Source organism: Tenrec ecaudatus, chromosome 5, assembly GCF_050624435.1.
Source record: "Tenrec ecaudatus isolate mTenEca1 chromosome 5, mTenEca1.hap1, whole genome shotgun sequence".
In the NCBI taxonomy this organism is placed as follows: Eukaryota; Metazoa; Chordata; class Mammalia; order Afrosoricida; family Tenrecidae; genus Tenrec; species Tenrec ecaudatus.
The window spans coordinates 44,383,512-44,527,690 of record NC_134534.1 but is presented as its reverse complement, the minus strand read 5'-3'; the positions used below and the strand labels follow the sequence as shown (position 1 = coordinate 44,527,690).

The window sequence follows — 144,179 nt, the reverse complement described above, 5'->3', positions numbered from 1 at the left end:
TGTGTAACTATCCTTTTGATTTCATTAGGGTCTGTGGTAATGACCCCTCTTTCATCCCTTATTCTTGCTATTGAGATTTGTTCCCTCCTTTCTTTGGTTAGGTTTGCCAATGGTCTATCGATCCTGTTTATCCTTTCAAAGAACCAACTTTTAACAATATTAATTTTTTCCATAGTTTTTTTATTTTCCCTCTCCTGAATCTCAGCCCTGATTTTTATAATTTCTTTTCTTTTGCTATTAGTAGGGTTGTCCTGCTGACTCAGCTCTAGTTCTTCTAAATTTTGTGTCAGCGTATCCATCATGATTCTCTCTTCCTTTCTTAGGTGTGCTTGTATTGCTATGAACCTTCCTCTGATGACTGCCTTTGCTGTGTCCCATAAGTTTTGGTACGTCGTGTGCTCATTTTCGTTGGTTTCTAGAAATTTCCTGATTTCATCTCTGATCTGCACCAGTATGCACTCCTTTTGCAGTAGAGAGTTATTCATTCTCCAATTATTTGCTCTTATTTTCTTGGTCTACTTTTTGTTGATTTCCAGTCTTATGGCACAGTGGTCAGAGAGAGAGGTCTGTATTATTTCAATGTGCTTAAATTTATGTAAATTTACCTTATACCCCAGCATGTGGTCTATCTTTGAATATGTGCCATGTGGACTTGAGGAGAATGTGAATGTTTTGTATTTAGATGAAAAGCTTTGTAAATATCAAGTCCAATTGTTTAATTGTAGTGCTTAGATCTCTAGCTTCCTTGTTGAGTTTCTTTCCCTGTGATCTATCTTTCTCAGAGAGCAGTGTATTGAAGTTACCCACTATAATTGTTGAGGTTGTGATTTCGTTTTTCATCTTTTGGAGTGTTTGGTTGTGGTATTCAGCGAGTCTCCCATTCGGGTAATAGGAATATATGTTCCCAATGCTTAGTGGTTCTTCATTCCCTTGAGCATTTTATAGTATCCCTCCTTATCTCTTTTTATGGTTTGCATTTTGAGGTGAATTTTATCCAAGATTAGGATTGCAACACCCGCTTTTTTTAATTTCTGTTTGCTTGGTATGCCATTCTCAGACTATTTTGTCTGTAGCCTTGAGATGTTTCTCCTGTAGGCAGCAGACAGTCTGCTAGCCTCCGTCTTTTAATGTCTGAGTTCAGGCCATTAATGTTCAGGGTTATTATCTCCATCTGCGGACTCTGTGATGTTATCTTATACCTTTTGTGTTGGGTGTTTTTCTACCTTCCTTTCTTATTAGTGTGTTGTGTGTGTGTATAGTTCTTGACTTCTTTCCATCCTTAAGCCAATGCTATCTTGGGGTCTGTTTTCTCTTTGTTGCCCTCTGGGTGAGGTTGTTCTATGTGGCAGTCTCTTATTTATGCTTGGTGATTGTTGTTCTTCTGCCCATACTGAGTTGGCAAGGATATTTTACAGGGATGGGTTTCTTCTAACATAGTCTTTGAGTTTTCCATCTATCTTGATCCATAATTTGGCCTGATAGAGTATTCTTGGGTTTGTGTTGTTTTCCTTCAATTTTTGGAATATATTACTCCACTCTCTCCTCTTCTTCATAGTTTCTGGTGATAGGTCTAAACAGATTCTTATTTGGGTACCTTTATATGTAACTGCTTGTTTTTCCTTAGCTGCTTTCATTATTTTCTCCTTTTCCTCAAAGTTGCATAGTTTAAGTACTATGTGCCTTGGTGACTTCTTCATGGGATTCTGTATAGCTGGTGTTCTTTCAGTTACTTTCAGAATGGTTACCTTGTTTTCATTCATTAAGCTTTACGAGTTTTCCTCTAAGAATTCTCTTAATATTGTTGGAGATGACTTCTTTGTTGTGTCTTCCTCAGGTAAGCCAATAATTCTAATGTTGTTCTGCTTCATAGCATCAGAAATAGTTCTTGTGTTTTCTTCAGCTTTTCTGATCATCTTGTTAAATTTTTGTTGGCGTTTGTTAATGTCTGCTTGGCTGTCTTCCAAGTCACTGGTGCGGCTCTCTGCTTCCTCTAGTCAATTCTCGAGGTTCATGTGTCTGCTACTAGTTTTGTTATCTCCTCCCTAAGCTCTTGTATTTCCCTTTGGTGTGTGAACTTTATCTCCTCTATCATTTCATCCTTTTTCTGTATTGTTTCCCTCATATCCTGTATGACTCCAAGTAGCATTCTGAAAATTTCTTTTTGTGGCAGCTCAATGTCTGCTTCTTCTATGCTTGTCATTATGTTCAGGACATCTTCTGCCATTCCCTTTTGTTTCTCCTGTTTTTTCATGGAGGCTATTGGGGCTGATGGCTGTTTGCGTTGTGTTGTTTTAGAGGAGCCAGGTGCAATTTTCCAGGGAGTCAAAGAGCACTCGCTATCTCTGGGAGACTTGTAGAAATGCTTCATCAAACTGCCTACAGATAATTTCACTATGGAATTAACCTACCACTTTATCCTCTTGTGGCTTCCCTCTAAGGCTAGTGCCCCAGAAAGCTAATGGGTTGCCTGCTTTGCTGTTGCAGAGGTTGGGCAGAGGTTCCTGCAGCAGCTTGGAATGTTGAGCATGTTGGCCAAGCTGCCTTAGGTCTTGTGAGGCACAAAGGTAGGTAGGAGGAAGTTCCCTTGGTCATGTGGGACGCCAGAGGAAAAGTAGGATCTCCCCACAGCCACACAATAAGAAATTTCCCTGTAAGAAGTTAGGCAAAGTATCCTGTGGTGGAGGTCAGCAGGGCTTTTCCCAGCCACAGCCTAGCTGCACAGGGTGGAGCTCACCTACCTGGGTGTGGGGCAGGCATAAGTGCCCTAGGCTAAAGGGAGTGGTCTGGAGGGTTACAATGGAGTGTGAGAGAACAGGAAAGAGACAAAGAGGAGCAAAAAAAAATGTAAGCCCACTGATACTGCTGTGGGGGGAATAGAGAGAAGGGAGGGGAACGAAAGTAACAATGTAACTGACCCCCATCCCTACCCATGGAGCCACAAGGGTTTAGTCCCTGCCCCAAGGCAGGGGCAAGCTGTGGCTGTCTTGAAATAAAGCCCCTGTGCTGGCTCCAAATAGTCCCTACTCAGCAAAGACAGTGGAAGGGCTAAAGTCAAGCCTTAGCCAACCTCCACTGTGGTAAGTCAAAAGCACTCAGCCCCTCAAAACCTTGTGGGTCTGTGCCTACTTATCTTTATGATTTCCCTCCTCTGATCCAGCAATGTTGAATTTCCCTCTAAGGAACTCTCCTAGGCTGATTTCTGCAGTGTCCCTCTGGTATATATTACTCAGTCACCATCTTCCCAGAAGTCTTTTCTCTAGTTCTTGAATGCTTCCACCTACTTCGCCCTCCCCCCTATCATGATCCCAATTCTACCTTACAAATCTAGCTTGACTGGAGGATATACACTGGCACAGATAGGAACTGGAAACACAGGGAATTCAGGACAGATGAATCCCTCAGAACTAGTGGTGAGAGTGGCAATACCGGGAGGGTGGAGGGAAGGTGAGGGAGGAAGCAGAAACAGATTACAAGGCTCTACTTATAACCTCCTCCCAGGGAGGATGGACAGTGGAGAAGTGGGTGAAGGGCAACATCACACAGTGTAAGATATGACAAAACAGTAATATTTTCTAAATTATCAAGGGTTCATAGGGTAGGGGAAGCAGGGAGGGAGGGGGGAAATGAAAATGAGTAGCTGATACCAAGGGCTCAAGTAGAAAGGAAATGTTTTGAGAATAATGAGGGAAACAAATGTACATAAAGTGCATGGCACAATGGGTGGATGTATGGATTGTGATGAGTTGTATGGGCCCCCAATAAAATGATTTAAAGTAAATAAATAAATGATCCCCTTCACCTCAATCCAAAGCAATGTAAGTTAAACAATGTGAAAAATTACCCTACTTAAGGACAGAATTACATAGCCAATCATTATAATTTGTATCAATGAGTTTCACATCTGTAAGAAGTTGTGTGATAGATATGTTTACAATGATAAGAAAGACAGAGAGAAAAGCTGTTAAGGGTGCTTATGTTCAACCAAATGCTTCACGGAATTTGATTGACATGAATGTTTAAGGTCACAATCTCATGGCATTTCCCTCTTCACTGGCATAATAAAGTTTTGGCTTTTTAAAATAATTTTATTGGGGGCTCGTACAATTCTTATCACAATCCATACATGCTTCCATTGTGTCAAGCACATTTGTACATTTTTTACCATCATTATTCTCAAAACATTTGCTTTCTAGTTGATTCCTTGGTATCAGATCCTCGTTTTTTCCCTCCCTCCCTCATTAATTCTTGATAATTTATAAATTATTACTTTCTCATCTCTTACACTGACTGATGTCTCCCTTCACCTACTTTTCTGCTGTCCAATCCCCTGGGAAGGGATTATATGTAGATCATTGTGATTGCTTCCCCCTTCTCTCTTCCCCCACCCCCCTCCCGACCTTCCTCTTAGACTCCTGGTATCACTACTCTCAATATCAGTTCTGAGGGAGTTATCTGTCCTGGATTCCCTGTGTTTCCAACTCTTACCTGTACCCATGTACATGCTCTGGTCTAGCCGGATTTGTAAGGGAGAACTGGGGTCATCATAGTGGTGGGGGGGGGGCTAATACTGTGTTGAATGCCTCTGTTCTACCTCGTAGTTTGTGGTGAAGCCTAGTGAGTTACACATTGGGTTGCTGACCAAAAGTCAGGTGTTCAAAAACACCAAATGATCCACAAGGAAGAAAGATGAGACTCTCTACTCCCATGAAGATTTAATCTCCAAAACCCACAGGCACAGTTCTACTCTCTAGGGTCTCCATGAGTCAGAATTGACTCAATGGCAGTGAGTATTTTTTTGTGTGACCTCGGGCCTTAAGAACTTGTGAGTAGCCTTCCAAGGCATAATAATTGGTTTCTATTCTGCTGGAGCAATACAGGAAGAAGGAGAGCCAAGAAGATAAGGAGAGCATGGAATATATGACTACTTACTCCTATGAACTGCCTCCTGTGTCATGAGACCAAAAACTCAATGGTGCCTCAATATGATTACTGAGCATTTTAATGAAATATTTTTATAGAATAATTTTGAAAAATGAGGGTGAAGGTTGTAGAACAGATTTTCTAATTTTCATGGAATCCAGACTTGGAGGATAGCTGAACCTCTCAAACTATTACACTGAGATAATTCTTAAATTTTAAAATATATATATAAATCCATCCATCCATCCCTTGAGGTTTTCTTTAAAATGAGCAATACTGTAATTAAGCTTAACTAATAAGTAAAGGATGTCAAGACTTCATCTCATGTACTTTGGACATGCTATCATGGGAGATTAGTGCCTAGAGAAAGACATCAGACTTGGTAAAGAAGGGGAGCAGTGGGAAGAAAAAAAAGTCCCTCAATGAGACGGATTGACACAGTGGCTGCAACATTGAGCTCAAGCATAGGAAGCATTGTGAGGACGGCACAGGGTAGCTATGGGTTGGAACCAGCTTTATGGCACCTAACAACAAAAGTTTCTTAAAAAGTTCTCTCCTGAATACTTTGCTCTTTTAGGAACTATCCACATGGGATCAAATTAAAACAGCAATTGGAAGAATTAGATAGGAACCTTAGGAGCAGTGAGTTCATGTTACGAAGAAAGGAACACACGGATAAGGAGAGTGAGATGGTTACACAACTCAAAGAATGTAATCAAGGTCACTGAGTTACATATGTAGAAACTTGAATTGGTCATTATCGTGGCCATCAATCATGAGTCTCAGTATTATGCAATTATCCTCCACTTTGTGATCTGATGTGGTTATCCCATGTGTTATAAATCCTAACCTATATGATTTTAATGAGGTAGGCTTAACAGCAGTTAGGTTTATAAGACAGAATACAATCTGCAAGATTGGGTTGCATCTTGAGTGAATATCCCAGCTGTGGAGCGCAGCAGTGGATACATAATGAGAAGAACTGACACAGGGGTTGTATGGGGTGTGGGATAGGAAGGAAAGGGGATTTGAGATCTGACTAATGAAAGCAGTAGGAGAGAGGGAGTACTAGAACTGATCGTGATTGCATAACTCGTGTTAAAGGTGATTCATCCAGTTGGGTGAGGAGGGATGCTCTAAGATCACTGTGGTGGTCACTGTTCAATAACCTTGATATGATTGAATGTTTGAACGCTTGAATTATTGAATTGTATAATATGTAAATTATTTGCCAATAAAACTGTTGGATAAATAAATAAACAAGAGGAAAATATATATCCTTTGATATATAAAATAAATTAAGCAAGTACACCTAGAGGCCTTAGTGCAACCAAGAAAAAAATAACAGGGAGCTGAATGGAGTATTACACATCACTAAAAAGCAGTGATCAACGTATGAACCACATCACCGCATGGGAAGAACTGGGGGCAATCATGCTAAGCGAAGTAAGCCAAGCACAAAAGGACAAGTACAATATGAGTCTGCTGAGGTAAGCTTAAAAAAATGCAAAAGGGCATGGGGAAAAAGCTACTGCATAGAAACATTCCTGGAGAAAGGACCAGGTAGTATAGCAGGGACCAGACCAAATCCAGCGATACATATGATAGCCCACTAAAAAGGAGGGCAGGTGGAATAAAAAGAAATGGATAGCAGAATCACAGGGCATTAACTCACCCAAGGGGAGGGTATTATTTCTATCTCCACAGGGAAAGAGGGAACAGACTTTAACCCGGTGCTCCAAGATATGAATGCAACATGCTGGCATGGAGTAGGGAACCAGTGGAGAGGTCTGAGGGACTGGCCCCAATCCCAACTTCATGGACAGCTTCCCCTCCCACCAGAAGAATTTATTTCAGAGGACAGCACTGAATCTGCAGCTCAGGGAGAGAGACATATCTGATCAGAGCACATGGGAACAAATGAAGGGGGAGGAAGAGAGAGTGGAGCACACCCTGGCCCACCAGGCCTTGATGATGATGTTCCCGATTAGAGCAGCCAGTACACAGCAAGGATCACATGGCCAGCCCCACTATGAGACACGACATCCCTCACTGATCCATAGCCCTATAGGGAACAACACTGGAGACACAGTGTGGGAATTGCGCCCGTTCTGATCCCACCACACCAAGACAAAACACTAAGGGCGTGCAACAGAACAGCAAGGGAAACAAAGCAACAAAGTCCCCAGGGAATACCAAAAATATATTTGGGGGCCAGGACTTGGCACCCCATCAGACTCGACCAGAAAACACTGCTAAAGGCCAACAAACAGTCCTTGAACTAATTACAAGCTTTTCTTTCTTGTGTTTTGTTTTGTTTATCATTGGCTTTTTGTTGTTCTTTTCTTTTGTTGCTTGGGTTGTTTTTGTGTGTGTTATTATGTCCGCAGGTCTGTCTAAATAAAATAAGCTGGATGTACAATCTGGAGGAGAAAACAACAGGACTGACAGTTGTGGGGGAACATGAAAGAGGGGGAGACGAGGGGAAAGAAAGTGGTGTTAACAAACTCAGGGACAAGAGAACAAAAGTGATGCAAATAGGAGGTGAGGATGGTGTAGGAGACCTGGTAGGGTGTGAACAAAGGTAATGTAATCAAGAGGAATTACTGTAACCCAAATGAAGGCTGAGCATGATAGTGGGGCAGGAGGAAAATCAAAGGAAATAGAGGAAAGAGCTGGGAGGCAAAGGGCATTTATAGAGGTCTAGATAAAGACATGTATATATGCAAATATATTTATATATGAGGATGGGGAAATAGATCTATGTGCAAATATTTATAGGTTTAGTACTAAGGTAGCAGATGGACATTGGGCCTCCCTCCACTCAAGTACTCCCTCAATGCAAGAATACTTTGTTCTATTAAACTGGCATTCCATGATGCTCACCATCCCAACATGATCACTAAAGACAAAGCGGGTGCATAAGCAAATGTGGTACGGAAAGCTGATGGAGCCCGGCTATCAAAAGATATAGCATCTAGGGTCTTAAAGACTTGAAGGTAAACAAATGGCCATCTAGCTCAGAAGCAACAAAACCCACATGGAAGAAACACACCAGCCAGCATGATCACAATGTGCCAAAGGGATCAGTTATCAGGCATCAAAGAATAAAAAAATCATATCATTGTCTGCTCACCTACCTGATACAATCACTGAAGAAAAATGGGTGCATAAGCAAATGTGGTGAAGAAACCTGATGGTGCCCAGTTATCAAAAGATATAGCGTCTGAGGTCTTAAAGGCTTGAAGGTAAACAAGCAGCCATCTCGCTCAGAAGGAAAAAAGTCCACATGGAAGAAGCACACCAGTCTGTTTGACCATGAGGTGTCTAAGGGATGAGGTATCAGACAACCAAGTTCAAAAAATCATATCATTGGCAATGAGGGGAAAGTGTGGGGTGGAGACCCAAAGCCCATCTGTAGGCAACTGGACATCCCCTTATGGAAGGGTCACAGGGAAAAAATGAGCCAGTCAGGGTACAGTGTAGCAATGAGGAAACATATAACTTTCCTCTACTTCCTAAATGCTTCCTCTCCACCCACTATCATGATCCCAATTCTACCTTACAAAACAGGCTAGACCAGAGGATATACACTGGTACAGATAGGAACTGGGAACACAGGGAATCCAGGACAGATTATCCCTTCAGGACCAGTGGTGATAGTGGTAATACCGGGAGGTTCAAGGGAGGGTGGGGTAGAAAGGAGGAACCAATTACAGGGATCTGCATATAACCTTCTCCCTGGGGGACAGACAACAGAAAAGTGGGTGAAGGGAGACGTCGAACAGGGCAAGATATGACAAAATGATAATTTATAAATTATCAAGGGAGAGGGGAGTGGGGAGGGAGGGGAGAAAATGAGGAGCTGATGCCAGATGCTTACATGGAGAACAAATGTTTTGAGAAGGATGAGGGTAACAAAAGTACAAATGTACTTTATACAATTGATGTGTGTATGGATTGTGATACGAGTTCTATGAGCCCTCAATAAAATGATTAAAAAACAAATACCAAAAAAGAACGTAGTCAACTATTTATGGGAAATTGGTATATGGCAGAAGTACTGTTAAAAATAAGTGGGGAAAATTTAACCAAACAACTTGCATACATGTGAAAAGTAAAAGGTTAGATCCTTATCTCACAACATACATAACATAAATTCTGATGCAAACTCGCTGCTTTGAAGTCGATGCCAATTCACAGTGACCCTATAGGACAAGTTAGAACTGCCCATGTAACTGTAACTCCTAACAGGAATAGAAAGCCCTGCCTTCCTCCCTCTGAGCAGCTAGTGATTGCCACTTGCTGACCTTGCGGATCGCAGCCCAATGTATAACCCCTAAGCCACCAGGGCTCCTAAATTCCAACTAAAGACCTAAAATTAAATGCAGAGTGGAGACCCAAGGCCCAAGTGTCGGCCAATGGAGATCCCCTCATAGAGGCGTTTAGGAGAGGAGAGGGGTTAATTAGGGTGCGAGGTAGTACCGATGAAGAACACAGCTTTCCCCCAGATCCTGGATGCTTCCTCCCCCCAACTACCATGATCCGAATTCTACCTTGCAGGCCTGGATAGGACAGAGGCTGTACACTGGTACATATGAGGGCTGGAGGTACAGGGAATCCAGGGTGGATGATACCTTCAGGACCAAGGGTGTGAGGGACGATGCTGGGAGAGTGGAGGGTGAGTGGGTTGGAAAGGGGGAACTGATTACAAGGATCCACATGTGACCTCTTCCCTGGGAGGGGGACAGCAGAGAAGGGGGGGAGGGAGACTCCGGATAGGGCAAGATATGACAAAATAACGATGTATAAATTACCAAGGGCACATGAGGGAGGGGGGAGCGGGGAGGGAGGGGAAAAAAAGAGGACCTGATGCAAGGGGCTTAAGTGGAGAGCAAATGCCTTGAGAATGATTGGGGCAGGGAATGTATGGATGTGCTTTATACAATTGATGTATGTATATGTATGGATTCTGGTAGGAGTTGTATGAGTCCCTAATAAAATGTAAAAAAAGAAAAAAAAAACACTTCTGTTCCATAAAAGTTATGGCAAAACCATGAAAGAACAAATAATTTTATGTAAATACTAAGGAAAACCAGGTACATATGCATTGCAGCATTTTAAAAAATAGAATAAAATGAAAAGCAACCAACAATCACTGAAAGAATGCAGCTAATGTGACTGACTTCGTCACACAATAGAAACTACACAGCACTAAATAACAGTGCTGAATGTAACAACATGCTTATCTCTAAACGATGCTTTTTATAATACATTTCAAAAGGGCATATAAAATATTTTACCAGTTATACAAAGTTTTAAAATACAAAAAGTATTATATCATTAATGGGCATGTTCACATAAAGCAGAAGCATAAAATCTGGTATGAAAAGAATACTTATCACCTTAAAGATAGTGATTATCATAAAAACAACTTGTTTAAAGGAGAGAGAACAAGATGAATGGATTCCATTTTAAGTTTTCTGGAATTTTACCAAAAATATCTGAAGCAAATAAGATAAAATCTATTTGGTAAACACTTACGTATCAATAAGTGTCTTATTTTCTTTGAGTTTAATATATTTCAAAATCTTCTTTTAATTAAAGATTGCCAAGAGTGAACCGAAAGGAAACACACACACACAAACAAGTCCCAATGTTATAAAATTGTTTATCTTCCTGTGTTTTATTTACATAAAAATGTTCCATGGGTGTGTGTATACTGCTGCCATCGAGTCAATTCTGATGTACAAAGAGAGGGGCCAGGGGAGAGAACTCATAATCTATTAACAATACTGATAACCATTATGCTCTCCATGTTGTGGAGTGTGTGATGATCAGCATGTAGTTATGCTGTGAATTCAGTGTCTCACCTTCTACACTGAGAGTCAATAGACTTCTGTTTATTAAAGTCACCCACTTATGGGATTTCTTCCTGATGCTATTGGCTGGCTTCATTTTGTTTTTTTCTCTCTCTTCATTAAGCTTCTCTGTGTTATGGAAAGTTTGATAAGCAGCATGTACCCATTTTTTTTTCCCCCTAAAAAGTCAAATGTCTTTCCACACTTGATTCAGATTTCTTTCATGGTCATCCAATGACCTTTTTCTATCTAAGTTCCCATCCAGAACTCTGTGTTACATTTGAGTCATATCTCCTAAACACCTTACAACCCAACTCACTGCCATGGAGTCACTTCTAACACAACGCCACTGGAACCCGATAGGACAGGGTAGAACTGCCCCGGTGGGTTCCCAAGACTTAAGGGAGCAGAAAACCTCGTCCTGCTCCCGAGGAGTGGTTAGTGGCTTCAAACTGCTGACCTCGTTGGCAGCCCGGCTCATAACCAGGATGCCACTAGGGTTTCCCTCGAGTCCCTTGTTTTTAGGTACCATCTGGGTCGGTTAAATGGAAGAAAATACTGCCCGCTTCCGAGTCATCCGCACGAGTGTTCTTACGTTTGGGCCCATCGTTGCAGCCACTGTGTCAATTCATCTCACTGAGGGTCTTCCTAGTTTGTTGCTGCCTCCTCTACTTTACCAAACATGATTTCCTTCTTCAGGGACTGACTCCCCTGAAACAAAGTTTCATCATCCTTGCCTCTAAGGAGAACTGTGGCTGTACTTCTAAGACAGATTTGTTCTTTTGATAGTCCATGGTACTTTCAATATTCTTTGCCAACACCATCATTCAAATGCATTTCTCTTATTTTTCTTCAATGTTTCTTATTCAGTGTCTAACTTTCACATGCCTATGAACCCACTGAAAATACCATGGTTTGCATCAGGCATATCTTTGTCCTCAAAGTAGCATCCTTGCTCGTCAACACTTTAATGAGATATTGAGGAGCAGAGTTACCTAATGCACTCCATCTGTTGATCTCTTGACTGAGGCTTCCTTGAGCATTGATTGTGGATCTAAGCAAGACAAAATTATTGACGACTTCAAACCTATTCTCCATTTATCAGGATACTACCCATTGGTTCAGTTGTAAGGGTTTTGGTTTTCTTTCCATTGAGTTATAATTCATACTGAAGGCTTGCTTCGATCCTTGATCTTCATCAGCAAGTGCTTCAAGTTCTTGCTTGCAGCAAGCAAGGTTGTGTCATCTGCATATTGTAGGTTGTTAATAAGCCTTCCTCCAATCCTGATGCCACATTTTCTTCATATAATCCAGCTTCTCTGATGATTTATTCAGCATAGAGATTGAACAAGTATGCTGAGAAGATACAACTCTGATGCATACCTTTCTTGATTTTAAAACATGCAGTATGCCCTGCTGTTCATGCCCCTGCTTCTTGACCCATGTACAGCTTCCCTGTGAGCACAATGAAGTGCTCTGGAATCTCATTCTTCTCAAAGCATCTTCTTTCCTGTCTTTCTAATGACCTTTTGCTTTCTTCATGTAGGATGTTCTTGTTGTCATCCACAGCTCATCAGGATTCTATCATTAGGGTTCAATACATCAAATCTTTTCTTCGGATGTTCTCAATATTGGGTGGATATCTTAAAAGTCGTACTTTGGCTGTCATGGATTTTTTTTTTCAGTTCCTTCAACGTCAACCTGATCTTACATGGGAGCAATTGATGGTCTGCTCCACAGTCATCCCTGGACTGGTTTTAGCTACTGATATTGAGCTTCTCCATCATCTCTTCCCAGAGATGTAGTCAATTTTATTTTAGTATTCCATCTGAAGGAGTCCATGTGTATAGTCACCTTTTAAAAAAATGAATAGATCATTTTATTGGGGGCTCTTATAACTCTCATAACAATCCATACATCAATTGTATCAAGCACATTGGTACATATGTTGCCATCATCATTTCAAAAACATTTTCTTTCTACTTGAGCCCTTGGTATCAGGTCTTTATTCCCCTCCCTCCCCCACTCTCCCATCCTCATGAACCTTTGATAATTTATAAATTATTTTTATTTTCATATTTTACACCATCCACTGTCTTCCTTCACCCATGTTTCTGTTGCTCATCCCCCTGGGGAGGGAGGGTGTATGTCGATCATTGCATCCACTGTCTCCCTTCACCCATGTTTCTGTTGCTCATCCCCCTGGGGAGGGAGGGTGTATGTCGATCATTGTAATTGGTTCCCCTTCTCTTCCCCTTCTCCCCACACCTTCCCTCTACCCTCATGGTATTGCTACTCTCATTATTGGTCTTAAGGGGTTTATCCCTCCTGGATTCTGCATCTCAAGAGCTCTTATCTGTACCAGTATGCATGCTCTGGTCTAGCCAGATTTGTAAGATAGAACTGGGGTCATGATGGGGGTGGGGGAAGCATTAAAGAAATAAAGGAATGTGTGTTTCTTCCATGCTAAACTGCACCCTGGCTGTATAGTTACCTTTTGTATTGTTGAAATAAGATGTTTTTGATGAAGAAGTCATTGGTCTTGCAAAATTCTATCATGCAACCTCCAACTTCATTTGTATCACCAAAATTATATTTTCCAGTGACTGTTCTTTCCTCTTTGTTTCTAATTTTTGCATTCCTCTCACTAATAGTTATCAGTACATCTTGATTGCATGTTTGCATCAATTCCAGACTGAAGATAATGGTAGAATTCTCCAAGTTCTGCATCACTAACTTTAGTGATTAAAGCATAAATAGTTGTAGTGATTGGATTTCCTTATATAGATAGATAGGATCCTTTCACAGACAGCATTACAGTTCAAGATAGAGGGATCTTGAAATGTCCTTCTTTGATGATGAATGCTATGCCATTCCTCTTAAGTGTGTCATTCCCAGCATTGTAAACCATATGATTTTCTCATTCAAAATGGCCAACCCTAGTGGATTTTTGGCGCACTAATGCCTGGGATATCGATCTTTATGTGTTCCATTTCATTTGTAACAACCTTCAGTTTTCCTAGGTTCATACTTACTCATTCCAAATTCCAATTATTAATTGGTGCCTGCGGCTGTTTCATCTCATTTTGAGTTGTGCTCCATCGGTAAATGAAGGTCCTGAAAGCTTTACCGCCGTAGGCTTTCGCCATCTGTGTCATTATGGTTAACTCTGCTTTGAGACGGCAGCTCTTCCTCAGTCGTGTTTTGAGTGCCTTCTGACTTGAGGGGCTCATCTTCTGGTACTATCTCTGGCAATGTTCTGCTTCTGCCCTGAGGTGTCCAGTAACTGACGTGGTGTGATGCTGTCCATAGGGTTGTCCGTGGCTAATTCCTCTCAAGTGGACAGCCTGTTCCTCTTCATTGTCTGTTCTTAGTCTGGAAGCTTTGCTGGAACGTGTTCACTTTTAGTGATCCTGCTGGTATTTGAAATACTAGTGACATCGATGGCAGCAACATACAAGCCACCAACCACATGCAACAGACAGACAGACAAGTGGTGATGTAAGCTCCTGAGGCTGTGACAGTATCTCTCACTTTCCTTACTGCTGATGACCCCCAATAGTTTGGAGAGTGTTGGTCAGATATTTTGTAAATATGTCATCTCCATGGCCATTTTTTTCATGATTACACAGAGATTACGGGTGTGGGGAAGGAACCCATGGTGGTACAAATGGTTAAAGCACTACTCACCAAAAAGATGGTGGCTTGGACTTACTCAGAGATACAGTCCTGGTGACCTGCTCCTGAGAGGTCACAGCCTTGAAGATCCCCAGGCATGGGTCCTCACACATGAGGGGGTCATGAGGTGGGGTTTGGGAAGGAAAACCAAAAGTTGACATCAACCATCCTGTATCAGTGACATCACACTTCACTTTGATGCTGACCCTGGCCACCTTGCTGAGGTAGTGTTTGTCAAGGTTCTCCAATGTAAAATTAGTGTTTTCCCCTCTTTCCATACTAAGCTCTTGGGAAGGAAAATTGCAATCTACCTCTTTAAAGGTAAAGTATCTACATAAATTATTTGGGATGCTAGATGGAAGATTTGCTTCTTTGTCCCATTTGTGGACATAATCAATCACTTATATAAACATAATCCTGGGATTTTTTTAATCCAATACTGTTTTCTTTTGTTGCTCGAATTGTTCTTTCCAGTTTGATCTTTTGGAAACTAGTTCAATTGGTTTCTACATCCCTTTGACACAATCCCCTGAACATACAGTGGTGTGGGGGGAGGTCAGATGCTTGCAGACATCTTCCCTGAAGGCAGTCCCTGCCAGACTTCTGTCTCCCCACACCACAGGGTGGGCCTGCTCCCTGCTGCTGTAGACAATGGATTACTTCTCCCTGAAGCTTGGGACCACGAGCTTGGATCCTGTAGGTGGGGTTTACATCCTACTGATAATGGTTCCTATGGAGGTCCAGAGAACAGGTCAAAATTAAGCTGCCATCCTAAATCTAGGATCCGCCCATCTTGTCACATGTATACTCCCAATCCCTCCTCTTCCTACTGCATGTATTTCCCTAGACCACCCCCTCTCATTACTGTATTAACTATAGCACAACCCCTTCCTGTGACGTATGTTCTCACCTGTAATTAGGGGGCTTGCATGTCCCAGAGAATATAAAAGTCTGGGCTAGCATTAAAGATGCTCTCTCTCTTTCCACAAGTCCCCCTTTTGTTTTATCTATAAAATTCAAAAGCCAAATGACCACAAGGTATAAAAGCGACCAGGTATCAGACATCAAAGAACAAAAAATATCAGTGGGTGCCCATCTTCCCGATATGATCACTGAAGACAACTGTGTGCATAAGCAAATGTAGTGAAGAAAGCTGATGGTACCCAGCTATCAAAAGATCTAGCATCTGGGATCCTAAAGGCTTGAAGATAAACAAGTGGCCATCTAGCTCAGAAGTAACAAAGCCCACATGGAAGAAACACACCAGCCTCTGTGACCATGGGGTGTTGAAGGGATCAGGTTTCGGGAATCAAGAACAAAAATCATTGTACATGAGGCTGAGTGCAGAGTGGAGACCCAAAGCCCATCTGTAGGCAATTGGACACCCAATTATAGAAGGGTCGCAGGGAGGAGACAAGCCAGTCAGGGGGTGCAGGGTAGCAACGATGAAACATACAACTTTCCTCTAGTTCTTATATGCTTCCTCCCCCTCACTATCATGATCCCAATTTTACCTTACAAATCTGGCTAGACCAGAGGATATACATTGGGACAGATAGGAATTGGAAACATACGGAATCTAGGACAGATGATCCCTTAGGGACCAGTGATGAGAGTGGCAATACCTGTAGGGTGGTGGGCAGTTAGGGTGGAAAGAGGGAACCAATTACAAGGATCTAAATATAACCCCCTCCCTGGGGGACAGACAACAGAAAAGTGGGTGAAAGGAGATGTCGGACAGCGTAAGATATGGCAAAATAATAATAATTTATAAATTATTAAAGGTTCATGAGGGAGAGGGAGTGTGGAGGGAGGGGGGAAATGAGGAGCTGAGGAGCTGATATCAAGGGCTCAAGTAGAAAGCAAATCTTTTGAGAATGATGATGGCAACAAATGTACAAATATGTTAACACAATGGATGTATGTATGGATTGTGATAAGAATTGTACGAGCCCCCAATAAAATGATCTTTTATAATACAAAAAAAACCAAGAAAACGAAACACAGACTCCTATAATATTTGTGATTCTGACTCATAGTAACCCTATCAAATTCACTGTGATTCAGTCTCAGTCGATGCCAACTCACAGTGACCCTCTAAGACAGGGTACAACTGCCCTGTAAGTTTCTGAGGTGGTGGCTGTTTATGGGAGCAGAAAGCCCTGTCTTTCTCCCACAGCAACCCTGCAGCACAGAATAAAACTACTCCATGCTCTGACAAGGTGGTCAGTTCCTTAGGAAAGCCCCTGTCCCCCTTTCTCCCACAGAGTGGTTGATGGGTTCCAGTGGCCACCCTTTGGGTTTGTAGCCCAGTGGTTAGCAAACTGCTGAACCAGGGCTCCTGATCATTTTAACAGGAGTTAACTTTTGTGGACCGCTTACTGTATCAGGTACCATGCTAAGTACTCAATATCCAGTATTCTGCTTAATCCTGTTAACAACCCACGGAGGGAACCTGGGCTAAACCAAGAGGGATGTACACTTAGTTGCATCACTCTAAGTCTAAGACGGTGGTTCTTAAAATGTAGCCCCTGGACCAACAGCGTCAGTAAGCTGAGACCTTGTTATAAATGTATATTCTCAGTCCTCACGTCAGACCTCCTGAATGAGAAACTCTGGGGCTAGGGCTTAGAAAGTCATGTCTGAACATGCGTGTAAGGTGATTTGAAGGTTGGCTAAAGCTTGAGATAGTAACAAAGCCAGACCTTAAATCCAAGTGGTGAAACATCAGAACCTATTAAAAAGGGTGTGCTTAGTTAATTTAATTATTCTCCTTTCATAGTATATGAAACCAAAACCAAACCAAACCCACTATCATTAAGTTAATTTAGACTCATAGTGACCCTGTATAAGTCACTGTAAATTACTGAAGCAAGTGATCTCGTCCTTCTCTTGTGGAACCACGGGTGGGTTTGAACTGTCAGCCTTGTAGTTAGCAGTCCAAAACCTATCTACCAGTGCTACCAAGGCCCCTCCGACTATAAAAGAGTAAATAAAGAAGCACTGTGATAAAATCATAGAAACCCTTCTTAAAGAAAAATATCAAAATAAGAAGCTATTACTTCTTGACACTTTCTCTACCTACATGTATACACTTCTGACAGTGGTTTTCTATCTCTCTAATCCTTCCTCAAAGAATTCTGTGATCTTTGATTTACACTAAACCAAAATAGTAGCTTTGTCATCCTTGGAATACTCAAATCATGTTCCTTTCACTGTACAGTTGTGTTCTTTGAGTTTGTTGAACAAAAAGAAATTTTTTCAGAACAATAAACAAAATCAAACCAAGGTACACACACCACTGCCTAAGTATTTGGCTGAAGAGGAGAACTATTTCAATGTACCACCATTAAGACAACTGACATGAAACAGTTGTATTGAAAGCTATGGTATTCAGACATAAACTTAAAAGGAGTGAATAAAAGGTAATGCACCCTGCTTCCACTGGGCCCCTCTTAACCAGTCATAACCAGATGGAAATGTATTCGCTGTTACCCAAATTAAGATCTTGCTGTTTTCACAATATATAAATAGAACCTCAAAGCTTAAGAAAAGTCAGTGCACATACTCCTTGTAACATGGGACAATAATTTCCAGAGCTTTCGTAACATTATCCCCAGTGATAGACTAAATTCTATGATACACTCTGCTTCTTCCCCAAATACTGAATGGCACTCACTTAAAATAACTTGTTTACTTCTGTTTAAGACCTTTCAAAAACCATCATTCTCACAAGAGAGTGAAAAGGAGGAGGAGAAGACGTAAAAGGAAGTGAGATACTCTAGTACAGGGGAAGCTCTTTGGAAAGGCAAGACAAAGGACTTAACCCCAGCTCTCCCACGGCTGTCAGCACGCGGTGCTGGTAGAGACATGAGCTCCCTGGGCCTCCGGTTCTTCTTCTCTGAGACTATGTGTCCTAGGAGAAGACATGACATAAGAGAAGAAAAGCCTCCATGTAGTGAAAAGACTTGGGAACACTCATGCTGATGGTCTCCTTGACATGTGTTGACACAACATCTAGATCTAGAGCATATATCTCAGGAGAAGCTTTCTAGATTACATTCATGTCATATATGGGGTGGAGGAACTCAACTGTCCCTTTTTTTGTTCCATGATTGTGTGTGTGTGTGTGTGTGTGTGTGTGTGTGTGTGTGTGGCACTGTACTAAAAGATTTAGCCGTTACACAATTCAGGAGGCAGTTCTTGCGTTCATACATCAACAGCTTACTCTGAGATAAGGAGCAAATTCAGTCTGGCCAGAATGCACTGTATGACCCGGACCCTGCCTACCCTTCCAGCGACATCTCTCATTCTCTTCTCCTTCGCAGCTTCCTTTCATTTCCTAACCCCCACAGTGCTCCCTCTGTCGTGGGGTGTGCACCTTGGCTCCATGTACTTTTCTGCATTGGCTGTAATAAAGTACCGATTGTCTTCCATCAAAAAAGTGACCACCAATTCTCCCCCTCCCCTCTACTTACCATCCTTTTGGCTCTTCATAGCCATTGAATAGAACGACTCCATGAGACCTTCAGAAGCAGATTGCCAGGTTGGCTTTCAAAGTGTCTCTGAGTGGTTTCATACCATAAACCTCACAGCTAGTACCCAAGTGTTTAACCCTCTGCACCACTCAAGGACTCCTGGCCACCACCAGCCATGAGAAACTGAGGGCTCTCTCCTGGCCCATGTGACCTGCTTTGACCCATTGGATTTTAGCAAATGCAACCTAGGTGGAGACTTAAAAGGCACTTGATCCAGGAGGTTTGTCCTATCCTATTGTTTTGGAACCCTGGCAGCTTGGATAGCTGCAGGGAGGTTGAGAAACATGTGGTCCTGTTGGCCCAATCCCAAAACACAAGTGACACAATCCTAGATCATCCCACCACTAGCAGACACGCCACTGATTAGAAAGGACCAACAGCCCTGCTGAAGCCGACCCAAAGTAGGAGAAACACCCAATGAATACACAATGTTAACCTCCTATTAAAAGAAAAATAATTCCCTGAGGATACGGGAAGAGAAAAGGGCGAAGCAGGGGACTGGGGAGCTGATAACATCGATGACTGTATAACCCCACTCAGTGGGATTGAAGAACAGGATTTTATGTGATGGATATATTGGATTGTGTATGATAAGGGAAAAAAAACAAAAACAAACTATTATAGAACCAAAAAATGGAATAAGGGTTTCTGGGGGCTATGGATGGGGAGGGAAGGGATAAAAGGGAGCTGATGTCAAGGAGTTCAAGAAAATGTTTTGAAGCTGGTTGTGGTAGCAATTGTACAACACTGCTTGATGTGATTGAATATTAGGATATCTGTAAGCGCTTCTAATAAAGTTATTTTAAGTAAAATTAAAACATTATATCAATTAAAGAAATCAATTGAAGCATATTTTATGTATGATTTATAAATTGGAGTAACATTTTGACTAAAACACCAAAGTGCTCTGCTGACAAGTCAATTTTGAATCATAGGGACTCTGTATAGGGTTTCTGAAACTTTGTATATCTTTATAGGAGCAGGCAGCCTCCTGTTTCTCCCACAGAGTAACTGGTAGGTTCAAACTGCTGACCTTGCAATCTAACTCTAACCCACATCATCATTGTGTCACCTCGAGTCAAAATGATCTGAACATGAGAACCTCAAAACACTCCTATACCAAATCATAATTGGCATTGTCATGGGAACAAAAGAGTCAAACAGAATGAGAAGCAAATGTGAGGTCAGGAGGAATTTCATACAACACTGACTTGAAGAACGATTGAAAAATCATTATTGATTTAATCTAAACATATTCTCAGCTCCCAGTCTGACCTTTTGGATCTGAAACTGACTGAATTCAGACTTTGGAGTCTACAACTGACTAAATTTTCCAAAAGAGCACAATGCCAAGGACAAACCAGTCCTATGCGGACCATTGTCTGACTCCAGAGCCACGCCAAGGAACCAGTTTCCCCAAGGCTGGAGATTCAAAAGGACACCTAAAGGCATTGGCCTTTGTGAACTACCCTAAATCCAAGGACCCACAAATCTGTATCCCAAGGAAATTGAAATCATTTCTCACTAGCTAAAGGAAATTGTGATGACTACTTTCCAAGGCCATAAATCTTGTTTTTCCCCTCTGTCTCTCTTTTGTTTTCTTTCCTTTTAAAAAAAAATCATTTTATTGGGAGCTCATACAACTCTTATCACAAACTCTTATCCTTCCATTGTGTCAAGCACATTTGTACATTTGTTGCTATCATCATTCTCAAAACATTTGCTTTCTGCTTGAGCCCTTGGTATCAGCTCTTCATTTTCCCCTCCCTCTCCGACCCACCCTCCCTCACGAACCCTTGGTAATTTATAAATTATTGTTATTTTGTCATGTCTTACACTGTCCGATGTCTCCCCTCACCCACTTTTCTGTTGTCCGTCCCCCAGGGAGGGAGTTATATGTAGATCCTTGTGATCGGTTCCCTCTTTTTACCCCGCCTTCCACTTACCCTCCTGGTATCTCCACTCTCACCACTGGTCCTGAGGGGATCATCTGTCCTGGATTCCCTGTGTTTCCAGTTCTTATCTATACCAGTGCACATGCTCGGGTCTAGCCAGATTTGTAAGGTAGAATTGGGATCATGATTGTTGGGGGTAGAAAGCATTAAAGGACTAAAAGAAAACTGTATGTTTCATCAGAAGCCATAAATCTTAGACCAGAAAGCCTCATCTTTCTACTGTAGAGCAATTGGTGGATTTGAACTGTCAAACTGTGGTTAACAATCCAACAGTGGTGCCACCCAAGATTTGATTTTAGCACAATCAAACGAAACAAACTAAATTTACTGCCATCCAATCAATGCTGACTCATAGGGACCCTATAGGACAGCATAGAACTGTGCCTGCGGGTTTCGAAGCCTGTAACTGTTGACGGAAGTAGAAAGCCATTTCATACTCCCCGGGAGCAGCTGGTGACTTCTAACTGCTGACCTTGTGGTTAGCAGCTCTTGGAGTAACCCATTCATTACTCCACCCGGGCTCCTTTATTGGTGCTAAACTATGAAATAGATCCACTATTTACTTAGAAAGAGAGATTTGCAAACAGGCTGTCAATTTTAGAAATAGTGCTGCAGCTATCACAGAGATGATTTTTGGTTGTTTCTTTGTCACCTTACAAAGAGGTCCTGGTGGCATAGTGGTTACAAATTAGGTTGCTAACTACAAGGGTGGCAGTTCAAAGTTGCTCCAAGGGCAGTTCTATCCTGTCTTTTAGGATCGCTATGAGTTGGAATCAACTGGATAGCAGAGAGTAAGATGCCATTTACAATCTCGTGAAGAGAAAAATGTCCAGTTGATTCATGGATGGATAGACAGTCCAAAAGAACAAACTCCCCGCCAGTGAGTTCATTTTGCATAACAACCCTACAGAACAGGGTGGAGCTGCCCCTGTATGTGTCCAGGACTGTGACTCTTTACAGGAGTAAAAAGGCTCTTTCTAATCCGGTGGTTTCAAACTGCTGCCCTTGAGGTTACCAGCCCAACCCATAACCCACTACACCACCAGACTCCTTATACAGTACTGTTAAAAAAAAAAGTCATGTAGAATGTATAAAATCTTACAGATATGGGTCTTGAGGAAAAGAAACGTTTAGACTAACCATCTACCATCTGTGACTTCAACGTGAGCAAGAAAGAGCCTTGGGAAAACAAGAAATGGCATCTTGGGAGATTAATGAGGTTCATTAGCAGAGTTATATTTAATAACAACACATCTAGAAGACTTGGCATGTTTTCCATTCTGGTGTGAAGTCATTTCATTTTAACCGCTGGCACACACATTATAATGTGGGTACATATTATAACATGAGAGAATGAGGTGACTTCCTTCCATAAGAGGAGGAATAAAGGACTGAGGAGCAGAAAACTAAGACCATATTTTCTCTGCCTACAAGAGTTCTCAGTCTTAAAAAAAAAAAAAAAAAGAGTTCACAGTCTAAAAAAACAAACAAGAGTTCACAGTCTAGTGCTAAAGGAAACAGACACCAGGCAAACCAACATACTTGAGAGGACGGGGTCCTGAACACTGAGTCGTTGAAAGAAGGATGGGAGGGACCTAGGGTGTTTTCTTAAGGAGAAGGCTTGATGATCCCAGTGTGGTTCAGCCGTGGAATTCTTCCCTTTCATGCAGGAGACGCAAGTTCAATTCCAGGTCAAAGCTCCTGAGGTGCAGGCATCACTTATCTGTCAGTGGAGGTTTTCGTGTTACTATGATACTGAATCGATTTCAGCAGAACTTCCAAGCTAAGATGGGTTCAGATCGGATTGGTGGTCTGCTCTAAAAATTAGCCATTTAAAAATAAACAAGGAGAAAATCAGTCAATGAAACCCCTATGAATCACAACAGAATGTTGTCCTATATAGTGCTGAAAGATGAGCCATATAGGTTGGAAGGAATTCAAAATTTACATCGGATGTGGGACAGTTGATTATTTCATATGATCTTTGTAAGGCCTTCCAGATGACTGGGTAGAACAAGGCAAATATGAAGTGTCTGTGGTTCTACCAATGAATTGGATAACTTGTTAGTAATGTAAATACAGTACAAGGTATTTTTATGGTGGAATCTTATAAATAAAGGGCATGGAACCTTTACATGGGAATTGATCAACTTTGCCATGCAGCTTAGGTATACATCAAGCCACCTCAGAAAACCTTCACAATTCAACCAAGAAGTAACGTCGTGGTAAATGGGGGCAAGATTGAAGTTATCGAGGATCTCATCTTGCTTGGATCTACAACCAATGCTCATGGAAACAGCAGTCAAAAAATCCAATGACACATTGTATTAAATAAATCTGCTGCACAAGACCTCCTGAAAGTGGTTTTCAAGGCTGTTATTCTGACTGAGGTGCACTGGGCCCAAGCCGTTCTCTTTTCAGTCACCTCATAGGCATGTAAAAGTTGGATATTGAATAAGGAAGATGAAAGGAGAATCTGTGTGTTTGAATTGTAGCAAAGAGTATTGAAGGTACCGTGGACTGCCAAAAGAACAAACAAATCTGTCTTGGAAGAAATACAGCCAGAATGCTCCTTAGAAGCAAGGATGGTGAGGATTCGTTTCAAGTACTTTCAACAAGCTATCAAGAGAGACCAGTCCCTGGAGAAGAACAGCACTCTTGGCAAAGTAGAGAGGCAGGGAAAAGAGGAGGAGCCTTGAAAAGCTAGACGGACACCGTGGCTGCAACAATGGGCTCAAACATGAGAACAATTGAGAGGACGGCGCTGGACCCGACAGTTTTTCACTCTGTTGTACAGAGGGAGCTATGACTTGGAACCATCCTGAAGGCACTGAACAACATCAACAACCCAGAAGCAGAAAAGAGGAACTCACTACCATCAAGAAAGAACAGCCAGCAAGGGGAGCAAAGCAATGACGTCCCCAGGAAATACCAAAAATAGACTTTGGGACCAGGACTTGGCACCCCATCAGACTGGACCAGAAAACACTCCTAAAGGTCAACAGACTTGGGAGGGAGAGGAAAAATCAGGAGCTGATACCAAGGGCTCAAGGAGAAGGGGAATGTTTTGAAACTGATTATGGCAACAAATGTACAAATGTGCTTGACACGATGGCTGGATGTACAGATTGTGAAAAGAACTATATGAGCCCCAATAAAATGATTTAAAGAACTTTTTTTAAAAAAAGAAAGAACAGCCAGTAGTGAGCACACATCGTACAAGTTCCTTGTACTGAATCTCCCCAGTTAAGAAACAGCTGTGATACCAGAGATGGTCCCGTGGCAGAAAAGCTGCAACAACAGAAGGAATAACCACGGGCCTGAGACAGTGATAAAGGCGAGTGCCTTTCAGCAAGAGGCTTGCTGGGGAAGTGGATTGTCTACAGTCACTTGATGGGAGAGTTGGGAAAGGGAGCCAATTGTGGCGACCTACAAACCCAGTGCTGAGTTCCTTCAGACCCAAGCTTGCTAACAGAAACCAAAACCAAAGCAAACACACTGCCATTCAGTCGATTCCAACTCATAGCAACTTTATAGGATCAACTAGACCTGCCCAATCAGGTTTCAGACTCTAAATCTTTAGGGGAATCTGGTTGCTAGCAGCCGAACACTTACCTATTACAACACCAGGGATCCTTGAATGGGCAACTAATCAGCAGAGCTACACTTGCCCAAGCACATGACAAGGCTGGGGACCTCACCAAGTACAGTTGAAAGCGGCTCTCTTGACTGAAGAACTGGATCCTGAGTGCTCCTGAACCTGATTTGTAACCAGTTATTTCCCAAATCAATCCCATATTTGCATATATGGTTTGTGAGATCGGTGTGGCCATTGCAACGAATTAAAGTAGAAAGCACTGTGAGAGAGACAGTGGGTGTCAGACTGGTAAGGAAGGTTGGAGGGTGGAGGCATGTCTGATCTCTACCTGACAGAAACAGGCCTTGGGTTGATGTTGGACTACCAACCATAAAATCAGCAGTTCAAACCCACCAGCCGTTCTGCTGGAGGAAAGTTGAAGCTTTCAACTACAACAGATATTCCCAGCCTCACAAGGGCAATTCTATTCTGCCCTACAGGGTCCCTATGAATCAGGGACTTCTCTCCTGGCAGTGAGTCCCCTGGGCGAAGTCACAGTATGTCAGACAATACTCCCACACCAACCTTGAGTGGTCATAACAATAGACTCCAGCACACCAAGGATTTCGAATATAACATCAAAACCATACTCACTGCCAAGGAGTCAGTGCTGACTCACAGTGACAGCACAAACACACACACACATACACACACACACACACACACACTGTGGGTTTCTGAGACTTTGTTTACAGGAGTAGAAAGCCCAGCTGCTGCCAGTGGCTGCTGCCCACCTGGTAACCAGTCCACCACCAGGGCAGACCAGGAGAGACATTGAGTTCTACAGTACATACGGTCACCGTGAGCTAGACCCAATTCCACTGCAGCTAATGATTGTTCTTTCAACTCTAAGGCCCATCTAGGGAGGGGCCTCTTTTTAAATCCTGTATTATTCTCAGGGTCTAACACAATTACGATCCACAAGAGGAAGTAGGCAAGCCCTTGTGGAATGCCGGGAAAGTTAAACATGAGGTGATAAGCATTGTTCTCTCCAAAGACAACCTCCAAGATCCCACCTTTTCAGATTTAACCCAGAAGCAGACAATTTGACAGGATTAGATACACTGCTTTATAAGGAATCTTGGTGGCATAGTGGTGATGCGTTAGGCTGTGATCCTCAGGGTCAGCAGCTCGAAACCACCTAGTGGCGCGGAGGGAGAAATTAAACACAAAAACAAAACAAGGCTTTCTAGAATCTAGTAGATCTCCCCAAGCGGCGGTTCACTAGGAGTTGGCATCACTCGATGGCAGTGAGTTTGGTTTTGATTTTTTTGGAAACGATGCTAAGCACACTGTCGGAATTCAACCTCATCTGGGAGAAAGTTGAGGCTCTCTGGTCCCATCAACTGCCTTGGAAACCACAGGGGCTGTAAGTTCTGTGTGAGTCGAACCCCTGATGGCAGTTTTAGTGGGAAATGTTGAGAAAGGAGAGCCTGGACCCTGTAGTCTTTTGGCTTCACGTTTACCTCCCGGCTATTGATTAATAAAGGGGTCAGATGCTGTAGCCTGCGCCGTCCTGCAGAGCGCCTTGTGGCTCGGCCGGGACTGTGGCGGGAGGGAGGACAAAGCTACTTCGCAGTCCCTTTCTCCTCCCTTTGTCTTCACCCCAAACTGCAACGATCTGGCGGTTTGGGGGCTTGGTAAACTCCAAAGGACGGCCCAGGCCGGGCCGCGGGCTTCCGCTCCGCTGGAGATCAACTCCCTGGGGAGGAATGCGCGCGGGGCGGGGGGGGTCGCCAGGGGACACCCCCAACTCCGATTCGGCTGCCTGGGCGCCGGGCTACTTGCTCCGCGTTTCCATAGAAACGCCCGGGGCGGCGCGGCGGCGCGCGGGGCGGGCTCGCGGGCTCCCGGCGACGTGGGCGAAGGCTCGCGCCCCAGCGCGCGCCCGGGCGCTCGGAGCCCCGTCGTTGGGTCGCCCGCCCCGGGCCGTCCGCCGAGTGCGAAGCAAGATGCTGAGGCGCAGCCTGGAGAGCCGGTAACAGCCCCGGGGCCCCCAACCCGCGAGCGTTCGCCCGGGAGCCTCCGCGCCGAAGCCCGGCCCGGGCGCAAGGCCGCACTGGCCCGCTGCCCCCCGGGGGGCCTGGCTGCCCGGCTGGAGGGCGCCGGGCGCGGGGGGCAACCGCCGCCCAGCCCGCTCCCCACGCCCCGGGCCCGGCCCTGCACTGCGGGAGAGCCGGGCGCCGGGCCTCGCAACGCCCGCGGCCCCGACAGCCGACCCCTGCCGCTGCGAGGCCCGCCCGGCCAGCCTCCGTTGGTCCCCAAGCCCGCTGGACCCTGCGGCCAGCCTGGGTCCAGGGAGAGGGGCCGGGGTAGGTGTGTGCGCGGCCCGGGCAGGATCTGCCGGGGGGGGTGGTCCCCTGGGGGCTGGTTCTGCGTCCTGCGAGTTAGAAAACGAATGCCCCGGCAGCGCCCGCCCGTGAACTAGACCCACCCGGTGAAGCCGGCCCCTCGCTGACCGGATTCGCTTTGCTTCTCGGGCGCCGTTTCCTCTAGGGACGCGCAGACCCGGCAGCTGCAAGATGCCGTCACCAATGTGGAGAAGCACTTCGGGGAGCTGTGCCAAATCTTCGCCGCGTACGTGCGGAAAACGGCCCGACTGCGCGACAAGGCAGACCTCCTGGTGAATGAAGTCAACGTGTATGCGTCCACAGAGACCCCCAATTTAAAGCAGGGCCTGAAAAACTTTGCCGATGAGTTTGCCAAACTTCAGGATTATCGACAAGCCGAGGTACGCAGTGAGGTCGCCGCGGCCCTGTGTGCGGTGTGCCCTGAAGCGGTGGCCGAAAGGAAGCCGGAAGACCTTCCCGCCTTGCCTCCCTCCCCGTCTGTGGAACTGGGGGGTGGTGAACGCGCACTCCAGGGAAACGTGCGGGTGCTCAGGCCCTGTAACGCTGTGTGCGTCTGTGGCGGGGAATCATTCTGTGGTTCCTTTCACCATTTTCAAACTGAAATGGCGAGCCCCTTGAAATCTTGAATTTCCCCCAGTCGTTCCCTGGTTGGGGACCCGGGGAGGGGAGGGCATGGTCAGGAGATGGTTAAGCCCAGGATTCGTGGGGAAGAAAAGCAGCAAAGCAGATACCTGCTGAGCCTGTAAGTGTATTGTGGAGTGTGGCTGGAGACGCGAGATGCTGAGAAGGTAGGTGATCAAATGATCAAAGAGGCAAAATTCTCCTTGCACTGAAATTCGAGAACTATTTCATTGGCAAAAACAAAAAAAAATTTTAAGCAATTGCCGCATGCCAATCGTTCCCCACTTGCTCTCTGGTAGCCCGTATGCTTGCTGACCCGGTCGGTGTGTTTGGGAGTAGAACTGTACTCCAAAAGGTTTTCAAGGTAGGTTTGGAGTAAGTACACTGCCAGACCTTTCTTCAAAGGCATATTTTAGTAGACTCAAACTACCATGCTTTCTCATTAACCTTTTGTACCAGAGTAATTAGACTTTGTGAGTTTGAGTTTTGTTTTCTGGTCTCCCTTTTTTTTGGGGGGGGTGGTAGGTGTGACAGTTTTCTTCCTAAAAGCCTATGTATTGTCCTTTAATATTTTGAATAGTTTTGTATAGCTTTAAGACACAGAGGAACTTTTCAGAAGTTACCCAGTTAGAACTGCATTGCTCTTTGTATCTTTTTCTGCCTTTCTACCCCCTGCAACCCTCCCAAACTGTTGTTTCCCATTGGTGCGGTGGGCCTTTTATTAAACCTAAAACAGACATCTCATTTATCACAAATAAACAAATGAGAGTAATAGTCCTTGAACCTATCATTGCTCTCCATAACGAACTAGACCAGGAGCTAGAGGAACTCAGAAATTCAAGGTGTCATTAATTAGATGTGGGGAAGGATTGAGTTAGCTGGTGCCTCTTGATGTTTCTTCTATAATAAACAAGCTGTTCTCAGTTACACGTGAAAATTGGAGATTTAACTATTTAAAAATAGTTTATATTCAGACCACCCTATCATCCATGTTAGCTAATAATTTCAATTTCCTATTTTAGAACACCTATATGCTATCCAGTAGCAAAGTGAATTGATTTTCATCTGTTCTCCTTTTATTCCCCGTGCTTACCAAGTGGTGGAGGTGCTAATGAACAGTGAGATGAACAAAAGGTAGGCTACAAAAAGGAGAACAGGACGGATAATCCGTACACTGAAGCATCAGTTTATGGATTATTGCAAATGGTACGGACTAAACATCCTGCATCTTCATGGTCTAAAGTCTAGGGTTCCTAATATTTAAATGGCTGATGGGGACTTGATTTCTTTTTCCAGTTTTCGTAAACTCTATGAAAATGAAACATTCACAATATATTTTGTTCCTAGAGGCGACAAAAAAATCAATATGAATTGAAATCCATTCACTAATTATAAACATCTTTTTTTAAAGCTTTTTTTCCTGCTATAAAAATAACACATGGGGGTGGGTGGAAAAACAACTAGTAATACATGTTCACTTTAAACAATTAATGATAGGCCATATTGTGTTTTCTCTCTTTAGGAAAAAATGTAATGTCCAAGAGAATTATTTTTCTTATGTGATGAACTTTTCTTATGCTACAAAGTTGTCTTCTTTAATGTTTCCTTAGTGCCTTCCACTAATGGTATTAGTAAGAGAAGTTACTCAAAATATGATAAACTGTCATGTTTAAGAACACTTTAATTCTCCATTTTAAAAGGAAATCAATGTGCTATGGAAGAAGAGGAATCAGCTGCACAGTTTGCCAGCTCAGCAATACAGGCCATTTGCCTTATTGTCCAAAGACCAGAAGCCCACTGCATGGAGTTGACTCTGACTCTGTGCGACTCTATTCAGTTTTGAGGGTGGAAGTCTTTCTAGGAGCAGACAGCCTCATCTTTCTCCTGCAGAGCAGCTGGTGGGTTTGAACCATGAACTTTGTGGTTAGTAGTCCACCACTTACCCTATAGCACCACCAGGTCCCCAGATTTATTCTCTAGGCTTTGCTAAGGAACCCTGGTAGTGGTTATGTATTGGACATCTAACCACAAGGTCAGTAGTTCAAAACCAAGAGCCACTCCCTGAGAGGAAGATGAGGCTTTCTATTCCCTTAAAAATTGTAGGTTAAGAAATCAACAGGGGCTGTTCTACCCTGTCCTTTAGGGTCACTGTGAGTCAGAAACAACTCGATGGCAGTGAGAGTTTGAGAAGCTTTGCTAATTTACAGATGACTTCTTAGAAAAATTAGAATGGATCTGTGTTTCCTAGACACTCTCTCATTTGAGCAGTTTTAACTATTTCTGCTATACTAGACCCTTCAGTTTCACTTTTCTTATCTGGAACATGGTGTATGTTTTAGAAGGAGTATGCAAAACGCATCCAACACAGTGCGACTACACGGACAATGTTAGCTGTATTAAAATCTGAGAACGGGAGACTCTGGGCGGCACAACTGAGAAGGTGCCGGAGTACTAACCAGAAGGCTAGCAGTTCAAACCCACACAGAGGTACTGAGAAAGAAAGGTTTCCCCTTGAAAACCACTGAGGAGCCGATATCAAGGGTCTCAAGCAGAAAGCAAATGCTTTGAGAATGATGATGGCAACAAATGTGCTTGACACAATGGATGGATGGATGGCTTGTGATAAGCGTTGTACGAGCCCCCAGTAAAATGTTTGGGGTTTTTTTAAAAATAAAATCTGAGATAATCTTAAAACTTGCTCCCAAAGCTGCTACTTCCATGGCGAAGAGGACGGTTATGGGCTCCTTGAGAACCACTACTCTGCTTTGTGCTTTCACTCTCCCTGCCTGGATTAGCCAGCTGCAGTGTCCTGGAGTGTAGCATTTGTCTCCTCCATTTCTGATAATCCTACCCTGAGGGGCTCCAAAAGTTCAGAGAAACTCATCCAGTAACAAGAACGGATTCAAAGGGGCAGTATGACTTCTTGTTTATTTCTTTAACCTTCGTAATGCATAATGGCTTCCCAATGATTGTAGGAGCTCTAGTGGTGTGGTGGTTAGGAGTTGGGCTGTGATGCCAGGATCAAACGTTCTAAACCACCAGCTGCCCCATGGGAGAAGGACAGGGCTTTCTCCTTGTGTAAAGAGTCACAGTCTCAGAAACTCACATGGACAGTTCGGCCCTATCCTGTAGAGTGGCTATGCGTTGGCATCAACTCAATGTCTGTGAGTTTGGTTTTGGGTTTTACAAGGGCTTAATAGGTGAGTGAGTGTGAGTTGCAATAATGTGTATCAAATTAAAAGCATTGGAAAAACATGCATGTTCCAAGTTGTACTGCAAGCCACACTTGAGGGTATGTAATAATAAACGTCTGTTATTAATATGACAATGACTACTCATTTAATGAGTAATACAAGTAATGTATGGATACTTTTTTTTTAAGTTTGCAAAAAATTTCTTTTAATTCCATTTGTCCACAAACTTTTTGAAGTCCTCTCATATTTATAAAGATAAGTTAAACAGTAACATAACATCTTAACTCAAAAATTCTTAAATATCTGTATAGTAGTAATAAAGCTCAAACTAAACAGCACACATTTCGATTCATTTAAATTTCAATGTGTCTATGATTCTTTTCAGTTATATTCTTTTATAATCATTTTAATAGGTTGAAAGACTTGAAGCCAAAGTAGTTGAACCTTTGAAAGCTTATGGGACCATTGTAAAAATGAAGCGGGTAAGTATCTGCTTTCTTTTCTCCTGTTAAGTATTCTGAGAAAGTATGACGTTTCTATAATTGTCCTTTTAATGAAAAGTACCAAGCAGTGTTTTGTCATTTTTTTACACATTCTGAAAAATTGTTTCTTAGAATTTGGCAAATAATGAAGTATTGTTAATGAGATTACTGAGTATACTACTGTGGTAACATAAGATATCATATTATTTGTTGTGGGAATTTTAAATCTTTAATATGTGTGGTCATACATATATTGTCAGGACTTTCATAACAAAAGGAACAGGTTTTAGAGACTCAAAGTGAGGAGGGCAGTGAAGGAAAGATACAGCAATGCACTAGACTGTTGGTGGGTGTTAACTTGGGTGAAACAAAAGATAACAGTTCACAGCGGAGGAGAGAAATCAAGGAGCAGGTAAAGGGAAACCTATTGAGGATTTGATTATTAGTTTAAATTGTTGATGATCTGAAATGTAAAACCCCATGAATTTTCAATTAAAAATTGGGAGGGGAGCTATTATTAGTGTATTCATGTGTGTGTGTATATACCGTATATACGTGTGTATAAGCCAAGTTTTTCAGCACATTTTGTATGCCGTTTTTGTGGTAAAATTAGGTGCCTTGGCTGATATTTGGGTTGCCTTATACTCGAGTATATATGGGTGTGTATGTGTTATTTTACTAAATAAATATAAGTTGATATTTTTGCATTAAAGTACTTACTAACATTTAAACATTAAAAAATAATGTAACAACATTGTCTTTTTAAATCAGTCATATGGGAATATAATTTAAATGCAATAAAATTCTCCCATTTTAAGAGTTTTAAGAGTTTTGACAAATGGCACACCACGGAACCACAATCGATAATATATGTATGCTTATTGGTTTACATTACATATTTGTGGTTATAACTTTGCATTGAAATTATTATATCATTGAAAAGACATTAAAGAGCTACATACAAACAGACAGACATTAAAGAGATACACACACACACCCTAAACCAAACCCACTGCTCTTGAGTCAGTGATGATTCATCGGGCAACCCTACTCAGAGTTTCTGAAGCTGGAAATCCTCATGGAAGCAGAGCGGTTCACCTTTCTCCCATGGAGAGGCGAGGGGGGTTGACGTGCTGACCTTGCAGTTAGTGGAGGCTGATAGCTAGTCCAGCACCACCAGCCTCCTTAAGCATAAATACATAGTTATCATGCATTACTCATAATTACTATTGGAATTATGAGCCTGGAGCAAACAACCACTTTCTGCTATACTGAAAACCCTTTATTTCTTAACTTCAAAACTTATATTAACAAAAAAATGCATTTCTGCAGGATGACCTCAAAGCAACGCTAACAGCAAGAAATCGAGAGGCTAAGCAGTTAACTCAATTAGAAAGGACGCGTCAGCGAAACCCATCTGATCGACATGTTATTGTATCCTTTAAATTTTGGTCTATAAAAAATGTTTTGTATTATATCCTTTGAATTTTGGTCTATGAAAATGTTTTGTAAGGTATGTCATATAAAAGTCAATAAGTACATAAATTTTGCATTTCTATTTTTAAATACATGAAGAATCAGAATATAAAGGTTAAAAAGAAACATATGTGTAGGAATTGTAACTATTAGCACTTAGCTTCATTTAAAGATTCAGTTCCCTTATGATATCTCCCATAAAGAATCCATGGTCCCCCTCAAAGGGCAAAAAAACAACTTTTAAATTCAGATGTCTTTATTAAGAGTAAATTTCAAATCCTGAGGTTTTTTCCACATTAAGAAAAAGTTAAAAAATAAACCTCACTGCCATCAAGTCAATTTTGACTCAGGATGAACCTCTCGGGGAGGGTGTGGGTTTCCAGAACTCTTTAACTCTTTATGAGTAGAATTAACTCTTTTTGAATAGAAAGCCTCATCTTTGTCCCCAAGAGCAACTGGAGGCTTCAGACTGCTGATCGTGAGGTTAGCAGCCCCGCACAGAGTAACCACTAAACCATCAGGGCTCCTTCCACACAGCGATGATAAAATTCAACATTAATTAGAAAATTAACTTAAAAGTCAAGCCTAATAAGCAGTATCCATTTCTGAGAAAAGGAAGGAATTCTCCCTATTTCTTTGGCTTATTTAATAAAAAACAAAACGATTAAACCTTACTTACGACTTGGCAAGCGACCCTCAGGAAATTTAAGAGCACAGCTGAGGTGCCCAGCTGGACACTAGTGAATGAGCTGGGAGTGGCTATTGCAAGAAGTTTCTATGAAACCTGACTGTTTCTTAGACTAGGATGTGCCTTACTGCTGGCTCAACAAGAGACTCACAATTGTCACCTGGCTGGTTGCCAGCGCATGGAGTAGGTGGGATTGTATAACATGCACTAACATATCCTTGCTGCTGGTTTTTCCCGTTCCTGCTTACGTGTCCCACTACTTCCTTAAGGTTGTGTCTGCCCTGCTTCGCCAGGAACCATATAGGATTAGCTCTCTGTGGGCATTTGTGGTAGTAGAACACCTCCATTCCTGAGGGAGTCCCACAGCAGTGATTCGAGGTGTACCGCTTACCTGGGCATTCTTCCTTTAGCTCAGTGGTACTTAAGCCCTTCTACGAGACAAAAGTAATGCAGCCAAGACTATCCATTAGAAGCTAGGATAAGAAGGTCTAAATGGTATTAAGGATTAAGGTCTTCGAACTATTGATTATAGAGGGTCTATGTATTTTAGAACTCAGATAAACCAGAGAGTGCTAGAAAATGTATGGCTGAAGACTAGAGATCAAAGCAGAGGGTAGGAGATGTTACTAGTCTTTAAAAATTGAGCCAAAGATAAAAAATTTTGTCTGTAGAGGCGGAAGCCTGAAGGCAGGGAAAAGCTAACATGGAATCCTGAAGTCTTAGCCATGTTGAAATAGGGGTATTGGTATCAACACTAATCATAGAAATGAATCTAGTCTAAGATTAATTTTTCTGACTTAGTTGCTCTACACTATAGAGTCTACAGTAAATACTGCTATGGAGAAGGTGGGCTGACTCTAGGCGAGGCACGTCTGTAGAGGGAGGAAAGAAATGCAACAGCTAAATAGATTATTACAGCATACATCCATAGCTCACTGGCAAAGTTGTGCTGCTGTTGTTGTTATTGTTAGGTGCTACTGAATCTGTTCCAACGCATAATGTCCCTATGTCCCTGTGTCCAACAGAATGAAACACTGCCCCGTCTTGAGCCATCCTCACAATTATACCTATGTTACAGCCATTGGGTCAGTCAATGTCCTTAAGGGCCTTCCTCACTGTCCTTCTCCAGGGACGGGTCTCCTGACAACATGTCTGAAGTACATAAAGAGGAAGTCTCACCATCCTAGCCTCGAAGGAGCCCTCTGGCTGTATGCTGCAATCAGCCAAAGGATTTTAACAAAAATCCAGTGGATTTTAACAACCTGAGACTAGAAAATAAAGGATAATCAGTATGTAAATGTATTCAATAGAACTACATTCAATTATTTGATCATTGCTTTTTACTGGGAAACCCACTGCCATTTTTTGGGGTTCCTGTAAATCTTTACAGGAGCAGAGAGCCTCATCATTCTTCTTGGGGGTTGCTGGTAGGTTTGAACCGACTACCTTGAAGTTTAAAACCCCAATGCTTACCCAATAGCATCACCAGGATAGACTCTGAAAAATCATTGGACTCTTTATTTAAAGGAAATCTAGGGTAGTTCAACCTGTACAGTGAAATGGAGTCATTCTAGAAGAGGACAAACGGGCTTTACCAACTACTCACCCGTCCACAATTTAAAAGGCAACTATCAGTCAATGGGAAGAGGAAAGATGGGAATCAAAGGTTTTATAAAATATAAGTCGCATCTTGGGGCACTACCTGTTCATTCCACAAGGCCCCAGGGAGCTTCTGAATAAACTTCCTATAGCACGGATTGAAAATAAGTCTGGCCCAGCCCTTTATAGAACATTTTTATACTTGTGACTATTTTAATTAAATATACCGTTGATCCAATTCTTGTTCTTTTAACCAAAATTTCCTGCTCACATTGTTGCCCCTAGAATGTTAAAGAATTTCGAACGAAAAGAAGAAATCTTAGCTATTCACATTCTCTTTGCTTTACCGAAAATAGCTGTCTAATTTGGGGGTGAGTTGCTGTTCTCCAGTTCATAGCTCTAAGACTTTCAGGAATGAGTAGTAATGGCTGGAAGGTGATAGAATAAGGTACAGATGTCCCAGCTATTGCTGCTGCTTTCCCACTCTTTGTTTAGCTACTTAACCTTTAAAATGTAAGTATCTCTAAGTGGGGAGAGGAAAGATGTGAATCAAAGGCATGTGTTATATGAATTGCATCACTTACAGTAATAAACCTTATCAGGAAATTATTCTACTTGAATATACTTTGTAGGAAATTCGTTAGCAAAAGGTTACCATGCCTCAAGTAACTGATAGAACATTTTTTCATGTTAATAAATATTCAAAACACCACTTTTTAACTTTCACATTTCCTGCAATGAGGTTAATTCTTTGGGATTTCAAAGAATCCTAAGCCCAATAATATAAAACACTGCTTTTGATTACGGGTTATAAAACTTCCCAAAATATAATAAGACATTTTCCTTAGACTCTTGCATTGGCTTTGGTTGTTTTTCTTTAACTTTACATCCTACACAACAAGAGAATACATACATTTTAACAGCTCTTTTGAGGCGTAAATGCTTGGTATCTTAATTCTGTATAGCTGAGTTAACTTGCTTGCAAAAAGTATAGTTTGCAGTTTTACAAGATAGCCTACTTGTAAGTGTGTATAATTATAGATGGCTACGCAATTTTTAATTTGTTGAAAAAAATTTGTATTCTTTTTGAAATGTATTTTTCCTTTATAAAAAATTCAGTCACAGGTGGGTGATAAAATGGAGGACCAAGAGATGAATCCTTACAGTAAATCCCTTTTACTTTTTTCAATTTACATGTTGTCTTGAAAAAGCAAGCCAGGACCAGTGACAAGAATATTAGAATCTCAGATGTCACAAAGCTTACACTGTTGCATATCCTCCCCATCATTTTACATGATAACTTGTGATACTTTTAAGGACATGAAAGAGTAAAGAAGCAAAACAGAATTAAGAAGAACTTAATCAGGATTAGAATTTTCCTTAGAATCAGTATAACAATTTTAAATGTTTGGGGGAAACTGTTGCCGTAAAGGAAGACTTGGTGCTTTAAGAGAAATGCATGATTCGACTGGACATGTTCTGCACTTTGATAGGCTGTAGCACCAGCTGCAAGTGGCTTTTGGGCTCTCCAAATGCAGCTACCCTGAGAAAAAGTTGGATTTTTATTTTCATTTAAATGTAAACAGCCACATGTAGCTAGTAGATATGATATTGTGAAGCAGAGCAGTACACTGCTATCTCTTTTAGTCACTACTAGTATATATTCTTGGTAGTAAGCATTAATTCTTTCAAAACGGGAATAATCAGAACAGGAATATTAGCTTGAAAGAAAAACTTGCCATTATGAATTCTATGCTAACAAAAATATGTAGTGTATCTGTCCTCTGATTCGAATATTATAGAATTAGAAATATTTAATGTATTTGGAGACTTAGTAAAAGTTACCAAGGTGGACACAACGGGAGACTCCAGTTACCTAGACCCTTACTAGCCCGAAAAGCTCAATCCGTGTTGCAATGGTATCATGAAAACTACAGCCTCTCAGCTTGGAGGATAGCTGTTGATATTTCTGTGTGCCAAGCACTCTCCTTAGTACAGTACCAAGATGGTTCCATTTGATCCATTCAGCAATTTTATGAGATACCAAAACCAACCTCACACCATCAAGCTAACCCCAGCTCATAATGACCTGACAGGGCAGGGTGGAATTGTTCCCTAGGGTTTCCATGGCTATGACTCGGTATAGGAGCAAACATCTTTCTCCGTTGGGGTGGCTGTTGGTTTTGAACTTATAACCTTGCAGTCGCAGCCCAGATGCTTAACCCACCATGTCACTAGGCCTTCTTCCTAATGAGATAAGCATTATTATATTTTATTAAGAGACTCAGTTTGTGAGAAACAATACTTTAGGTTAACTTTCACCTAAAGCACAATAAAAAATATTTTTTAATGAAAAGACGATAGTAAACCACCAGTCCCTTCCTTTTTTCTAGGAAGAATGGCAAAGGAAAAAGAGAAAGTAAGAAAGTAAAGGATAGTAGATTGGAGCAAAGACGGTGATATCTGACAACATTTAGAAAACAGAAGAAAGCATTCCAGGGTGATACAGCAAAAATGGCTTACAAAAAGGCGGAGCGTTGTTTCGCTTTTAAGATCATAAATCATGTCATTTAACAATTCTATTTAAAGTTTTTTGTTCTGCATGTGCTTATTATGTAATCCTCGTCTGCAGCAAAATCCAATATTAACCAGAATCTTAGGCCCAAGAGTCAATACAGCAATGATAGCATTTCCCAGTAATCTCAGTTGAGTGGGCCCTCATCTCATTTCTTCTGTCTTTGGCGGGGTGTCCTGCGACAGGCAGAAACGGAGTTACAGAGAGCGACGATGGATGCTACCCGAACAACGCGCCATCTGGAGGAGACTATTGACAACTTTGAAAAACAGAAAATAAAGGACATAAAGGTAGTGATGTCACTGTGAAACTGAAAAATTATGCCTTCTAACCTCGCCTTTCATTTTAATTAATATTGTGGGTATTGTAGACTACTCTGGGTTTTAAACCCATAAACAGTCTTTGCAAAAAAGATCGTGTAAGTCAAAACATAGCAAATGTTACTTTCAAAAAGAAACAGACAATAGTATCTAGAGAGGTTACATTCCCAGCCAGAGTCCAGCTACTTCCTTTTTCATAAATACTGTTCAATCTGGAGGAAATAACACCTATTATATTTTTACATATCAGGCACATTCCAGGCTCTTTACCTAAGTGATCTTCTGATCGTCACAGCAAGACTGTTAGAATTAGACAGTGTATCGATACAATGTAAATGAAGAAATTGAATATCAAAAATAAGAGAACGTATCCAAAGTACTGTAACCAGAACTGAGTTTTTAAAGCTATTTTATTGGCACTTAATTTACATTACATATACTTCAATTGTTCAGTTATAGCCTTCTACAAGTTGGGTGTTCATAATTTTCCTTTCACCATATTTGAATTTTTTAATTGTCATCTTTGGATCATAAAGGCTGGTGTGCTTCTTCCGTGTGGACTCAGATGGCTGCTTGTTCGAATACAAGCCTTTAAGACCCCAGACATCATAATAGATTGATAGCTGGACGCTATCTACTTTCTTCACCACACTTTGCTATAGCACCCTTATATTCAGTGATCCTTTCATGAAGCTGAGTATCGTTTCATGAAGCAGGGCCATGTCATCAAAACTAAGTGTTCTTGGGGCTAAAGTTAATAGGAGCCCAGACTCCATCTTCTTGTCCATGGGGTTTGTACATCTCAGGTTTACTTTATCGGTCATAACATGATAAAATCACAACTGCATCAGTGAGCCAATCAGCAACCAAACAAACTGAACACCCACACCGTTCCCGCCCCCGCCCCCCACCAAAAAAGAATATGCAAATACAAAAAAAAATCACAAAAAGGCAAGCTGGAAAGCAAAAACCCATATAAACAAAGAGCATTGTTAATCACCCCCCTGGGACGTATGTCAGTTTTCACTTTTATCATCATCCATTTTCCCAGTGGCCCAGCACTCCAAACACTGTCAGGATGAAGCCTCGATGCGAGTAGTTTCACCTGGAGCCACAGCCCACGGGCTTTTGTCCCACACAGTGTGCTCCCTCGTTCTATTGGGCTCTGTTGACCCTAAGTATAGGAGTTGATGCCAGTGGGGGCTTAGCTGGGCTAACTCCCCCCGAGTGTAGATGCCATCTCCAAATGGATAGCAGTCTCCCTACATCATTTATTGAAAAATGTCTACTCGGGTTTCAAGAGCTGTCATTCCTTTCTATTTGCGAGAGTGTTCTGATTTATTATTAGCATCAAGGATCTTACGTGTTTGCTAATGAAACCAGATGGAAATTTTAAAATTGTTGACTGAGGAACATTCTCTAATTTGGCTAGTTTACTCTTGAGCACGGAAAATAGCTAACACTTGATGAGCAGTTCCTAAAAACTAGTTATTACTTTTTTTCCCCCTTAGATTATCTCATTTAAGTCCAAATCAGAACCTTCATGCGCTTGGTACCATTGTTTCCCCCATTGTACAGGCAAAGAAAGTGAGGCAAAGAGCAGATAAGTATGCTACCTAACATTGTCAGAAGAAGCCAGCCTACACCAACTGAAGGGCCAGTAGGCGCAATTATATGGTGATAATATACGAAGATGATAGTAAAGTCATAGAGGATAGGGAAGATAGGAGAGAGAAGAAAATAAAGGAGTCAGCCACATTTTATGGAAGCTTGCTCACCTCGGCCCCTTGATGGTTCACGTGGAACTGGGAGAAGAGAGCAAGCCTTTACTTATTTGGGACATTTAAAGGTAGCCATTGAAGACATGCGTATTTGGCAGTCACATGCATCACAAGGTGGGTACCCACAGTAAGGTCCCTGAGCTCACAGGTGAGGAGGCCTAATACTTGCCACAGGGGGAGGTAGAAGGGGGTTGGGTGCCATGGCGGGAAGGGAGAAAAGGATGTCTGATTCTATAGGGAGATAGAAGCAACTGTGTGCTCACTTTAAGGCAGCATAACTGTTCAGGGGAGAATCTGTAGGAATGGGGTTTAAAGCAGGATAATGTACTTGGTTGGACATTACCTCTAACTTACCAAGTGGAGGCTTTCCTACCATGGAATACCAACTTTCCAGATTCCCTGTTACAAGTTAGGGAATATAGTCCTCATATTTCCTTCAGCGTTAGTGTCCCATATAACATTACACAGCTATAAGTATGTCAGCCATGGTTTGAATCCAGGTCTTAATCAGAGCTCATATTTTTAACTGTGATGCTGGCCTGCCTTATGTAAGTTAATATACAGAATTTTTTAAAATCATTTTATGGGGGCTTGTACAACTTTTATCACAATCCATAAATACATCCATTGTTTCGTACATTTATTGCCATCATCATTCTCAAAACATTTGCTTTCTATTTGAGCCCTTGGTATCATTTTTCCCCTCCCTCCCCACGGCCCCTCCCTCATGAACCCTTCATATAAATATACAGAAGTGCTGGCTTCTTAAGTCACAGGTGACAGTTGACTCAACAGCAAACCAAAAACATACTGAAAAAAAGATAGCCCTTCAGTGCCCTGATTGTATTGACCTATTCCAGATACACAGATGACATGAGATAAATTGAAGGTTAGCTACGCTTACGGAAAACTGTTTATACTATTTCTGAACATCATTGGATCCCACAAAGTTATACCCCTTTCTGGCAACTCACTGAAATGACTGTATATGGAAACATTTCCATAAATGATCTACGGAAAATTTGATCATTAGAACAGCTCTTTTAGAAGATAACTATGATTGTTCTCATGTTGGAATGAGCCAGAACTAGAATGGTGCTTTTCACAAGTTTCTTAAACCAGTTATCACCAAATTTACCTGCTCGTTGCCATATTTTTCCTTTCTCCTGCCAGTTTCCTGTTTGCTGAGCCTATCTAGAAGGAAACGCGTCTAACAGGCAGGTTCCCCTCCCCTGCTGGACTCGAGGACTGAACCCTGGAGCCCTATGATCTTTCCAGGTGGGACAGTAGCCAAGCAGTGCTACTGATGCCCTACCATGACCTGTTTAGCTTTGTTTTTAACAGAAAAAGAAACAGTATAAAAACTAACATGAAAAAAGATTTTTAATTAAAATTAACATGCAGTTCCCATATTATGTTCGTGTTATACAAAAATTAAAAACCATAAAGGATTAACCGAAGAACAAAAAAGCAGAGAAACAAACCCTGTCATTGAGCCGATTCCAGCACACAGCCCTGTTGGGAGGGATTTAACCGCCCCGGTGGGTTGCGAGGCTGGTTTCGAGCTGCTGACCTTCCGGAGCGTGGCCCCACATGTAACTACTACGCCCCTGTGGCACCTAACCCAAGAGAAGCATCACAAAACGTGAGGATGGCTGCGCCCTCTGACCTTTTTAGTGGCGAGTAAAACACATCTCATTTCCAAAGGGATTTTGTAAGTGCATTTTAATTAAAAAATGGAATTTTGAGGCGGAAGAATGCTCGCAACCTCAGTTGATCACTTTTTAAAATAGAATGTCGGTGGACATGGATAAACACAAATAGTGCACTTCAGCGGCAAACAGAGGGGCTTACAAAAGTTCATGGAGAAACGAAAGCAAAAATAGTGGAATCTTTCCATGAGCTTTTTGGAAGCCCTGTCATAAACCTACATATTCTCAGGGCTTACTTAAAAACTAAAGGGAATGTAATCATGTGAAATGCTAGTACTAAATGTTATGCTAGCCCAGCAATTACATGAGATCTTAATCAACAGAAATTACTACATTCAGATATCTGAAAAAATATTGCATTATTTTGAAATGTTTTCATATTCTAAATTATGTGTAGATTTCAATTAAACCTAGACTTACAGATTTTAGTTTAATAAAATTGTCAATGTTTGAGCTTTACTGGTAACTAGACAGTATCAACAGTCTACTAAATACTTAGAATATCAATGAAATAGTAATATTTAAAATAGTAAGAGTAGGAATACCCAGCTCCCATTATTGGTGTAAACTTACCATGTAGACTTGTGTATTGGTCGAGTTTTTGGTAAAAAGGTGCCTCGACTGATATTCGGGTGGGCTTATACTCCTTTATTTGAGGTTTTCCTGCTGACTGCTTAGGTATGATTTTACTTCCCCTTCTCAAACAGTCTTTAAATATCTGTCCAAGAAGAAGGAGAGCTGACTATCTGGCATCTTAAAATGGGTATTCTCCACCCTCCCGGTTTCCCCATAAAAGAACCAGGACTGGGGGCTCATTCTGCAGGCTGTTTGTTTTATAAGTCATCAGTACACTATCTGTTTTTGAAGCCATCTTAAGCAAAGTAAGTAAAAAAAACAAACAGTGTACTTCAGCCTTGAACAGAAAGGAAGTTCACCCAATGGTAAGACTATCTGGGTTTAGTATTCGGAAAGAAAGATGTAGCCTGTGCTAATCCCTAAGATGGGCTTCAGAGAACCACCGGGGTTACTGAACCCTCGTTCTACTGCTCTCCCGCTAGGAGTCTCAGCACTTCTAAAGAGCAGTTACTGTCTGGCCAGAAGGCAGGCTAACAGCTTCGGATACAGTACATTCCAGCGCTAGGCCACAGTCATTCTGTCTCTAAGGGATCTGTGGATTCATACACATTCAAAATTGTGTCTGGGCATAATGCTTTGTATGGTAGTAGCAGCCTCCATGACCTATAGGAAGTGATAGTAAGGGTCATTGTTAGTCATATTTCCAAATGTCCAGTAGCCAGCAGGAATAGGTACTTTCAACCATGTACCTATTTCCATTGAGCAGCAGTCAAGAACTCCCTATGTTGTTGTTATTATTATTTAGGGTAAAATAATTAGTTGCCGTCAGGTTGGTTCTGACTCATGGTGACCTTAGGTGTAACAGAATAAAGCTCTGCCCCATCTGGTGCCAGTGTGCATGTGCGCGCACACGCTGTGCTGTGGATCTTGTGTCATTTGATCTCATTGAGGGTTTGCTTCATTTCCTTTAGCCCTCTACCAAATGTGGTGTTGTTTCCTAATGACTGGTCTTTCCTGGTGAATAGATAGAGAAAAGAAATCACAAATCACTGGTGGATGTCTATGTGGCTTTATTCCAGAATACAGAGCCACTCCAGCTTAGGTGTTTGTCTCAGTCGAGCAAATATTAAGAGAAATCGGTAGAGGACTACTGTCGTCTAGTTCAGCACTTCTCTTCCATCTCGTCTCTTTAAAGAAAAAAATATGTATTCTCTCCCTGTTCTCATTTGGTCCCATTTGCTCTCAGTGTTTCTTCCTATGGTGGGTGATACCACCGCACCCTGGGAGAGGACGGGCAGCACTGGAAAGATTGGGGTATCTGCAAAAGCAGATTCCTACACTTTATTCTGCATTATAGGTTATACTATAAACGTTTTTCATTGTCAAGTAGTTGCAGAGTGATTTTTCCCCCCTGAAAAAGGGATGGAAGGCAAAATAAGTTTGGGAACCTCTACTCTGTCTTAATGCTTTGAGGTTTGACTTTGATAAGGAACAAGACAATTAACAAAAGGATAAGATCCTGCTTTCCTGGAAACTCTTCATTTGTATTCTTTTCCTCCCCTGACTATTTCACCCCTGCCTGCATCACTTACCCTGCTTTGTTCGTTCCCTCTGCTCGCCCTCTCCTTCACCCGCTCGTCGCCATAGTACGGCTTAGCTGTGCGGTTTCTGAAGGAACCGATTCCAGCAAGAACAGCATAGTGCAGTGGGCAAGAATTAGCATCTCATCAAAAGCAAGTCTAGGTCTCAACATTCTGGGAGCAACATTGGACAAGTTATATATTTGAAAACTGGAGAGCTTATGTAAATACATGGCGGTATTGTTAAATCAAAAAACAAAACAAACTCACTGTCATTGAGTCGATTCCAACTCATAATGACCCAGTAAGAGAAAACAGAACTACCCCCGTGAGTGTCTGAGACCGTAACTCTTTATGGGAATAGAAAGCCCGCCTTTCTCCTGTGCAGGAGCTGCTGGTTTCAAACTGCTGACCTGTGGATAACAGCCCCTTACTAAATGGCTACACCACACAGGGCTCCTGGGTATTATATTAAGGGTAGGAATATCATTATTACGGAATAATCCTTTATGGTTAACATAAGTAGCATATAAGCAGAAATATGATGGACTATAACTCTAGCCTGATCAATATTGTTAAACATCAATTGGAGTTGCTAAGATACCATCTTCAAAACGTGTACATATTTATTCATTCTCTTTACTCACGATCTTCATCACCAAGTCTTCTTCATGGTAAAGCTTACCTATACAGTTTCTGAAGAAAACGACCCCAGCAAGAACAGCGTAATGCAGTGGGCGTTATAATCTTAGAAGAATCAGGTCTAGATATCATCTTCAAAAGTGTTCTGATATGAAGGTAAGTTTAAAAAAAAGCACTATAAAACCTTGCTATTGTTGTTAGGTGCCATTGAGTCAATTCTGACTCAGCAACCCTATGTACCACAGAAGGCAATGCCACCCAGTTCAGCACCAGCTCAAAATTGTTCAGCTTGAGTCCACTGTCGCAGCCACTGTGCCAATCCAGCTCTTGTTTGCTGCCTTCTACTTATGCAAGCATGAAGTCTTTCCCCCATATCGCTCTTGCTTGACAACATGTCCAGAGTACGTGAGACTGAGTCTTGCCAGCCAGCTGCCCTTCTAGGGAGCATTCTGGCTCTATTTCTTCCAAGACAGATCATAGAAACCTTTCTTAAACAAAAGTTTCAAAATGTGAAGCTATTCTCTACATATCCTCCACCTAGGTCTTTTCATTTCTGAAGGTGGTTTTTTCATTTCTAACCTTTACCCGCGCCCCCCCAGAATTCTGAGCTCTTCGATTTATAGCACATCAACACGGCAGGTTAGCCATTTTTGAAGGACTCCGCTCTGCTGTTTGTTTGAACTGGTGTTTGAGTTTGGGGAACACCAACAACCAAGTCTGAAGATACAAGATCAGGGCTGTAGAGAGGACAGGGTACGGTTTCTCAGTGACCAGCCGAAAGGACAGCCTTTGCTGCTCTTGAAGAATGAGCATATTGTAGTGATGGGGAAAAAATTCCTCAGCTGTCCTTGCTTTTTTCTTACCAATGTAGTTTTCCGTTCTCTTAAAATGCCTTCATAGTAAGTGACTGTCTAGTGTCTTTGGAGAAACTTTAACAAAGACGATCCCTTTGGGATGCTAAGACATGTGCTGTCACCATCTGAGCTGACTGACCTCTCTACCTTGGATTCTGATTTGAATTTGAATTCAGACTTCCTTCAAATGTTTGCTCCGTGTAAAAACTGTTGTTTCATGTAGGCCAGCATTCACATAAACTTGTTACAGTGCTTCAATAATCTGGGAAGATGCGCACTTTGAATTTTTTTAAGATTTTGACACTAACTTTGACTTCAAAATAATTTTTTCCATGGCAAAGTGTCCTTATTTTTTGCGGCATTGTGATGAGATGAAGACAAATGTATCATGGATAGGACGTGTCTGTAGCCATGGTTTCACAGGCATGTTTAAGCGTGTTTCACAGGAATAAAGTCATGCGTGAATGAACCAGAACCCGCAGAGCAATACATACAGCCCCGCGGTCTACGACTACATAATGGTTTACATTTCAGTCAGGTCTTTTTAGATAAGTCAAAATCTAGGTCATAGTAGGAAAAATAACTAAAAAATAATGAGGCATGAATGGTGATATAGGACAATACTTTGTATAACTTAAACTTGTGCTTCCTTTGAAACTATTTTTATCTTGGTCATTTGCATTCATTTCTCTCTAAAAAAGATACCTCTGTATTTCATAAAAGGAAAAGAATATTGTGAAGAATAAATTTGCTAAATTCACAGAGCAATTTAACTAATTGTTTAAAATCTTTATTTTTTAGAATATATTTTCAGAATTTATCACGATTGAAATGTTATTTCATGGCAAAGCTTTAGAGGTCTACACTGCTGCCTACCAAAATATACAAAAGATTGATGAGGAAGAAGATTTAGAGGTAGGAATGTGAATCTAAGTTCGGTTCTTCTCTTAATGTGGAAACGGTCAAAAGCAATGGTTGTGTTGGTAAAACTTCACATTAGAACACTATAGCTGTCTTGTTACTGTGTGTGTCCTGAATAGCTCAGTTTTTATAATTTTCTGTTCATATTTAACTTGTCATATTCACCTTTGTAAAGAGCCAATAGTATTTTTCGGAGGAAGGTGTAAATTTAACTTCTATCCCCAGGGCTGAATATTTTCTTCTGCTTTCCACTTATGACTTCATTGTCCTAGAAGAGTTTTAAAAGAATTTTCTATCCAAAATAATATGCCCCTCACAAAAGCAGTTAATTAGATCAATGGTATGTCCCGTATTTCTTCCAGGATGAACTACTCTCAACACGAGACCCACCTCTTAAGTTAATCGTGATTCATTCCTGAAATGCGTTGATGAGCTGCAGGTCTCTAAAGTTGAAACAAATACATAGAGACGTCCCTAAGTTTGGGTCTCCTTTTCCCCCTCACAATACGGGGATAAAGTTCATGTCAAGATCACTTAATTCCTTCTATGAACACGTTCTATTTGCCATGTTTCTGTCTTAATGTGAAGGGCTGGTTGAAGGGTAGTCATTAAACATTGTGTATAGCGGAGATCTTTCAGAGGTTCATGATTTCAAAAAATAAAAATGGCCTAAGAGATAGCTCTTGAAAAATACTCAGGGTATAAGAGATGTGAAGAAATAGAGCGCATAGCACAATAGGGGCGTTTAGGATGGTCTAGAAATAAAGTTTCACAGATAAGGTCAGATGATAAAGGAAGATGCTAAAAAGGCAGGCAGGAGCCCTGATGGTGTAGCGGGTTACTTGTTGGGCTGCTAAACATAAAGTCAGCAGTTCATAACTACCAGCCACCCTGCAGGAGAAAGATGAGGCTTTCCAACTCCAGTACAAACTTAGTCTAGGAAACCAACAGAGGTAATTCTATTCTGTCCAATACAGTCACTATGGCTCAACAGCAGTGAGTGGTTTTTCGGTTGGTGATTAAAGCAAGAGCAATTTTAGTGTAGTGCGTTGGTGAATATTTGAGACTTTTTAAAGTAGGAGTGGGGAACCTTTTTACTCCCAAGGGGCATTTGGATATTTATAACATCATCCAAGCGCCATAGTGGTCTTTTATTTAATTGGCTCCTCCCTAACGTGATGGAAGGAACTACTTCTTTGGTGAGATATGTGTGATGTTAGCTGGTATTGAAACATGCCTCACCCATTTTAAAAGAATAAGGTTTTACACTTTAAGGTAGTTTTTGAAACTGGTCTTGAATTTGCTTATAGAGTAGGAGGGAGCCTTCAGAAAAAGGAAGGTTTGTTGAAGTTTGGAATAAAGGGAAAGTGCATCTTGGAAAGCATCAGTGACATTTTGCCTTTAAAAAGCGGGGAGAGGGGAATGGTAAAAAGCGAGGAGTAAAGAAGGGAAGTTCAAGCAATTCATTTCCGATAGCTTTACCGACTGCTTGATTTCTATAGAGAGCAATGGGGGGGAAATGTGAAGATAGGAGTGCTTGAGATTTGGAACTGCAGTTTTAAAAGGAGAACTGACCAATCCTAGATGGAGTAGATCCCAACTCTCAGTGGTTCTACACAGGGCTCCTGGGGTTGTAAATCCTCATGGGAGCAGCCAGCCGGATCTTTTCCCTGCAGAGCAGCTGGCAGTGTGAAACACCAACCTTGTAATTAGCAGTCCACTGCTTGCCTAACAGCGTAGATGAAATTAGAATTCATAACTCACATGGCACCAGTTTACTAATTTCTATAGCAGTTCGGTAGTGAAATTCACCCAGAAAAGAGTTGAGGAAAGGCAGAACAGAACAAAGAGCTGCAACCTCCCCGCCAGCTTGCTAACTGTTCAGTGCAGGGGACCCTCTCCTGCGAGCTTTGTGGCTTCCCTGATAAAGTTTCAGTGACTTAATTATGGTTCATAAGCCTCATTCTCTTACATGGCTCAGAGTTATGAGAGGTGTTTTTTTCAAGCTTTCATCTTTCCAAGTTAAATTATATTTCCTTTTGCTTTTCCTTTAAATTCATAGTAAATGATTCAATGTTTGCCTTTTGGGGGGAAGTTCGCTTTAAAAAGGCTAAATGTAAAGGAACTAAATTGGGCTTGCCTAGATTTCCATGGTTTAGAGTCTACTTTACGAATAATGTGATTTTATCATTGCAATAGGTTTTCCGGAACTCCCTGTATCCACCAGATTATTCATCTCGATTAGATATTGTAAGAGCAAATTCAAAGTCACCTCTTCAGAGATCACTGTCAGCTAAGGGTATATCTGGAACAGGCCAGGTGAGCTACAAACAAAAAATTTAAAAGAATTTGAGTGTTCAACAATCAGATATTTCCCTTCCACCCTATGTCCCCAGCTGGAATCCCCTCGGGGCGTATTTCCTCTGCTAGGAAATGAAGGTGGCAGTAGGAGCAGCTCTAGTCAGTGTTATTCCTTTTTTATGTGAAGTATCAATTACACTATAACAACATATTACTCTCCAAAGCAGAACGTTGGAGAACAGAAATGGAAAGGGTAGGCAAATACTAGATTGTCTCTGGTAATCAGACTATGAAGACCACATATTTTGAAGTCAAGACTGTTGAGGATTATATCTGTTATCATGATGTACTGTTCCACACAGAAATGATACCTTAGAGAGGCTGTTGCTAACCATTGTCGTAGACAGTAAAGCATAAAGCTTTAGAGGAAAATCCAATTTTTTCATGTTTTCTTTATCGAGAAAGCCTGATTTCTAGAACAGGGGCTGAAAACCTTTTCCTATAAGGGATTAGAGAGTGACTATTTTAGACTTTGCAGCCCCATGTGGTCTGTATCACAATTAAGAGCAGCCATAGACAAATATATAAACCACATATACTCAAGTATAAGCCAAGTTTTTCAACACATTTTTTAATGCAGTTTTTGTGGTAAAGTTGGGTTCCTCGACTGACATTTGGGTAGGCTTATCCTTGAATATATACGGTAACCAGTGTGCTTGAATTCCAGTAAACATTTATTTTCGAGAATATAAAGCAGGCTTGTTTGGGTCCAAGGGCCAGAGCTTGTTAACCCTAGTTCTAGAGAAGTGCGCCCTTTTCCTATCTATTGCTGTAAGATGCCAGAGTCCATTGTCTGCTCTTAGCAACCTCACATGACGGAGTGAAACCTCCCATAGGGATGGTTTTTAGGTTACAATCCTTATGGGAGCGGACCACCAAGTCTGTCTCCCAAAGACGTGCTGGGTGGGTTTAGCTGCCCCAACCATTTGGTTTTAGCATCCGAGCTTTACATGTCTACCTTTCAAAACTTTCAATGGAGTAAATTTTTATCAAATTACAACTTTTAGAGTAAATTTCACCCAATTCCTTCTTATATTTAAACATGTATTTGCTGCTTTATATATACATCTCTCCCCCTAAAAAATTGTATGTTTAATATTCCAGCTAAGCACCTTACACATGGATTCCCTAACTTTAGGATATAGTGGATATAAAGTGCTGACTATTTAGAGCTAGGCGTGCTAGCGAAACAGCCCTGGTGGTACAATGGCCGTATGTCCAGCAGCTACTAAAACAAATTTTGGCAGTTTGAACCCAACAGCTGCTCTGTGGGAGAAAGATGTAGCAGTTCTACTCTGTCCAATAGGGTCACTATGAAGTCGGAATCAACTCAGCAGCACACCCATTACCTTGCTTGTGTGGAGCACATTAAAACCCTGGCACCATTGACAATTTCAGAAATTTTAAAACTGGCAATAGTTGGGATTTAATGCCAAATAGTGGATTCCCATCTTCAACACCTTCTATTTAAATTTGCACTACTTTCAAATCAGTATTTCTCACTGTCTGGTTGAAATAGTTCTGTGTTTTCATTCCTTTGATGTTTCTCCTTCATATTTATATTACCCCAAAGTTGCTCAATTTTAAATATTTTTGATATAATATACCGAGTCTAAATTTTTCTCTGAAACATATTATTGAAGCACTGAAGACTATCCAAATGGTTAAATTTACATTATCACTCAAAAATTAATTTATGGTAAATAAATGAAAAAAGCTTTTTTACTGTTTCCAACCTTAAAATTTACTAATTTACAGGAAATTTTTGTTACTGAAAATGGACTGCATATGAATATTTTGATGAAAGATTTTGTTCTCTATGCACTTTCCTATATCCACTGCAAGTGCCACCGAGTCAATTCCAACTCATAGGGGCCCTAAGTCCCAAGGGTTCCCAAGGTCATACATCTTTAAGGAAGCCAGCAGCCTCATATTTCTCCCAGAGAGCTGCTGGTAGGTTTGAATCACTGAGTTGGCAATCCAACACTTAGCCCATGGATCGCCAGAGTTCCCACTTTGCCTTGTAGGTATACAAAATGATATGCCGTGTATATAAAATCATTTAAGTTAATATTTTTATAACTGTTAACAGGTATCCACCTGTAGGCTCAGAAAGGACCAGCAGACAGATATTGATGATGAAGATGATGAAGAACTAGACACTACAGAAGAAAATTAATTTTCTTAAGACTACTTCTGATTTCTGCGTCCATCTTAAAACGGCTCAGAATCTAGGATTACTAAATTGTAAAGCTTTATACTAGCCTGATATATAGAACCTCAAAATGATATGCTACAGGAAATGTAAAAATAATTAAAGGAAATGTATACTGACCAAAAATGAAGGTTTTAAAACATATTAGACACCAGCCATTTCAATGTCCTGCCTAGTGATATGTGAGTTATTTGTGTAAGTTCCTTTTTTTAAGATAATATATTTCTAAGTATTTCATTTTAATCAAATAGCACACCTGAAAGAGGTTGCTGGCAAGAGGTGACCAAAAAAAAAAAAAAAGAGCTTGTAGTTCACTCTGCTGCTTTCAGGTCAAGATACCAGATTTTTATCACTTAAAAGACCTCCTCTCCCAGTCAATTTGGTTAAGTCATCTTATTTTGTGAAGCCCTAAAGGAAAATAGACCTGAGTTCTTTTTCCCTCCCCTGTAACTGTTACTAAAACATTCCTGCCATCATTTGATCTACAAATTTACCTTGAAGCAATCATGGGATCAGAATTATTTAAAAATAAGACACCACGATATCAATGTTTTGTAACTATGCAGAATGCATATATCTTAGGCTTCTTAATGTTTTTTTAAAGGCATATTCAACTTCTAATTGTAAAACAAAACTGCTGTCAAACTAAAAGTGGTACATGGTACAACTCGTGGAAAGCTAATATACATGGTACAACCTGTGGAATATTGCCTAAGGAAATAAGTATATGTGGGATATAACAAATCATTAAAAATTCTATTAAAATGTTCCCTAATGACCATCTAGTCAATAAGAGGATACACAAGGGGTTTCAGAAAGTTTGTGGGAAATGGAATTAAAAGATAATGGAATGTTCCCATTAATTTTAAGAAGTCCCCTTGTATAGTCATTTGTTCCTAAAAATATGAAACCATTGAATAAGTCTTTCAGTATGTCTGATGCAATTCTTAAGGAGGGAGACTTTGTGATATTTCACCGTTATCAGCCAAGTATAGAAAAATTACAAGATTTGTGAGTTTTGGGGGGATAACCTGAGAATAAAAAAATACCTTCTAGAAAGCTATTTTAACTGTCATTAATGGGTCCAGTCCAAAGCATTGCTTCCTGAGAATAATCCTAAGTGATAAAATGACTTCAGTCCTTTTTTCCCCTGTAAAATACTCAAAGCATTTAAAAACCCTATATAAATGATGCTCTTATGGAATGATGGGTATTGTTGCATTTTTATTATTTTCCCAGCCAGTGTTTAAGTTTGTTGTAGTTAGGGAAAACTGGCAGTTTGGGTATTTCTCATCCTGCTTACTAAGTAACTCACTACTCTTGACTATCAGTGGCCTTATCTATAGAGCCGAAACAGTGCCTGATACATTAAGCAGTCACCAGATAATTTGAAATAAAAATGTCTCTTTTATCTACCTCAGACATGCTAAGGACAAAAGGAAGTGGGCAACCGTTTCTTGAATTCACACATTATGGATCATTGTGGTGGTGCAGTGATTCACTTGATAGGACTTTTCTAGTCATGGTCATTGTCAATTCCAGACAACTGACTGGGACCATGCAGTTTTTATCGTTCAGCCATCACAGTTGTGACTTAGGATCCCAGCTATCGCAGAAGCAGAATGGGGGTGGGGTGGGGTGATCAGGTGGGGATTTCACTTCAAGAGAGCCAAGATCCTGCAAAGTGAACCATATCGATCCAAGATAGAGGGGTGGACACCAAAGGATTTCAGTGGCAACAGCAGAACCAAGAGCCCCAGAGCACAAGGCTGAGTCGTGGACTCTCAGCCCACTGAGCAACTAGAGCCCAGTGTCTTTGAGCAAGAGGCTCACTTGTAGAAAGGGACGTCACCAGGAACCTAATTGGGTGAGGAACTGGCTGACCTATGGGGCAGGAGCTGAGAGCTCTTGGCCTGAGTCTTATGGTAGTGGTGTGCCCTTCGTGCACTAAAGAGCTTTGTGATTATTACCCAAACAGGGTAGTTAAGATACCACGTGGCTCAGATAAAGTGTCTTGGACAGTTGGTGTCTGAATTGGTAAAGAATATTGAAGGATAGAGACCTAACCTCCACCTCAGTCGGCTTTGGGATGAATGTCAGGTTTGACTCTCCTTTCTCCTTGTGAAATTAGAGGTCAGACATGGATGCATTGAGGTAGGAAGTCTTCCCTTCACAGAAAACTTCCCTTTGGGACTGGAAATTAAGAGTAGGCAGGCTGGTATGCTTGCTGTTGACTAACATGTTCACTTGAGTGCAAGTGGAAGAGGCTCACAAATGAACAGACAGGCTGAGTTTGGGCATGTTCCATTGGCACCCATTGACCTGGTCCAGAGGCAAAAGGTGAAGAGGAAGGGCTAATTGGCCTAAAGTTTTAGGGAGTGTTGTGGGTTCCTGGAGGAGCCTGGGGGAAATACAAAGTGGTTTCACATTGGACTAACTGCAAGGTCAGTTGTTCAAAACCACCAGCCACTCCAAGGCTTTCAATTACTACAGAGGGTCTTGGAAATACACAGGCAGTACATTTCCTGAGAAATGTGTCAACTCCCAAGCTTGCAGCTGCTACCTATTTGACTTCACCTGGATGGCCAAGACTGATGAAACATGTTTGACCTATAAACATATAAATCACTGCAGTTTGAGGACTTTAGACTGGACTTTGCTTATGGATGCAAATACTGCTATCAAACCAGAATGAGGATTCTTCACATCTAGGTACATGGCTTGTCTCAGTGTCCTGGGTTGACAGTGACAGGTAATTTAGAAAATGGGTAAATGGGGGTAAATCATACACTTGCATAGATATGCTTAGTCTCAGAATAAGGGGGCTTACGGGAGATAAAAGGAGAACCCCTACTAATTTCCTCTTTTCCGGCAGCTCATGGTGAGAAAAGATAGAATATGCTGGCAAGAATTCATTAATTCATTGTTAGGTCAGTTTTGCCATCCCACTGGGTGTAGATGAAGCCATCTCAGAAACTGGAACCGGGGATCTCACAGGGAAAACACAGGAATGGAATGGGTCCTCTGGATCCCAAGATCCTTGTGCTGAACCTCTTCCATCAAAGTGCTGGAACTGTAACACCAGAGGGAATTTCAGGGGTGGTGGCTACAGAACCAAGAGCCACAATGGTGGGGTCCTCAGTCCACAGAATAAGTAAAGCCAAGGGCCTAAGGGCTGGTTCACTTGTGGCAGTAGTCAAGTGCCTACAGACAACTGCATTGGATACACGGGGTGTAATGACAGCTAGCATTGAGCACCTTTGGACTTGAGGCTTATAACAAAGTGACATGACCTTTGAACATTTACCAGTAACACTTAAAGAAATGTTGTAGTAATAGTGCACGGTGACCATGGTAATGGCGTTGCTGAGACCACAGGTCAAGGCCAAGGAATAGAGCTCTGCGTACAGATGAGTAGAAGCACGCCAGACTGAAAAACTTGGTCATTTGTGATGATAAACTGGAATCTGACTTCACTAATAACCCCACTGACTATAAATTGTGAGGTCACTGCAATGGCCCCACAGAGAAAGTGTCTTTGTAAAAAGGCAGCTGGTCAGAATTGGTATAAGGTTGTAAGGTGGAAGGTCTAATCCTGACCCGGAGGAATCAACCATGGGCTATAGTTGTACTCTCACCATTCCTTGTAAAATCACAGATGAGACATCACTTCTACACCAGGTAAAGAAGTTCCTTTATGTAGCCTTTTGTGATAGTTCGGATGGCTCTAGAGGGTCCCTAAACCAGGGGTGAAAAAACTTTTCTGCCAAAGGTCATTTGGTTACACATACCACCAGTCAGTGGCCATATGGCTCAAACACTGAATTCACTGATAGCTGAAACTGCTTCTTTGGTGAAGCATTTGATGTTAGCATTGATTTCTTGGACCTTTATATGCCAATTGATACAACATTCCTCACCCGCACCCTAAACCAAGGAGTTGATCTTTGCCATGATTTTCTGTCCTATGGGGTGCTACCTGCAGCTGGCTTGATACTGTGTCTGGTCCAGGGCTGCAGCCTGAGATTGATATACTCTTCAGGGATTGATTATGCCCAAGCAAATGAAGTCATTGTACACTGCATAAGTTACATTAGCCTATTAGGCAAATGAAGTATCCATGGTCATGAGGACCAGGCCAGTTTGAAACTAACTGCTTGGAGTGAGGCCATCCCTTAAGTGACAAGAAGTATACATGCAACCAACCTGAGGCCTTTCAGGAAAAAGACAGCAGACAGGAAGAAAAAGCAAGAACACTTAAGAGGAAGGAACTTCCTAAAAGAGCCTTACAACAGGTCAAGGGCTGTGGGCTGGCAGTGCTGTTGATGGCCCAGATGCAGACTTACCTGTCCTGACGATCTGGAGACCTTCTAGCCAGTCATTTTGTGATTGTCAACCCTAGCACCTATACCTGTGGTGATAATCCCAGTATTGGATTATCTGCTATGCAAATGAGCCAGGACTAAAGTGGATAGTCTTTAGCTAAAGGATGTGCCTCAATGCACAATTCATCTCCTTGGGGGTGTGGCTAGACATCCAGCTGTTAGTGGCTAGTTCCATAGGAGGTAAGGCTTTGTATTCCCATAGTTAGTCTCAAACCAATAGGGGCAGTCCTACCCTATGCTATAAGGCATGCTATGTATTGAATTAGCTTGATGGCAGTTTTTAATGGTATGCAAATTAGCTATCTTTGATATGTATTAAAATAAGAATTTATGGTTTTAAGCTGATCCCTTAATAGGCAAACCACCAGCTGCCTGCCCTATTGAGACTAGATCTGACCAGCCCAAGGTGTACAGAAATAGCCAAAGTAACCTCTACTTAATATTTGGTTATAAGCTAAAGATCACACCTGTAAAAGAATCATGAATAAACGCAATCTTTGTGACCCCAACCCATACCTGCTTCCTGACTAGTGCTGACTCACCTTGTGAAGACCATCAGATGCGTTACTGCCCAAAGGAAAACTGCTGGCCCAAGACTCAGATAGCCATCTTGACCTGTGATGGATCCGTTTGCCTCCACATGACTTTCAGTTCTTGGGACAATGAGCCCATTACCTGCCCTAATTCACCAGCTTCCACAAACGTCCCAGTCTACAAGCCTGATTTGAAGTGAAGATAATTCTCCAGACATTTGAACTTCAGACTTAAGGCTTGCCAACTTCTACCGATGAAAGAACCATTTCTTTGACCACTGAAGGATTCTGTGAGATGTCACGTCAAGTTGTAGAACCCAGAGAGGGGTGACCTGAGGGGGAAGTGGTTGAGAGCACAACTAAAGGAACAGGAGAGCACTTGGGCCAAGTTGGACATCTGAAACACCTTTAACTTTCACCTCATGGAAACCAGCCTTGTACTAAAATTCTGCTAAGAAATTTATGCAGGAGCAAGAGATTTGTCCTTGGAACTGAGAAGCCTGGCCTACCAAGGGCTCTGGCTTGCAAAGCTATAGAGGGCTTCCCTGCTTGTGTAGTCCAGAGTAACTGAGGAAGTTCTGTCTAAAAATAGGGGGTAAGGGGTAGAGGGAGGAGTTATGCTGGACACTTGAATGTCCCAAATTTTGTCTACATGCTTCCAGACCCCAAGTTGAACCTTGTTCCATGTATTAAACCACCTAACTCTTAAAAATGGGCTGTGTGGCCCCTGCAATAAATTAGGGTTTCCAGCAAAGGTGAGTGAAAGGCCTGCAGGTATTGAGGGTTTTTTTTTAAGTATGCCACATCTTTTTTCTCATTGTTCCTCATAAAGTTGGACAAGTACTACTGCTACCACCATTTTACAATCTCAATTCCTAGCCTTTAATGTAGTGCAAAACAGTAGCTAATTTTTGGTACAAAAATAAAGTTTGCAGAGTTCTTTAGTAACTAGTCGATATATTAACAGTGGCAAAGATGTTTCAAATTGGTAGGGATGTACACAATGATCTGGTTTGCTGAATTTGCCAATTGCCAATAAATGTCCCTACCACAACCATATTATAAGCAAAATTGCCAAGTGTAAATTAGGAGCCATTGAGTATAGACTGATAAGCACCCCTGTGATCAGAGTAGAAATGTTGCCATGTTGCCCAGCGCTATCACTAGGTCTTGCTCTTGCAGGGCCACTGAGTAGTAGCTTCTAATCAACTTCTCAGATGGCAGCTAATGCTCCACCACTGCACCACTAGGTTTGGAATATAGCCAGCATCTTATGTAGGAGGGGCTTCAAAGTTTTTGTGGACAGAATTAAAAGATAGTTTTCTTTTCCCACCTTTGAAGTCCCCCTTTCTTTATACAAAGGGGTACCCCCACCCCACCCCTCCCCACCCCCAAAACAATACTCATTTTTATGACACGAGGATAGTGCATTTGGAATTCCTTCCACCAGGTCAGACTGTTTACCAACCTTTCTATTTAGCAATTCTGAAGATTGCTGAATAGTGTGCGACAAAAAGAAGCCTGATTGTGACTGACACAGGCTGGTTTTACCACTATAATTCACCTGGTTCACAAAGCCATCTCAGTGCACCAGTTTTTTGCCAAAAAAAACAGCATGTCTCTCTCTTACCCTACACACCTGACTAACCAGACCTTGCTGTGGTTTTGTTTCCACAAATGATGAGACATGAAAGGACGATTTGAAGAAGAAAAAAGCAGAAGTGAAGAAAAAAACGAGGTGCTATTAGCCATCCTAACAGATGAGTTTGAAACAAGTTTTTCCAAGAATGCTATCACAGATTTGACCAATGTATTAACTGAAATGGAAAATACTTTGAAGGTGTTGTTTTTTGTTAAAAATTAATTTAAATACATAGCTTAAAAAAACTGGGTTTTTTGTGTGTACCTCCCTTTTGTACACCATCACTTCACCAAATTCATTGTAGTAGTTTCATGTCCTCATTATTTTGAACCTCAGCTTAGTTTTATCTGATATGCAATTGTGAAGACTTGTTCCTTTGAACATTTAAAATTATTTTGTTCACTGGGTTTCTTTGGCTAGACAAGCAGTTTAACATTCCTCCTACTACTTGTAACCATACTGGCTAAACAAACCATAGGGTGCTTATTAAACCAAATTTAGCCATTCAAGCTACTAGCAAGTAGAATACTTAAAATACTCAAATTAAATTCAAAGTTTTACTCCTATTTGTTCAGCAGGGGTCCTCAAACTTTTTAAACAGGAGGCTAGTTCATGTCCCTCAGAGCGTTGGAGGACCGGACTATCGTTTAAAAAAAAACTATGAACAAATTCCTACGCACGCTGGACGAGTTGGCTGCTAAGGAAGACAGGCAGCCGTGGCAAAAACACCCAGCGGGCCGCATGTGGCCTGCGGGCCATAGTTTAAGGACCCCTGGTGTACAGCATCTGAATCAAGGAATGGAGGTAAAAAAACTTTATAATGTAAACTATGAAAGGGCCAACCAAATTCAACTAATGCTTGAATGATAGCGAGCAATTTACTATGTAAAACAGAAGCCAAAATATAGGAGAAACCCAGAGTATACAAAAACTTTTAAAGTCATTTTGTATTAACAATCTTTGAGCACTCTAAACATTTCAAAGGCTATTTTTGGATTAAAATGAGGGTTAAAAAATTACTTTTGAAAATAGTATGCTTTCACTAAAATTAAGAATACCATTTACAAAACGAGGCAGCAAAAAAAGCAAACTGGCTCTACAATTTACCTGACTTTAGCCTTAAAACTTACCTCCCCCTGTGAAATGAGGTAAATAAACCCTGTGCTTAAGGAGTATTAGATTATACCTGCAAAGTAATTACAGTATTCATAGTAACTGTCCAATAGGTATCGTGGGAAGAAAATAAAATCCATTACAATATGTAATAGCAAAGCCTATTAAAATTTAATCTTTCAAAATCTTAAGTCTTTTTAAGTTTTTAAACTAATGAGATGTATTCAATCCCTTTTGGTAGGCATCGTAAATTCCAACAGCTGTGCCTGCAGTTATAATCCCATTTTGGAAGAGCCACTATAGTTTATGTACCACCTTCAGTTTACTAGAAACTGTGACTTAACCCTGTGTCTTCTTTGTGGCTTCAGTAAACTAAAAAACCAAACCTCCATTAAAGCTTTTCCCCTTAGTGACCCATTTCCTGACATACTTGGCTTTCATGTCCCTCACCGTTGGCTCTCGAGTTTCTACCTACCACCTGACCTGGTTTCCCTAAGTTTTCAAAACCTCGTGTATGAGAAGGGTCAGAACAATTCTGAACTTCCGGTTTGGAACTAATAGCACCCATAACCATGTAGTCTTCCTTTAACTTTCTGGAGATTGCAGAGAACTACAGAATCCAGGGGCCAGAAGGAATACTAAGAGGAAGTACAGGGGTGGGGGTAGAGTGGTATAGTATTTTTGCTTAAGATGGACACTTGGGATATCTCTAATCTCCACCTTCTTGGGACTCTGCTGGTACTAATTCTTCTAAATTATTATTACAACGACTAAATAAAAAACTCAGTTAATTTGTATTAATAAATCAGAAAATCTATCCATTTATGATTCTTCCCACTCGAAGCCTGGGAAAATGCCTTTACATTTCTAATTAATTCTTTAAAGAATATTGAGTTAAACTCAATTTACTTGATGAGATGTTGAAAATTTCATATTTACATACATTATTAAACCCTATTTAAGGTTGTTTGGTTCCTCCTACTGTATTATTTAATGTAGCTGTTGAAAAATTTCACAATACCCAGCGGTAATTCTTTTTTTTTTCCTTCTTATACAAATACAAATTGGTTTATCCATTCAGTTCCAAGTTTTTATTTTTACAAAGATTTGCAAAGTTATGAACATGGAAATTGTAGCATCTTCGAAGCTTACTTTTCACATAACTGAGATTCACAGTCAATTATTAATTATTAACTATCATGTACTTAACAGAAGAAACACAGTAATATCCCAAAAGGGGAAGAAGGCATTCAGTTCACAGGCAGGTAGCAATGAGAATGCCAAGCCTGAACACTCACTGACTATTTTCTTAGTTTGAGTAAAAGATGGAGACTACAGGATAGGAACCAAAACTAATATAAAACATATCTTCCTTATATACAACTACTTTGTACAAATCTTGAGGTTTATCCAATACATCTATCAGAATGAACTCAAGTGCTCCTAAGGAAAGTGTACATACTTTTACATCAGAAAAAGTGTGTGGTAGTTTGCAAGCAAAAAGAAACCTAAGGACTACATTCTACTATTTACATTTGTTCTATTCACAGTTCAAACAGAAATGTTTTTCTTTAGATAATTAAACTTAAAAAATACATTTTACTGCATCAATACTGTTGGGAGGTTGTTTCTGAATTTTAAAATGCTCCCTAAAGCAAAATTAACTTAACTTTTCGTGGGCCAACTGGCCTATCATTGAGATCTTTAATAGCAGCCATAGCTTCATTATAGTTTATCATAGTAACAATGGCTTCCCCTACCGGCAATCCTTTCTCATTATACTGGATTGAAACGGAATCTGGTATGACTTTATAGCCATGAAAAAAGTCTAAAATTTCATTAACATTCGCTTTAAATGGAAGATTCATTATCTTAACAGGAGTTATTCTATCTGAACCACAATTTAATTTTGGTTCAGGCATAAATCTCTCCTCAGGAAAAGCCCCCATATTACGCTTACCAAAATCAAACTTGCCACTTTCTGGGCGACCAAAATTCACAAAAGGGCGATGGCTTCTAAAATCATCAGGTGGGTTTCTAAACTCTTCACCAGGTGGTCTAAAATGATCAGCTAGTCTGGGACCCTCCTCCTGTGGTCCCCCAAGATCCTCCTCAGGGAGCTGCCTGAAATCTTCATCAGATGGACATGGGAAATCTTCTTGGGGGCTCCTGAAGTCCTCATCAGGAGGGTGCCTAAAATCTTCATCCGAAGGGCCCCTGAAGTCTTCATCTGGTGGGTGTCTGAACTCTTCCTCTCGGGGGCCCCGAAAATGCTCTTGGGGTGGTCGCCGGAAATGCTCTTGAGGTGGCCGCCGGAAGTGTTCCTGGTGTTGCCGACGAAAGTACTCCTGGGGTGGCTTCCTGAAATGCTCCTGAGGTGGGCGCCGGTAATGCTCCTGGGATGGGCGCCGGTAATGCTCCTGGGATGGGTGCCGGAAGTGCTCCTGGGGTGGGCGGTGGAAGTCCTCCTCAGGAGAATGCCTGAAGTCCTCCTCATGGTATCGCCTGAAGTCCTCCTCATGGTATCGCCTGAAGTCCTCCTCAGGTGGTCTTCTCCAGTCTTCATCAGGTGGTAGTCTATAGTCTCCTTCAGGGGGTTGCCTCCAGTCATCCTTGGGAGGACGTCTGAAATCCTCCTTGAGTGGCCTTCTCCAGTCTTCAGAATATCGCCTCCAGTCGTCCTCCCTAGGGCGCTTAAAGTTATCCTCAGGAGGCCTTCTGAAGCGCTCCTCCCGAGGGCGCCTGAAATCATCTGGAGGGCACCTGAAGTCCTCTGGGGAGTACCTGAAGTCTTCTGACGGGTGCCTAGCAGGTTCTCTGAAATCTCCCTGGGGATGCTGGAAGCTGTCCAGGTTTCTCTTGTCCTCCAGTTGATGTCTAGTAAAGTTTTCAAAAGAGTCAACTGAATATTCCAGTGGTTCTTTTGAATCAAATGAATGGGAATGATCATCTCTACCATGTGATTGTAAACGATCTTGCATATTCTCATCGGACATCATGGGAAAATCTATACCAAATTCCAGCATTTGTGCCTCAGATATAAGTCTCAGCAATACCTCTGTCCCCAAAAATCTTCGCCGGTTTAAACTTTCAGCTTTCATGGCTTCTTCTTCTGATCTAAATTTCACCAATGCTTCGCCCAAACCAACTCCCTTGTCATCATAAAACAAGTAAATGTCATCATCTGTAAGAGCAAAGTCTGCAAAAAACTTCTGCACTTCAACTTTTGTGACATCAAATGGAAAATTTCTTATATATATGCAAAGCTTTAGACCAGGATAGCCTTCTTGAGAATATTTCTGAGAGACATGGCCAGGTCTCTCTTTCTCTATTGGTTTTTTCATTTCGTAATATTCCATTAATTTCAGCATTCTTTTTTTAGAAATCGGGTCAATGTAAACAGGACGGTACTGTACAACAGTCTTGTGCAACGCTAGAGCAGAATAAAAGTCTCTCAGAGTCTTGAACATCACCAATGCATGCCGTGTCCTTTTGTCACCCTTATATAGGAAAGTAATCTGTTCATTACTCAGATCGGTATCTCTAAAGAAATTTTTAATATCTCTTTTGGTAATATTTAGAGACAGATTTTTTAAGTGAACATAATTTCCAACAGGGGAACGAGAACGAGTTCTCCTGGGAGATCTTGAATGTGACCGCTTTCGAAAATGTCTATCACTAATTCCTCTTGGTGGAGAAAGTTCTTCAGAAGGAATGCCATCCAACTTTCCACCACACTGAGTCCACTGTTCATCTGAACTCTGCATTACTTCTATAAATCTTGAACCCATGAAACTTCTATGGCATTTAAGACCTCCTGAAGCATCAATACAGGAAGCAAATTTTACTATGGCATCACCATTATTTCGGCCATCATGATGTTTTAAGAAAATTACTCCATCCACACATAAACCAGCAAAAAAGACGCGTACGTCATCTTCATTTACTAAGTAAGGCAAACCCCGCAGAAATAAGTAAGGATTTTTGGCTCTCACTGGCCGTGTCCTTCTTGACTTTAAATCATCACGTTCTGTACCATTAGTATGAAACTCAGCCTCTAAATATCCAGAATTACTCGCATCTTCCTTAATTTCCCCTACAAAATTAGACATTGTGCCAGCCCTTGCTCCGCCAGATCCTGGTCGCTCTCTTCCTGTACGAACAGTTCTTTTCATGTCTATAATCTTCTGCATTTCTGCCCTGCTACTAAGGAAGAGCTCTACAGAAGAATCCTTGATAAGTCCTCCTGAACGGCTTACGGCACGTCTTGCATCTTCATCTGTTGCAAAAATAATAAAAGCCTCCCCAACTTCCCCTCCAATTATATGCACTCCTCCATCAGGAATAGTCAATCCCTTGAAGAACTGACGGATATCCACAGGCCCCGCAACAAAAGGAAGCCCCAGTAAACGGATGACTACAGCCATGCTGAGCTCAAACAACAGCAATAATGACCTGCAGACAAAAAGGTACACATAATAGCAAATCTTATTTTTGAAGTACCTTATCCCAAACTAAGCTTAATAATTACATATCTCCTATTTCCTCCAGAATTTATAAATACAACAAGATACAAATTCACAAAAATAATGATCCTAATTCCTGAGAAAACAAAGAATAAATTTTCTCCCATCTAAACATACAATAAACAACTACCTTGAAGAAACATTTCATATCACTTTTCCTATACGGTATAAACATCAAAAATTTCAAATCTTCCCTTCTAAATATGCCAAAGTTGCTTCACCACAAGACCAAGCTATTTTCAGATTCACTTAGCAACATACTATCTACTGAAACTTAAGAAATTTGTGGATTAAAAAGTTTACAAACCATGAATTTTCATTATTTAGAAAAGCCATCTATGGTCACTATATGATTTCTGCCTGTGAAAATAAATTTGTCTACCACTAGCACATCACTGGCCAAGACATAAAGACAGTAACTATTTATACTCCAAAAGTACTGGTCTATTTTGTACGTGGGTCTTTTTTGTTTTGAGGTGTTTTTTTTTTTTCCAAGCCTCTGTAAAGCTGTAAGCTCTATATATCTTACCTTTTAAAATTTCTTGGGAGACCTGTTAATTCTGTAAAATCCACTTAACTGTGGAAAGAAAATGAAATATAATTAATCCTTGGCACCTTGTAGTTGATCTCAAATAACTCCAGATTAGGGCATCCATTTCAGAATGGAATACAAACGAACAACAAAAAAAAGAAAACCCCAAACTGTGCTGACAGCCAATTCCAACTTAAAAATCATCCCGTGTGTTATAGTGTAGAAATGCTCCATAGATATTCTTGGTTGTAATCTTCCTGGAAGCGCATCACTCAGGTTTTTTCTTCCAAATCACCAAGTGAGTTTGAACCACCAACCTTTAACCTTTATAGTAGATGAGCACACACCAACTGTACCACCCACGACCCAACCAAAGCAATGTATAAAGAGCTGCCATTGAGCGAATTCAAATTCATAGTGATCTTATATAAGGTTCCCAGGCTTGCAAGAGCAGACAGCTTCATCGCTCTCAGGTAGAGCAGCTGCTGGGCGGCCACCAGTATAAGGGACCACAATTATGGGCATCACAAAACAGTCTACTTTGTTTCAAGAAGAAATTCATTATTCTTCATCTACAGCAAAAAGGTACGAGAAATGCAAACTCCAAAATGATACCTGCAAATGCTTTAAAAACAAAAACTCGCTGAAAACGAATACAAAATGGCTCTAACAGAGTACATTTAATTCTATCCTTTAAAGGCTATGTATTTCACTTCATACAAATTAAGATCCACCAAAAAGACCACTTTACACGTAATAGGAAATTTAAAAATACTCAAAACCATTCCATTACTTCCACTCATAAAAAGACCACTTAGTTCATTATCGATACCCAACTTCTCTGCCATCTTCATCCCTTACAAAACATAACATCAAATCAAATGTAAGGTAGTCACTCGAAACTGTATAATTACTGAATATAACACCCAACATTTGAAGCTAAAAAAATATTTTTAAGTTGTCAAATCTCAATGAACTGTTCCTCCCAAGTCAGTGCTGATTCATAGTGACCCTATAAGGATAACGTAGAATTGCCTTGTGAGTTTGACTGTTAACCCCTTATAGGAGTAGAAAGCTTATTTTTTTCCCCAGAGCAGCGACCACTGACCCAACACATAACCACTATGCCACCAGGGCTCCCCAACAGGCAAAGTAGAAAAGTAAAAATACATTAACCTAGACTATTAGATTACCAGTTTTTACTACTGAAAAAAACCTAAGCTTTTGTTTCATTTAGGAAAATACATCTAATACTTTGAAAAAGGCTGTAAAATATTCAATGAAGCCTTCCCAAATTACCAAGTTTTAAATCTGCTGAATTACCAGCTATGCATTTATGCTTTTATATGTGTACTTAATTTAGTACTTTTACTTTCTTTTACTGTTGCTTTTTGTTTTTAAGTATCACTGTTGTACGAAGGGGGATTTGAAGACATTCTTTGGGTCTACAAGGTTTACTTTCTGTTAAAACAGACCCATAAACCAAACCTTTCTCAGAAAATAAGTAGCACCTGCTACATCCCAATTTTCAATGCCAATTTACTTAGGTTTACTATAAAAGTATTTTGATCGCACCACCCCAAAAAAGGGCGCAAATGCAATTCCTTTACCATTTCAGCAAAAGCTATTCAGTAAATGGCTTTTGGAATAGTCCAGATTCAAGTTCCAAAGCTCCTTCCTATGCAACTTGCTTAACATATTTCTAAAAGCAGGATCTGGTATAATTCTGTGCCTAAATTCTACTTTTAAAAGTTGAAGAGGGATTTATCAATATACATCAATCTACAAATTTTAAAAATTAGGGGCACCCCCAATAAAATGATTTAATTTTTTAATAAACTAGGGACAAACGTTTCAAGAAATACTTAATTACATGTCAAATTCAAAAACTCCCTACAAATTAATTTATCCTACATTTAAAAAACTTATAAGTAGTCCCCTAATTCCACTTCAAGCAACTATGTAGTTTATGGTAATTTCCCAACATTAAAGCTAATGCTTAAACTTATAATGGCCTTGACACAGGCTAATGTCCATTTATTCCTTCAGTAACTAGGCACATCTAGAAAGCACTGGGAAAGAGATCAGCTCTCAAAATGACCACTTCCGCTAGGATCCCAATGTACTACTTTCTTAAACAAGTTCCCTAAAAAATGCTACTCAGAGAAAAGGAAACTAAGCATAACGCCAAATATACAAAATACCCTAAAGCACCCGTGACTTCAATTTTTGCCACAAACGCTGCGACATTCCACTTCCTCCATTTAAAGATAGTGATCTGCTTAAAATCTATGGGAGAAAAACGGATACTCAAAAGCTCCCCGCGACTGAAAGTAGTAAGCTCACGTTAGATACATTTGATTTTACCCATAGATTCAACCCACTTAAGTGAAATACGCATCTTCCAGTTCAGACTATGATGGCAACATGGGAAGGAGGCTGAGTTTAAAGATTTATCGCCGGGCCATTGGAATGATTTCTCAGGCTTGGTGCGAGAAGGCGTCTCGTTTTCTTGCGATTCTTGGACGGGCTGATGGTTAGCGCAAGCGAATTTTAAAGACGAGATTCCAGTGCCCCAAATCATCTCCCCTAAGGCAGTACTGAGTGTAGACAGGTGAAAAGGCGAAGGCTTGACGACACACACGGCGCGGTGATCCCCCGCACACACGGTCGGTGACGCCCATTCCACGCGGCGTACAGGCTTTGCCCCACATCCATCCTCCTCCGTGGCGGTTCCTCCGAAGGCATCGCGTCTACGGGCCGAAGCCTTGGTCCACACTCCCAGGGTCAGCGCTTCCGCCGTTCGCGCCGGGCCGGCGTCGCCGTGCGGATCCGACGCCGTCGCCAGGCCTGCGGCCACAATCCGCCTCCGAATGCACCTTAACCGCCCAGCCAGCGCGCCTTTCCGCCCCGCTGTCCCCAGGGCGCACATTCCGTCACCCTAACTCGTCAGCGCTGCCTGCCTCCCAGCCGGCCCCAAGCACTGCGCCCCCGCGAACCTACCGAGCCAGCCGCCACCACGGCCGTGACAGGCAGAGACAACACCCACGAAGCCCTCCGCAAAACCGCCGGGGCGAGCGCGAGCGCACGCAGCGCACCCCAGCACACGCGGACTGACGGGAGGCGGCGCGCCCCGGCGAGCAGAGCACCTGACAACAGGAGCCGCGCTAGGTGTGGCGCGGCCGCCGGCTCCGCCTGCTCTCTCCTTCCGGCCCCGCGCCGGGCCCTCCCCACGCCCCGGCACCCGGGGCGGAACTGCTCCGCACTCGGCACTACACACCCCCCACAGCGGTCGGGCACAGCACGCACGGCCGTGCGCTGGGCGGCACGCCTCGTCGCAGCCTCCCCGGACGCGGAGGGTCCTCAGTGAACCCCGAAGAAAATGGCGCCCGCTCGCTTCTGCGCTCCGGACAAACAGACGGCAAGCTCGCCCATGCGCTTTTCTGGCGTGACACCCCCCCCCCCACCGAGCGCCTCGGCCCGGTGTGCGCACGCGCCCTGCCGCAACTCGCTTCCGGAAGCTAAGGGGTGGGAGGCGGGGCCTGGCGAACGCGCCAACCCCTTCCGGAGTCGGCTGCGTTTCCGCGCCCGCTCAGGCGTCCGCCAATCCGGGGACTTCGACCCGGAAAACAGCGGGATTCAGAGCCTTGGCCGTCGCGGTTGGGACGCTGAGGGTTCCTTAACTGCCAAAATGTGATGGGCGTACGCTACCTCCGAGGTGCCGAGACGAAAAGAAAGTTATGCAAAAGGAAAATTAAATATTGTTCTGCCTTTTCAGCTGTGTTGCTGAAAGACTTTCGGTGCCACAGGAACGTTAGTCTGACCTGTTCCCCAGGGACAATGCTAACACCCTGGTGCTTAATCAATGCATACTGATTCCATTCTGTAGACAAAAACAACTGCGTGAATAAGTGCCTTGATCCATTTGGTGGTTCCCATCTCCGGCTTTGTGAAACAAGATCAGATGAGGTAGCCCTGGAAATTGGGAAGTGAAAAAGTGCAATGGCAGACATGTGCTAACAATCTTGTATTTGGTTTTATTTTGTTATTTGTAAATAACATGACAGCCTGACAAGGTATACAGCTACATGATGTATTTGTGAGTAGATTCACTAAGAAAGCAAAATCGAACTTTAAAAATACTGCCACTGGTGACGGGGAAAAAGGAATGAATTTTGAATTTCTACAAAATACCCATGTGTTAATTTTATGATCATATGTAGTAAGAGGTAATTCAAAAGCGGAAACAGTGGCTCCCAGGCTTGGGAAAATTTCATTTTTCTCATCTGTAAAACAGGATCGTAAGTACCAACTTCTGGGAGCTCTAAAAAATATGGAATGAATTTATGTAGCTATCTAAGCCTATAAAATTGTTAATGACTGGGTTCAAATGTCAAGGTGATCCATAGAGTTGCAAAGAGATCTCACCGTGGAGGGTTGGACTAACTGACTAGGTAACATGCTGATATTCCTCACTGTGGGGTACCAGCCTCCACAATATAAGGGACCCTGGGGTGGTTGTGTAATTGAGGGGTAAAATTAAAGAGATATCAGACAAAATAAAACATGCAAGTGCTCAACTCCGGACTGCCATGACTTCAGGAGCCAGATCTGCACAGAGGGAATATATTTCCAACTAAGGCTTCTATACACTAGGGACACACCAGTCTGTCTAAACATGCATAGGTAAATATGTGTAACAGGGAGAGTTATACAATAGGCATATTTGTGATAGGAAGACATGCACGTAACAAGAAGATAGCAACCTAACCTTGGTCCTCCCTGAGTTGTCTTAACCTTGGGTGTCTGGGCTCTCCTTCAAGGGCATAATCCATTATCCTTATCAGAAAAGAGTAGGGCCCTACTTAGGGTGGGACAGACTGTAGGGTCTGGTTGCTCTAGATGGCTGATAACCTTCAGACAGATAACCTTTAAGCAGTGGACCTCCAAGCATATAGTCAGTGTTTGCAAACAGCCCCTTAAGTTTGGCATAGAATACGGGAGGACAACCTGGGGAGTAACTTTTCTGTTTCCCACACCCCACAGCCTTAGGTTTGGTCCGTGCCTTGCAGGCTCAGAAAACTGATCTTAAAAGTTAACGGCTTTAAGGTTTATTATGTACAAGGTCCTGTGCATGCTTTTATTCTTAAAACTACCTCTTAAAGTAGGTACGATTTTCATAATTTACAGATAAAAGGGAACTGAGGCACAGAGGATTGCGCAACTTGTCTAAGGTCACTTTGCTAGCATAACATAAAAGTCAGGACTTGAACCACTACTCTCTCACACTGGGAGAAAGAGTCTTCCCACTGGAGCTGACTCCCTTTAAGCATGCATTGAGTACATATGAGGGGGTACCCCCCCAAAATGGGGAAAAAACTCGGGGCAGAGCTTTCTTAGTATGCACATTTCCCCTACTAGACAAGCATCAAGCAACATGTTCTGAGTGCGTTCACCCAGTGGTATTGCCTGGAAAGGGTCTCTATGGTCATAACGAATTTTTTCATGAAAGCAGTTTTGCTCAAACCTCATGTTTTGGGAGGACTGACTTAAGAGAACAGCATGCAGCTGTGAAATGTTGTTTCCTGCTCAGGAAAAATGCCGCAGAGACTGTTGTGATGTGGAACACAGCTTACAAGGACAGCGCTATGGGAAAAAAGTGGAGCAGTGGTCTTCTCATTTCAAAAAGGATGAATTGATGGCAAACCTCATTCTGGATGTCTGTCAACTTCTCAAAGGGATGAAAATGTCAACTCTTAGTGCCATTGGAGTTCATTCCACCAGGTCAGATTGTGAAGCAAGCTTTCTATTTAGAGGTTCTGAAAAGATTGCATAACAGTGTGCAACAAAAAGACCTGATTTGTGGCAGATGGGGGACTGGTTTTTCCAACTCGACAATGCACCTGCTCATACAGCCATCTCAGTGTACCAGTTTTCTGCAAAAAACAGCATGCCTTTCTTACCCCATGCACCTGACTCACTTGACCTCGCTCTGTGCGACTTCTTTTTGTTTCCACGAATGAAGAGGGGCGTGAAAGGACAGCGATTTGATGACTTAGAAGAGGTGAAGAAAAAAACGAGGGAGGTGCTATGAGCAAGCCAGATGAGTTTTGAAAAATGTTTCCAAGAATGGAATCACAGATTTGACATATGTATTAAATGTAATGGAGAGTACTTTGGAGGTGATAGGTTGCTTTGTTAAAAAAAACATGGCTTTGAAAAAAATCTGGTTTATTTTGGGTACTCCCCCCTCATAGCTCCATAGTATAAATACTAATTCAATACTAAATAATTTTGACAGAAAGATTATGAATACAGGGAGTTATTTCCACCGAATGCCTACACTAAATGAAAATTATCTGGCCGTGCCACAAGAATGGGGTTTGAAAGATATCAAGCGCGCATTAGAAACCTATGGGGACATGCACCCTAGGCACCGGTAACATAAGTCACACATGCGCCAAAACTCAGCCTCTAAGATCTGCCAATACCCTCAACCACACCCGCCCCCCCCCACCCTCTCACCCTCCCCCCCTCCACACACACACACACATGGGGATAGGAGCGGATAAAAAGCACAGACTGAAGGCAGCCTCTCTTTCAGGTTGGAGGACAGGACTTCTTCCCTTTATGCTTCTGGCACTCGTTTAACCACATGGCTTTTTGAGCGCTCATGAAGCAGCCATTTTCCCTTGAAAACTCTCCCCAGGCCCCTGTCAGGTGGCCTTACACACTTTCCAGAGATAGCATGTGCTACCTATCTGAGATTATCACTCGAAAATTCCCTTTCCCTCATAAAAGTTACTTGGATTACAAAAGTGCTTCAGCAACATGACTTCTGTCAGCACTGAGAAGGAAGAACCAGGAAAACCCATCTCAGAAATCTAACAATTGAACAACTTATGAGAAGAAACATTAGTAGCAGCATCCCAAGATTCAGATCAGACAGACAAGCATTTTCCTGGCCTATAAATCCCAGCTACATCACAAATTCCTTATCCTTAGATTTCTCCATGTGAAAAATGAAATAATGCTCATTATAAAGGGCCATTGTGCGGGTTAATTGTAAAGCAGTTATGCAATTCCTAACATACAATTCCGGAAAAACTTAAGAGATCAGGGGGAACCAATTACAAGGATCTACATATAACCTCCTCTCTGGGGATGGACAACAGAAAAGTGGGTAAAGGGAGACATTGGACAGTGTAAGATTTGACAAAATAATAATTTGTAAATTATCAAGAGTTCATGAGGGATGGGAGTGCAGAGAGGGAGGGGGGAAATGAGGAGCTGATACCAAGGGCTCAAGCAGAAAGGAAAGGTTTTGAGAATCAAGACAGCAAAAAAATATAAAAATGTGATTGACACAATGGATGTATGTATGGATTGTGATAAGAGTTGTACGAGCCCCCAATAAAATGATTAAAAAAACAAACAAAACTTAGAGATCAAGAATGCTGACTTAGGAATCAGAATTTCATAGTTCAAAACTGAATAGAACTACTGGCTAGCTGTATCACTGAAATTCTTGAACCTCTATTCATATACCAAATGAAGATGTTAATAATAAGGTTGTTAAAACATAAAATGAGCTATGTATGTGAAACACTAAGGCAGGAGTGCTCACACTTTTTCAGCATGCAAGCTACTTATAAAATGATCAAGTCAAAATGATCTACAAAACTGGAAAACATGTTTATTTATTGAATACATTTATTCGTAAATGCATGGAAAATTCTTTATATGTACAATGTATGTTTATGTACCTTGCATAACCGCATGAGTCCATATTGCACAACACAATTAACTTTGTACATTTTTTGTCATGATCTGAGTTTACTCTGATGACTTGCACTGAACGGAATGAGCCAGGGACAGTAGCTGCTGACAGCCAGCCTCAAGCACACTTCCGAATGATTATCAGTCATGGTGGAACAGTACTTGGACTTAATGATCTTTATGTGGGAGAAGCCTGACTCACATAAATAAGTAGAGCCAAATAATGCAGTCAAGGAGGCAGCACATGTTCTCATGTTTGGGTACTTTCCCTCTGTGAGTACGTTCCAGAACTGTTCCTGCGCTCTGGACTTGAGCTGAATGTCGGCTTGTAGCGTCAAAATCCCCCATTCCGTATGAAAGTGCTACGTTTTTGTCTTCTAACTTGGTCCAGCTCCCAGACTCACTTATACCCTTTCTTAGGTTTAAGAGGGAAAAAAAAGGTCTAAAAATTGATGATAACTTTGCTTGTCAGTTTTGCTGCACTTAGCGCATTTGTTTGCACATGCATTTGACACCTAAGACTGCATCTGGTTGGCTGTGTTGTATATTAATTGAGGGGATTGATGATAGGCTTAAGTCTGTTTTTTTAATGCCTTGCGATCTACCTACACTACATTTGCGACGGACTAGTAGATCGAGATCGACATATTGAGCACCCCTGCACTGAGGTATGTAGAGAAGTGCCAAGCATGGAACATATTAAACAATCTTACATATGCCTTGCATGCTCTTTTCCAATTTGTCCCAATGCAGTGGTCATCGTAGACATCTATACAGCCCCTAGTATTCACAAAAACACAGTTTAGAAGTCTGATCAAGGGAAAGAGCCTGGTGTATGACAGAATTCAGATTCAAGAGACTTTACAGAATCATCAAAAGAGTGGTGTGGGTGAAGGGAAGGTGAGGGAGAAAGGGGGAACAGATTACAAGGATCTACATATAGCCTCCTTCATGGGGAAGGACAGCGGAGAAGTGGGTGAAGGGAGATATTGGACAGTATAAGACATGACAAAATAATAATAATTTATAAATTATCAAGGGTTCATGGATGAGGGGGGAGTAGGGAGGGAGGGGGAAAATGAGCTGATACCAAGGGCTCAAGTAGAAAGCAAATGTTTTGAGAACAATGATAGCAACATATGTACAAATGTGCTTGACACAATGGATGGATGGATAGATTGTCAGAAGAGTTGTACGAGCCCCCAATAAAATGATTTTTTTTAAAGAATTGAAGAGGAAGGCCAACATTCCAACATGGATAATTTTTTACCTGTATTAAACATGAGTGTAGACTTCCTAGTACAAAAGATGGAGACTTAGATCCTAAACACTCTCATTGTTATATTTTAATAAAAGAGACATGCAAAAAAGGATTCTGTTTTGCTATTAAAGCTTTGATCCCTAACTCTAATGTCTAGTGAACTTGTTATGGTGGGTCTCAGGCTGACTCTATTCCAATTTTCGTGGGAGAATTCTGCCAAGCGACACAGCATGCAGCAAAGCATAGGAAAATTTTACTGGACATAAAAGTACAGAGATTCACTACAAAGCTTGAAAAGTTTTAGTAAACTTGATAGGCAGCTCAGGAAGGAAGTCTGAGTACCCTACCTGCCTGGTAGGTTTTTCTTTTTTGTTTGTTTGTTTTGTTTTTCTTTTTATAGTCCTATTTCCTAACTTAGGGGTTTGTTTTGCTGGTTAATTTGTCATTCTCGGTACCAGGTTCCCTTTCCTTCCTCACCCTGGCTTAAAACTGACAACCAACTGCTCAGGACGCGATATGCAAGAGGACGTCTCCTTCTGCACGGGGTTGCTTTCTTTTGGCTGCCCTTCAGTGCCTGGTCTGCGCACTCAATGGAAGAAGGAAGAGGAACACCTACAAACCAAAAAAGCCAACTCCAAGGACTGAGAATCTAAGAGGGGATGCAAAAATGTAAAATTTAAAATACCATGTCATGTAGACAAAAAAAGAAGAAAGAAAGAAAAGAAAAGAAATTCTGTCCTTTAGGACATTGTGGCCCTGTTCCCAGGGATGAGATGAAGGAAGAAAACATTGAACTGCCTTTAGTTTGGAAGATGGCAATAACTGCAGAATCAGGGAAAAAGTAAAGTTTTAATTTATTTCCTTTTCACAGATATGAATTAAGCATTTACAACATGTTATGTACATCACCAGGTGGTAAAATGAACGTGACCTTGGCTCCCAAGAAGATCCAGCAGGTCTTCCTCCAGCAGATGAAAGGAAAAACTAATGGGTTTCTCAGCTAGACCTGAGTACACTAGGGATACTTACCCACTGCCATTGAGTCCATTGCCACTCAGAGCAGCCCTGTAGGGCAGAGTAGAACTGTTTAAGGTTTCTGAGACTGAATCGATGGAAGCAGGCAGCCGTATCTTTCTCCTGTGGAGTAGTTGGTGGGTTTGAACCATTGCTCTTGCAGCGAGTGACCCAATGCTTAACCCATTGTGCCACCAGGGGCCTGACAACAAGATTGTGTTCTATAAAAGAGGTATCCTGTACTGTGAAAGTATTTTCTAGGAAGACCTGGCCTGGTCAGAGAAGAAAGGCTTTTCCTAAACGAGTTCATTTGTTTTCTAGCGGAAAGACCCATTTTTAACGTGAACGGTAATCTTTAGCGTAGTCTGACTTATTCCTGTAGCCTCTCACTATCATCGATTTGCATGTACCTACAAATTTAGGAAGCACAGAACTCTTTCCTTCCTTCCTGTATCAACACGGTCGCTCTCATACCCCACAGCACACTGAATGATTGTCCTCCAGGAGGCAGGGACAGGTGAAAACAGGCATGGTACATTGAAAAGAAAAAGCCTGAAGTGAATGATGAAACTGGATGAAACCCATTGCCTTCTTCCCGACTAAACTGGGAAGCTAGATTTAAATTCTGCAGGGAGATTTTCTCCCACCCTGGGGAAGTGGATACTCACCAAAGAAGAACGTTAACATGAAGAATCTTCTTTGAGACTGCTCACACAAACCAGCCTGCACATTGTAACCCAGTCAATGAGCCCTGCCTGCACTTGCATAGCTTCCAGACAACTAGGAGCACCACTCCAATATGGGAGGAGATCACAAAAGGTCATCAGATTTATGAGAAAAACTATTAATACAAAACATAATTTTGAAAAAACATGTTGCAGGCTGAAGGAAACTTTGAAACACTATAAGTACTGACCTCAAAAAATTTCATGCATGAAAGAATAATAGGATACTTTAAATTGTAATCACAAAAGGAACTGACAAATTAAAATTAGAATAACAGAAATGAACATTTCAGTAGAATGGTTGACAAATGATGCTCAGAAAGAAGAGTAAAACCAAATAAAAATGGACCAAAGAAGATAGAAAAATGGCCAATAAACATAAGCAAAGACACTCAGCCAATCACAGCCATTGAATCTATTCAGATTCATAATGGTCCTTTACGATAGGGTAGACCTGCCCCATGTGTGGGTTTCTGAGGCTGTAACTTTAAAGGAATAGGATGCCTGTTTCTCTTCCTCAGAAGAAGGACTGGTGGTTTTGAACTGCCGACCTTGTTGTTAGCAGCCCAACATGTAACTGACAGCAACCTGAAAATAACACGTGGTGAGCAACCGGCGAAATTGGCACCCCCATGCTTTAGTGGTGGAAATGTCAAATGGTGCAGCCTTTGTTGAAATCAATTTGCTATTTCCTTAAAAAGTAAGTACACCACTGCCTGGATGCCCTTGAAATCTTTCTTAATTGAAGAACCAATATTAGATGATCCTGCTTACATGAAATGTCTGAAATAGGCAAAGCCACAGAGACAGAGAGATTAGAGGTTATCACGGGCTGGGCAAGGGGAGGAGGGAAAGTAGAAAGAAGGGGGATGAGAGAAACCGTAAGGAAGCCCTATGTTAAACTCGCCCTTTCTGCTGACTAAAAAAAGAACAGAAATCCCGGGGGGAGAAGTAAAGAAGTGGAGCAAGGTTAGTGTTCACAGTAAGGTTGGTTTTCACAATATGCAAAGAGAGGCCAGTTCTGAGAAATGTAGGAAATCCTTTGGAAAGACTGAGTGTGTAAATGGAAGGCCAATAATTTAGGGGTTCTGAAGGAGGAAACCGTAAAGCTTTTTGACCAAAACTGTATGATTAAATTTAGACTGTTCTTTTTATCCAATGGCCTGCCTGGAATGAAATGTTTGTTCCCCTGGCAAGTTCCAGTTATCTGGGTCTGTTGATTGCTAGGAGCCATAAATAACGAAAGGAATGTTTTCTCTGTAATGAAGCCCAGCTGTGGGAGGAAGGCATGCCCCCAAAGGGGGATCTTAACACACATTGGTGTGAAACACCGGAGTAATGGCCTTAAGAAATATTTCTTGCATAATAAGGGGATAGAAACAGATTTGAAGAAAAAATGTTATAAACTGTTAGCTCTTTATCTAACACCTCCTAGATAACCACTAAGCTTTCATTTACACAAGCTATGTCTAAAGGGCAAGCCTTGGTGCTAATTCATCACCAGCTCCAGCCTCGAAAGATGTACTCCATCAATAGAGACATCATTATGACTAGCTCTGGAGAGTATACATTGTAAACATTCTGATACCATGATTATGATTTTGAGAACACCACTGAAAACCTTTCCCCACCCAGGTTAATTCACCCTACTTTTGACCAGTATTAGAGTTTGTATTTTCAAGATGGCTGAAATGACAGTGAAGACTAGAAATTGATTTGGAGTCTACAAGTAGCTTTGGTCTTCATTGAATTCGGACCCTTCTACCAGCAGTATGAATGGCCTTGCCCGGAGGTAGTGAATCAGAGCGAATTACCATTACTGCCGTAGTTAGTGTAGGAATTTACCTGGTGTGCCTTTCATTAAAATTGGTGTGTTAGGGTCCCATGGTCATGAATCATATCCTGATGACCTTGATCATGATGGGGTGGGGGTGGGCATGTAAGAGTAAGCCTGCTATAAATTAAATACTAGAAATGTAACCAAAAAAACAAAGAAAGTTAAAATAGTTTGCTGAGATTTAGTGTGATAAAAGGGACCCAGGATATAACACACCACCCCCCTCCCACCTCAATAGTAAAAATTTCTTTTAAATCAGTTAGTCAAGGTTTCAGGAAAAGGGGATGCAGGGCCATTTAGGTAAGCATGGAGACTGAAACCTTAGTGGGTACCAGACTGACACCCACTGGAATAATGAAGACATTAATCAATAGTCTGATAATCCCTTGTAGAAATGTAAACTGTTTCCTTGCTCCCTTTTGTCCTTTGATCATTTTACAAATCTATTAATTACCTCCTGGGATTACTGCAAAACCTGTTTCTTGTCAATCTTAAGGTACATAACTTGCTGGATTGGGACTAAGTTCTGAAACAGTTCAGAAGTAGAAATCTGTTTCCTTCTGCCAACACTTATAGGAATAAACTTAGAATTCCTCAAATCAATCTGGCCTTTGTTTTGTCTATTGACAAATAAGGGAGGCCAGAGTGATGTTTTTTACATAAATGGAGGGAGAGATGAACATCAATAATCAACAAAACCCAAAAGGTTTAATATAAAGAAATGTGTTTTGTAAGTGTGTGACCCATAAACTGGCTCTGAAAGTGTGTAGTAACATAATCTGGTGTCAACTTGGGAAGGAGTGGAGTCTAGCCTGTCAATCAGGTCACAGCTTGATGACCTCATTTGGAAAGAAGAAGGAAAGAAATAGCTCGCTGGTGGTGGGACACACAGACACTCCCTGCAAGAGTGATGGAGTACCAGCCCTGCTCCATCTTCACCATTGTTCTTCTGTTTGAGCTCATTGTTACAGACAGTTGTCACTCCACCTCGTTGAGGGCCTTCTTCTTTGTCACCACCCCTCTACTTTAGCAAGCATGGTAATGTCCTTCTTCAGGGATGGTCTCTTCTGACAATAAGTCCAAGGTATTAAAAATTAAGTCTGGCCATCCTTGCCTCTAAGGAGCATTCTGGCAGTATTTCTTCCAAGACAGATTTATTTGTTCTTCTGTCAATCCATGGATAGCACTTTTAGAATTCTTCTCCAGCACTTCAATTAAAATGTTAGATTCTTCTTCAGTCTTCCATATTCAACCTCCAATTCTTTTGCTATATATATATATATATATATATATATATATATATATATATATATAAACATTTTATTACGGACTCATACAACTCTTATCACAATCCATACATACATCCATTGTGTAAAGCACATTTGTACATTTGTTGCCCTCATCCTTCTCAAAACATTGCTTTCCACCTAAGCCCCTAGCATTAGCTCCTCATCAAAGCCATTAAAAAAATCATTTTATCAGGAGCTCGTACAACGCTTATCACAAGCCATACATCAATTGAATCAGGCATGTTTGTACATATGTACATACATATGCAACATATGTATGCCCTCATTCTTTTCTAGACATTTTTTCTTTTCTAGACATTTACTTTCTATTGAGCCCTTGGTATCAGCTCTTCCTCCCCCACTTGTAGCACTGATTGTACATTATTATTTTCATATCTCACACGACCGCTGTCTCCCTTCCCCCATGCTTTCTCTTGTTCTTCCCCCTGGAGAGGGGTGTATGGTTATGTGTTGATAATTTCTCCCTTCCTCTTCCCTTCTTCCTCCTATCCTTCTGGTATCACTATTCCCACTCATGTTCCTGGATTCTGTGTGTGGTGAGCTCCTGTCCCTTTCTATACCTGTGTACATGTTCCCGTCTAGTCTGAATTGGGAAGCCGCACTGGGGTCATGGTAGTGGAGGTGAGGAAGCCTCAAGGAACCAAAGGAATATAGTGTTTCATTGATGCTTTTCTGCACCCTGGTGACTCATCCCTTCCTTGTGGCCCCTCTGTGGGGAGATTGTTCCACTGTCTACACATGGGCTTTAGATCTCTGCTCCAGCTCCTCTCGTTCTCAACAATATGATTTTGTTTGTTATGTGTCTGCTGATGTCTATTACCCAGTCCCTATGACTTCTTATGATCGCACTGGTGGTATGCTTCTTCCATGTGGACTTGTTGCTTCACTGCTGAAAGGTGGCTTGTGTAACGTCAAGCCTTTAAGACCCCAGTCATTGTATCTTTTAATAGCCAGGCGCCATCCGCCTTCTTCACCACATTTGCTTAGGCAACCATTTTGTTTTCAGCGATTGTGTTGTGTGTGTGTGTGTGTGTGTGTGTGAACATCTCAGACTGCCGATTGTTTAGAACAAAGTGTTCTTATATTGAGGGAGGGTATGAGCAAAGGCCCACAGTCCATCCCCTACCTCAGTGTATTGCTGTATAAATATATGTACATGGTCCACTACCTCTATTTTTGTGGATTAATGTATTTACTTATGTACACCACTATGTTTATACCTCTAACCATTGCTTTGCTTCCCAGGTCCTTCCTCTCTTTCCTTTTACCTTCCTCCTGCCCCACTGGCACTTTCCCCTTATTTCTGACTCTTGGTGGCTCCTCTTAGCTAGCTTGCTGTTGCTCCAACATCCCCCACCCCACCCCAACTCCTACCCCCACCCTAGCACCTCAGATCCCTGTCTCCTTGTATTGACTCCAACACCCCAGTTGTTCCCCTGTCCATGGCACAGCCTGCTCACCGCAGCCTTCCCCCACCACCCTCACCTCCCAGGTCCCGACTGCTCTCTCCTCGGGCATGCCTCTTGTGCCTATCCTATATAGAGAGGTACATCGACTATGACATAGCCCAAACTGATTTTTTTAAAAAGGAAAATAGTACATGAATTAGAAAAAATTAAAATAAAGAGGAAATATATAAAAAATCTTGGGGCTGTTTGTTGGCCTTCAAGACTGTCCAGGAGCTGGCCCTCCTGAAGGCCATTTTTTAATTGCAACCTCTAAGAGTTATTAGATTGGTGTGAGGCTTGGTACCTGTGGTCCCTGGGAGGTAGGGAGGACAGGGGAGGTCAGTTTCATTTTTCATACACAATATGCTCAAAACAAGGGAAATAGAAAAACTTCTGGCAGTTTAGTTTTCAGTCCTTGGGCTCAGTTGCCATCCATTTTTGATATCTTAAGTATCTTTTAGTCATATTCCTTTGGTTTCATACATAGTAATAAGTGCACTGTTGGAATTTCTCCTTTTACTTGAAAATAACTTAATCTGGAGAAATATTTGCCACCCAGGGTGCTCAACTCACGATGACTTATGATTTCTTTCCTGTTCTAGTTCCTTAATTTAAAAAAATATATGTTTGTACAATTCAATTTTATGGCACCACAAACTGATTTCACAGCTCACTAATAGATCCGGGGCCTGATTTTTGAAGACACTGAAATAGCATCTGCCTCTATCTTCACAGATGGCCAGACCAGCCAGGTTCCCGCGGGCTCGGTATCCTAGCAACGAGGCAGCTCGGGCCCCGCCCCGAAAGCAGGGGTGCCGGAAGCTGTCCAATGAGCTTGGCGGAGTCGCCGCAGAGGCTGACGGGACTCCGGGTCCCGGGAAGCCGCCGGCGTCGGTGCCATGGCGACGGGCCGCGCTTGGGCGGGGACGGCGATGGCGGCCCGGTCCGCTTTGTCCGCAGTGGCTCTGACGGCGGTACTCCTGCTGGCTCTCCCCGGGGTCGCACGTACGCAGACCTTCTCTTTGCCTTTCCTGCAGCCGGAATCGTGCGGCCAGAACCAGTTCTTCGATATCTCCGCGCTCTCCTGTGTCCCCTGTGGAGCCCACCAGAGGCGGGACGCCCGAGGTGAGGCGCTCCGGGACGGGGCCTGGCGTACGAAGTGCCCCGGCCTGCGTGGGCCTTTGCATCTGCTGTAGGGGTGTTTCAGGAACATCATCCTCCAGTGCCCTGGGAGCGGTGTCTTCCGAGGATTCCGTTTTGTAGATTTATGAGGTTGGGGGGCCCAGAGCCCACTATCCCCTGATTGGGGTAATTCATTTCTAGGCATAGGTCGCCTGCTGCTCTCCCGGGGTCGTCTGGGCAACAACTGGGAAGCAGCCAGAAGAGGGGAGCCGGCTTTGTAGCCAGGTAATCCGAGATGCTGAAGAGCAGGCGACTAGAAGGGTTTGGGGAGGGAATGCAAGTTAACACCTGTCATCTTTGAAAGCCCTGGATCTTGCTCTTCAAATCCCAGTCATCTTGACTTTGGTAAGATCCAATCTTCTCATTTTACAGATAAGGAACTTGAAGTGCAGATCATGTTCTAATGCTGTCTGTGTTTATCTAAATTGGCAAGTGGAAGAACTGTCTCTGCCTTCAGTCTCGATGTACATGTCCACTATACTGGGGACGTAGTGTGCCCCTAATGTTTTAAAATTTCCTTAGTGCTTAGCTCTTTGTACTGATGGAATATTACTCAATTATCCTTGAAGTCATTGTGAATTAATCTGAAAATATTCCCCTGTGAAATGTTCATCATTCGGAAACATTTCTCATCAAAACAGCTTTGAGTAAGTCGACCATCTTCTAAATTCTAAGATGGTTACAACCCCTACTTGGTCACCCTAGATCAAATCTTCCAACTTTGGGTCCTAAAAACAGGATCAGTCAGCAGCTCAAGCAATGCAATATGAGCGAGAAAGCATTTCAGCATTTCTTTTTTTTTTTTTAGATTCAGTACTTTTGGCAGGCTTATCTTTACATTTTTTTTCTTCAGCATTTCCTAAGTGTAAATTCAGAAATCATATGCATTGTACTCTCTAGACCCCTATGGGTGCTGCTTCCACTTATAACAACTTACTAGAGATTCTGCGCCACTTATCTAATCAGCAAGGTGAATAATGGTGATCTTTTACGACATAGCCAAACCAAGGAAAGGATGACTGTTTAGAATCACGGTAACTTTCCCAAAAATTGCGTTCCATTTTGACAAACCAAATTTGAATTCATTGAAATGTGTGTTTGAGGGGAAATGTTTGTGTATGTGGGAATATGGAATTAAAAGATAATGGAATTTTTTCATGAACTTCATGATGCCCTCAAATATTCTTGAGTGAATATGCTTGAAAGACATGCCAAACCCAAAACCAAACACCGCCATTGAGTCCATTTCTACTCACAGTGACCCTGTGTAGGGTTGTTGAGGCTGTAAATAGTTACAGGAACCGAAAGCCTCATCTTTCTCCAAGGAGTGCCTGGTGGGTTTGAACTGCTAACTTTGCAGTTAGTAGCCGGATGAGCAATCCACTATGTCACTGGGGCTTCAATGAATGTCATAAAACACACAAAAAACAGAGTCACTGTCAGTTATTCAGTTTTGACTCGTAGCAACCCTTTAGGAACCATAGAGCTGCCTGTATGAATTTCTAAAACTATAAACTCTTTACCGGAGTAATAAGCCTCATCTTTCTCCTTTGAATTGGCTGCTGGTTTTGAACTGCTGACTTGCTATTAGCAGCCCAGTGCATAACCTACTACATCTGACACCAAGGCTTCCAGAGCAGTTCATTAATAGTTTAATAATAGTTCAGTAGCTTAATAGTTTAGTTATACTTTTACTTAAGATGGTTGCCAGTACAATACATTCTCTTCTTAACTTACTAACATGATTAGGTTCCAAAGACCAGCTCATTATGCCAAAATGAAGGATGACCATATAAGTTGACAGATACAGAATGACTTATCTTTATATTACTGGCAGATTACATTAGTATATTGCTGCAAAATCACTAAGAACTATGGCCCAGCCAAGTTGACACACCTTGACCACTATAGCCAGCAATATTGTCACCTAAACCCTCGGTGTGTGTTACTGCCAGATGTATGAAGAGCCTTCAAATTCCATTGTCTTTATTTTTTTATACGGAAAGGAAAACAAGGTTTATTTTAAATTTGATTTGTTGGTTCAGCACCTCTACCACAAGAAACGTCTATATTACTATTCATAGCCTAGAATCTGCAATCTCCTAGGCAAATCTGTATATTCATAGTAAATCTGTGTGTTAACCTGAATAACGTGTGGAGTACCAGCCTCCACAATCAAATGGATCCAAGGGGTGGTTGTGTAATTGAAGGGTAAAATTAAAGAGACATCAGGCAAGATAAAGCATGCAATTGCTCACCTCCCAGACAGCCACGACTTCAGCAGCCAGGTCCACACAGAGAGAGAATATATTTCCAATCAAGGCTTACATACACTCAGGCGACGTGCAAGCCCTCCCAATTACAGGTAACCACATATGTAACAGAAAAGAGTTGTACAATAGACATAAGCATAACAGGAGGGGCATGAGCTAGGGGTATACATGCAATAGGAAGGGGAGGCTCTAGGGGTATACATGTGACAAGAAGGCATACACGTAACAAGGCAACTTAGGGATGGTCCTCCCTGAGTGGTCTATGGGCTTTCCAGGAGAACTGTCCATTATCCTTATCAGAAGGGAGTGGACCCTACTTAGGGTGGGACAGACTATAGGGTCTGATTGCTCTAGATGGCTGATAACCTTCAGGCAGATAACCTTTAAGCAGTTGACCTCCAAACGTATAGTTCATTGCCTTAGGTTTGGCATATATTATGGGGGGGATAACCTGGGGAATAATTTTTCTTTTTCCCACAAACATGCGTATTTTAATTTTTGAGGCAGATGGAAAATGCCTCCTATAGGTTTTATGTTGCTCTTATCATGGGGCTAACACCGGTCATAAACTCTCCATTGTTTGAGACTTACCGTATATTCTTGAATATAAGCTGACCTGAGTATAAGCCAAGGTACCTAATTATTACCTGGGAAACCAGAAAAATTGTTTGACTCGAGTATAAGCCTAGGGTAGAAAATGCAGAGACTATTGGTGAATTTCAGTAATCAAAACAAATGAAAATAAAATTACTAAAATTTGAGATATCAGTGGGGTAATGTATTTAAATATTTATTTTAAATAAAAAACATAAATGAAAGGACAGCAAGTCATTTAACATTAGTAAGCCAGCACAGTAAGTAGAAATTAGGTTCAACAAAAACAATAAGGTATCAACAATGATACCCTGAGCTCAATCAGCAACCAAGCTAAAATGTAGAGTTAAAATCTTCAAAACTGGATCCCTCATCATCATCTGTATCCCAATGCAGAGCTTCAGCTGGTGTGAGGTCATCATAGATGCTGTCCTCACTGAGATCGCCGTCATCACCATCCCTGCTGTCATTTTCATACAAGGCACAGTCTTCACTGCCATCCATAGCATTACTAATACTACATTTCTGGAAGGCACGTCGCATCATGTCTTCTGGAATGTCTTCCCATGCATCTCGAACCCACTTTGCTATTAACTCTATGTCAGGCTTCATGAGATTTCCTCCTTTTGTTAGTCGGGCTTGACCAGATGACATCCATTCATGCCACTGACCCATGTCTAAGCCAAATCCCAGTTTTTCAGAACATTTTTTGTACTGAAAAACTCAGCTTATACATGAGTATATACGGTAGGTGATAAGAAACACATGAACAGCAAAGGTGTGTCATCACTGAGATGCAATCCAAGATGTTGATTCTAATAATCTTTTAATACAATTTTTAAAAAAATTTTTATGAATATACTTCATATATTGTTAATGCACAGAATGATCGGATAGTAGATTAGTATTACCCTAAATGCAAGATGTTGGATAACAGTCAATAATAGAGGTTTGGGTGTATCTCCTGTGTGTCCCATACATTGATACTAACTATGAAGCAGGTAGTTAATATCTTCACTTTACCGAAGAAGAAACTGATCCACTGAGAAATTAGTCACTGACTGCTATCAAGTCAATCGTGACTCATAGTGAAGCTACAGGACAATAGAACTTGTGGGTTTCCAAGTTTGTAACTCTTTTTTTTTTAAATAACTATAACTTTATGGGAGTAGGAAGCATCTTTCTCCCAGTTGAGACCTTCAGTGACTTACTAGCAGCAGAACCAAGATTGTAACCTAAGGAGGATGTTCCTGCATTTATACCATGGCGCTATTGTTCCAGAGTCTTGCTCTTAGCCACTATACTGCTTCTCAAGATTTTAAGAAATTTAAAAAAATTCCCCATCATGGAGTTTTATTTTTATTTACCAAAGGCACAATTGGCTCTTTTTCTTTTAGGAACTTCATGTGTGTGCTTACCAGGATTTCAGATGATCTCTAATAATGGAGGAGCCACCATTACCTGTAAAAAGTGCCCAGAAAACATGGTATGAAATATTAATTTTAAAATTACTTTACTGTTAAACAAAAGAAGTAAATGTCTTTATACAGAGTTTCATTGTGTCAGCATTTTGGTTGGAGACTGACTTAGTCGGTACAGAATAAGTGTAATGTCTTTTACCTACTGATTATTAATTTCCCATTATAATTGATGTTAGCAACATGTGACAAGTACCAATTGCATCCGTAGTTTAATTTTATTGCTGTTGGTTAGTTTCCTATTGTAAACTTGGGAAATTAGTAAATCAAAGGTTACTATATATAATAATGCCCAATTAATTAGGGAAATAGAAACCTGTGTACACCAATTCTGGGTTTCATAGGAATGTTTTTTTTTTTTCCCACTGTATAAGCAAACATTGAATAAAGTTATTAGTTGTCTGAATATATAATTAGTACTATCTTTTTTATTTGTTTTTGGAAAATTTGATCCTATTTGTGATACAAAGCTGCTGATATGAAATGTGGTTGTTGTTGATGGCATAGTAGGTAAGTGTGCTGTCCACAAGATCAGCAGTTCAAACCCACCTGCCGCTTCATGGAGAAAGATGAAGCATTCCACTCCTGTAAAGATTTAGTCTCGAAAACCCGTAGGCACAGTTGTAGTCTGTCCCATAGTGCCACTGTGAGTCAGAACTGACCCCATGGCAGTGAGCTTTCGGGTTTAATGTGGAATGGCACCAAACCAGGTTTATTTTTTTAGTGACACTGTGCTATCATTGTTTTGAGATAATTCTACCTAAAACATACTGTGCAAGACAGAAACATTTCTTGATCTGGCCTCGTTTTTGCAGCCAAAATCTTTGTTTAAGGCTACCCCTATGCTTGTAATATATTTATTATGTTTTGTTTCAGGCTTTCCCTAATAGGTCCAATTTCAAATATTGCCATATTTAATCAGAGAATTTGATTACTCTAAAATGTCAGTGGATAAAATAACATATTTTCCTAATTTAATATTTAAATTTGTAGGTATATGTCATAAACTTCACCCATTTTGAACCAAAAACTAATGTTTGAAATCTAATGTATTTGATTTTTTAAAATGAAAATAGTAATAATAGAGACAACTAAACTATTAACTGGCTAATTGTTAATTAAATCTTTTTGAATGGTGTATTTTATCATTTTAAACAGAAAAATTGATGAAAGTAAAAAAGTAAAGATTTATTTGAATGGAAAATCATGAAGAAGAATCTGTTACCCAAAAGTAGTCTTTTAAAAGTTACACTGTCCAGCTTAATTTAAGATCAAAGCACAGGTTAACTGCCCAGGGAGTATTCATATATGCTTTATTTGTGTCTACCCTAAATTGCATAGTCTGTGGTTTTGTGAAGTTACATTATAAAGTTAGAGTTCACTAAGAAGAGAATGTTTTTCTTAATTAATTTAGAAAGGTGTTACTGAAGACGGTTGGAACTGTATTTCTTGCCCTCATGGTTTAACTGAAGAAGGAAAATGCCACTGTCCCACTGGCCATATTTTAGGTAAGAAGTGGTTTATTATATATTAGGGCTGGACTTCCATTTTGGTTTGCCTTTGATAAGGACATTTGTTGAAACGGTTTGGTGATTATTGCTGACCAAAATTGAATGATGTTTAAGGTACCAACAGGCATTGGGAAGAGAATAAAAATAGAGAAATAAGAGGAAAACTCTACTGACTAAAACATTTTTTAACAATAGAGGAATAGATGAATATTTCCTCAACGTGTTAATGTGATAAAACATGTTTAAACTCAAAAACCAACATGATGCCTTGTGTTAAAGTGGTGAGCATTTCTGTTAGATGTCAGAATCCTAATAATGTCAGAGCAAGAAGTGAGTGGTATAATCACTGGAAAGGAAGAGATGAAAACATTATTTGCAAGTGCTTTCATTTTATATTTAGAAAATCCAAGACAATCACTAAAAATTATTAGGAGTGATGATTCTTTGATATAAAATTTATGTTTTTAAGGAAGTAGTCTTCCAGTCTTCAAGCAGCAACATTTTAGGAAATGTGAGGGGAGAAAAGAAATTATCCCCAGTAGCAACAACATTCATAAAAATTTGGCTTCATAAACTGTAGACATGCGATAGATTAATTAATTCTACCGAGGGACACAGTGATAGGCCTTAGTCAATGAAAATACACCCTTCATGGATGGAAGATTAAACAGCGCAAAGTGTCTGCTTTCCCAGTGTTGTTAGCTGCCTTTGAGCCTATCCCGACTCACGGTGAACCCATGCGTGAAGAGATGAATGCTGCCTGGCCCTTCCCTCTTCCTATTGATGGCAGTCCATGCGCTGGTGGCCTTTGGCTGGCTTTTGGCTTTTGGTCAGAAATCAAGCCGGGTCTCCCTCATGGAAGGCAAAATTTCTACCACTGAGTGCGCCCTGCTAGTACCAGTCTGTAAATTAGTTGTTGAGGGCTATCAAGTCAGGTTCCAGCACATACTGAGTGGCCATATAGCCAGTAGAGTTGCCCCGTATGGTTTCCTAGGTTGTGATCTCTACAAAAGCAGATCTCTTCTGAAGCGGAGCTGCTAGTAGGTCAGACTGCTGGCCTTTCAGTTAGCAACCTTGTTTTACTTCAAGAACAAGATGAAAAACTGATTTTTAAAAATGCATACAATACATCTATAGCGTTCACAAAGAAAAAAAATTTAACCATGAAATGAATGTTCTGTAGCGTGACTTGTTTTCCAGCTAACAAATAGTATACTGTTACATTTAACACTTCATTCTTTTTCATCTAAAACCCAAACCAACACACAAAGCTACGCCCTACCCTTGAGGTGAGTGATATACTTGCCTTTAGGACAGAGTAGAACCACCCATCAGGTTCCCAAGGCTCAGCATCTTTGTGGAAGCAGCCGGCTACATCTTTCTCCCCTGGAGCAGGTGGTGGGTGTGAGCCAGGACCTTTCAATTTGCATCCAGGCACTTAAGCCACTCTGGTACTAGGACTCTTCAATCTAAAAAAAGAGATTTTCTATATCATAGCTGTTTTCCTATTTAAAATATTCCAGTAGTTTTTGAAGAAATAATGCTTCAGTGTGTAGCCTTCGGTACAAATGTGCAAGTACTTCTGCAACTACAAATGAAATTTTATGTTAATAGGTTATATGCATTTTAAATTTTCCCAGAAGCACTTAAGAGCCCTCCCAAGTTGCAGAGCAAAACTTACCAGCAGTTTAAAATATTTGCTTCCTGGCATGATCAGACTTTTATTATTAGTATTTTAAATTGACAGTCCAAGCAATGATATCTTGTATTTTAACTTGTGTTTTTTTGGAATGAAGCAATTATTTTTCCTTCTATTTATTGGAGGTTTCTGATTATTTCTTTATGTTTATTAAAAGTGAATTGAAAGGATTCAATGGAACAGGCTTTACATTCCTATAGTTTGTTTTGAGCTGTTGACATACTTTTTAAGGAAGTAAAGTGTTTTGAGAATTATATAGAAGATACTAGCAAGCAGGTTCATGAGCCATTTGCTGAGTCCATCTGTAGGTGCTGATATGATGACCATTCAGTACATCTTGATTTTGTTTCTAAATTCTGTAGTGGAAAGAGATGTTAATGGAACATTGTTGTCTCAAGCAACGTGTACACTCTGTGATGGGAATGTACGCTCTTTTACGATAGCGAATGCTCTGGGAAACAGGTAAGTAGTGTGGTGAGAGCTATTCATTAGTGCCCCTGATAGTTATGTAGAATCTTTACCTTTTCCATAAAGTATTGCTTTTATTTTTTTTTTGCCTCCAAGTATTGCTTATTGACAGATAAGGAAACTGTGGCCCATATCATAAGATAGAGTTCAAATTTGATTTAGTCGCTTATTTACTATTTGATCTTGGATAGTCAGTAAGTCACAGTCTTGTTTATCATGGGAATGTAACACTCTATCAGGAGCCCCAATAGTGCAGAGGTTAAGCCCTCAGCGGCTAACAGAAAGGTTGGTGGTTCAAACTCACCAGCTGCTCCTTGGGGGAAAGCGGTGGCAGTCTGCTTGTACTAGAGGTGACAGCCTGGAACCCGCAGGGTCGTTCTTCTCGCTCTGTAGGGTCTCCGTGAGTTGGCGTCAGCACAGTGGCTGTGAGCAGTGGCTGTCATTGACTCTTCAATAAGTTCTTGGCTTTGGCTCCATAGTACGTGCTCAATAAACGTGACCTTTTGATTTTTAGGATGTAAATATAATCTATAGAATATCATACTATACCATTCTAAATTTTATGTAGCATACTTTCTATATGGTAGATATGGTACTATAGCGTTTATGTCTTATAATGTTACATGACCATTAAAATATTAATTGGTATTGAGGTTGCCTTACGTGTGTTGCCATGTTCAGTGGTGGATTCTTGTTTTTTTTCTTTTGGAAATACATTGCTGTTTTTCTTCTTTCTCTCCAAGGTACCGCTGGGTAAACTTGAAATGCCAACTTTTTGACTAACAGCCAAGCACATTAACCATTTGTGTCACCCAGGGACTCGGTAACATTTCTAACATATGCTATGAACACAGGAGATGTGCCAGGCTCATTGTTTAGTGCTTTTTATGCGTGAATTCATTTCATTCTCATAGCAACTCTAAGACCCATTATCTTTTGTGAATCGTAACCCCTTTACCCTGATTTATAGCTCTATTCTCTGTCATTTCCTGCGGTGGTTTATCTTTTCTCTCAGGTTAACCTGGGTTGAAGACTGGACTGGATCTTCACGATTGTCCCTTTGAGCCTTCTCAAGTGTAGTTTGTGAGTTCTCTGCCTGCCTGGACCTTCTATCTGCAGCTCTATCTTGCAAAGAATGAATTCCCATACGAACCCATAATGTTCAATGCCCTCTCTGTCCATATTTCATTTATTTTTATTGTCCTAGAATAATAAAGCATCAATAGTAAACTTTATCTTTCCACCTGTGCTATTTTGTTTTTGCTTGTGGCAGATAAAGAAGGTATAGTTGATATTAACTAGTCATAAAAATGGATTTGTTCTCATTTTTATGAGCTTACTGGGCTATTTTGCTAATTGAGCAACTTAATCATAATAATTTTTCAATAGTATTAATGTGCTTTCCCTGTGGTTACCAAAGTGTATAAAGCCCATTGCCATTGAAGTGAATGTGTGTTGATTCTGACTCTTAGTGATGGTTACTACAATAGGACAGGGTGGGACTGCTTCACAGGGTTTCCTAGGCTGTCATCTTCTCATCTCTCTCCCACAGAGCAGCTGGTGGTTTCACGGCAACCTTTTGTTAGCAACCAAGTGCCCAACTCCTATGCAGCCAGGGCTCCATTACAAAAGAATACTACTATTGGTTAAATACACTTACTGAGCCCTGATCTCATCGCATAAAAAGAGATGTGAAGCTGTTCAAACCAGCATTAACTTTTTGTTTGCTTAATTAATTTATTTAGCTGAATTAATCTAATCTAGCATTTAGGAAAACAAATTCATGATTCATTCAGTATAATTAAAGTTTTAAACATTATTTTTGTTTTATTGAACAGGTGTGTTCGATGTGAGCCAACGTTTGTTAATACCAGCCGGTCTTGTGCATGTTCACAACCTAACATTTTAGTAAGACTTATTCAGTTGATATAGTATACATTTTTAAATTAAATTACTTGTGTCTCTCCATAAACTTGATTTTTTTTCTTATTTATTTATAAAGACAGGGGGATTATGTTTTAGCAGCACAGGGAGTTTTCCTCCACGCATAATTTCAACTGCACGTTATGGAGAGCTTGTGAGTATATTTCCATGTTTTTGTTCAGTAAAGATCTTCCTTTTATTCTTCATTTTGTAGTTACATTGAAATTATAATGAGTGTTTATGGGTAAATCACTTGAAAACATAATGATCAATCTGTAAAACATCAGGCTACCAAGATTATCATTTGTACGTAAAATGCCCTTTTCTATACCTTTGCCTGCTCCTTTTGCAGTGAATCAGAATGTTGGAAGCTGGAAAGTCCTGTGAAGGATGTAGTATAAAGTAGATCAGAGCAGCATATAGCCCCAGGGGGTGGTTTATAGTGCCCTCTATTGTAAAATGATAATGGAATCTCACTTAAACCAGAGACATATATAGACCATAATAGTTACATGAATGAATTTTGGGCTCACGCTTAATCCTTACCCCAATCTAAGAGCAAGTAGCCCTATTCTCTGCTTGCCCTCCTGAAGACATCACTGAAGCTATTGGTGCTGTGGCAAAGTGTAGTGACACAATCAGATACTCCCCTCCTCCCCCGAAAGTACTGTCGGACCTTAAAGGCTTGTCTTCAAACAAGCAGCCTTCTAAGTGAGGGGTCAACTAAGTCTACATAGAAGAAGCACACCACCAGGTATGGCCCATGGATTATAAATAATGAAATCCAAATCCATTCCCAAAGGAGGGAATGGTATCAGAGCTAAAATTGTTAGCACCCAGTTTGCAGAAGGCTGTATGACACCCAAAATCCGTTTGCAGGGTCCCCACAGAGATTAAGTCACCACTGAATCCCCTCTGACCATAGTTCAGGAGTGTGAACAGCCTTGCTATCAGAGAGTATTATAAAGTCGATTATGACATGTAGTTAGGTTAAAAGTTTACACCTAATCATTTTATATCCCCTTTAACTCATGTAAAGGTTGTTTTAGTTTTTAGTATTTTCTCCTTTTCCATTGAAATTTTTCTATGCTTGTGTAGTCTTTGTTTTTTGGTTGCTTGTTTCTAATTTTTGTTTTGTATGGTTTTCTGTATATGAAATCTAGGATAGGTAAATCTGTAGAGACAGTAACTGGATTAATTGTTACCTAGGGCTTAGCAGGAAAGGATGGGGGAAAGGGAAAGCTAACGAGTCTGAGAAGAAAATGTTCTGAAATTGATTGTGGTGACGATAGCAAAACTCTTAATATGATCGAATGATTAAATTGTATCCTACATTAAAAAAACAGCACACATTCTAGGTTTGAAATCCTAGATGTGCTCGTTACTAGTTTTATATATTTGGACTTTGTGAAAGATATATAACATTTCTAAATGTAGTTTAATTTTTATAGTTTAAACATAACAACCATTCTGTCTACTCCATAGTACCTGTGCCTGGTAAATATTAGAGAAAGGAGGGCTATTAAGATCTTGCCTTGTTCCTTACTTTATAAGGGGGACAGTTGAGATCTTCTAGAATTAGAGCTTTTACATCCAATGCTAGAAATGACAGTGTAAGCTGTAAAATGAAGCCAATGAATTGAAATTTATATGACTTTCCTGTCACTGCCATAACAGATTACTGTAAACTTGACATCTTAAAACAATAGTAATGTTTTCTCTCACCGGTCCTATAGCTACAAGTCTGAATGAAGGTGTCAGCAGGAGAATCATGTTGCCTCTGAAGGGTCTAGGGGAAAATCCTTTCTTGTCCTTTCTACCTTCCAGTGGCTTCCAGTGTTCCTTGTCTGGTGGCTGTGGGACGTCAGTCTCCACTTCTGTCTCCACAGGACTTCTACTTCTCTTTGTCTTGTCTTCTTCCCTCTGTGTTATGTTCTCAATGTTAGTGGAAAAATTAACAGGAAGCTCCTAAAAGTTAACTGCTAGCACCTTAGAATGTGACCTTATTTGAAAATGATGTCAGTGTAGATGTAATAGTTAATGATCTCAAGAAGAAATCACCCTGAATTAACTTGGTGAGCTCTAAACCTTCACCTTATTTTTGTTGCTTTTGTTTGTAATACAGTAACTGACACAGGTCAGAATGAATTCTTCCTGTTGATTTTTCTACTAACATCGAGAAGATAACATTTTTTAAATTGATGTACTCCTGTATTTAAGGTGGGAGGTAACACAGCAAATTCGGTTCCCATTGAACGAGTCAGCGGGAGTTATCCTGTGTCAGTCAGGGTGTCAATATTCTCACTCTTTCTGTTCTGGTTGTACCACCCCCAGTCCTTACTTTCCCTGCCCCTCTCTCCTCTTTCCTGCAGAGTAATTTTTGACCATTTGGTCTCCAATAGAGGATTTTTCTTCAAGAATCACGTTAGTCTTAACCCGTTCACCAATATTATATTAATAGTTCTCAAGCTGTGTGGAGTTAAGGAATTGACATTTAAATCTAAAACTGAAACACCTTTTTGTTGATAGGGCATGCCTTTAGCTTCAGAATGGTTTGCAAAGAACTTGCAGTCATCAGCAGCTGCTTGTTGGGTAAGTTTTAAATTATTACAAGGTTTTATTTCATTTTGAAGGATCATGGTACCATTTCCCCCAAATTATGTAAGTTTTCTTTCTAACTCAATAAGTCTCCTTATACTCTCTCTTTAAGAATAATAAATTTTACAAATGAGTTGAAAGAAACTATAAAAATGTTATTCATTATACACACATTGGAGATATGCAAGCTGATTGCCACTGGAGTTGTCAGTGGAAACTGAGTCATATAGTTACTTAATACATGTTGATTTAATACCTACTGTATGCCAAGCTTTGTTCTCAAATCAGGTTTTGTATTTCAGTAAAGAACAAAATCCCTCCTAGAATTATTCCAAGGAATTGTCAGGTAGTGCTAAGTGCCATGAAGACAGTAAACCAGGAGCATAGGGAATGGGAGGTGTGGTTTTAAATAAGCTGATCAGGAACAGGCAGCTTTGGTAACGTAGTGGTACTAGCACCCAGCTGCGAACCATAGGTCAACAGTTTGACCAGCACCAATCCAAGAGAGAAATATGTGGCTGTCTGCTTTCATAAAGATGTACAGCCTAGAACATCCTGTGGTGGCCATTCTGTTCAGTCCTATCGGGTCACTCGGAGCCAGAACCACATCGATGGCAATGGGATTGGTTGGTTTGGAATCAGGAACAGCATCTCTGAAAGGGTGATACTTGGACAAAGACCTGAAAAGGTGAGAAAGAGCCATGTCCATATTTAGAGGGAGCATATGACATCACACACAGCAAGACCAGAGGTTTCAGGAATTTGCTGCATTGCTCGTGATTAAGGAATAGCTAGGAGTCATGGTGGTGTTTTGGGTAGCATGTTAGGCTGCGAAGTCAGCAGTTTGAAATTGCCAGCTTCTCCTAGGGAGAACGATGAAGCTTTCTACTCCCACACAGATTCCATCTCGGACACGCACAGGGTCAGGTGCACTCTGCTGTAGGGCCACTGTGAGTGGGAGTTACTCAATGGCAGTGAGTTTGAGGATTTTTTTTTTTTTTGGAGGAGACCACAGTGACTGGAGCCAATTTGCGGGAAAGAGGGTAAGAGATAAGGTCAGAGAGGTAGAGAGGCTGAGGGGACCATTGTTTAAATTGGTTTTGAAAGGATCCCTGTACGTGGAGAATAGATTTTAAGACAAGGTCAGACGCAAGAGAACCAGTTAGTAGGGTACTACAGCAGTTCCAAATGTGAAGTAGGAGCAGTTAAACCAAGTTGGTACCAGGGGAAAGGAAAAGTGTTTAGCTTTTGGATATCCCTTGAAAATTGACCTGATGAGATTTGCTGATGATTTGATTACAGTGAGGGAGAGAAAGAAGATCTTGCCGATGCTATTTTGATGTAAATAGTTGGAAAATTTCGAGTTGCCTTTTCTTGAGATAGGGACATTTGGGAAAGTAAAAGCGTGGGGGCAAAATCAACAAAGGATCTTACTTTGTGGTTCATGTAACCAATTAAACAAGACGGAGTAGATGTATAATATAGAACCTAATATGGAAATCAGTTCTTTCTTTCAAATATAAACATTCTATTTTGTTTGTTTTTTTAAATGTAATCTTGTTTCTACTTAATTCTTTCACTAGCTCGGCTTTAGATTTTACCATGAAATTTACATTTAAATGTTTGCACATTATTCTACTGCCATGTAAAAAGTTTTTTTTCTAGTTAAGGTAGAAGAATAATGTAGGCAAAAGAATTTACGAACAAAGCATTGCATCTGCTTCATATTTGCTTTGACTAGCTCATGATCTGACCTTCACATTTGCTTTGACTAGCTCATGATCTGACCTTCACATTTGAGAGAAGTGAAAACATCTCAATATTCCGCACTTCGCTAGCTGAAGTCTGGCCGTAATGAATGCTGAGGCGAGGATAGTGCTGGCCATAGTGTAAGGCTGTGTGTCGGCTTTGCTGGGTCATGGGTCTCAGCAACTTTGGCAGCTATTTAACGATGCTGTCATTCCCCATTTTGTGATCTGATGTGGTCATCCTCCATTTTTAACTTAATGCTTATTTTCCTATAACCACCAAAGTTACCGATGCCAGTGAGTGAGGAGCAGGTGTTATAAAATAAGTCAAATGAAAACTTTCCAGTGCTTCGTATCCACGTTTCCTTAGTCTCTTCAGGCCTCTGTTTCTCCTGTTTGCCATTGCTCTCTTGCAGGTGTATGCCAACCTAACGTCTTGTCAAGCCCTAGGAAATATGTGTGTGATGAACATGAATTCTTATGATGCTGCCACTTTTGATGCTTGTCGGCTGTTTCAGTTGGTCTTTGAAAACACTGCTGGATTAAGGACTGTTCATTCTGTTTCATTTTGGTAAGGGCATTTTGATTGGTGGCATATTTTGGCTGAATTCACAGTTAGAAGAAGTACTGCTACCTCGTGGTATTGTTAAAACGGTGATACTCATTTCCAGGAGACAGAATCTGCCGTGGCTGCTCTACGGAGACCAGCCGGGATTAGCATCTCAAGTCCTCGGTTCTACACCACTTCCTACAAATTTCAGTTTTAAAGGACACGGCCAGGTAAAAGTCACTGTGTTGTTTTTGCTTTGTTCTGTTTTTATTTTTTAAACCGTTAATAGCATCCATTCACATGTTATACAGTTCAATAATTCAGTCACATCAAGGAGAGTTGTATAATTATCATTGTATCCAAAACTAGAATTTTCTATAAGTTCTACATGTATAATTCAGTCCCACCTAGTTCTTCATAGAATCCAGTTGTAGGGTAATCCGGTCAGCATATGGACTGCACGAGTATGGTGCAGAGACCCTTGATGTACACCGTTCCTGAAAATGAGCCAGCAGTACGCACCATGCCCCTGTTCAGCTTGACCAGCTGATCGTGATTGCTGTACAGGTTCCACATGAGCTCAACGGAGTGTCCTGGAATGCCTATTCTATTGTCATCCATAGCATGACGTGGTACACAGAGTTAAACGAAAAAGTCACTATATTATTAAAGAAAAAACTACGCTTGATTAATAATTTCTTAAAATAATAAAACTTCTAGGTGTAATTCTTAGTTCTTTAGATTATTGCCTATTAACCTAAATATAAATAATTTGTTTCTTAAAGGAGCTGAACAATACAGAGTTCACTTGTTTTGCTTGGGAACATAATTATGCAATCATGAAAGAAATTCGTGCACACGAGGCCGGCAAATATTAGCCTTTCATTACCATGTGCCAAACAATCTGTCCCTCTGAATCTCCACATGTTTAAGAAGTGCCTTCCAAGTGGATTGGAGGTCTTTAACGGTTCTCAGCAGTTCATAGGTTCAACTTTGCACTTTCAGTTTTTCATCCTCTAGACCAACAGTTCTCAACCTGTGGGTTGAGACCCCTTTGGGGGTCAAATTACCCTTTCATAGGGGTTGCCACGACCATTGGAAAACACATATTTCCGATGGTTTTAGGAGCTGTGACACCGCTCCTCTGTCCTTCTCCAGGTGGGTCCCCCACATGCAGATCCGCCCATATGCAAGCACCTAGGCTATACCATTCTTCAAGACAAAATTTCACTTATTTCTAATTAGAAACAAATATTTCATAATCTATAATTGCATATTATTTTTGTGATTAATCACAATGCTCTAATTATGCTCAATTTGTAACAATGAAAATACATCCTGCATATCAGATAATTTTATCATGATTCATAACAGTTGCAAAATTACAGTTATGAAGTAGCAACGAAAATAACTTTATGGCTGGGGGTCACCACAACATGAGGAACTATATTAAAGGGTCGCGGCATTGGGAAGGTTGAGAACCATTGCCCTAGACTGAGGGAATAAGATTATTCCTCCTGACTTCCTCCTCCACCATTTATTAGGTTCAAAAGGAGGTTCTCTGTCAATAGCACTACCCCATCAACTCTGAAATTGAAATGGTTTGGTTTTTTTGTGTGTATGAAATTTGGACCAGTTGTCTTACATGTGTTTGATCGTAGAAATAGATTCATTTGGTTTCCAAATAAAGATACTTGAATTTAATATTTGCTCCCTGCCGAAAGAAAAGATGAATCAACAGGAAAATTTCTTAATAGAATATTTAGGTGCTTTTAGGGTCACTGGAAGTTGGAACTAATTTGATGGCATTTAACAACAATAATAATGATTATTATTTTATTTTTGCTTTTCTTAATCAGAATACAAAACTGAATTTTGTTGCTACTTCTTATGATGTAAGTGGAAATTTTCTCAAGTGGCAAACTTTAGAAGGAGGCGTTTTACAGGTAAGCATGATTCTCTTTGTAAAAGAAGTGTTTTGTTATGAGGCAATAAAAGAAAAAAAAAACAAGTACCGTATGTACTCGAGTATAAGCTGACTCAAATACCAGCCGAGGCACCTAATTTTACCACAAAAACTGCATTAAAAATGTGCTGAACCCGGCTATCAAAAGATACAGCATTTGGGGTCTTAAAGGCTTGAAGATAAACAAGCAGCCATCTAGACCAGAAGCAACAAAGCCCACATGGAGGAAGCATACCAGCCTGTGTGATCATGAAGTGTTGAAGGGATCAGGTATCAGGCATCAAAGACTCAGAACCAAACCATACCCAAGGTGAATGGGGGTGGGGCGCATGGAGTGGAGACCCAGTGCCCATCTGTACACAATTGGACATCCCCTCACAGAGGGGTCACAGGGAAGAGATGAGCCAGTCAGGGTGCATCATAGCACTGATGAAACACACAACTTTCCTGTAGTTCTTGGGTGCTTCTTTCACCCCACTATCATGACTTCAATTCTACCTTACAAAGCTGATTATATCGGAACATGCACACTGCTACAGACAAGAGACCAAAACACAGGGAATCCAGGATAGATAACCCCCTTAGGGCCAACAGTGAGAGTAGGGATACCAGGAGGATTAGGGGAGGGTGGGGGGAAATCGATCACAAGGATTCATCTAGAACCCCCGCCCAGGGGGACGAACAACGGAAAAGTGAGTGAGGGGCGACGGAGGATGATGGAAGACATAGAAATAATAATCTATAATTTATCAAGGGTTCGTGAGGGAGGGCAGGAGAGGGAGGGGGAAGAAATAGGGAGCTGGTATCGGGCTCAAGTGAAAAGAGAATTCTTTGAAAATGATGATGGCGGCATATGTGCAAAGGTGCTTGACACACTTGATGATTTTATGGATGGTGATAAGAGATAAAAAGAGCCCCCAATAAAAGTATAAAAAACAAAATGTGCTGAAAAACTCGGCTTATACACGAGTATATACGGTAGTTGATTCCTTGAATAGAGCATCAGTTTGCATGCTACAGTTGATTGTTTCTTGTGCTTTAAACTGGAATTTCTTTAAAACTGCTTTAAATCAAAACAGTAACAAAAATGCTCCATTCATTTCATTGTGTTGATGCGCTAAGTAAGAATTATATAAAGCATATATATCCCTCTTGGGGTTTGAGAACTCTTGCCTGCATGCACGGTCAACATTTTGATATTCCTATGGAGGCTATTCATCAGTTTTATTCCTTTGCTGCAGCTTTGTCCAGACACAGATGTAAGATTAAATGCTGCTTATTCTTTTGGAACAACCTACCAACAAAATGTAAGTATGAACTATGCTAAGCAGTCTATATTTTTACTTTATTCAGAAAAAATAATCAACTAGTCAAAATATTTGTTTGCAATTGGAAATATTTTAATGGAATAAGTTTTGTGACTTAGGTGCAGAACAAACTTGAGCAGAGAACATCGTAATTTAATCACATGAAGCTTGTCCTTGCTGTCCAGAGTCTTAATATAGCTATTGGCTATTTTTGGCCATTTCTCGCCTATGGTGACCCCATGTGTGCAGACTAGAACCGCTCCATTGGGTTTTTAGGCGGTGGGTCACTTTTCTCAGGACAATTACTTGCCCGTCTTTCAATGCACTTGTGGGTGGGTTTGAACTGCCTACCTTTTGGCTAGTAGTCAGTGTTCAACCTCTATAACCCCCAGTATAATGTAGTACTCGAGTTTCAAAACCAGGTGTTTACTTGCTTTTGAATTGTAGGTCTTAAAAACAATGCCTAATTCATCAAAGAACAAAAATCAAATCATCCTAAATGGGGGGGGAGTACAGATTGGGGACCCAAGACCCATCTGTAGGCAACTGGACATCCCCTTACAGAAGGGCCACGGGGAAGAGACGAGCCAGTCAGGGTGCAATGTGGCAACGATGAAACATACAACTTTCCTCTAGTTCCTAAATGCTTCACCCCTCCCACTATCATGATCCCAGTTCTACCTTACAAATCTGCCTAGACCAGAGGGTGTACACTGGTACAGATAGGAACTGGAAACACAGGGAATCCAGGACAGATGATCACTTCAGGACCAGTGCTGAGAGTGGCGATACTGGGAGGGTGAAGGGAGAGTGGGGTGTAAAGGGGGAACCCATTACAAGGATCTACATATAACCTCCTTGGGGGACGGACAACAGAAAAGTGGGTGAAGGGAGACATGGGACAGTGTAAGATATGACAAAATAATAATAATTTATAAATTATCAAGGGTTTCTGAGCGAGTGGGAATCGGGGAGGGAGGGGAAAAACGAGCTGATACCAAGGGCTCAAGTAGAAAGCAAATGTTTTGAGAATGATGCTGGCAACAAATGTACTTTACACAATGGATGGATGTATGGATTGTGAAAAGCATTGTATGAGCCCCCAATAAAATGATTTCAAAAAATAATGCCTAATTTTGAGTATTTTGGAGTGAGGTAGAAAGACAACTTTTTTCTCTCCAGTAATTAATAAAAATGCTACTCTTCTGTTTCCCATCCCAGTAGCAAGTACAGATGCTTCCTTTTTCTACCTTCATCCTTTTCTCCCCCTAACCTTCTTTCCACTGGCCTTGTTTTGAAATTATGATATGTTTTTGAAGGAATATTTTGACTCATTAAGCATTTGAAAGAAATTCAGTACTTTATACAACTGATTTTTGAAGGAAATGTTAAACTAGAAGAGATGACACAACGCTATGCACACACAGCCATACCACTTAACAGGTTTTAAAAGCAGAATGACAAGTGCTGCCGTGGACAGCAGAATGAAAGAAAATGGCTAGTTTGGGGTTTTTATGGCAATAGGTATATTTAGATTGATGAGGTTATAGATTTTTTAGTTGCCTTTTTTTTTTTACATTTTTCTAATATCCTACCATGAACCTTTGTGATCTGAAATGAATTCTATGTTACTGAAAAGGGAAGAAGGAAATGTGATTGTAGACCAACCATTGTTCAAAGCAGGCCTGGTGGTGCAGTAGTAAGCACTTGGCTGAAGTGAAAGGTTAGTGGTTTGAAGCCACTAGCTGCTCTGCAGGAGAATGCTAAGGCAGTCTGTTTCCGTAGATTACAGCCAGGGAGACACTGGGGCATTCCACTCTGTCTTAGAGGATAGCTATGAGTTGGAATGGACTCAATGGCAGCCAGTTTGCCCGAATTCCGAGGGATTGATGCTTCTTAGAGTTGCACGTTGGGTTGCGATCCGCATAACCTGTAGTTCAAAACCTGTAGTCAGCTCCTCAGGAGTCTGCCTTGGGCTTTCTGCTCCCATAAACAGTTACCATCTCAGAAATCCACAGGGGCTCACTGTGAGTCACCATTGATTTGATGGCAGTGCGAACTGTCTGCGGAGTGTTAGCGCTGTTGACCTTCAAAATAGCTATGTATTATCTGTACTTCCCAGATAAGGGAATGGTATGCAGTAAGATAAGTTATTTACTCAGCATTCTACAGCAAGTAAATTATGCAGCCATTTTTCGGTTAGGTCTTCAAATCATGATTTTTTTTTTTCATTGTACCCAGGTACCTCTCAAGAAGTTCATGGCCTAGTACAAAAAGCAGCTATGTAAAAAATAATTGCTAAAATGTTTGATGAGTGCTGTTATTAGAGTATGTGTCAGGTGTCATCTTGGTACCAAGGAAGGGCCATCCACAGGTCTTGCGGAAAGATAGAAAGGCTTCACAGCCTGATTGTGCCACATCATGAGTTTGCCACGAGACTGGCACATTGGGGAAAGGGCTGTCAGGAAGAGGAACCAGCATTTGCACAGGCAGCAAGATCGAGAACAGAGAGCATGTTTCAGGAACTGTAAGAAGGTTTGTGGGAGTAGACGGGAGCAGAGGGAGGCACATCGTAGATAGCATTGTCCAGCAAGAGAAGGAAAGTGGACCTCATCTTGTCGGACAGTTTGAAACCTTTCACTGATGTCCGCTCCATGTTGTGAATGAACACACACCCTTTCTAGGTGGATTATAGGAAATGAAGCAGGCAGTTTTTTACTCTTCATTATTTTTGGCTCTTAAAAAGAATACTTACAGTAGTCATGTTTCAGAAGGTACATAGAAATGTGTATAATTAAGATAGCTTAAAGATACCTTATTTACAAAATTAAAACACTTTTTAAAAAAGATAGTAAATATTAACTCCAATTTTCAAGTGTGACTCTTTATTTTTCCAGTGTGAGATTCTTCTCTCTAAGCTCCTAACTGACTTTCCCACTCCAATATTTTATGATGTGTACCTTGCATATACGGATGAAAATCAACAACAACGTATCTGGGCTGTGCCTGTATTAAACCTCAATCTTCAACACAATAAATTGTTTGTGAACCAAGGTAAGATATCTGTACTCTTCTTCTGAGCGTAAACCAATAGATCCCAAATGCATTGCCATCGAGTTAATGCTGACTCAGAGCAACCCTGTGGGGCAGCGCTGAACCGTGTCACGGGGCTCCCACGGCTGTAAATCAGGACAAGTCTCTTTCTCCCTTGGAGCAGCTGACAGGTTTGAACAGCTGACTTCGTGACTAGCAGCCCCGCACACTACCCTCCAAGGGCTCCTAGATCAGTACATATGTCAGTTCATCACGATAATTTAATCAACTATGAATTAGGACAGTCATGGATTCTTTCTGATGTGGTTTTATACAACATGCCCCCAAATAAAACAATACAATTGCTGGTGTCTTTAGAAATTTTTACTAAATCTAGAAGGAATGTTTTAAGAAAGTAAGCTGTTTTTTAAGACCATGTTCTGAGAAAAATTGGGGCGGCTGCTTCAAGCTGCCCTTCCTGGACATACTCACTTCTTTTTAAAATTTTCTACATGATAAAATTCTGCATATGCAGGTGACTTTCAAGGGAAATTCTTCCAAATGCTGTAAAGTTCCAACAACTAGAAGACATTCTTGTGAAGTGGAAAAACCACCGACAGAAATGCCTTACAGCAGCCGCTCATTTTGCAGCCATCCTACCCCAAATATGTCAACCCTGGGTTTTGCGTTTGTTCAGGAACAGTTTGAGGCTTGGTTTGTTTTTATAAAATAGTTTTCTTGTGGTTTAATTTGCATACTAAACACATACCAACTGTATGAGGAATCTACTGATTTTTGGTAAACCTTATAAAGTTATGCTACCACGGTCCAGTTCTAGAACATTTTTTCATTTCCCAAATCTCCCTCATAACGGTTTCTAGTTACTGCTCATTCCCAACCCCACTAACCACGGTGACTCTCCCTGTCGCCGTAGATTTGTTTTTCTTTTGTACTTGTAACAGAAATGCAAGTGTACAATATGTAGTTTTTGCATTTGGTTTCTTTCTTTCAACTTTTTTTTTCTTTCCTTTAACTTAATGTGCATGAGGTTTATCCATATTCTAGCATGTATGATCAGTAATGATCTTTTGCCAAGTTTAATGTTCCAGGCATGGATAGATCACATTTTGCTCTCCATTCACCAGTTGATGATCATTTGAATTATTTCCAGTTTGGGCTTTCTTCAATAAAGCAGCAGTGCACACTCATATCCAGTCTGAGTGGCCATAGGCTTTTATCTCTCTTAGGAACTTAACGAGTTTTTTCCCCCCGTTAGTCACAATCTTTGTTTTTCTTTTTCTAATAAAAGACAGTAGTTCTGGCAGGTGGCTCCTGACTCGGCGCCTGTTCTTGGTGGATGCACTGAGTGGACGAGAAAACGACTTAGGAGGTCTTGCACGAGTCGTTCGCGTTGCTACCCAAGTGTCAGTGAGGTAAAGAGAAGTCTAGTGCATCAGATTAGCATTGTGTACTTGGGCACCCATCGAAGTGAAAATGGTTGCCATTAATTACCAGGTGAAAACAATCAGAGTTTATTCATTTATTCAAAAATCAAATACTTTTATTGGGGGCTCTTACATCTCTTATCGTAACCCATACATTCATTCATTGTGTCAAGCACCTTTGCACATATGCCGCCATCATCTTTTTCAAAGCACTCTCTTCCCACTTGAGCCTCTGATATCAGCTCCCCATTTCTTCCCCCTTCCCCACCTGCTCTCCCTCACGAACCCTTGATAAGTTATAGATAATTATTTTCATATCTTACATCATCCTCCGTCGCCCCTAACCCACTTTTCTGTTGTTTGTCCCCCTGGGAGGGGGTTCTAGGTTGCAAATGTAGGTATTTCGAGCTTGGTTTTTGTAGTATAAGAGCCAAAGGCAGAATTAGATGAGACTATGCTGAGGCGTCTTGTTAAACTTTCTATCGAGGCCCCACCTAACCCTGCAGAATTAGGACTGGGTTGAGGGTGCCGGCAAGTGAGCAAGAGCCCGTGGGTTGAGATGGTGCTTTTAGAGGGCGTGCTTCCGGGGTTGTGATAGCAGCGTTTCCTTCTCCTTGTGGCCTTTGAAGTGGGCATATTGGATATGCATTGGGCTGCGGACCTCAAAGTCAGTGGTTAGAAACCAGAAGCCGTTCCTCGCAAGAAAGATGGGACTTTGTACTCTTGTAAGCAGTCAGTCTCAGAAACTCACAGGGGCAGTTCTACCTGTCCTTTAAGGTCGCTTAGAGTTGGCATAGACTTGATAGCAGGGAATTGGGTTTTGGGGTCTGGATTGATCAAAATTCATTATCATTATTTCCCTCTTTCTTAGAAAATACTTTTATCTATGAGCGTCCCTAGGGTGGTGTCATCTAGTCCATAGGTAGATTCGTATTTCAAGATGTGGACTGCCCTGCCCACTCTTTACCCTGTGATGCACTTGGAAACACCCCAGTCGATGTTTTCCCCGTTTCAGTATTTCATCTTGACTCTCATAATAAACTTAGAAGCTTTGTCCTCGATCTCACCGAAATCCCAGAATATTGTGTTTCCAGGATTTCCTCAAACTGCCAATCCCTGACAAGAAACCAAAAAACCCCTAATCAGGCCTACATTGATCTTAGTGAAGCCAGGCTGGCTTCTAGCAATTGACACGTTCCATTATGAGTTCACAAGCTACACAGACCTAACGCAGCAACATGCAGCCTACTCTGTGCCAGAAACACCACCAGATCTGACACGGGGTTAAGAGTTCATCTTCCACTTTTGAAAACCAGGATTTATCTGCCTTTCTCTAAGCTCCTGTAGCACTTCTCCTTGGAGAATTCCTCTAAGATGGCTCGTGCTTTAGTCCATTTGTTTATAAACTTCGTAGCACCTGGATCGAGGAGAAGCATTTCTAATTTGTTTCAGTGGGCAGGTTTTTTTTATTAGTTTTGACCACTTAATATGTCCTATAATGTTACCCTACCTTTTGTCTTATCTTCCTTAATTGTTATTCAATATCATTGTAGTAAATTAAAAAGGAATGATAATATAATTGTGTTTCAGGACCTAGATGTCTCTACCTAAACAAGTGTTTTTTTTGTGTGTGTGTTTTTTTTAGCATCCGCCTTGTTCCCAACACAAAAAATGGAAACATCTACCCCCCCTTAATTACCATTGCCTACAGTGACATTGATATCAAAGAGCCCAGCCTCCAGTCTGTGAAGGTGAGCTCTTTCCCTGCTTTAGGATGTGTGAGGGCAGTACAGATGCAGTTTACATCATGGTCAAAAGACGGTGGCTTTCCACGTTTCAAATAAACCCTGATATAGATATACACACACACACATTCATCTTAACTGATTTTTCCAGCGATAGTAAGACTTTTCAGTATAAAACAACATGAATGAAGTTTGTTAGTAAACAGTGTCCCCAGCAGGTCAGGTGCCCTATTGGGGCATGCTTGTGATCAGGGCATCTCTTGTCCTTGGTGGCCACCTTCTGGTCAGACTAGGTTTCCTCGCCTGATGAAACCAGAATTTCAACTTCACTTCTTACCACTGCATAGCCCACTTGATGGGAAGAAAAGCAAAAACCAAAGAGAAGACAGTGGAATAAAGCAGAGCTACACAGGCTCAATTCCCCTTCTCAACGTCCACAGCGAACGGGCGCGAGAAAAGCCAGGAGTTAGCCCTCTGTGCCTTTTCCTCCTGGAGCTTGAGTAGATGTGCCCGTTCCTCTCTAGTAACCTGAGAAGCGAGGGACCAGCATTCCTCACTCCCCAGGCTCATTCATAGCTTTTAGTGTCTACTATTTTACTTTTGAAATTTTAATGTGATTGATCCTTCAGCCAGTGCTTTTAACCTCCCTGTTATACGTATAGTTGGACTCATTTCCTATTAGATGCAGGTCTTAATTAAACAAAAAGTAAAAGCACAATACAAGTTTGAAAGGTTTTCCTTTTCCTTTGTATTACCTAATTTAATGTTAAGATTAGTGTCCGCTGCCTGAGATTGTATATGCTGTGAGAAGAGGGGAAGAAAATCCAGAAACATGCTTAGTAACAACAAAAGACTGCCTGGTTAAAAATTTCCTGGAGTAATCACGGGTAACGAAGAAGATGTGAGTGTGTGTATTTTTGTATGTGAAGGTGTGTAGGGGCTTCAGATAAATGACAGCCACTATCATGTCTTGAAAATTTCAGAGAGTCTTTATTTGGTTATAACCAAACTGCGAGAATCTAAAAGCGATTTTTTTGATTTGCAGTCCCGAGTGCACATTTCAGTTCATCTTTAAAGGCAAAACGCATTTATCATTTGTCTAGGGCTTCAGTAAGTGTGAACAGAAGCAGAAAACAAAATTAATGTTGTTATTCTTTAGAGTTAGTGAGCGTTACAAGCTGCAACATTGATTATATCATCCTGGTAAATAAAGTAAATATAGTAATATCCTGGTTACAATATCAAAAGGAAAAATATTATTAATTATAATGTTCTGATCTTGAGAACATGAGCATACATTCTAAAATCAATCACTAAAAAAAAAAAAAAATCACTAGTTGGACTTTCCGAGATGAGAGGGGGAACGAGGCAGGTCGGTCAGCAGTCAACAAGATGGTGTTGCAGTGGCCAGTGCTAGTCTCTCTCTAAGTTTTAAAGATGCCATAGTTTTACACAAATAGCAGGTGCCTTCTACATTTCCTTGTCAACTACCGAGTCCCTCTATCTAAGTGCTGCTATGCCAGTTTTTTCATACATGTTGCTGTGGGGAATGAGCTTCATTTGTTTTTAAAAAAATCTCAAGGGAAGGGAGGAGTCGACAGACACATAGAAGACATGTGTTATTTGTGTAAAATATTGTGTATGTAAGACAACATTTGCCATTTCAATATTCCTCACATGTACAGTTCATTGACGTTAATTTTGTTCATCATGCTGTTTACCTTCACTTTCATCTCTGCCAAAATTTGACCATGGAGTATATATATTTTAATATAAAACACTGCAGGGTTTTTCCGTAAATATTATGGTGCCACACTAACTAACCCTTGATAGACCTTGAAATACGTAAAAAAGGAGTTAAGAGAATCATGAAACTGTGCTGTCAAGATCCACCTCGAATTTATTCTAATTGTAAAACATGCAGCTACTTCAATTCTTATTAATGAAGCTTTAATTAATTTTTGTAAAAAGTTGCAAAAAGTCTACCTTAGTTTTAAGCATCCAGCTACTTTTCTGGTCTTTAATGTGCAGTGTGGCTGGTGGTTTCAGACTGCTGACACTGGTTAGCAGCCGAATACATAACCCACTCAGCTCCCAGGGTGCGTCACACCTTTCCTGCATTTGTTGTTTTCTGTTTCATTGAACTTAGCTATTATTTTTGGGATGAGATGGTACCTTGTTGCTGCTTGGGTTTGCCGCTCTCTCTACCTGTCCTATAGGACCACTATGAGCCGACATAGACTCATAGGCAGTGTTTGGTGTGGTTTTTTTGGAATGACTAATGAGACGCTGGCTGGTGGCATAGTGGTTATGCATTGATTACTAACCACAAGGTTAGCAGTTTGAAACCACCAGGTGGTGCTCCATAGGAGAAAGGAGGCTTTCAACTCCTATAAAGAGTTGCAGTCTCAGAAACCCACAGGGCCAGTTCTACCCTGTCCTATAGGGTCAATATGAATCAGATCATAAGTAAAAGCTTTAAAAAAAATTGAACATTCTTAGTTTGGTTTGAATTGCCATTATTGAACCTAACCTACCCTCTGATGACCCCTTTCTTTAATGCGTCTTCAAGGGAGCTATTTCAAACCTTGTGGCAGATTCCTCAACAAATAACCCATTATATATGATATATATATATATATATATCATATATACTTGTGTATAAGCTGAGTTTTTCAGCACATTTTTTATGCAGTTTTTGTGGTAAAATTAGGTGCCTCGGCTGATATTCGAGTCAGCTTATACTCCAGTATATACGGTAGTGAAGGTGAGTTCTAGTAATATCGGTAGTTTAAAAATACGGCATTTAAGGCACAAACCAATGACAACTGCATTTTTATAATGAGAGTATTTGCGTAATTTCAGTATGACTAATTTGCTCTCTCTTTTAACTACCAGATTTCTTTCTCAGTCAACTATGAAATGAATCAAGGAGGGGCACACGTCCAGACAGATGTGAGTTTATTTTAACACGCTGAAATAGTTACAGTATTCCTAGGAGCCTTGTTGGTGTGGTGGTTACCCTTTGGTCTGTGATCCGCATGTTCAGTAGTGTGAGACTACCAGCAACTCCTGATGGGTCTCATTACTCTCGGGAACCGTTGCAGGCTCAGAAACCCACAGGGCGTCACTATGAGGCAGCATTGACTCAATGGCAGTGAGTTTGGTTTTGTTTTTAATAAATTAAAAGCCAAAAAACAAATAGGAAAGTTTCAAAATAGTATAACATATGTACTCATCCAATTTCCCCTTATATTAGCTAGCATTTTACATTATCCATAGAACAATGATCAGAATCCAGAAATTAATATTGATGCAGTCTTCTTGACTAAACAGTGTACCCCTTGAATTTTACCCATTTCTCCAATGTCATAATTTTTCTCTTTAAGGATATAAGCCAGGAGTTCAGGCTTCCACATTGCTTTAGCTGTTCTGTCTTCTTTGTCTCCTCTAATCGGCGACAGTTTCATATTTTTCCTTTTCTTTTTTACCCCGCATGACCAAAACACTTTTGAAAAACAACCGCTAATTACAGTTGACTCTTGAGCAAACGCAAGTTTGTACCGCAGGACGGCGAGCCACTATGCACGGGCTTTCTTCCCATGTTGCTCCCAGGCTGAGCTAAGTGTTGCCAGTAACCATTTAAAACGGGAGGTGAAACTAATCATCTTCCAGTTAACACAGCAGTTCTCAGCGTATGGGTCGCAACCCCTTTGGGGGTCGAACGACCCTTTCACAGGGGTCGTCTGATTCATAACAGTAGTAAAATTAAAGTGATGAAGTAGCAACAAAAATCATTTTATGATTGGGAGGTCACCACAACATGAACTGTGTGAAAGGGTCACGTCATTAGGAAAGTTGAGAACCACTGAGTTAAGTTTGTCTCCCCAGTGAGGGCGAGTCGAAGGTTGAGGGGCTAGCAGTTACTGGAGAGAAGAATAAATTGCTGTCTACAGCACTTGAGGGTACCACAGTAGCAGCGGGAGAAACCATCTTAGGTGTAACTTGCGTTGTTCAAGGGTCAACTGTACTTTGTAGAATGGCCCTCAATTTTGGTGTGCCTGCTATTTTCCCAGGGTTAAGCTAAGTTTGTGTAGGCTTGGCAAAGGTCCCACAGAATGATGTTGTGCAGTGTGTCAGGCCCACCCAGACGTTAGTATGTCTTATTAGTGGTTGTGCTAACTTTCATTTACAGACACCACAGAGCCTGCTCTCATCCTCTTGCCCTCCAGTTTTAGCATCCATTGATTCTTGGCTATAGAAAGTGCCACTGTGCTACTTGCTTGATTGTGGCTATCTGTCATTCGTGTGTATTTATTCACTGGCATCGTATTGTAAGGTGGAGCTGTTCCTTCTCTCCCACTTACGTGTCTGTTCCTTACTTCTTTAAGTCTGTGCACTCAGGTATCTATTTCATTTTACTGATTATAATCTGCTGCTGTCTTTTTTTTAACCGTCATATTTTTCCAGATTTTTAGCTATTGAGAATTCTTTCATCATGACTCGTTTGTCCTTTCAACATAACCTTCCTCCCTTCTCATTTTGTGAGCATTTTATTACTTTCTATTTACAGTTGTTTTGAACATTTGAGAGAAGTTGTATAAATCCTAAAATGTTATTTCCTTACTTTTTAGATTGCTTTGGGTGTGTTGGGGGGCCTAGCTGTTCTATTGTCTCTCTTGAAGACAGCAGGATGGAAGAGGCGTATCGGAAGCCCCATGATTGACTTACAGGTGTGATCTCAGAGGAGTTCCTAAACTATATTTTTATCTTGTAACTTTCCTGGATTCGTCTCATAGGAGACAGGTAGAGGACTTGAGTTTCTGTGGGGCGTAGGACCAGGATTTATGTACATACCTCATTTCCCTTCCACGTTGCCCTATCGCAATCTCCCCTTCGGGCAGTGCGGATCCTCGTTTAACAGCCTTGCCAGTGCTTGCTCTCTCTCGCCTTTCCATTTTTGTCAATTTGATGATAAAAAGTAGTACTTTATTATAAGCTGTTTGTATCCTTTGACCATTTTTCTCTAAGATTTTCAGTTTTTGTAGTTTAAAGGGGTTCTTTGTATATTCTAAATATGAGTCCCCTTGTAGATTTTGATGTTGAAATACTGTCTCCAAATTTATGACCATCTTTTTTATAAAATCAAAGTGGTGATTTGTTTAACAGAATTTTAACACTGTCACACCTGAATATATTTTTATGGTATGTAATTTCAGGAAAGTTTTTTTTTTGTCTTAAAATCACAAAAATACTCTACGAACTTTAGTTTTCCTTCTTTAATCTACCTTTTTGTGTGTGTATGTGTGTATATAGGTATATATTTATTATTCTAATTTTTACATTTACTGCATACTGAGGCTTTCTCCTACCATTAATCTTTACAGTCTCAGAAGCTCACAGGGACAGTTCTACTCTTTCCTATTATAAGATCACTATGAGTCAGAATCTACCTGACCTAAAGCTTCTGTGTTCAGGAATCAAATGTGTATAGGGCTGGGACTAGAGGGAGAGGGGCAGGTAGGGCTTGATTCCCTGTTTGGGATAATTAAGAAGAGCTTCCCAGGGAGGTAAACTTTAAACTGGGGTATCTATTTATTCACAATCAATCACTGAAGACCTGTGTAAGCGCCTGACACTATTTTAGGCACAGGTAGTAGTGAGCAAAGACAGACTTGGTTTCTGCCATCAGCTCACGAGCGTTTACCAGAGGGGCAGGAAAATGTTTGATAAAACAATTCCCTTTTCCTAAAATATTGAAGATGAAACTGGCTTAGTTAAGCTTTGGATAAATGGAACTGACAGATGAGGTTAGAAAGTTAACTTTGGTCCATAGATTGAGGGACCTTGTGGGTCAAAATGTATGTTTTGAAGTTGGTGAGGAGCCGTTAGACATTCCAAGAGAGTAGTGTAACCTTGAGAACACCAGCTCTGACGGCAGCTGGGGGATCAATTAGGGTGGGGGTTCCAAGGTAGGGGAAAATCAGGAAGCAGTTCTAATGGTCAGAGGGGTGCAGGATCAATCAGGCGTAAATAAGACAGAGGCTCTGGAGGGTGGACTACAAGGTAAGGATTAGAAATATAGACTGGGGGTGCATTGATCTGGTTGTTTAAGAGGATGCCACATGGATACATGAAATAAGATTTGAAGCCTGAGAAGTTGAATGGATGAGATGTAATTTAAAATGGCATAAGTATAAATAAACTGAGCCTTGTGTTTAACAGGCTTCCTTTTCTTTCTTAATGCAGACAGTTATGAAGTTCTTGGTGTACTATGCTGGCGATCTGGCTAATGTTTTCTTTATCATCACGGCAGGAATAGGTCTTTATTGGCTTATTTTCTTCAAAGTGAGTGAGTTTCTGCATTTAATAATTTCCAACAGATGAATAACTATGGAGCACTCTATAACTGAACTACTTTGAGTTGGGGGCGGGGGAATGGTGGTGCAGTGGTTTAAATGTTCAGCTGCTAAGCAGTAGGTCTGCAGATTAAGCCCACCAGCTGCTCTGTGAGAGAGAAGAAGCAGTCCACTTCCATAAAGATTACAGTCTTGGAAGGCCCATGGTAGTGCTATTCGGCTCTGTGCTGGCATTATGAATTGGGATTGACTCAATGGATTTGGTTCTGGTTGGTTATGATCCAGAGTACTTATCAAGGGCTAAGTTTACTATTCACTGCTTGTGTCTTATTTATTAAGTACATCACCATTTCCCTCTCTTATAATTTCCTTGGTTTGTAAACTGTGCTCCCTAAAGTCCTTATATGATCATATTTAACCAACTAATTGTAATTGTAGGCACAGAAGTCTGTCTCTGTTTTCTTGCCAATGCCGGTTCAGGAAGAACGCTTCATTACTTATGTTGGATGTGCCTTTGCTCTGAAGGTAAAGTGTCACAGGACAGTACTCCAAGCAGGAAGTTAAAAGTCCTGCTAATAAAGTATCTTTAAAATGAGAATACTGCCAAAATCTTTGGTTTAAAATTACTTTGGTTTAAAAATGTAATTACTTTGGTTTTAAAAGTAAGCATGAATTATTTTACATGGAAAGCCTACCTTTTTTAAAAAATGAATTTTATTGTGCTCTTACAGCTCTTGTAACAGTCCATACATCAATTGTTTCAAGCACATCTGTACATATGTTGCCATCATTATTTTCTAGACATTTATTTTCTATTGAGCCTTGATTTCTGCTCCTCTTTTTCCCCTCCTTCCTCCCTGCCGACCCTCCTGGCCTCTTGATAAATTATTATTTTCATATCTTACACCGACCACTATCTCCCTTCCCCCATGGTTTCTGTTGTTCATTCCCTGTGGAAGGGGATGCAGTTATGCGTTGATCATCAAGATCGGTTCCCCTTCCTCCACTCCTCTCCCCACCCTGCTGGTACTGCTACTCCCATTCCTGTGCCTGGATTCCGTGTGTCGCGAGCTCTTATGCCTTATCTGTGCCTGTGCACATGCTTCAGGGTCTAGCTCGTAGTGAAACGCATAAGTACTAGGGTCATGGTAGTGGGGGGTGAGGAAGCCTCAAGGAATCAGAGGAGTATTGTGTGTTTCATCGGTCTTTACTGCACCCTGGTTGACTCATCCCTTCCCTGTGACCCCTCTGTGAGGGGATGTCCCATTGTCTACAGATGGGCTTTGGGTCGTTGCTCTGACCCCCCTCATTCTCAACAATATGGGTTTTGTTTGTTTATTTTAGGTCTTCTGATGCTTGTTACCCAGTCCCAGCGACACCTCATGTTCGCACAAGGCCTACCTTTTTTAACAGTAGTAATTTCATTCTGAAAATCTGCTTGAAATAAATTTTAAGGCTCTAGAGCAATGGTTCTCAACCTGTGGGTCCCAACCCCTTTGGGGATCAAACACCCCTTTCACAGGGGTTGCCCTATTTATAACAGTAGCAAGATTACAGTGATAAAGTAGCAACGAAAATAATTTTATGTTTGGAGGGTCACCACAACCTGAGGAACTGTATTGAAAGGATCGTGGCATTAGGAAGGCTGAGAACCACTGCCCTAGAGAAAGACTTTGTCTCTCTGTTGGCTTTGGGCGAAGATCCTTAGACCTTCGGAGCTTCTGCTCCTGGGTGATCTTCATACTTTCCCATTTCTCTTTCCATGCCTGCTTGTTAACTTGTGCTTAATTTTCTTTGATTTCATAAGAGATTGACTCAAGATATCCTCTACACTAATAGTCTCTTAGTAATATAAAAAAGACAGCCCATTGCTAATAGGGATTATAGCCACAGGCATAGAGAGAGGTTTGGATTTAAAATACATATTTTGATCCATTGCATTCCAACTCTGGTCTCCCCTAACAGTATGTCTTTTGTACACGTCAAAGTCATCCCATCACGGAGGCCCATTTCTTTCCTTTCCTAGTTTACTGTAAGCACCAAGGATAAAGCACCACACAGCCCTTCCACGATTTTCCTTAGAAATCTCATCACCAGATGTCCAAGGTCATCACCAACAAGTCGACCTGCCACCATGCATTTGAACATCATTCAGACAAATTCTTTGCCACTGCATAAGAAGCATCACCTGTCCTCCATTGTGTAATCCTATGATCCTCATTTCTTTTAAAGCCTCTCTAGACGCACATTTGACGTCCACGTTTCTAGTACCCTTTTGTTACTGGCACCATAACTGCTGCCAGAGACGATAGACTGTCTCGCTATCTTCACTTCCTTGAGAGCCCTCTCCTGAAGTGCCTTTGTCATCCCCAATCCTCCCAACAGCACTTTCAGTCCAGCCTTGGCCCTTTACTGCGTGGCACCGTAAAACTCCCAGCCGCTCCCCAGCCCCCTGTTCCAAACCACTTTCACATTTTGGGTGTCTGCTAGAGCAGCGCCTCACTCTTCCGATACCAAATTCTGTAGTAGTTCTCCAGTGCTGCTGTAACAGAAATACCACCAACAGCCGACTTTACCAAGAGAAATTGGAAGTCTGTGTGCAGAGTGCTAGCTCTGGGGGAAGGCTTTCTTTCTATGGCAGCACTGGGAAGAGAGCCATGTCTCTTCAGCTGCTCGCTCCTTCCTGCTTCCCTGCAGACCCCCGTGGCCTTGGTAGCTCAGCGCAGCTCTCTTCTGCTTGTGTGATCTTTCCTATCTCAAAAGCAATTGACTCAAAATGTACCACACACTAATTCCGCCTCATTCACACAAGAGAGACATTCCATTCTAAATGGAATTATCATTTGACTTAGAGGTTAGAATTTACAACACATATTCTTGGAAGAACACAATTCAATCCATACTACTACTTCTGTAATTGAAAAAGATATGTTTCAACAATATACGCAAACACAAAATCAATACTCTTAATATAATAGATGAAAGTTGGTGAGATTAGGTGAAAACTTCTTAGGCCGAGGAAATGGCCTCGAAGTCTTCGCGTAGAATGCCAGACTGAGTAGACAACCAAGCAGCCCTTTGGAGACTTTGGGGAAGAAGTGAGTTATTCTGGGCCTGTAAGGAGGAAGTAGTCTATTTCCTACTTTCATATCCCTGGAAGAAAAGGTGAAAGGGGTGGAGAATTAATAGATATTAAAAATTCTGTGATTTGGGGAAGAAAAACATTGATTGCCGCCTATTTTTTTCAGAATGAATATTTTCATAGGCTGACAGTGCTGGCAGTTTTCAGTGTTTTGTTTTATCATTTGTCATTCTCAGGCTCTGCAGTTTTTACATAAACTCATCTCCCAGATTACCATAGACATATTCCTTATTGACTGGGAGCGACCTAAAGGAAAGGTTCTGAAAGCTGTTGAAGGTAATGAAAATAACCACTTGTGGCAAAATTCCTTTACTCCGTGTGCAAAGCACATAAGGTGAAAGAGTTCACTCCGTTTTCTCTCTCCGACCAGGCGAGGGTGGGGTGCGGAGTGCTGCTGTTCCCGTAAGCATATGGAGAACATATTTTGTAGCAAACAAGTGGAATGAAATCCAGACTGTGAGAAAAACTAATCCACTTCTTCAAGTACTCACTGTCGTCTTTTTCTTGGAGGTATAAACTGTTATAATTATATGCAAGGAATGGGTAATTCATAAATACTAATAGCACTTCAGCTCCATTTTAATGACAGTAGATGAGCTCTCTAAAGGTTAAAATTACTGCTTTTACTGACATTAAAACTTTTTAAACATTTTGTATCAGAATATCCTGGCGAGCTTTCTTTTGGAAAATCCCTTTGCCTGGAATCAGTCCTAGAGATTATCAAAGAATAATGATTCAACAGAATGCAGAAATTATTGAACAATATGTTTAATATCATAAGCAAATAATATTTTGCTGAAAATAATTTTAAAACATTTGCAGTAGTACATTAACAATAAACTGCCAGACATTCCAACTAGATTCAGAAGAGGGTTGGAACGAGGTCTATCACTGCTGATGTTAGATGGGTCTTAGCTGAAAGCAGAAAAGACCAGATGATGTTTATGGATGTTTCATTGACTATGAAAATGATAACAAATTGATAATAGTGCCAAGAGTGAAAATTCCAGAATGCAACATGGACCAAAGCTGTTCAACAGAACAAGGGATTACTGCATGGCTTAAATTTAGGAAAGGTGTGCATCCTTCCATCATACTTCAGTCTGAGCTAATAATCCAAGAGGCTAGACTGCATGAAGAACCTGGCACCAGGGTTAGAAGATGACTCATCAGTAATTTAAAATACGCAGATGATGATTCTGAAGAGGATTCGAAGCACTGCAGCCTTCTTACGGATTGCACCTCAGTGAAAACGGAAGAAACGTCAACATGGTTAACAATGGAGGAGGGATTGTTAAAAGTCTCGTTTTGCTTGGATTCACAATAACCACCCATGAGAGCAGCAGTCAAGAAATCAAATAATTATTGAATTGGGCAAAAAAGTTTTAAAATGTTAAAAAGCAAAGATAATGTAATACACATACCTGCCCCAGGCCCTGGTATTTTTCTGTGATCTCATATGCATGTGAAGGGTAGACAGTTAATAAAAAAACTAAAGAATTGATGGATTTGAATCATGGTGCTGGCAAAGAGTAGCCATTGCTCCTTAGGAGGTATGATGGTGATACTGCATCTCGTGTACTTTGGATGTGTAATCAGGAAGGACTGTCCTTGGAGAAGGACATCATGCTTGCTAGCACGTTAGTAAAATAGAAGACCTTTCATGAGCTAGATGGCAGTCTCTGAAATGCTGGCTCAGACGAGCAGCAGCTGTGATCCTGGTACAGGACTGGGCAGTGTTTTGTTTTATTATATGTACATAGGGCCACTTGTGTGTTATCCGTTCACTGTCACCTAATCACAACCCGATGATACTGTAGGCTCCATTCTGCCCTGAGAAGCTAAATGAGTACATGTTTATGATACTTTATAACAATTTTTTTGATCTGGTTAGAATTTTTAAAGGGAAGTACTGAAGTATTTAGTACAGAGTATAGATTATGACATCGAAATTGCTTATAAGGGTGACAGATTTTGTTAAGACTTGGCTGCATCAATAACGTTAAATATAAATGATTGACTCTTAAATGTCATGGATTTTTTCCCTTCTTCCAGCTGTTCCTTTCACTCTTTCCCTCTGTTCTTTTTATTTGTTAGTCTGCGAGAAGAATGTGTCCTTGGGACTTTTAAATAGTTAAAAAAAAAAAACCTTTAAAATATATAAAATTAATATTAATTAAAAGCAGTTTTCCTTGAGGTTCTGTGGCACTTTCAAAGTTGTTACATGAGAAAAAAATTGTACCGTTATGTAGATTGGAAAGCCTTTGGTTACATGAAGTCAGGTGGAATCCTTTTTTCTAAGGCTTCTCTGAGCCTTTACAAAGTATGAGAGCCACTGCCAAGAATAATTTCCAGACCAAATTTAACTGTGCTTCCTTTTATCAAAGACGAGATCTCTCTTAGAAGAATGTTTAGAAAATATTGCTTTAAAAGTATAAAAACATTTAGCATAATATCTGATACATGTTAAATACTTATGAAATTCTCGTTGGTTTTACTGGTAGTTTATTGAAGAAAAGGTTATTCTTGTGGTAGAAATTTCTGCGTCATCAACATGGGTTTATGTTCATTTGTATGATAATAAAGCAACATTTAGCTCTTGGTTACATTGAATAAAATACCACCTGGATTAACTGCGTAGATTTCATACTAAATGCTTAATACTTCAGAATGAAAACACTGGGTACCAGTGGACTCTGTGGGGCTCTTCTCTGTGCATAAATTGTTTCGGCGGTTTCTGGGTGACCAGTAGGGAAGAAAGCCTCTTTTTCAGTCGAGAGGTGTTTTTATCTCAGCCTGGTGAAGTCATTCTTTCCCTTCTCCTGCAGGTTGTGGGGTTCAAGAACTTAGCGTTGATGGACTCATCCTCCAGCCTCAGCAGAAGCCCAACCAGCTACACAGCCCCCTGCAGCCGCATATTGAGATACGCCGTGTCTGCTGCTCTTTGGCTAGTCATTGGCATTTTACAGGTTAACAAGATATCATTTATAAGCCTATTTGCATATCAATTAACCTCAAATATTGACTAGATCCTAATTTCTATAGCAGAAAGATCAACAATAGTGTTGAAAGCCAGTACTTAAGCTAATGAATTGTTTTACATGTGTTAAATTTATACTTCATTTGTACAATGATCCTTAGTGATAAGTTCTATTAGTAGCCTTATTCTACAGGTCAAACTGAGCACAAACGTGGTAAAAAATGACTCTAACGACAGTGGGGCTCTGAGGGTCTTTCAGAAGCTTAGGTTTTAGGTCATAGGAAAAACTTTTCATGTACACAAGGGCGTTCCGAAAGTTAGTGGGAAAATAGTGGCCTTTTCCCACAGGCTTTTTTTTTCAAACCCCCACAGGCTTTTTGAAGTGCACTTACACAACTATTAGGATGACTGAACTATCTTTCATATTTTACTTTCTATTTGAAACAACTTATTATTTTACATTTATTTCTGTGTCACAACATCTCATTCAAAACGTCATTCAAAACCCATGGAGAAAAGTTATTTGAAATGTTTACTGAAATGACTGAAAGTAAAATAAATCTCAGCCTTGAGTCTCCTACCTATAACAGAAGGTTTCTTCTGTGCTTGCTTAATCTTTTTAAAGCATAAAGCAAAAAGACAAACATGCCCTTCTGTTTGATTTTAATTTCTTTAACTTTTGAAGTAGGGAAATGAAGTGACTGCTATAGCCACCAGGCTAAATTTCCCTGAGCCTGACTGAAACTGTCTATTATAAAAAATCATGGAGTGCTCGCTTCGGCAGCACATATACTAAAATTGGAACGATATAGAGAAGATTAGCATGGCCCCTGCGCAAGGATGACACGCAAATTCGTGAAGCGTTCCATATTTAAAAAAAAATCATGGAAACCTTTATTAAACAAAAATAACAGAATATGAGGCTACTATTTCTCTTTTAAAATTTTGTTTTTGTGACATAATTTGCATATTATACAAGTATTTTCAACATATTAAGGAGTTGTGCCATCACTACAAATAATATATGTAGTGTGTGTGTGTGTGTGTGTGTGTGTGCCTACATGTGCTGCACGTAGAGTTCATTGACATCATGACTTCATCATGTTGCTCAACCGTCACCAGTATTTTTTCCCAATTATTCTACCACCATGGACAGAAACTCGGGGCCACCTTTCTCCTGTCCTGGCAAGCACTGACAAGCATTGGTCTCTCTCTCTGTTTGCTTGTTTCTTATAAATGGCATCATGCAGTATTTGCCCTTGTGTGCCTTCCTTCAGTTTAGTGTTTCCATGGCTCATCCATGTTACGGCATGTGTCATGTCTATTAGACATGCTGATTATCTGTTGATGGACCCTAGGTTGTTTTCCACTTCTCGACTGTTGTGAGCAGTGCTGCAGTGGACACGTTTGTGCGGTTTCTGTTTGCATTTCTGCTTTAATTACTTTGCGTATACACCTGCGATTGGGACTGCTAGGTCATAGGACAGTTCTGGGTTTAACTTTTCGCAGAACCACTAAACTTTTCCAGAGTAGCTGTACCATTTTGCACATCCACCAGCAATGGATGGAGATTAATTTCTCCTCATCTTCTTGACCACCTGTTTATTTTCTTCTGTTATTATTCAGCTGCTGCTCTTTATTATATTTATTGTTGTTTGCTTTTTTCTTTGCCATTTAGGTGGCGTATGTAAAAAACTGTAGAGTGTTTTAGAAAGTTTTTCAGTGATAGGCTGTTAAGAGATTCATTTTCTTCTTCAGTCACATATTCAAGAACATTTTATGTCCCAGGCAGTGTGCTGAGAGCTCATGTTCACCCACATACTAAGCACAAACAAGCTAAAGACTGACAGTGCTTTGAAGGGACTCATCCAGGGAGCTGAGGTAGGTGGAGACTAATGAGTGAGGGGAGTGGAGGCCAGGGTAGGAATAAGGCACCAGCGACAGCAGGGACAGCTGGAAATAGGGTGGTTAGGAGGCGTCTGTCTTGGAAGCGCAAGGGAGGTCTGTGATGTAAACTTTTTCTTAACAGAAATTCTCTGGTGATATCAGTTTATCTAAGACAATTTGTGAAGCGTTCTCTTTGAATATTTAGCACACTGTCTGTAGAAATAGAAACAACACCTTCCTCCTGACTTACCTATGTCTTGCTATCTGATCTTTTGCATTCATGGCAATGGTGAAAACTCCTATCCAGTATTGTGCATGTGAGTGATGTGCATCTGAGCACTGAATGCTGAGGTGCAAGGCAAGAGTAGCCGTGACGGTGAGGGGAAGGCTCTGTCACCGTGGTTCCTCAGTGCTTCAACAGTTATGTGTGGATGTAATCTGGCAGTTGTGCAATGATGTAGTTTCCCTTCATTTTCATATCTTCAGGTAGCACCAAATTTTGCATAAAAATAGGACCTGGTCTTTGGAAAGTAAATGTGCTGCTAAACGAGGAGTGGGAATATGCATGCTTTTGATGCGCAACTTTGTCACAGACTAATTTGAGAAACAGAAACTCTTCCAGTGTTTTGGGATAAAATTGCAAAACCAGACATAAATTGGACTCAATACATTAGTCCAGCTTTACATTCTTAAAAGCTGTTTCTTTTATTCCCCTATTTGTCTCCTATTCTGTTTTGTTTTTTTTTTTTAAATATGGAACGCTTCACGAATTTGCGTGTCATCCTTGCGCAGGGGCCATGCTAATCTTCTCTGTATTGTTCCAATTTTAGTATATGTGCTGCCGAAGCGAGCACCCTATTCTGTTTTAATGCTATAGAAAAAAAATTTTTTTAATTCAAAATAGACTCCCTTGATGAATTGTAACACAATTTCAAAATCTCTCTTCCTTTAATAGAAAATTCAGAAATAGCCTGCAGGATTTTATCTGACTGAAGAGCCCTTTTAAAAAGTTTTCTTTTCTTTTTAAAAGAGACTGCAAGGTGGCTGTAAAAGAAAATTAAATTCCTAAAAGCTAATCAGCATGAACTTGGCTTAATGTTTCAGATCATGTTCTTTGCGGGTTTTTATGAGAGATTCATAGAAGATAAAATTCGACAGTTCGTTGATTTATGCTGTATGAGCAATGTAAGTACTTCTTGGCTTTATCTTGGAAATGCTGTTTTCCCCGCTCTAAAGGTCATGAGTACATTAACAGGAGCTTTAAAAGTGATTTGGTATGATTGGATTTTTAGTTTAATTTTCCACTTGCTGTTAATTCCAGAGATAGTTTTAATCAGCTACAAGTTAATACTTAATTGGCTTAGTTGTTTTCTTCTATATTTGCTCGTTTTTAATTTTGCATTCCTTGTGCCCCTAAAGAATAAAGTTTAGAGCTTCTGGAAATGTTGTTTCTATTAACTCAATTTCTTCTGTTTTTAGAAACTATTTGCTTACCCTGGTTTACCAGCGTTTTTGTTGTTTTAATCTCCCTTATTACTCTATTATCTTCTGTATTTCTTTTCCAGGAATTCAATCCTTATTTTTTAAGTTGAAGGGGAAAAAAACTTTAAAATACAGTTTGTTTTTTTGTTTTTAATTAATTAATTAATTTTTTTACATTTTAAAATACAGTTTTACAGCTGCATTGCTAATGCCTCCTCTTCTCTTTTCATAGATATCAGTATTTGTTCTGTCCCACAAATGCTTTGGGTACTATATCCATGGTAGATCAGTACATGGGCATGCAGATACTAATATGGAAGAAATGAATATGAATCTTAAAAGAGAAGCGGTATGAATAGATTTTCAATTTTTTGTCTTTACTTTGAGAAATGGGCTCTCTTTACTTTATCTAGGACTTGCTATATACTTTTAACGTAATGTCTAGGGGTAAAAAATTTGCTTCAAAATACTTGAAGGAGTTGGGAGGATAGATAAGACAAAATTGATAAAATGTTGGTAATTGTTAAAAGTTGAGGATGGGTGGTTTGACTTTCTTTTGTATATATTTGAAAATTCATATAAACTGGTATTTGAACTTTTCTGTATTAACATTTGTAAGGAAAAAGATACATTTAAGAGGGAAAACCAAGAGGATTTAATTGATAAGAAACTGTATCTCCAAGGGCCCAAGTAGAAAGAAAATGTTTTTAAAAGGATGATGGCATCATATGTGCAAATGTGCTTGACACAATGGATGTATGGATTGCTATAAGAACTGCAAGAGCCCCCAATAAAATGATTTAAAAAAAAGAAGATGAAGCTGTATCTATGACTTTTATGAATTTAATACTTAATAATGGCATCTCAGAAAAGAATGATTTGTGTAGCGCATTGAATTGGATCCGTTGATTGACTGTTACACACTCCCTGGATTAGAACACTAACTGTGAAAGAAGAAGCCATGAAAACATAGAATATAGTATCTCAGATTGTGGGATATTATTCTAAGCACAAAGAATAGAGAACATCAGAAAGAAAATATTTTTATCACTTTATTTGGATAGAACTTTGCATATCCAATCAATCATATAATTAGGACATAGCAAAAGAAGGCGAAATGTTTATAGCAAATGTGGCAAAGGTATTGATAACAAGATTAAAACTCCTAAGCCATTACATTTAAAATATAGATTCAAACCTCAATAAGAGATAACAAAATATTTTTAATGCATGCGCAATGACACAGAGACAATAAACCAATAGATATGTAAAAGGAAAGTATATAGGAGAGCTTTTTGATTTAGTAATCCTCTGAATCTAACTCAAGGAAATAATTAGTAATGTGAACAGCTAATTAAGGCTTAAGTTCTTGACAGAGTTATTTATGATGACAAAAAAGTACATAAAGAGAGAATATTTTAAAAATTGATTTTTAATGTAGTAAAATCTTAGGTACACATTAAAAACCATGTTTTATAGAATATTTTATAACAAGTGAATTGCTCAAAATATAATTTAAAATGAAAAGAAGTCAGTTTGATTACAATTTTATTCTATCTCTGTGTACGTGCAGAAGCCCTGGTGGCACAGTTGGTTAAGCTTTGGGGTACCCTCCATAGAGTTGGCAGTTCAAACCCACTAGGCTCTCTCTGGGAAAAAGACGAGGTTGTCTGCACCTATAAAGATTTAGAGTCTCAGAAACCCTAAGAAGCAATTTTATTCTGTCCTGACAGTTATTATGAGTTGGAATCAACTTGAGAACATTGGGTTTGGTTTGATATACATATGAGGTTAAGTCCAAAAGTATTGTGAAAAAATTATAGAACCCTTTATCAAACAAGAATATCAAAATGTGAAGCTATTTCTCGACATATCTTCCATGTAGATCTGTACACATCTGAAGGTGGCCTTTCCATCCCTCTAACCCTTCCCAAATAGTTCTGTGCTCTTAGATTCATACCACCCACATCAGAATGCTGGCATCCTCCAGGGACTCGCAGCTTGTTCTTTTGGGTAATGAGAGCAAAAAGCAGTGAGAAGAGGCACGTTTCAGGCTGTAGAGTGAGTGCAGTAAGGTTTCCCTTACAAGACAACCCCTGCTGTCCTGGAAGAATGAGCAGATGCTTGTGGTGATGAGGGAAGATTCCTAGGCAGAGCTTTCCTGCTCTTTTTTCTTTTCTTAACCAGTGCAGTTGGCAATTTTCTTAAAACTTCTTCACAGTAAACTCCTGCGATTGCCCTGTGTCATTTGAGAAAAATCTGTCAACTCCTCCCCCACCCCAAACAACAACAACAACAAACGCCAGTCATCATAATTTTCTGAGCTGACCTATCTTGAATTTAACTGGCCCAGTAGATCCCTGGGAAGCCATTGTTTCCATTGGACCTTGCTCTCTGGATCCTATTGGTAAATCCAAGACTCATTATTCCTGGCTGCATTTTGTTTCATAAAATCATCCACATTAGCTTCAGTCTTGCATAAAAAACTGCTAGCAACATCAGCTCTTTGACCAGTTCTTCATTGTCACTGCTTGGCACCTGTCGAATCAGCTTTCTGAGACCGATGTTTGCTTAAAATCGAAAGTGCCAAGCCATGTGAGATCTGAGTTCCAGAACAATCACATTCTTGGTAATTCTGTGCTCTTCTTCTACCAGATTCTGAACTTTAGCTACAGTTTCTTCATGTATTGAGGTTGATGGTCTTCCTTCTCCTGACTCATCTTTGAAGTCTTCCTTAAAAGACTTAGTTCATCTCAGAACTTGTCGTATGTGAGCCAGCATTCCCAGTGCAAATTGTTGCAAGATTCACTGGAGTTTTGTTAAGAATTTGATATTAGCCTTGACCTCCAAATAGCACTTTTTTCCCATGACAAATGGCCTCTCGTATTTTTTTTGAAGGCACTCTATTGAGACAAGCATATTAACTGGGTGAACTTGTCTGCAGCTATATACTGACCTCAGAGATGTCTAGACATGTTTTATTTGGAATAAACCCATGCATGTTTATGAACTGGAACTCTAGCAGCAATATTTTTTACTTACCCTCATATACTTAGGGAAAGGACTATGATCCTTGAAATACCTCTTGGGTGTTGAGATTACTTTGTTTTTCTCTTTTGTACATATCCATGTTTTAGAAATTTTCTGACTGGCATTTCCTTTTTAATATGAAATTTTTTAAACAGAGAAATTCAGTGCATGTAGGCTCCCTCTAAATCTATAGGAAAAGAAATTGTGTGTGTGTTTGCAAAATTAGATTTAGACAAAGAAGACCACTAATCTCTAGGCTTAATGAATAGGCTCCCCAGAGGTAAGAGAACTTGAGCTAAGCCTTGAAGCATAATGGAAATTGGATAGGCGGGAGATAGGGCAAATGGTTATATATTTGTGGTTGTCTGGATTCAGTTCTTGGCAGTTATAACTTTAATTAGTCACACCATTTGTTTTTATTCAAGTTAATCGGGGGAAGCATTTAAAACAATTCCAAAAAACTCCAAACTTACTGCCAAGGAGTCAATTCCAACTCATAGCAACCCTTCAGGGCAGACTAGAACTGCCTCTCTGGGTTTTACCCTGTAATTTTTTAGGTAGGTAGAAAGCCTCATCTTTCTCCCTTGGAATGGCTGGTGGTTTTGAACTGCTGATCTTGCAGTTAGCAGCCCAATGCATAACCACTATACCATGAAGGATCCTTAAACATTGTTAGAAAAAAATTCCATTTGTAAACTTAAAGTAGTTAATGCTTAGATTTTTCAACTTGGATTAAATAATAATAAAGTTAATCAAAAGAAGGCTAAGATTCCCATAAAATGAACTGAGTATGAGGTTCGTTAAAAGAGTAAAAGGAATGTTATACAAACCTGGAGGGAAATAAGAATTAGAACATAGTAGAAATTATTAAAACTTGATAAAGGGAACCTTGGGAAATGCTAAAATCTCTCTCAAATATAATTCGGTAGAATTTCAGTTAGCTTCAGAATCCTATAATGTATAGTACAACTAAAGAAAAGTGCTACATTTATTTTGTCTTAAGATAGATAGCATTTTCATAAACTTGCTTTTCATTTAATTCTCTAATTTTTCAGGAAAATTTGTGTAGCCAGAGAGGTTTGGTACCCAACACAGATGGTCAGACCTTTCAGATCGCAATTTCTAGCCAAATGAGACAACACTATGACAGAATTCACGAATCACTAACCAGGGTTTGTATGAAATGCAGTTCAGCTACACTTTGCCAACATTTCCTGTTGTTTAAATTCCAAGAACATACCTGTTTCATTTATTATTTTTTCTTTTTCACATTAGAAAAATGGCCCTGCTAGACTACTGAGTTCATCAGCAAGTACTTTTGAACAGAGTATAAAAGCGTATCATGCAATGAACAAATTTCTTGGCTCCTTCATTGATCATGTATGTATCTCAACATTTGAAACTGAGCTCACAATGTGATGTTTGAAAAGTGGGTATGTTAATTATTTTCTTAGTAAGAGTGGACTTTAAAACCCCCTTTCGTGGTGTCAAATTTAATACTTAGGAGTAAAATTTTTAAGTACTGTTTCTAAATAAATAAATAAGTCAATCCTTATATATTTAAGGATAAATTACTTATTTATAAGTCATATATTTATAAATATAAAGATACTGTCTACACAGTAAATTCATTTACCTAGTATGGGTCAGACATAGTTAAATTGTATAAGAATGAGACGAAATGTTATTTGTCCTTTAACACTATTATTATGATTCCCTTCGAATTTGTCTGTATAAGCAAATTATTAGATAGTTAGCAAAATATAAGAGTTCATTATTCAAATCTTTCATGTTATATTATGGTTGAATTACTAAATAGCTTGTTGTAAAGTAATTTTCAGTATATCTATAGCCCTTAGTACTAATAAGGCTTTAAAAATCTGAACTTTACTAAAGAAAGTTTTGTTATTAAGTTCAATATAATAAGTTCAGTCTTCTTGAAGAACAGGTTTTCCCTGAGTATTATTCGTCTTTAATTTTTTTCTTCTGATTTTGTACTTATAAGAATGTTTTGTTTCACTGCTGGTTTTGAAATTGCTTTTCCTACTAGGTTCATAAGGAAATGGATTACTTTATAAAAGATAAATTACTATTTGAGAGAATTCTTGGAATGGAATTCATGGAACCAATGGAAAAAAGCATCTTTTACAATGGTACCTTTCACATTCCTTTAATAAATGTGATTATTCAGAGTTTAGGCAATGGAGTGCTATAATTATTTTTTAATTGTATATAAAAATGAATCTGAAGTCAATTGACTTCATGAAATTCATGTATAGTTTATATGTGTTTTATTTTACTATGTCACAGAATAGGAAATAAATAGAGATAATGTGTTGGTTGACATCTGTTCAGCCAACAGCTGCTCACCAGCCACATAGAGATCCAGAGTGTCATAAGGTTTTTGTTGGTGCTGCTGTTGTTTTTAAAACAAAAGCAACTGTCCCAAACCCAGATGCTTGCAGCACTGGACCCTGGCTGGTGAGGCAAAGGACGTGGCTCTGGCGTGGGCCCCCAGACTTTTTCATCAGACAGCTGGGCGGTAGCAGCTCCAGGGCCTGGTTGCTCCTGCTGCTCGCACAGTGGAAGAGCAGGTGGATCTGGGCCAACGCAGCTCCTGCCTCACTCTCCCTCCAGCAACAGCAGCAGTGACAACCCCCATGAGTCTTCATGTGATGTGAGCCCAACAGCAAATCACACAATGTCCTATTGCACAGAACATATATAACAGACATTACTCGACTTAAAGACTCAGGCTCAAACTTGCTGCCATCTGACTCATAGCGACACTGGACAGAGTGGCACTGCCCCTGTGGATAAACTATAGGTTCTCAGACTTTTCAGGGGGAAAAAATGGCTCAGCCACCCTCTGGCAATGAAAAACTTTAGTACGATAGCCCATAATCCAGGATGAAGTGTAGGTCTCCCTTTGCAGTCCTCTTGGATTGCTCCCGTGCCCCCAGGGAGACACTGCTACACATCTCTTCAGTCCACAGCACTGCCATGGGGTCAATGCTGGCTCATGGCGGCCTCTTGTGGGTGTCTGACACTGTAACTGTGCATGGGAATAGAAAGCCCAGTCTTTCACCCTCGTTGCTGCTGGTGGTTTCGAACTGCTGAACATGCCTCATTTTCCTTCTGAGGGCAGCCAGCGGGTTTCAATGGCTGAATGTACACTAGCAGCCCAATGAGTAACCCACTGCCCCACCAGGGCTCCTGCATACATAGTCATGGGGTCAGTTCCAATTTAGTGACCCTGCAGCCACAGTAGAACTGCCCCTGTGGGTTTCTGAGACTGTAGTTGTTGTTATTGCTTTTAACAGTTATATTAGCACTTCATCCACATGTCATACAATTCAATCATATCAAATAGTAGTGTACAGTTGTCACTATATTCAATTCTAGAACAGTTTCTTCTTCCTTTAACTCACTGTTATTCGTGTAATTATTGAGACTGTAGTTCTTTATGGGAACACATGCTTGATTTTGCTAGCATGGAGCAGCTGGGGGTTTTGAACCTCTGGCCTTGCAGCGCATACCTACATATAAAAGATTGTTTAAGAAGGGTGTGATACAGGGGAAGGATGAAGCTTTCAACTCCTAGAAGATTTGCAGGCTCAGAGACTCACAGGGGCAGTTCTACCCTGCCCTGTAATGTCACTATGAGTCAGCATTGACTTGATGGCAGAGGAAGTGATGTCCCCAAGGAGGATGGTTAATAATGTTCTCTCACATAAAATGTCAGTGATGCCTCCACAGTGAATCAGAGACATAGATCCACCATAGACACATGAATGGACTTTGGGCTTGCACTTAATTCTAGCTCCAGTCTAAGAGCCATTAGTTCTCAGGACATGGCCCTGCTTGATGCTCAGTCCCACGAAGAGCTCACTGAAGGTATGGGTGCTGCAGCAAAATGTGGTGAAGCAATGAGTTAGTGCCCAGCTATCAGAAAGAATAATGTTGGGGGCGGGGGTCCTAAAGATTTGTAGCCATCTAAATGCGACATCAGCTAAATCCACATGGAAGAAGCTCACCAGCCTGTGTGATCCAAGGATTATAAGTAGTATAATCCAAATCTAAAAGAGGCAATGGTAGCAGAGCTTTAACTGTGAACATCTGGTAGCACAATCCATTTGTAGGCCCTCACGTGAATAAGGCCTCTAGTGAACCCCCTAATCACAGTTGAGGGATGTGAATAGTCATTGTATCAAATAGCATTGTAAAGTCAATTATGGCAGACGGAACATTGGATCTCCCTGAGGACCCGTTTTAAAGCTGTTTCATTAAAAAAAAAAAGATGAAGGGCAAATGCATGTGGATTAAGCCCCTGGTGAATCCCCTCTCACCAAGAACCAGGGATCTGATTAACCTTGGTAACTTGCAGAATGCATTGGAGAGTGGATTGTTGCAGGTGCAGTTAGGCTAAAATTTAGCACCCTATTTTTCAATCTCCCTTATCCATTTAAATTTGTTCTACTTTTTAATATTATCTGCTTTCTCTCTGAGGTTTTTATTTTGCTGCCATTCTTGTAGTTTTGTTTGTTTGTAATGTATTTCTGTTCATGGAATCCTGGATAGATACAGTAACTGGATTAAATGGTTCCTTGGGGGCATGGCAGGGGGCGCTGGAGGGAAAAGAGCTAATGATGATGATGACTACAAGAATGAACAAAATGTTCTACAAGGGATTGTGGTCGTGACTGTGCAACTCTTCTTGACGTGATTGAACTGTTGAATTGTATGTTCTGTGATTTACATGTCAAAAAACTATTGAGGGGGAAAAAAGGACATGACAGTCCGCAGACCTCCTCTAACTTCAGAACGGAGGAGGAGAATCAGCTTCAGCAGCTACGTAAGGTTGATTCCTGAGGCCGGGGTGGATGTACATTTCTTTCACCAGCCCCTCCTCTGACAGCGTTCTCCACTTTTCTGCTGGACTCAGTCATTCATCACAAGGGCCACACAGAACTCACAGATCATACAGAGAGTTCTGGGCGTTATCAGGGAAGTAACTAGCTGCAATTGAGTCAAGATCTTGAAAAATAGGCAGGTATTTGTCAAACAAGCAGAGTCAAAGGAAGTGAGAGGGACAAAGACATGTGCAAAGAAGGAGGAAAAGGGCAACCCGAAAGCAGGAATGCAGTATGCACTTAGGAACGACATCACTGAAGATCAAGCGGGCAGAGGCCAGGTGCCTGAGACTTTGCTCACACCCTAAAGAGTGATTTCATCTTACAGATTATTTCCTCCCTGCCCCCCAGGGTTCTGCATGCAAATCCAATAGGATATGGGAAGAAAATATTAAAGTGTCTATTTATGTATTTCCAAATCCATCATCCTTAGTGTATAATTTTTAAAATTATAATATATGCAGTAATTAAAATATACCTATTTTGGGAGTACATCTCATTTTCTTTTGATAGGGATGCATAATCAAAACAATTTGGAAACCACTGTTAATGAATGTGGATGTCATTAAAGAATGCTAAGAAGATCTGATTTGTAAATTGGAAGAATTACTCTGGTAGTATTAGTGTTTTACTTATATTAGAAGGATGCAAGATTATAACAGTATAAATTGGTCGCTAAACTATGTACGGTTTCAAAATCATTTGATGTTGGATTCAAAATCTGAGTCTACCATTTCCGTTTCCGTTTATAAGCCCTCGGGGCCGGAGCAGAGCTGCCCCCTGGGGTTGCTGAGACTGCGTAGGAGTGGACGCCTCATCTTCCTTCTTGTGCTTAGCCGCCCACGCCTAACCTATGGCAGCACAAGGGCGCTACACAATACAGTTTGCACTTTTGAAATTAATGTATACCTTATTACACTTTATTGAGTAAAGCCAATTAGTCATAAACTTGGCAATAAGCTATTTAAATTTACTTATTAATGAGCCAAATCCAGACTCATTTGGGAATAAGAACTGAAAAACGGGTTGTGGGGAGTGAAACTAAATGAACACTTCTCGCTCCCCCCCTTTAAAATCATTTTATTAGGGGCTCATACAGCTCTTGTCACAATCCCTACATACATCCATTGTGTCAAGCACATTTGTACATTTGTTGCCATCATCATTCTCAAAACATTTGCTCTCTACTAGAGCCCTTGATATTGGCTCCTTATTTTTTCCCTCCCTCCACCCTCCCTCCCTCCCTCCCAAACCCTTGATAATTTATAAATTGTTTTTTTCATGTCTTACACTAACCAATGTCTCTCTTCATCCATTTTTGAGTTGTCTGTCCCCCTGGGAAGCGATTATATGTAGATCATTGTGATTGGTTTCCCCTCTCTCCCCCCACCTTCCCTTTACTCTCATTATTAGTCCTGAGGGGGTTATCAGTACTGGATTCCCTGTGTTTCCAGCTCTTATCTGTACCAGTGTACATGCTCTGGTCTAGCTGGATTTGTAAGGTCGAATTGGGGTCATGATAGTGGGTGGTAGGAAGCATTAAGAAAGTTGTGTGTTTCATCGGTGCTACACTGCACCCTGACTGGCTTTTCTCTTCCTTGTGACCCTTCTGTGAGGGGATGTCCAACTGTCTACAGATGGGCTTTGGGTCTCCACTCCACATCCCCCTCATTCACATTGATAATGATTTTTTGTTCTGGGTCTTTGATGCCTGATACCTGATCCCATTGGCGCCTCATGATCACACAGGCTGGTGTGTTTCTTTCATGTGGGCTTTTTTGCAACTTCTCTTATGTTTCAATTGGTTCCTACTTCTCTCTGCTTTCTTTAAATGGTGGTCAGGCTTATATGTTTTTACAGATACATATTTGTATTGTATATGTGTATATGCATTTATATAGAGAAGTATTTATGCAGAAGTATATATTTTATAAAGAGATATCTCACAACTCACTGAAGTTTTCAAAATGTAATATGACGGAGCCTACATTAATCTCAATGCTGGCAGGGGTCTCCTCGTGGCTCCTCCAGTTCTCAGGGCACAGGGTCTATCAGCATTATGCCATGTGTCATGCCAGTGAGGGTCTCTCAGGGAGTGAGCAGAGAGAGACTCTCCCACCTCCAAGGAGGAAATATAGGAATTCCCAGAATCCTCAGGGGAAAGCCATGCCCACACAGAGGCCTCACTGGCTATGACCTGATGACAGACTAGACTCCACCCCTTCACTCTTCATCTTTCTAGTCCCAAATTGACACCAGATTATGTAACTACCACACAAGCAAACAACCCCCCCCCCCCCGAAGCTCCTCATTGTCATTCAAGGCAATGCTAACTTATAGAACAGGGTAGACTTGCCCTTGCGAATCATTCCCTGTTTATGAGAGTAGAAAGCCCCGTCTTTCTCCAGGAGCAGCTGGTGATTTTAAGCCGTGGATCTTTAGGATCGCAGCCCAATGAGTAAGCGCTGTGTTACCAGGGCTCCTCACAGAACAGGCAGCCAATCGTGTGTTTGTGTGTGTTGTTAGGTGCCCTTGAGTTGGTGCTGACCCCGTGGACACTAGGACAAACTTTTGCTCAGTCCCGTGCCTTCCCATCCCCACAGTTTCTATTATGTTCAAGCCGACAGTTGCAGACCTTGTGCCAATCCCTCTCATTAAAGTTCTTCTTGTGTGTCACTGACCTCCTCTGTACTAGACAGCATGATGTTCCCGGGACGGCGCTCTGAAAAGTCCTAAGCATAGGAGTTGAAGTCTTGCCCTCTTCGTTTCCGAGGGCCATCCTGCCTGTACTTCTTTCAAGACAGATTCGTTTGTTCTGGTGGTTTGTACACACCCACGTGTACAGTGTGTGCGTGAGACACCTACTGTAGCCCATTGTGCACTCTTTTGTGCTTTGCCCTTTTGTTTTTACTATAGCTTTCTGAGATTAATTTAGCCCTTAGTTATATAAAGGAATAGAGAAAGGATATTCACTACCCCATCTTTGAGAGGAATTGACTGTATACTTAAATTACTATCAGTTATCAACCGAACGGATTTTTATGAGCAGAGTTCCTTCACATTAACAAATTTATAGCCTTTTATTTTCTTAATCCGTGAAGTATATTTATAGTGACTAGCTCCTAATGCAGTGGTTTATATATTCAGATTTGACATCAGCCGTGTGTCCGATTTTAAATCTGCCCTATTGCTTCTGTTTTAAACAGATGAAGCTTATTCTTTCAGCAGCGTTCTCTACTACGGGAACGAGGCCACCCTCCTTATCTTCGATCTCCTTTTCTTCTGCGTTGTGGATTTGCCTTGCCGAAATTTTGTGTTAGCAGCCTTCCTTACGTACTTACAACAAGAGGTACATTTTCCCATTTTTTCTGGGTATGCTCAAAGAGATGTATTGGAAGTTGATATTTCCTAGTGGGTGTTTGTAAAAGTTAGAATGCCAAAGAAGGAGTAGCATTGCAGCCCGCCTTTGCTGTGATGCTCACTGGGAGTCAGGAAGCCCTGGGGGCGAGCACCGGCTGCGTGAGCTGGCAGAGCGAGCAGAGGCGAGTCCCACTGACCCTCTGCACTGGCTGTCAGCATAGCCCAAACCAAAGCCAGCACTGCAGTTCCTGCTCAGAGCACGGACAAGCCCTTCTGTCTTCTCACTCACACGTTCTCTACAGGGGGGTGTAGAAAGGGATGATAGTGGACTCTGAAGTGGTAAGTCCAAGTATTGGAAAAACTGTTCTTCAAATATGAATATTATGTGAATATGTTCCACAATCTCAAGGAAGACAAGTCAGTAAGGTATACCTTCTTAGTCCTTAATAGAGCTACTGAGGATCATGAACAAATGCTGCAGCATTTTTAGAGGAAAGTAGCATTGATAAGTCTTTAAAAGTGGACTCTTATTTGAGATGATTGGTATTACTAGTTCATAAAAATATATTCTAAATAGGAACATACATGTGTTTGATACTGAGAGAGATAATGGTTGTCTAGTCTTTACACTTTTGTGTATCACCATAGAATTCCTGTCTGATATATGAGTCGATTAGTGAATTAGCCAATTTAATTTAGATATTTGAACTGATGTGCATATATGGTCTTCTTGGTGTTTCTCTTCATTCTGAATTGGTTTTTCTTTTTTTGCAGATTTTTAGATTTATTCGTAACACTGTAGGACAGAGGAATTTGGCATCTAAAACCTTGGTGGATCAAAGATTTCTGATATGATTTATGAAATAACTTTCAGACAATATGATCCTAGCAAACAGCAAAATGCCATGATTATTGGGTTAGTTTGCCATATTTTTTAAAACTTGTAAATAGTTCTGGTTTATCTTTATATCTGTAGAAATGTTTATTTTTTATAACTTGTAAATACATAAGTTTCTTTGTTACATATGTGATATAGTTGAACATGCTATTTTCCCATTACCTGTTAATCACCAAATAGTAAATTAGAAATCACTAACTAAAAAACAAATCTGTCTTGCTCTCAACATTGAACTTCATATTGCTAGCCCAAACAATCCCCAGTTGTCTCTGTAGATCATTTATAAACAGAAATTTGCTTATGTTTCGCAACACTGATAAGATGATTATATTCTTACGTTCTTCAAGAGTGATTTTCACAGTATTTTTCCGATTTGCATTTTTTGCATAAATAAATGTTGAAAATTATTTTCAAGTATATCTAAAAATTCTGAATTGTATTATTATTGACTCAGTGTGGTCCATTCTTTTGAACCCTGGTGGTTACACTTTGGCCTACGAACTGCAAGGTCAGCAGTTTGAAACCACCAGCCGCTCTATAAGAGAAAGGTGGGGCTTTCTACTCCTGTAAAGAGTTGCAGTGTTGAAAACGCACCAGGGCAATACTACCCTGTCCTATAGGGTGGCTAAGAGTCAGCAAAGGCACAATGGCAGTGAGTTTCTGAGTTTGAGTTTGCTCCATTATGCCTGCTCATTCTCTTTATTGGCAGTAGAGCTTTCTCTGTGGGATGAATATGCAGCTCATGAAGTGGTGCATAACTATGTCTTTATGATTGTATTAGGTTTGATATATTTTTCTATTTTGTTTACATTTATTTGGTTTACACTTACTAAGCTATAACAGGTGACGTTTCTTCCAGCATAATTTTGTATACAATTTGAATTCATAGTTTAAGAGCTCTCAGGTTTTGCTCTTCAATTATGTTTAAAGATTACAGATAAACAAATTAACTGTACATTTATCATATTATGACAGTGATTTATTGAAAACAAACTTCGAGTTAAGTCAGTGAGCTTGCATTTTTTCCAAGTAAGGAAAAAGCATTGTAATTGGTGATGTAACTAATGTAGGTTCTGAGCCATGCAGCTAATTCCTGCCCATGATTTTTTCCTCAACATACTCTTTAATAATTATTTTCAGTTTATACCATGCTTTTGGACAACATTTGTATTTCAAGTGGGTCATTAATCCCAAATCCAATATTCTTTACTGCCTTCTACCTAGCACTGTATAAACACGGATATGTAATGTTATGTAATTATTGTTCATATTTGTAAATTGAAAACACATAGTAACCTTTTCGTGTTTCTGTTTATTATTTCATTGCTGTAGATCGCATGAAACAGCATGAGATAATACAGCACTTGGTATTTTGCGTCTTCTTTAGAAGTACATGTAAACATTTTTTTAATAAAATAAGAAAGAAGTTCACGTAGTTGTTTTTATGTACCATTGAGTCTGTTCTAACTCAGCAACCCGACATGTCAGTGGAGAACTGCCCAAGAGGTTTGGTTGGATGCAACATATATGTGAATGCATGGAGCTGCTGGGTAGATTCAAACTACCGGCTTTTGGTTAGAAGCTGAAACCGCCAGAGCAGCCAATGCACAGAGAGGATCATAGGGCGGGCCCCAACACAAGACGCGAAGTCCTTCACCGACCCAGAGCGCTACAGAGGACAACACTGGAGACACAGTGTGGCAATTGTACCAAATCTGACCCCGCCACACAAGGGTGAAACACTAAGGGCGTGCAACAGAGCAGCACGGAGAGCAGAGCAATGAGGTCCCTGGAGAATGCCAAAAGCAGGCTTTGGAGCCTGGCCTGGCATCCCATCATACTCGACCTGAAAACACTCCTAACGGTCAACAAATAGACCTGGAACTATTTACAGGCTTTTCTTTTTAGTCGTTTGTGGGTTTTTGCTTGTTTCTTTTGTTGTTTTATTTTACTTTGTCTTGTTTTTGTGCTTATTATTGTCTCTGCATGTCTATCTAGGTAAGATAGGTGGGATAAACAATCTGGAGGAGAAAACAACAGAACATACATATCCAGGGGGACACAGGAGAGGGGGAGGCAGAGGAAAGGATGGGGGTATAAACAAACCCAGGGCCAAGGGAGCAACAAGTGTTCTAAAATTAATGGCAAGGAGGGTGTAGGATGCCTGGTAGGGCTTGATCAGGGACAATGTAGCCAAGAGGAATTACTGAAACCCAAATAAACACCAAACTTGATAGTGGGACAAGAGGAAAGTAAAACGAAATAGAGGAAAGAACTAGGAGGCAAAGGACATTTACAGAGGTCTAAAAACAGGCATGTGTATATATATATATATATATATATATATATATATATATATATATATATATATATATATATATATATATATATAAACGATAGGGAAATCTATGTACGTATATGTTAAGTATTAAGGTAGCAGATGGACATTGGGCCTCTACTAAAGTACTCCCTCAATGCAAGAACACTTTGTTCTAATAACCCAGGTTCTCAACTTCCTGACACGTTGGCTAATCACTGAAGACAAAATGGGTGCATATGCAAATGTGAAGAAAGCTAGCTGATGGTGCCTGGCTTTCAAAAGATAAAGCATCTGGGGTCTTAAAGGCTTGAAGGTAAACAAGTGGCCACCTAGCTAAAAAGCAACCTAGCTCACATGGAAGAAGCCCACCAGCCTGTGTGATTATGAGGTGTTGATGGGATCAGGTATCGGGCATCAAAGACCCAAACAAAAATCATATCAATGAATGAAGGGGAGGGCGAAGTGGAGACACAAAGCCCATCTGGAGACAATGGACATCCCTTCACAGAAGGGTAACAAGAAAGAGACAAACTAGCCATGGTGCAGTATAGCACCCAGGACACAACTTTCCTGTAGTGTTTTTTTTTTTTAAGTTTATTTTTTAAAATCATTTTATTGAGGGCTTGTACAACTCATTACTATCCATCCATACATCCGTTGTGTCAAGCACATTTTTATATTCCTCTAGTTCATTAATGCTTTCTCTTCCCTTCCCCTACCCCCCACCCCCACTATCATGAACCCAATTCTATCTTACAAATCCAGCTAGACCAGAGCATGTTCACTGGTACCAATAAGAGCTGAAAACGGAATCCAGGACAAATAAGCTCTGCACCAATAATGAGAGTAGCCATAACAGGAGGGTAGGGGGGAGGTGTGGGGGAGAAAGGGAACCAATCACAGCAATGGACATATAACCACTGCCCCCTCACCCCAGGAGAACAACAGAAAAGTAGGTGAAGGGAAAGGAAACAGTGGACGATGTAAGATATGAAAATAAGAATTTATCAAGACTTCATGAGGGAGGGAGAAAAATGAGCTCATACCAAAGCCTCAAGTAGAAAGAATTTTGAAAATGATGGCAGCATATGTACAAATGTGCATGACATGATGGATTGTGATAAGAGCTGTAACAGCCCCCCAAAATGATAAAAACTGAGCACTTAACAATGCTCCACAGGGCTCCTAGAAGTGTATACTCATTGCCACCACCAAGTGCATGCCAACTCAAAGAAATTCTATAGGTCAAAGGTAGAAAGAAGCTCCTCACAGGATTTTTAAGACTAGGCTTCTCTACAGAAGCAGTCTTCCTCATCTTGCACCCCCACAGTGACTGGTGCGTTCTGACCACGGGCTTTTCCTCTGACGCTCGCACCCTCAATCCCCTGTGCCTCGTGGACTCGTCGAAGTGGATACTGAAAGCCGAGCTGGACCCCGTACGGGGTTGAGTGCGTTCTGCTTCAGCAACCATGCAGGCTAGACTAGAACTGTTCCCATACGGTTCCTAAGGCTGTGAATCTTCACGAATGCCAGTTGCCATGTTTTCCCCCCAGACTGGATCGTGGGAAACCATCAACCTTGGTGTTAGTAACTGAACACTTAACCAGTGTGGCCCCAGAGTTCTTAGAAGGGTTTACTGCCATCAAGTTGATTCCGGCACCGCGGCGTATTACATAGGGTTCCTGAGACTCTAAATCTTAATGGGAGCAAACAACCTCAGCTTTCTCCCACAGAGTGACTAGTGGGTTTGAACTTAGGATCTTTTGGTTAGCAGCCACAGTGCCACCAGGGCTTCGGAGAAGTGTTCAAGCCCCCTAAAATAATTCTGAAGACTACTGTCTACTACTGAAATGTTTGCAAATGCTTACGCATCTGCCACTGTTCCTGGCAAATTGCTTTTTGAGAAGACACTTGGTTACCTAAACTGAATTAGCATGAACACGCTGCTTGCAAACTACATATGTTTGAACAAAATGCTTATCCTTTCTGGTGTCTATAAACATTGACAAATATAAGCCCAGAGGAGGAGATAGACGTGAGTCATGAATCGGGATGGTTTAGTGACTAATGCTTCAGGTTAGCAATACTAGCTCTAGAATAACACTAGAGTTTTAACCCCGGGGCCAAACTTCTGGAGTTAGTGTAACGCACACCGTTTTCCCCATCCCTCAGTCTCCTTGGAATTCTTACCACGTTCTGGATTGCTCAGAGCCCGATGGGTTAGATGTGGATGTCTCAGAAGAGCCGCCCACGTAGCCCAGTGTCATTAAGACAAGGAGGCACATTGCATTGCGACCTAAGTGCCTCTCACTTGTTTCATCTGGTTAGTGGCCAAAACGTCAATCCTGCCATCCTATTAGCGATGAACATCCTGAGATTGCCCCAGTGTTCAGGAACCCATCCCAAGATTATCCTGAAACCCGAGTTGATGTAAAACATTTGGGAAAGTACATGACTCTCCCAGGGTGGGAATTCCAGAACAAAGGATCTGTAGTCTCGCTCTCTATTTTGATTTCGGAAGGGACTTCATGAAGGCAGCCTAGGGTGCTGTCAGACCCCTCCCTGTGTCACTCAATAAACTCTATCTTGGAGTTGCTGAATTGGACTCTGCTGCTCAGGGCATGGGCTCTTCCCAGGGCTGACAACCCTGTCAGTTAAGTAGCTTTGGGGCATTGAACCAAGTCACTTGGCATCTTTGAGCTGTGTGGTTTGAGGCAAGTCACTTAATCTCATCAATACATAGGATTAATAGTACCTCCCTCGTAGGTCTTTCCATGGTCACATGGCTGAAGCCAATAGGCAGATTTGGGATTCAGTAAAGGACCATACCAAACATAAAAATAATCAAGCTTACTGCTGATTCATACCCTGTTTCCCCCAAAACAAGACAGTGTCTTATATTAATTTTTGCTCCTAAAGATAAACTAGGTCTTATTTTCAGGGGATGTCTTATTTTTCCATGAAGAAGAATACAGTACACATTTATTATTTTCTTAAAAGAGACCTTGCCCTTCCTGTCTGCTCCCGCTGTGCTGTGGCCAACAGTGAGCTGCGCATTTGCTATAGTCTACAGTTACGGTAGCTTATTTTCAGGGGGATGCCTTATATTTCAGTGAGAGGCAAAACTGTAAGTAGGTCTTATTTTCGGGGGATGTCTTACTTTCGGGGAAACAGGGTAGCTACGCTGTCAGGCAAGGTGGAACTGCCCCCGTGAGTTTCTGAGATGAATTCTTTATGGGAGTAGAGAGCTCTATCTTTCTGCTGAGGAGAGGCCAGCGGTTAACTGCTGACCGAGCAGTCAGAAGCCCAGTGCCTTTCTGCTCAGGCTCCTTCTAGAGGGTGATCTGGAAGATGCACATTCTCTGTGCAGCAATGCCATCGTCGTCCCTGGGGATAATCCACATGATTCAGACCCATCCACAAGTAGAGTTATTAGTGCAGCTGGCAAAATGCCAACCCTTCTTGATGAGCAGAGTAAATTTTTATGATTAGTGTATATTTTCATGTATGTATGCATATATTAAAATACATCTACGTGTAGGGTGTCTTCCACTTACATTGGGATGGACGGAGGCCTTCCGTAAGGTGGGGGTACCTGGTATCAGATGCAAAAAGGGCATGATTCTCTCCTTTGGAATCATTTTTCTTCATGGTGTGGGGCATTTATTAGGTGTTTTTTTCTGTGCATGAATCAAAATACACAAGAGTGGCCTTTCTGAACAAAGGCATTTCATACTACGCTCAGAATGCCAAGCAGAGACACTTTAAAGGGAGCATCGTGGTCCGGGATTTAAGAAGTCTCTTAAAAATGTGCATTCCATGAAATAATCATTTACTGAGCATTCACTGCAGGGGATGGCTGCATACAGTATGTGTGGCAGAGTACAGTATGAGAGTTCTTGGAATCGGCAGCAGAAAGAAGGTGGAATGAGAAAACGCTGACCATGCAGCCATCTCCTTAAAAGATTGGGTAGCCCCGACCAGCTCTCGACAGTCCCCTGAGCCAGGGCTGTGCACTGGACAAAGGCTTGTCTTAGATCACTGTCATCAGTACTCTTGTTAGCTTGTTCGCTATTTGGTTTTTGTTTTTAAAAAGTAATTCCCTGGGAGTAATACTCTTCTCCAAGCTAAAGGACATTGGGATAATTTATTTTACTTTTTTTTTTTACAGTTATGAGTATTCCTGAAGGTTAAAAAAAAATACTGCAAACAAATCCTGAAACCAAACGTGTTGCCATGGCCTCCACTCTGCGTCTCTGTAGTGCTGTTCTGCAGAGCAGAGGTGTGCTCCCTCAGCCTTGCTTGGCTGCAGTCCTTCCAGAGGCAACTCACCTGCCCTTTCTTCCTCCGAATCACCGGGAAGCCGATCCATCGACTTTTAAATTAGTAACCAGCTATTTGTGCCACTTGAAAAGCCAAAAAAGTCCCATAGGATCATGACACGGATTCTGCTGTATTTGAGATTTTACGAATACTTAGTTGCAGGGGAATGTTGGATACTTTGAAGAATAGCACCCCATGGTTTATTTTCCTCCTTAAATTATACTGTTTCATTATTTAAGATACAAAGGAGCATCCATGATGACACATCAATTATACTAGCATAACTGAATCAAAGTGTTTCAGTCATTAGGCTGAGGGGTGAGGAAGCTCATGGGACATTAAAATGTCTGGAGGTCTACACGGTTGTTATTAAGTAAGCACCCGAACAAATTCTAGAAGCAGAAGGTCTGAGGAGGCAGCATGGAAGGATGCTCGAAAGGAATGAAGCTCTTTGGAAGGAAGAAGTCTCGGCAGAGAATGAATAGAGCAAATGAGGTGTAGGAAGCAGGTAGACTCTCAGGTGAACAAATGAAGACATCCTGAGGTAAAGATAAAAGAAAAAAAATCATTGAAATTGGAATACAAGGTTTAGGGAGACCATTTTGGTTCCAGAAAATGCACATGTCTTGGAAAAGGTATGTACAGTGGGATTTTCAAAGAAAGGAGGGAGGATTGTAGATTAACCATTGGCTAATCCTAACATGATAATTAGAAATAATCATTCCCCTTTTACTGAGATCAACTAATAACAGGTTACTACTTGCCTCAAAAACCCAAAATAACCGCATTCATTGCCATCACGTCAATTCAGGCTCATAATGACTCCATAGGACAGTGTAGAACTGCCCCTGTGGGTTTCCAAACGGCAGCGTTTACAGGAGGAGAAAGCCTCATCTTTTCCCCTTGGAGCAACTGGTGGTTTCAAACAGTTGACCTTGCAGTAAGCAGCCAACATGTAACCCACTACACTATGAGGGTTGGCTAATAATTTGGACTTCCACTCATGTGGTAGTTATAGAATCTGTTGTCAATTTGAGAGGATTGCGAGTGAAGGGGTGGAGTCTAGCCTGTCAATCATTGAATAGCCAATGAGGCCTCTGTGTGGGCAGGCCTTCCTCGGAGGATTCTGGGAACTCCTGAATTTTCTTCCTTAGAGGCAGGAGACACTTGTCTCTCTCTGCTCACTCCCTGAGATGATGTTTTACTGACAAGACACATGGCGTTTCGGCGATGCTGATAGACCCAGTGCCCTGGGAGCTGGAGGAACCACGTGGAGACCCCTGCCAACGCTGAGATCCTTCTACCTTCACTGGATCCAGAAGACTTTCCACCCACTGGCCTGTGATCTTCCGGCATTCTGCATCATTGCATGTGTTTTCCTGAGTCTGAAGAGGACTTTATAGATTGGTATCAGACATATGGGCTAATATCAGATTTATGGACTTGATCTGGACTGGGTTGGGATATTTTTTCAATATTCACCTGTTCTTGTACATATAGCTCTTGCCTACACATATGAGCATGTTCATGAATTTGTTTCTCTAGTCTACCCAGACTAACACAACCCACCTGCAGCTGAGAGACTGAGATTTAATGAGGCAGCAGTGGTTTGTCGACTTCCAGGTCTTGCATTGGCAGACAAAATGACCTTGCTAGAGAGCCCGGGTGGTGGTGCAGCTGAACGTTGGGCTGCAAACCCATTGAGGGATAAGGATAAACTCCATGGCAGTGGGTTGGTTCTTTTGTCCCAGTCCGGGTCAGACTTTATGGTTAACATTTCTCTTGTGGATGCAGAAAGACCTTAAAATCAAAGCCAGATGTCTGTTATTAATTTTCCTCTTCAACAAGGGCATGGACGTGCTTGCTGAGAGAGGAGGGCCCATTCATTGGAACTGAGGAGCCCCCCAGGCTGAGGAGATGCCCCTCAGAGAGTAGCAGGCCTTATCCCCATGGCCAGGTTGTCTTGTAAAATGGTCTAGTCTTTACCAGAGTGACCCCATGGGAAGATAAGAATCCGAGATTTGAGGTGATTCTATGGCCCTGTTTCTGAACAGCCAGGCATAGCCTCCGACTCTCAGATTCTGGAGGCTGCAGGAAATAAAAGAAACAATAGATCTCTAAAGGGTTTTATTAATCACAAAGAAACTTCAAAAGGTTCATGGGAAAATGAGATGAAAAGATAAGGGGATTTCCCCACAAATCTTTTGAATATGACTTACTACAAATCTTTATTAAAATGCTACATTTCTGTTTGAGAACTACCACTACTCCAGGCCCACTCCTTCAATTTTTCATGTTTCCTCCCTGTTTAGGGATGCTGCGAGGTGTGCAGGTGTAAATGCTTGAATCTTGGATCGAGGGGGCCTGCAGCCCACAGTGACCTTGAGTCCACATTGAGTCTTGGTGCGAGTTCAGTGATTTGAGTTCTTTATGCTGACGTGTCCAGTGCTTGCTGACCCTTTAAGCGGCAGTGTGACCTCATGATGACTCGTTGGACTGTGGTCAGCAAGGTCAGCAGTAGGAAACCACCAGGCGCTCTGAGGGAGAAAGACAGGGCTTTCTACTCCCGTAAAATTGACAGTCTCCAGGGAGCTAATAACTGATGCAGGGGTTTGCAGGGGATGCAGTGGGGCAGGGGAAGGGATTTCAGGAGTAAACAATGAAGGTGGGAGGGAGAAGGAGCACTAGAACTGAAGGTGATTACACAACTCATTTTAAAGGTGTATTAATCATGGGAGGTGGGGAGAGAAAATGTTCTGAAATTGATTGTGGGGATGATGGTACAATTCTTGATATGATTGAACTACTGAATTAGGTGATATGTGGATTAAGTGCCAATAACATTTTTTAAAGTTTCAGTCTTGGAAGCCCACTGGGGCAGTTCCTAGACTGTCCTGCCGGGGCGCTACGAGTCAGTAAAGAGTGGATGACACTGAGTGGCTGTACTTAAGTCCAGGCAAGCCCAGGAGGGGCCCTTAGGACAGGACGAGGTAGTAAAAAGGTGAGTATGAGAAGTAGAGAATTTACTGGAGCATTTCTTCAACGAGTTACTTCCCAAGGTTAGCTAACATGATGTGTGGTATCTAAGTTAAGTTAAAAACCGGGGCCCTGTTGACTACAATTCAAGGTCGCATGACCATCAGGGTATGATATCTCCAGAACTAAGCCTGTAACCTTTCTTAACCTGGAATTATGTACACATCCCAATCACGGTCCTTTCCCCACTTCTGAAGTCTCGCCTGTGACAGGATGAATTGACCTAGAATCAGTCATGATTTTGTGATTACTGTCTTTTTGTTTTTTTTAATTATATATAATGAAAACCATGGCTTTGAATTGGCAGCTCTACCATCATGCCAAAAACCCACGGCCAGTGAGTCAATTCCCACTCACAGCGACTCTATAGGACAGAGTAGATCTGCCCCAGACGGTTTTCAGATTCTGTAAATCTTTACAGAAACAGACTGCCACGTTGTTCTCCTGTGGAGCAGCTGGTGGGTTCGAACCTGCAACCTTTGGTTAGCAGGGGAGCAATTAGCCACTGTGCTACTAGATAATAGAGATAATACGCTCACTCCTATTCACTTACATCGGTAAATGAATGGGAAATGGAGGACGACAACAGCATTCCACAAAATAGCAGTTGACTGCGTCATTATGTAACTGCCCAGGTAATCATTGCAGAACTGCCAAAGTACTCGGAATCATGGCCCAGCCAAACTGGCACATCACCTCAGCTGTCACCATCACACAGCCAGGTAAACATCGCTTACCTCACACTCCGGTATTCGCTACTGACAGATGCATGCTGGGAACGCACAGACAGTTGGCTAGTAGATTTTTTATTGTACATGTAAAATGTCAGACAACAAGAAAGACAGTAAGCGAGAAGTAGGGGTAATGAATCTAGAATTGTTAGGATTAGATGAGGTCATACATTTAGTCACGTAGAACAGTATGACACTGCTAGCCTGTCTAAAAAAGGGATTTGTGCTCATCTGTAATTTTAACCCCTGATGTGCAATGCTTATGTAAAATCAGCAGCTTGAAACCACCAGCCACTCTGTGGAGAAAGGTATCCTACTCCTGACAAGAATTTCCGTCTCAGAAACTCACAAGGGCGGTTCCACCCTGACTGATGAGTCAGTCAGTGAGTCTGGTTTTTGGCACCTTACAGCCGCGATGACTTAGGAATGACAGCAGATGGCAGTAGAGCGCGCACTGGCCGGGCGACACCGCTTCTAAATGACATGAGAAACACCACCCCTGCTCCAGTACCCTGTCACCCCTAACTTTTACTCTTCTCCCCACTGCCCTAGAGTGTTCAAGAGCTCAGATGACTAAAATGTAAAAGGTACCCTACACCTAAATCCCACAGCCAACATTCCCCTCTGCCCTCTAAAAAGCCCCACAAAACCAAACCCACTGCCATCGAGGCAATTCAGACTCACAGTGTGTCCAAGACTGCAGACAACCTCATCTTTTTCCAGAGGAAGGACTGGTGGGTTTGAACTGCTGACCTTGCCGTTAGCAGCCTTAAGTTCACCTGGCAGCGCCTCTGGGGCTCCTGTCCTATACCTACTACGGAGTTTTTCTATCCCAGTTTGGGGAAGTAAATGGTAAACATAAAGACACTTCCTTTCGTCCCAGTCCTAGGGAGATAAAGGGACAGCACACGCAAAGGCTCTGTCTGCAGAGGCGTCGCTGCTCCATCAGCAGTCTGGCAGGACTAGCCAATTGTGGGGGGAAAAGAGAAAGAATTTGGTTTAAAGGCCAGCAAACCATTTCAAAGCATGAAAGTGCCTGATTCCCTCGGCTTCATGTTATCTTCCTTGTTCAATGGGTGTATATTAGCTAGCGGCCTGCGGGTCAGTCCACTGAGCACGGTTGCAGGCGGTGTCAGAGAACCGTTATCTGGATGGGGGAGAGCAAGCTCAGAACACAAAGCCACAGCCGGGCCTTATCTAGTTTGGGCCAGGTCTGCTCCTTGCAGCAGGTCCTCTGTTATTCTGCTTGTTGTCATAGTAACGGTGGTTTGCACATTTTCTGGGAGGAGCTGAGAGGCAGCTGACACCACAGGAGAAACAGCCAGCACATTGAAAGCATAGTTTTAAAATGAATCATGGCAGGGGGAACAGATTACAAGGATCTACATATAACCTCCTCCCTGGAGGACGGTCAGCGGAGAAGTGGGTGAAGGGAGAAGTTGGACGGTGTAAGATATGATAAAATAATAATAATTTATGAATTATCAAGGGTTCATAGGGTAGAGGGGAATGGGAGGGAGAGGGAAAATGAGGAGTTGATACCAAGGCCTCAAGTA

At 41.0% G+C, this 144,179-nt stretch overlaps 3 protein-coding genes and 2 non-coding genes across 8 annotated transcripts; 3 read left to right on the top strand and 2 right to left on the bottom strand.

Moving 5' to 3' along the window:
- The first annotated feature begins 26,406 nt into the window (after positions 1-26,406).
- Positions 26,407-51,746, top strand: CIBAR1 (CBY1 interacting BAR domain containing 1). Its single transcript, XM_075549495.1, has 9 exons — positions 26,407-26,567; positions 27,086-27,320; positions 31,169-31,237; positions 32,570-32,671; positions 36,120-36,125; positions 37,761-37,865; positions 45,842-45,955; positions 48,161-48,280; positions 50,415-51,746. The coding sequence occupies exons 1-9, from the start codon at positions 26,542-26,544 to the stop codon at positions 50,499-50,501; spliced, it is 864 nt and encodes a 287-aa protein (XP_075405610.1). The 5' UTR covers positions 26,407-26,541; the 3' UTR covers positions 50,502-51,746.
- Positions 51,747-59,196: 7,450 nt separating this feature from the next.
- On the bottom strand, positions 59,197-66,712 carry RBM12B (RNA binding motif protein 12B). 3 transcript variants are annotated; one of them, XM_075549491.1, is made up of 3 exons: positions 66,272-66,712; positions 63,266-63,313; positions 59,197-62,665 (listed from the first exon to the last, which is right to left on the bottom strand). In XM_075549491.1, exon 3 carries the CDS (start codon positions 62,635-62,637, stop codon positions 59,860-59,862), a length of 2,778 nt encoding a protein of 925 aa, XP_075405606.1. In that variant the 5' UTR covers positions 62,638-62,665; positions 63,266-63,313; positions 66,272-66,712; the 3' UTR covers positions 59,197-59,859. The 3 variants fall into 3 exon arrangements, with proteins under 3 accessions (XP_075405606.1, XP_075405609.1, XP_075405607.1); XM_075549494.1 differs by having other exon boundaries at positions 66,549-66,712; XM_075549492.1 differs by having other exon boundaries at positions 63,266-66,712.
- Positions 66,713-79,508: 12,796 nt separating this feature from the next.
- TMEM67 (transmembrane protein 67) lies at positions 79,509-133,644 on the top strand. Of its 2 annotated transcripts, none has more exons than XM_075549490.1 (28): positions 79,509-79,767; positions 84,089-84,177; positions 85,584-85,677; positions 87,742-87,841; positions 89,686-89,755; positions 89,850-89,924; positions 92,300-92,362; positions 94,533-94,687; positions 94,788-94,896; positions 96,526-96,612; positions 97,874-97,939; positions 100,837-100,993; positions 102,282-102,405; positions 104,063-104,168; positions 107,061-107,117; positions 108,797-108,895; positions 110,412-110,510; positions 110,960-111,046; positions 113,840-113,939; positions 114,034-114,173; positions 116,492-116,632; positions 119,635-119,715; positions 120,245-120,361; positions 124,098-124,214; positions 124,318-124,422; positions 125,093-125,195; positions 131,181-131,304; positions 132,090-133,644. In XM_075549490.1, the coding sequence occupies exons 1-27, from the start codon at positions 79,542-79,544 to the stop codon at positions 131,273-131,275; spliced, it is 2,862 nt and encodes a 953-aa protein (XP_075405605.1). In that variant the 5' UTR covers positions 79,509-79,541; the 3' UTR covers positions 131,276-131,304; positions 132,090-133,644. The 2 variants fall into 2 exon arrangements, with proteins under 2 accessions (XP_075405605.1, XP_075405604.1); XM_075549489.1 differs by having other exon boundaries at positions 131,162-131,304.
- Positions 117,412-117,518, top strand: LOC142449467 (U6 spliceosomal RNA). Its single transcript, XR_012784628.1, has one exon. It is a non-coding gene; the product is annotated as a U6 spliceosomal RNA (small nuclear RNA).
- Positions 119,278-119,384, bottom strand: LOC142449464 (U6 spliceosomal RNA). The gene has a single exon (XR_012784625.1). It is a non-coding gene; the product is annotated as a U6 spliceosomal RNA (small nuclear RNA).
- Positions 133,645-144,179: the final 10,535 nt, after the last annotated feature.

What these genes read in the sequence shown, in the direction of transcription:
- CIBAR1 (XM_075549495.1), top strand. Translation starts at nt 26,542, where the DNA reads ATGCTGAGGCGCAGCCTGGAGAGCCG. An exon ending in AGGCGCAGCCTGGAGAGCCG is followed by an intron (nt 26,568 to 27,085) that starts GTAACAGCCCCG and finishes CGTTTCCTCTAG; the next exon opens with GGACGCGCAGACCCGGCAGC. An exon ending in ATGAGGAAGAAGATTTAGAG is followed by an intron (nt 45,956 to 48,160) that starts GTAGGAATGTGA and finishes TCATTGCAATAG; the next exon opens with GTTTTCCGGAACTCCCTGTA.
- RBM12B (XM_075549492.1), bottom strand. Translation starts at nt 62,637, where the DNA reads ATGGCTGTAGTCATCCGTTTACTGGGGCTTCCTTTTGTTGCGGGGCCT.
- TMEM67 (XM_075549489.1), top strand. Translation starts at nt 79,542, where the DNA reads ATGGCGACGGGCCGCGCTTGGGCGGGGACGGCGATGGCGGCCCGGTCC. An exon ending in TAAATTGTTTGTGAACCAAG is followed by an intron (nt 100,994 to 102,281) that starts GTAAGATATCTG and finishes TTCTAATAAAAG; the next exon opens with ACAGTAGTTCTGGCAGGTGG. An exon ending in GCCCCATGATTGACTTACAG is followed by an intron (nt 108,896 to 110,411) that starts GTGTGATCTCAG and finishes TTCTTAATGCAG; the next exon opens with ACAGTTATGAAGTTCTTGGT.